Source organism: Scophthalmus maximus, chromosome 3 (assembly GCF_022379125.1).
Source record: "Scophthalmus maximus strain ysfricsl-2021 chromosome 3, ASM2237912v1, whole genome shotgun sequence".
NCBI lineage: Eukaryota > Metazoa > Chordata > Actinopteri > Pleuronectiformes > Scophthalmidae > Scophthalmus > Scophthalmus maximus.
Window position 1 is genome coordinate 22825333 of NC_061517.1, and position 140791 is coordinate 22966123.

At 41.2% G+C, this 140791-nt stretch overlaps 13 protein-coding genes and 1 non-coding gene across 30 annotated transcripts; 4 read left to right on the forward strand and 10 right to left on the reverse strand.

The window, feature by feature from the left end:
- Positions 1-1264: 1264 nt before the first annotated feature.
- On the reverse strand, positions 1265-4799 carry LOC118314414. The gene is made up of 6 exons (XM_047331267.1): positions 4442-4799; positions 4016-4143; positions 3489-3651; positions 2834-3127; positions 1734-2494; positions 1265-1609 (listed from the first exon to the last, which is right to left on the reverse strand). The coding sequence occupies exons 1-5, from the start codon at positions 4543-4545 to the stop codon at positions 1735-1737; spliced, it is 1449 nt and encodes a 482-aa protein (XP_047187223.1). The 5' UTR covers positions 4546-4799; the 3' UTR covers positions 1265-1609; position 1734.
- A 196-nt stretch (positions 4800-4995) lies between these two features.
- upb1 (ureidopropionase, beta) lies at positions 4996-9834 on the forward strand. The gene is made up of 10 exons (XM_035640855.2): positions 4996-5332; positions 7147-7318; positions 7445-7532; positions 7625-7719; positions 7809-7967; positions 8059-8228; positions 8447-8528; positions 8634-8676; positions 9252-9406; positions 9640-9834. The coding sequence occupies exons 1-10, from the start codon at positions 5229-5231 to the stop codon at positions 9721-9723; spliced, it is 1152 nt and encodes a 383-aa protein (XP_035496748.1). The 5' UTR covers positions 4996-5228; the 3' UTR covers positions 9724-9834.
- Positions 9835-11437: 1603 nt separating this feature from the next.
- Positions 11438-14724, reverse strand: gucd1 (guanylyl cyclase domain containing 1). The gene is made up of 6 exons (XM_035640751.2): positions 14336-14724; positions 14119-14203; positions 13776-13941; positions 13589-13680; positions 13238-13479; positions 11438-12552 (listed from the first exon to the last, which is right to left on the reverse strand). The coding sequence occupies exons 1-6, from the start codon at positions 14340-14342 to the stop codon at positions 12461-12463; spliced, it is 684 nt and encodes a 227-aa protein (XP_035496644.1). The 5' UTR covers positions 14343-14724; the 3' UTR covers positions 11438-12460.
- A 1352-nt stretch (positions 14725-16076) lies between these two features.
- On the reverse strand, positions 16077-19672 carry p2rx4b (purinergic receptor P2X, ligand-gated ion channel, 4b). Its single transcript, XM_035640749.2, has 12 exons — positions 19492-19672; positions 19194-19341; positions 18964-19035; positions 17996-18068; positions 17803-17899; positions 17637-17717; positions 17388-17529; positions 17063-17199; positions 16890-16983; positions 16726-16791; positions 16524-16628; positions 16077-16381 (listed from the first exon to the last, which is right to left on the reverse strand). The coding sequence occupies exons 1-12, from the start codon at positions 19632-19634 to the stop codon at positions 16349-16351; spliced, it is 1191 nt and encodes a 396-aa protein (XP_035496642.1). The 5' UTR covers positions 19635-19672; the 3' UTR covers positions 16077-16348.
- A 1402-nt stretch (positions 19673-21074) lies between these two features.
- Positions 21075-25715, reverse strand: zbtb26 (zinc finger and BTB domain containing 26). Of its 4 annotated transcripts, XR_004794523.2 has the most exons (3): positions 25609-25715; positions 21975-23385; positions 21075-21812 (listed from the first exon to the last, which is right to left on the reverse strand). XR_004794523.2 is itself a non-coding variant. In XM_035639750.2 (2 exons), exon 2 carries the CDS (start codon positions 23352-23354, stop codon positions 22035-22037), a length of 1320 nt encoding a protein of 439 aa, XP_035495643.1. In that variant the 5' UTR covers positions 23355-23385; positions 25609-25715; the 3' UTR covers positions 21075-22034. The 4 variants fall into 4 exon arrangements, 3 of the variants coding, with proteins under 3 accessions (XP_035495643.1, XP_035495645.1, XP_035495644.1); XM_035639750.2 differs by having other exon boundaries at positions 21075-23385; XM_035639752.2 differs by lacking the exon at positions 25609-25715 and adding an exon at positions 25327-25546 and having other exon boundaries at positions 21075-23385.
- A 230-nt stretch (positions 25716-25945) lies between these two features.
- On the reverse strand, positions 25946-39874 carry susd1 (sushi domain containing 1). 9 transcript variants are annotated; one of them, XM_035639749.2, is made up of 23 exons: positions 39462-39869; positions 39217-39357; positions 38949-39104; positions 37894-38046; positions 37101-37280; positions 35468-35647; positions 35073-35252; positions 34806-34985; positions 34541-34720; positions 33769-33948; positions 33250-33414; positions 31757-31909; positions 31287-31466; positions 30439-30618; positions 29740-29919; positions 29256-29420; positions 28620-28714; positions 28268-28454; positions 28024-28117; positions 27339-27594; positions 27201-27240; positions 26903-26993; positions 25946-26007 (listed from the first exon to the last, which is right to left on the reverse strand). In XM_035639749.2, the coding sequence occupies exons 1-23, from the start codon at positions 39493-39495 to the stop codon at positions 25989-25991; spliced, it is 3369 nt and encodes a 1122-aa protein (XP_035495642.2). In that variant the 5' UTR covers positions 39496-39869; the 3' UTR covers positions 25946-25988. The 9 variants fall into 9 exon arrangements, with proteins under 9 accessions (XP_035495642.2, XP_047186943.1, XP_047186944.1 ...); XM_047330987.1 differs by having other exon boundaries at positions 25946-26993; positions 39462-39874; XM_047330988.1 differs by having other exon boundaries at positions 25946-26993; positions 33859-33948; positions 39462-39872.
- A 1712-nt stretch (positions 39875-41586) lies between these two features.
- si:ch211-12e13.12 (paralemmin-2) lies at positions 41587-44959 on the reverse strand. Of its 2 annotated transcripts, none has more exons than XM_047331184.1 (2): positions 44473-44959; positions 41587-42654 (listed from the first exon to the last, which is right to left on the reverse strand). In XM_047331184.1, exon 2 carries the CDS (start codon positions 42602-42604, stop codon positions 42053-42055), a length of 552 nt encoding a protein of 183 aa, XP_047187140.1. In that variant the 5' UTR covers positions 42605-42654; positions 44473-44959; the 3' UTR covers positions 41587-42052. The 2 variants fall into 2 exon arrangements, with proteins under 2 accessions (XP_047187140.1, XP_035496503.2); XM_035640610.2 differs by having other exon boundaries at positions 41587-42727.
- A 128-nt stretch (positions 44960-45087) lies between these two features.
- On the reverse strand, positions 45088-49761 carry si:ch211-12e13.1. Of its 3 annotated transcripts, XM_035640608.2 has the most exons (6): positions 49483-49761; positions 49331-49397; positions 49088-49153; positions 47511-47768; positions 47129-47407; positions 45088-47037 (listed from the first exon to the last, which is right to left on the reverse strand). In XM_035640608.2, exons 1-6 carry the CDS (start codon positions 49576-49578, stop codon positions 46847-46849), a joined length of 957 nt encoding a protein of 318 aa, XP_035496501.2. In that variant the 5' UTR covers positions 49579-49761; the 3' UTR covers positions 45088-46846. The 3 variants fall into 3 exon arrangements, with proteins under 3 accessions (XP_035496501.2, XP_047187139.1, XP_035496500.2); XM_047331183.1 differs by having other exon boundaries at positions 47129-47338; positions 49088-49251; positions 49331-49761; XM_035640607.2 differs by having other exon boundaries at positions 49088-49251; positions 49331-49761.
- A 147-nt stretch (positions 49762-49908) lies between these two features.
- Positions 49909-50959, reverse strand: LOC118314272 (immediate early response 3-interacting protein 1). The gene is made up of 3 exons (XM_035640611.1): positions 50798-50959; positions 50350-50451; positions 49909-50267 (listed from the first exon to the last, which is right to left on the reverse strand). The coding sequence occupies exons 1-3, from the start codon at positions 50886-50888 to the stop codon at positions 50212-50214; spliced, it is 249 nt and encodes an 82-aa protein (XP_035496504.1). The 5' UTR covers positions 50889-50959; the 3' UTR covers positions 49909-50211.
- Positions 50960-51557: 598 nt separating this feature from the next.
- Positions 51558-60915, reverse strand: LOC118313368 (mothers against decapentaplegic homolog 2). 2 transcript variants are annotated; one of them, XM_035638750.2, is made up of 11 exons: positions 60737-60915; positions 59288-59700; positions 57886-57975; positions 57462-57655; positions 56388-56522; positions 55989-56051; positions 55584-55637; positions 55182-55394; positions 54881-55018; positions 54106-54250; positions 51558-53810 (listed from the first exon to the last, which is right to left on the reverse strand). In XM_035638750.2, the coding sequence occupies exons 2-11, from the start codon at positions 59521-59523 to the stop codon at positions 53687-53689; spliced, it is 1392 nt and encodes a 463-aa protein (XP_035494643.1). In that variant the 5' UTR covers positions 59524-59700; positions 60737-60915; the 3' UTR covers positions 51558-53686. The 2 variants fall into 2 exon arrangements, with proteins under 2 accessions (XP_035494643.1, XP_035494641.1); XM_035638748.2 differs by having other exon boundaries at positions 55977-56051.
- Positions 60916-61244: 329 nt separating this feature from the next.
- On the forward strand, positions 61245-71846 carry lrp13 (low-density lipoprotein receptor related-protein 13). The gene is made up of 21 exons (XM_035638747.2): positions 61245-61360; positions 61558-61704; positions 62015-62230; positions 62349-62567; positions 63055-63270; positions 63370-63599; positions 64155-64284; positions 64752-64942; positions 65143-65329; positions 65956-66168; positions 66278-66461; positions 66553-66748; positions 66930-67094; positions 67459-67659; positions 68325-68874; positions 69318-69437; positions 69721-69828; positions 69991-70224; positions 70314-70695; positions 71561-71663; positions 71774-71846. Exons 1-21 carry the CDS (start codon positions 61303-61305, stop codon positions 71795-71797), a joined length of 4074 nt encoding a protein of 1357 aa, XP_035494640.2. The 5' UTR covers positions 61245-61302; the 3' UTR covers positions 71798-71846.
- A 2842-nt stretch (positions 71847-74688) lies between these two features.
- rchy1 (ring finger and CHY zinc finger domain containing 1) lies at positions 74689-80950 on the reverse strand. The gene is made up of 9 exons (XM_035638753.2): positions 80821-80950; positions 79160-79279; positions 78889-79004; positions 77519-77597; positions 77369-77413; positions 77191-77249; positions 76828-76857; positions 76288-76408; positions 74689-76101 (listed from the first exon to the last, which is right to left on the reverse strand). Exons 1-9 carry the CDS (start codon positions 80869-80871, stop codon positions 75895-75897), a joined length of 828 nt encoding a protein of 275 aa, XP_035494646.1. The 5' UTR covers positions 80872-80950; the 3' UTR covers positions 74689-75894.
- Positions 80951-81348: 398 nt separating this feature from the next.
- trnag-ccc lies at positions 81349-81419 on the forward strand. The gene has a single exon. It is a non-coding gene; the product is annotated as a tRNA-Gly (tRNA).
- Positions 81420-81803: 384 nt separating this feature from the next.
- LOC118313369 (cytotoxic granule associated RNA binding protein TIA1) lies at positions 81804-91984 on the forward strand. Of its 2 annotated transcripts, none has more exons than XM_035638752.2 (12): positions 81804-82023; positions 82782-82878; positions 83116-83214; positions 84176-84230; positions 84640-84727; positions 85949-86024; positions 86239-86347; positions 86444-86539; positions 87675-87759; positions 88187-88325; positions 88839-88987; positions 90604-91984. In XM_035638752.2, the coding sequence occupies exons 1-12, from the start codon at positions 81995-81997 to the stop codon at positions 90740-90742; spliced, it is 1161 nt and encodes a 386-aa protein (XP_035494645.1). In that variant the 5' UTR covers positions 81804-81994; the 3' UTR covers positions 90743-91984. The 2 variants fall into 2 exon arrangements, with proteins under 2 accessions (XP_035494645.1, XP_035494644.1); XM_035638751.2 differs by having other exon boundaries at positions 81806-82023; positions 88836-88987.
- The last annotated feature ends 48807 nt before the right edge of the window (positions 91985-140791 follow it).

A 140791-nucleotide genomic window follows, 5' to 3' on the forward strand; every position in this document is an offset into this window, starting at 1 on the left:
ACAGAGCCAACAGGTCTGTAGACGATGCAGTAAACATGGCCCTCCACCTTCTCCTCCAGCATCTAGAGGATGAAGCTGGGGAAACACGTCTCTGAATCCCAGACCATCAGCACGGGATCCCCCCAAGGCTTAGGCTGCGGTCCATCAGGACCAAAACCTCCCGCCACATGAAGTTTCTTCCCATCTGCAGTTGGGATCCTTAACAGATCCTGGGACCACCACCCCACTCCCCACTGTCACTGACTATTGCACCCCCCCCTTGAATATTCTCATTACAATAAAGCTGAATTTGTAATATTTGTATAACTTTTAACACATTTTATTCATCTTTTTTGCACATTCCTCATCTCGCACTTTATGTCTCTGTTTGTTTACATTGTATATATTAATATATATATATATATAGAGTCACTGTTTGTTTATTGTTCATGCACCTTCAGCATCAAAAATAATTATAAGCATAATACTCTTATTTAATTTCTTTACTTTAGTATGTTGTCAGTATTATTTATGCCACAAATTTACAGATTTTCTTTTTGTGGTTTGCAGATGGCGCATCCCCGCTGAGCCTGGGAGATGTCCTTATTTTTTCCACTGGACTAGACAAAATCCCAGCAATGGGATTTCCCACACAGCCGGAGCTGGAATTTCTCCATCCGGAAGATGGACCGGCCATGTTCCCAATGGCAAATACATGTGGACCAGTACTGCGCCTGCCTGTACAGCCAACATTCCCCAAATTTGAAAGTGCTATGGAAATGGGGATTGGGGGCGCAATTCAATTTGGCATTCAGTGAAAAAAATTTCAGCCGTGCTCTCAGTTTTTGTTGTTTCAGTTGTTCCAAATCTTTTTCAGTTTTTTATAAAAAAAATGGGATTGACAGAGAAAATGTAGAGTCTAACTCTCAAGTTTTTGACTTTTGTTTTGTTCCAACCCACCAAATGGAATCCTGGGTGTGTTCTACTGCGATGTTCTTATTATTTTTTTCGTTGTGAATATAAGTTGTGTTGTTAATTTCCAATATATGTGATTAATAAGGTGCAGCGTTGTTTTTTCTTTTCTTTTAAATTCTTGCCCTGTTGTATGTGGCACTGTTATAGGCTGGCGACCTGTCCATGTGTGAGTAAATAAATAAATTTACAGACATTTTTCTCACAAGTTACCAATATGACTCATACATCTTCCAAACTTGGTATTTCTAGGGGAAATGGAAAAATGGAGATTTTGTAGAGCTCACCATCAAACCAGTCTTACATGTCGGAATCAGAAAGGAAAGGGCTTTATTGCCAATAACATTTTCAAATACAAGGAATTTGCCTTGGTGTTCAGGTCAAACAATAATTACAAAAAATAAACCATTATCAAAAGTACTGCACACAAGAACATAAATAAAAAATTACCATAAATGAAAAAAGACTATACATATGCAACTATATATACACTATTACAATGAAAAGTTCAATGTCAGAGTTTGCAAAAATCTGGCAGCATAATGGGCAGATGACTGGGTGGTGTTGGGGGAAGGAGGGTTAGAGTGCCTGTCAGTGGGGGTCCTCACTGACAGTGTCCTGGAGGGACCGCAGGTTGCAGCTGATCACCTTTTGGGCCCTGCGGATGATACAAGATGGTGATGGAGGCGGTGAGGATGGACTCAATGATGGAGGTAGAGACAGTCCGGTACGGCTGCTGTCCAATGATATTGTTAATCAAAATAGACTGAGTTTAATTATACCTCAAGACAACAGAAAGCTCAGAACTTCCTGCAGAAGATCAACCCCCATCCCGTCTCTGGAACCAGCCAGAGGGTCGACTCGATGTTGCAGTTCTTGGAGGCGACCAGGCTCAACAGCAAACGTATTGGCAGGGACAGCAACCCTCTCTGGCCAGTTGAAAGTGGGTACAGGTGGTCTCACTGCTTGTTCTGCTGGCTGCTCATCTGCTGGCCCCTCATCTGCCCCGAAAAGCCCTTGAACACCAGTCAAATTTTGTGACTGTAGACGGAGGCATCCACGCACAAACATTCGGTACGGTGACATGTATCTCGTTGTCCTGAGTCCATGGTGGTTCCACTGGTTCACAAAATGCTGCAGGTCTCGGTCGATTCTCGGCATGTACACATATTGAAGAGCCCAAAGGTGAGTTTCACTATTAATGTCCAAGATCCCATCTTGCTCCAGAAGTGTGAAGAGTGAATGGTACACATTGGAGAGGCCATTCCAAACATCTCTCCACAGTCTCTCAATTCTTTGGTTGAGAGTGCTCCTTCCTCTCAAAGCACTTCCCCGAGCTGTCCCTCGAAAAACGTCCATGAAGAGGCAAACAGCATTGTTTTCCCCACCATGGTCACAGCGTACTCTAGAGGGGACACCAAATTGGTCCACAGCATGAACAAACTGCTCCATCACAGTGCTGCTTCTATTGTTGTTGGAAGCTTGGAGGAACACAATCATCCGGTTGAATCCGTCAATTCCTCCATGGATAACGATTCTCCACCTTCCAGTAAAAAGTAAATGTTGATGTTAAGAATCATGCTAGATTAACATTTTACAACTTGTTGCACTGTGAGCATGACATCTCTCCATCCCTGGTTTGCTGTTATAGCAGTTATCTCTTTTTATTGCAAACCTAAAAGAAATTTAATGTCAAAGAAAGACATTGTAAATTTGATGAAAACAATCACAGTAATATGACCCACAGTTGTGTTAGGGTTCTCTTTAACATTAACTGCTGGTTAAGCGTGTGAAATATGCAGGAAAATAACTGCAACAACAAATATATATTTGGAAGGGGGCAAACTAATTTGCAGATTACACTTAGGGTATAGTTACTGACCTGATGAGTTTGTGATTTCCATCAAGATGCCACAACGAATTAGGCCCAGCTACTCTGTATGTGCGCCTGTGCAGTCTATGAGACATGGCTCTGAGAGCAGCCCCCGCTGGGTTGGTCCTGAGGAGACTCTGGCGAACACGTCTTCTCTGTACAACGATGCCTTCGCCAAAAAGACGTGCACGCACAGCATCTGGGCCAAGCTCGTCATTTCCGTGTACCAGGTCAATGACTCGCTCATCCAACTCGGCATTGGTCATGTTGGAGTAGCGACCACGGATGGTGATATTATGTTGTCTGTATTTAAAAAAGGAAAAAATAAATGACACTCATGTTGAAATAAACAAATGCTTCTGTGCAGATATTCACAACTAGATAACTTAAATTCAATCTGACCATTCTACTACTGCAATTTAACACATAGACCCACAGGCGGTTTCTGCTACATCCAGGTCAATGTTTAGATCAAATGCTGCCTGTAATACATTTTTGGAGCATGACACTGTCAATGATGCTATTCTTTTACTTTGTACTTTATTTGTCTTGCACCTATTTCCTGGAGGTGCGCCCCCTTGTCCCTTCTCTTGAATTATCCCTCCAGCCATGAACCAAACTGAACAGCATATATTAATTTGTTATTGTATGTGCCAATAATTACCTGAGGCGTTGTGTTACAGTGCGTCTTGAGACACCCAGTATGTCTGCAATCTGCTGCACTGTGAAATTAAATGAGAGCAGGAACTGCAGTTGCTCTTCCGTGATCAGACAACGTGGCTGCCCGACCCGTCCCCTTATTCGAGGAGCACGATATCCTTGAGACACTGCAGTGATTAAAAACAAATAAAATAGTTTAAATAACACGTTATTATTGTAGTATACCAAGCAGACACAAAATGAAAACCACCAACAACTGACCTGAATAACAGGAACTTTTTTGTTACAGTGACCCCTGCCACAGGAGGCAGCAGGTGAACAGTTAGTTGTGTTGTTGATGTGTTGGAAGCAGGGAAATTGGACAAGTGTTGGTCAGATTCGAATTCTGAGAATTAAAGAATCTTAAATATCAGATTTTAAAATTAGATTTATATGTTTTGTGTCCATCTCTGCATCAATGTATGCCATTAAAAACTATGCATAGATTCTGCATGATCACATTTATCTATAAATAAAATTCTATGAACTTACCAGGGATTTGTCGATCTTCTCCTGTGTCCTGAAGAAATTCCTCGATGACATCCAGCAGCTGTCCAGCCAGGCCCGTCTCTACCAGCCTTACTCTTGCCCATCGGAGACTTGATTGCATTGTATGCATTCTAGTATATAAAAATATGGTTGTTATTGTTATGGTCAGAAAAACTGGCTTTACAAATCTGAAACACAGGGACAGCGTCAAAAAACTGTGTTGTATTCATGTTGTATCATGAATACAACATGAAAATAAAGACATAAAGACTAAAGGCTCAACAGGGTAGACACTGTAGTCAGCACGGGGGGTTAAGTCACACACATGTAATTATCAAGCCAAGGGTTTTTCATGAGCTAGTAACTATCTAACTCTGCAGGAGCTCAGCCGACATGGCTGTTAAATAGAAAAAGTGACATATATCTTACCTTGCCAAAGACGCTCGTCTCGTTTTATCATCGTCCGATGTGGCTAACCGCACACAATATTGAAAAGTTTGGTTGCAGTCCGTCAGAAAATTCCGGAGTGCCATCTCGACCTCTCGTTTGCCTCGGAGTCAACTGAAAGCCTGGTTCCCTGCACCCCCGCTGCAAACGTGAACTCGTTCAATCCAAAGGACACGCCCCCTGGCTCACGTTTCACATACGTCACTACTCTACGTGTCGGGTAATGAGCAGCGTCATGTGTCGGGGGTGTGTGGGGCGCAACGTCAGTAATTTATTCATCACGTGACTCTTACATCATTTTTGGACCCCCGACTTCATAAATACGTATGACTTCCGTTATCCTAAGTCTCTCAGTGGCTAATAACCACATCACGTGTCGTTAATGACGCGTCAACATGTAAAAATATAACGTGTCAAGACGGCAAAAAATGCCGTCTTGACACGTTTTTACATCTTGACACGTCTGTTTTTTACGTGACTACGCGTATTCTCCAACACGATATTTGCGCTAATGGCTTTCCATAGCAAAGAATAGAACGGTCCATTCAAAAATGCGTGTCGAGACGTTAAAAAATTAGGTCTGGACACGGCGGTTTTTGCCTGTTAAGACGTCATTTTATGACGTCTCGGCACGCATTTTCTAAGACGATATTTGCGCTTTTGGCCTTCCATAGACCCTCGAACTTTGCACCAACCACAGACAGTGCCGACAGAGAGTGGACCGCGGTGCCGCCAGCTGTGAAGCCGCATATCCGAACAAAGCGCAGCAATGTCCGGGTGTGAGTTTGAGTCTCTGGAGGACTGTCTGGAGTCTCACCTGCCTCAGGCAGAGCTCTCAGAGGTGAAACGCATCCTCTTCGGGAAGGAAACTTTGTGAGTATTAGTTACATTGCAGCGAATCAGATTTGTACTGTCATATTACTTAAACTGCTCTGTTTGTCCGGGGGTAAATTATTATTCTGTTCAGTGGACTTTGGTCTGTCTGTTCAGAGCTGAACTTTACGCACGCAGCCCGTGTGTCTAATTGTCCTCACAATCGTGTATTTGTCTCACACGCAGTAATAGTTGCGTTGAAAATGTATGTACAGAGCCAAAAGAGGTGTATCAGTCCAGACTTATATTTAAGTCACATTCTCAGTTGGAGGGGGGAAATTCTCTTAAGAAAAGTCAAAACATAATATAGGGCTTAAACTCAGAATTGATTCCATTATTGATTAATCTTCCGAGTTTTTTCCTCGATGAATTGCTTGCTTGCCATTAAAATGTTGTTTAATTGTGAAATATGGATCAGACAGAATAAAATAAATGAAAAACATTTTTTTTTGTTAAATTTCACTGTTGTTCCTTTATTCATGTTTGGGCATCTTACTTCATGTCTATTGATTTTCACAAGGCCTTAGTTTTGGGGAAAAAGTGCAAAATTACTAAAGGAGAGTGATTGAAGGCATTTCTTTGTACCCCTATGATATCAATCTTTTTTTCCCTGCAAAACAATCTTTTATTAATTTATTAAATTGCCAATATTTTAGGTCTAGCACACTAATGGAAAAAGATATTACCAGTAAATTATATATACTGTACATTGTACATAATACATGTTTTGGTCATCTTTATGTGAGTGGGAACATAATGTACATAGAAACAACTTGATGTGTAGTCACTGTGTACAAAGTGCCAGGGACCTTCCATATTCCCTTCATAGATGAATACACATAGTTAAACACATTGATTTACCTCTAGGAACATTTAAAAAATATATATGTATACACTATCAGGGCCTCATTATAGAAATAGGCTTTATCTCAGATGCCATTTTCAATGGAGTGGTTACATTTTATATTCTGTAATGAAAGAAGAATAAGATACTAAAAAAATCACATCACTTCATTGAAAATTAACTTTTATCACTTAACCACTTCGCTTGATCAACAGGGCTGACTAGTGAACATGCTTGATGATTTTTTGATTACATGTAAAGGCATATTGTGATGATTTCAATGTGGACATCGACAGGTGTCAACATTTGTCAACATTTTCAGTACAATTTCCACATGCTTCCTGAGGTGCACACTGTAAAATTATATTTACAAAATTAATAAAAGATTGCATGCGAAGATAATTAATGATTGATATCATATTAGAGCCAATAAATGGGTATTTCTTTTACAAAAGCAGGGCCTTGTAGAAATAAAATGGCAATGCGGTACAGGCTTTTTAATGGTTTGGCACAAAGAACAACATGTTTGTTTTCCAACACTTAAAGATTGATGAGCCTGGGAACTATTGTCCTGATATACATTCACATAAACACCCTTGAAATGTATTGTGGCTAAATATATATTCTAGTAGAAATATTTTAAAGGCCTTGGTTTTGGGACACATTCATTGTATAGACAAGGTTTTGGAAAAAGCAACCTGAAAAGATTTGACACAGAATGACACAGAAGCAACAATTCATCATGTTTGTGAAGCTAGAACCTGCAAATGTTGACATGTTTTCCTCGATAACATAACTTACTGATGATCGAAACAGTTGCTAATGCATTTTCTGTCGACCAAAGGCTTTGCTCACTTCTCACTATTGGCTTAGAGCAAAGACCTGAGACGCACTCACTAAAACTGTTTAACAGTGCTCTGTTATCACTAGGAACCAGTGTTGAATCTACGGCCCATCTTCTCTGTTACAGGAAGTTGGACCTACCGGTGTGTGCTGTGGACGCTGCCTCCAAACGGGACTTTGAGCTGAAGGGTTACAGGTTTGAAGCTGCACTGGAACAACTGAGGCCGCCCAGGAGGATCCGGGTGGGACTCATCCAGCACCGCATTGTACTGTCTACTGATGCGCCCATCCTGGACCAGGTCAGGACTCCTCCACATATTACACATATTATGTTCCGAGACACCTGTTTGTGAGACATTGGTTTCTTCATTTAGCTGTTAAGGTGAAGTTGACATGTGTAAATCCAGTGGATGTTCCCTCCACAGATCAATGCCATGCATAGCCGGATTGGTGAAATGGTCGAGGTAGCAGCCATGTGCGGTGTGAACATCATCTGCTTTCAGGAGACCTGGAGTGAGTCATAATCACAGCTGTAAAATGATATGTTCAACTATTGTGAATCAGATGTCCCCAGTGAAAACAAACAGACTTGTTTCTGTCCACAGCCATGCCCTTTGCTTTCTGCACCCGTGAAAAAGAACCGTGGACAGAGTTTGCAGAGTCTGCTGAAGAAGGAAACACTACACGCTTCTGCCAAGAGGTGAGGTTACACAGGTCTGCCGCAGTGTCACAGGTATTAGTCACTGCAGATCACAAGTCTAAAAACAACACTGTAATTCTGCTCATTAGCTGGCCAAAAAATACAACATGGTAGTTGTTTCCCCAATTCTGGAGCGAGAAGAGCTGCACGACACGCTGTGGAACACAGCAGTGGTGATCTCCAACTCTGGAAATGTACTGGGAAAGAGCAGGAAGCACCATATCCCCAGGGTTGGTGACTTCAACGAGGTTAGTGAGTGTCAGACTATATGATGCACAGTGCCTGTGTATCATGAGGCAAACTGCTGTGTTCACTATTATTTATGATTTTTTTTTACAGTCTACGTATTACATGGAGGGTGACACTGGCCACACCGTGTTCCAGACACAGTTTGGGAAGATAGCTGTGAATATCTGCTATGGGCGCCATCACCCTCTCAACTGGTTCATGTACAGTATGAATGGAGCTGAGATAATCTTCAACCCCTCAGCTACTGTTGGAGCTCTCAGGTAAGGGTCTGAATAGAGGAAGTATAGTCAACCTGCTGGAGTTTAATGCAGCCACACTTCTGTCTGTGCAGTATTCCTCTGCTGGTACATTCATGGTGGATTTGGGAATATGCAAAGTACAAGTTGCAATACAATTCCAGGGACCATGTATGACCTAATTATTATCATTATTGTATTTGTGCTTAAACACTTATTATTATTATAATTCTTTCTTTCAGTGAGCCCATGTGGCCTATAGAGGCCAGGAATGCAGCAATAGCTAACCACTGTTTTACTTGCGCAATCAACCGTGTTGGGACGGTAGGTCCACTCTAATCTGTCTGCAATCATATAAGTCTTGTAGATAACTCACAGCATATGAAATCATATTGAAAACGTGCCTTTGCATTCCCGTGTTTCATCCAGGAGAATTTCAAAAGTGAATTTACATCTGGTGATGGAAAAAAGGGTATGAAATTTATTTCATTCAATTCATAAAGGTGCTTTCATCTCATTTAAACTGCGATAATGTTAAGTTACTTAAGTACCTATATTGTTAAAGATAACCGTAATGATTCTAAACAAAAAAACATGTAAACCTGTAGTCATGCAAGGTGTTTTGTGCAATGTAACAGTTAAATGGAGCTCACTGCTCCTTTAAATCAGAATGTGTCAACATGGCAAAGGAATGGAATAAAAGGTCAAATAGAATAGAAATAAAACTGACAAGTCAGAAATAAGTCAATATATGAATTGAGTTTTGTAGTGTATTGTTTTTTATCCTCTGATGTTATGTCATTATCCATTCATTTCTCATTAGTAGAATGCATTTTCTTTTTTTCATGAAAGCAGCCTGATTCATTTTACCTTAAAATATAGATCAAGGTGTTTCACAATTTATTTTCCATATACTATTTTATTTACTGATTGGTTTATTTCCTTTTCCCCCTCACTCAATGAGTCAGTTTTGGTCTCACCTACAGTGAAGAGCAATGTGTATTATTAGGAGTACCAGTTAAAGACGTCTTTCCTGATCTTTCGCAGCTCACCATGACTTTGGACACTTCTATGGATCTAGTTATGTGGCTGCTCCAGACGGCAGCCGCACACCGGGCCTCTCTCGAACTCGTGACGGACTTCTGGTGGTAGAAATGGATCTCAACCTGAACAGACAAATCAGCGATAAATGGAGTTTCAAGGTAAATTCAGCAAATCTGCGAATTGTTCTGCAGTTTTACATGGAAAATGACTCAAGCTCATGAATTCAGTCAATCATTTCAGCTCTTATTATACATGTTGTTGGGAAGTTTAAAGTTCCTGAATTCTCTGAATTGTACGTGTTGATTTGTCCGTGCAGTGATAGGATGGTTGTAGTTATTCTGCTCATGTAAACTCTGCCTTGATAAATCGACTTGTACCCATTTCTTTGCAGATGACCGGGAGGTATGCTGAGTATGCAGAGGAACTTACCAATGCTGTTAGATATGATTTTAAACCCAACATAGTGAAGGAGTAGAAGACAATGCACAAACATCCGATATGTCGACATTTTGTGTCAGACCAAAGTGTGTCAGACTGAATCACTGTGTCAGTGTTTTCATCTCATAAAACTAATATCTCAGTCAAACCTGGGCTCTGTTATCTTGATTTCACTGTTGAGTTCTTCAGGTCTGTGCAGCTTAGAATTCATCTGCATACTGTTTATGTATGCGGACACGCGGATGTGATATCTGCAACACATCCCAAATTACTGTTTTTGTGTGTGTGTGTGTGTGTGTGTGTGTGTGTGTGTGTGTGTGTGTGTGTGTGTGTGTGTATGAACAGAAAACTATACAATGCAAGGATGGATTTTCACCTAACTTGGGTGAAATATTACTTGGTAGGGCATGTTCAGATGAACAGGAGCTGATTGGTCAAAGTGAACATATTTTTTCCCAAGTTACATCTGCTAATAATATTGCTATAGACATGATCTGAAGCTTATATTGATCATAATTTTTTTCCCAATCACATGATGTCATAAAGAAATCACAAAGAAAGTCAGAAAATGAGATAATGCAAAGTTGTTGTTTTTTCCAAGTATCTCTATTCTGTAGGACTATATACATCACCTTATATAGATTGAAAAATTATTAATGATAGTATGGTAAAAATGACGTCACTATGTAGTCATCCACTGCTCATCTTCGTCTCTTTTAACACTGCTGTTTCCTCTTACTGCTGGGATAATAAGTCACTCCTATGCCTCCCATAGCGATAATGGTGGTACATGTAAGAAGTGTAGTTCATTTGCCATGATGGAGGCGCGGCTCCACACCATGGAAAGTAAATCATTAGCCAGTCCACGGTGTAACTCCCTCAGGTCCCCCAGCCGCATGTCATCCTTAACTCGCTGGTTCTCGAGGTGGTGTCCAGATAACAGTTTTAGCTTCATAGACATCTGCCGCACCTTTTGGTCTGATGCGGAGAGACGGCATTCATCCTACTTTGGATGGAGCAGCTCTCTTTTCTAGAAATTTCACTCAGTTAGACAGTCAAAAGCTGTCTAACAATAAGTCTTATTGCTCAACCCTCATCAAAACTTAGCTTGAACTCATTTGAAAGCCTATAGCTCTTTGCCTCTTTCACCCAAGCTGGAAGTCTCAAAAAACAGTTGTTCTAGTCATTGTATATCATCCACCAGGCCTTTACTTAGAGTTTTTATCTGAATTCTGAGACTTTTTATCTGAGTTGGTGCTTAGCACAGATAGTCATCATAGTGGGTGATTTAAACATTCATGTAGATGTTGCCAACGACAGTCGTGTCCTGTGTGAACGCAGCATAGTTCTGTCTTTAATTCACTAATACTCTCAATTTGTTTTATTCAACATGCAAACAAACCCACTCATTGTTTTGATGACATCCTCGACCTTGTTCTGGCATAGAAATAGAAAGTCTAATATTTCCTCAAAACCCTCTATCAGGTCATTTGAATTATCAATTATTAACTACACTTAGTTTAGTAAGTAATTCAAGGAAGAAGTTCCAGCGTTCTTTACTCCACTGTCATGTGTCAGTACTGTGCAGGATAGTTATGAAAGCTTTACTACCTCACAAATTGACTATCTTGTTCTAAGTAATAAATTAAGCTCTATGTTTAATAAAAAATAAAGTTTGCAGTTTTAATAGCTCTTTGTTCTTACCAAGGAGCACAGGAAGAAACCACTTTAATGAAGATTCAAGGAAGCAATTTCGTGGTAAAATCTTTAAATAACAATTATGTCTGGTATGAAAAGTGTAGTGCAAAAATCCATACATAATACCAAAATTAAAAAATAAAACAACTTGGTGAGAGCGTAGAAATTACCTAGGTTTCACTGCTTTCAGCAGAAAACATGATCAAGTTACACCTTTGTTCTTCCACATGGTCAAATCAACCAAACAATGCACCCATCTAACCAGCGTGTTACCATGGACACAAAGATGCAGAGCTGTTTTTTTTTGTTTTGTTTTTTCACCAGAGAAGTGGAGGAAACTGCTAAGTTCAGGTTTCATTGTGTCCATCAACTATCCATGTTCCTCTGCAGGTAGATTGAATTCCAGACAAACTTCCGTAGAGTATTGCATTGAACTATAGATTTGTCATTTGATGCACATGTCACACTTCAGGGCATTAATTACCTGAGACTCTCAAAACATGACGACTACGGCTCCTCTATTCCCTGTTGATAGAATTGTTTAAATAAATTGTGACCAAGAGGAGCGGTAGTAGGATTCCTAAAAAGGCAGGTAAAGGTGAGAGGGCGGCCTGTTCAGACTTCAACACTAAACAGAACAAAATATGATTTCATCATCAGCCTTGAATTATATGAACGTTATTTGTGGTAATTCCTTTTCTAGGTCTTGGTTCACTAATTTCATCCACTGTTGTTTCACAGGTCTAGAAATCCCCACAGTTGGAGATTTCAATAGATTCTCTCTGTTAGCAACTGCAGCCATTAATATTCAACAAACACAGTAAAATTAATTTAAACTATTTGCTCATGTCAAAAGAGGAATTAAAAAAACAAAACAACTCAAGGTCAACTAGATAGAGTGATTCTGCAGCAAGTGTTTTTCTTGAGAGCAGTCAAGGCTTTTTAGCACCGGAGGGGATAGCCCAGGGGATCTGCGACAGCTGATGGGAGTCCAGTACTGGAGGCCTGCAGCAGCATGATGTAGATATAATAATGAGGAAGAGTGAAAAATCCAAATCCGTCATCATCGCTGCCCATCAACTCTCCTTAAAGATGAACAGGATATCTTCATCTGTCCCATAGCTCCGCCGAGCCTCCTCAAAGTTACTGATGCTGGTGCAGCACACCCCTAATGCACACGCACAAAAACACACACACAGCAATAATCGTTTGGTTAGTCCAAAGCTTTCAACACCTTTTGAATACATTTCCATTAAAATTGATCCAAATATTCACTGTTTCCAGGTGATGAAACATACAAACTTTCTGGTGTTTTGAGTGAAATTTTTCAACAACTACTTAATGGATTGCCATGAAACTTGGTACAGACATGTTTCGTACAGGACGACCTGTAATAACTCTGTCGACTGCTTAACTCTTACTCTAATTACCCTGTCTAAATATTGATTTGTCCAATACTTTGATTCTTAACCAACCATAGTTGAAAATAGTTAAATGTCTTGTGCAAGTTGTTTTTATGGTACATCTATTTAATACTATTTACCGGACAGTTATTTCTTTGTGTCAACTATTCCATAAGTGTCTGGATCTGTGAAGTGCTGTTATTTTTTGTTCAAAAAACAATTGTTATTCAATGTACAAACATATAATGGAGAGAAAAATAAGAACAGAAATTGTGTAACATTTTTGTTTAACAAATGACTTAGACTGTTAATAATTCATTTTCTGACCTGGTGTATGCTTACACTGTCTCATGGCAATTTTACTGTCGCCCCTTGATACAGTAATCGCTTTTTATTCAAACACAGCTACGTCACATTCAGCTTGTGCTTTGGACATATAGGATTACTCACTGTCAGAATATGCAGGGTTGTTGTAGAAAATACAGCCTGTGGTCCTGTTGAAGCCGCACACTACCACAAAGTGACCCTGGTACTCTGGCTTCCTGCAGAAACACTTCTGACCCGCCGGCAGGAAGCAACAATATTTGACAGGCGAGGAGCACAGTTCACATGTCAAGACAACAGCGTTGACCAGCACTATGGCAACATGGCCCTGCTCCAGATGAGATTGGATTTCCTGAACAGTTACTGAACTACAGAGAAAGAGACAGAGAGATAACCACAGATACATGTCAGGTTTATTCTGGGTAAATCAAAAGCAGGTGGCTTGTCCAAGTGAATAATTATTGACAGAAAACTCACCATTTCCTCACAGCCACACCTTTGCTCTCTGCTTTTAGGAAGAGCTCATTCACTCGGTCCTCCTCTGTCTCAAAATGCTTCTTATAAAAAGACTGCAAACGCCACCAAGAGACAACAGAGACAATATCACAAAACGAAGTCAAAGCCGATTAGGGCTGTACTTGATAGCTAAGACTCAGTAAGGTACCTGATTCCTAAAACCCTTATCGACGCCCAGAGTCTGCGTGTAGAAGCAGTGTTTGATTCCCAGATGACACATGAGGTATGCCAGGTCAATAGTCCACACACTCTCCGTCAGCTTCAGCTCCCAGCATGCCCTCTGAAACTCCTCATCGTGGACAGGGTGGAGGTACCTGCGAGATAGGACAGTGACGGACTGTGAATCCCGGTGCATTAACAATGCTGCACCCGTTTGTAACCACAAGACAGTTCAGTGCTGCAAGGAACTACGCCATCAATATGCTTTTTGGCTTAGTACATGCTGCAAAAGCATTGACTTGTTTGAGTCAGCGACTTCGCTGTGCACTTACTTCAGGACCATCCTGGAGCAGGCTAGCCCACAGTCCCAGTGGTACAGCTGCCGAATGACAGGTACATTCAGCAGGATGGCATCCTCTGAAAAAAAGCCGTGGTGTTATTATAACTCCTCTCACATTATTATTTAAAGTGTAAAACGACGACAACAACAACAACAATCCCATGTTGGCTAGTAATCCAGTAGTTAAGGTGTCAATCCGTGCAACTCACCTGTCATTCTGCTGTCTTCGTACTAGGACAAGCGGCCGACTAGCTAACTCCGGACAGACGGGTCAGGCTTATTCACAGCATCTGAAGCAGTGCTGGGTTTCCTCATCGATGCTAACTAGGAGAAAAACCAGCTGCCCAGCAGCAAGTTTAGCAGTTAGGCTAACAACGTTCACTGGCCTGGTTTCAGGTTCGCTGCTCACACAGCGAGGCTGGCCCCTCGACACGCACCGCTGCTAGACATACGGTTACTAGATGAATGACAAAATATGGGTACAAATAAGGAAAGTCTCAATTAAAGCAAGTATTTTTTTTGCTGACGCTTCCATCTATGGTCTCTTCTGTCTCACTCGGTTGTTTGCTAGCACTCAAGCTTCTGGTGTGTGGTCGTCGGTCAGCTACAGCTATGGCGCCCCCGTGCGGCGCGGGGGAGTCATCTTTACTCCGTGAATCTTCTTCTTCTTCTTCTTCTTCTTCTCCTTGAAGCTGTTCAAAGTTTATGGAGATCCTTGAATGATCATCTCAAATCCTTTTCCTTTTCTTTCAAAAATATTCAATTCTGTCTAATTCTAGAAAACAAAAAACTGGAATTTTTAATCAATAACATCAGCACCATTACCAAATATTATATACACAAATCCCGGTATGCCAAAACACCTCCATTATGGACTGTACTTAAAAATGAAATTTCTTCGTAAAAAACAAAAAAAATAAACACATAAAAACTGTCCATGCCAGAAATTTTTATATGCTTAAGTCTGACCTATTTTAGCCCCCTGTGCAATATTGTAATATTTTATGTTTTTCATTTTTCATTTATTTTATTTACTGTCTTTTTTGTTAAATTATTGTTATGATTACCACTAATGTTGTTGGTTTTATATTATGTGGTACCCTAATACCTGAATTATTTATGCGGAAAATTCTCATATTAACATCCACATTTGTGTAGGAGGTAGATGTCCTGTTATTACATATCAAAATGTAAAGTGCAAACTTGTCTTTGTACCTGTGTACGTTCATTTAAAAAAAAATAAAAATCTTCTTCTTCTTTGGGTTTTAGCGGCGGCTTGCATCCCTTGTGATGCATCACCGCCCTCTTCTGGAGTTATTTAACTCCCAATATTGTTATACCTCTCCTATTAATCCGGTCTTCTTTATGAAATTGATCAAATATTTCCTGCCTTGTGCACTTTCTCCACATCCCTCTTTTCAATCCCTGCATCATGTCCTTTCTGTCTGTTGCGTATTTCCTGCAGTTAAGTATCACCTGTTCTACTGTTTGTTGAATCTGACAGTTTTCACAGGGGCCAGTTGGATGTTTTTCTATAATATGAAGGGTGATATGTAGATTACTGTGTCCTATTCTTAATCTTGTTAGTATGATCTCTCCTCCCCGTTTTTTTACACTGCCTATTCTATTTTGTATTGAATGTAAATGTCTTCCCTTTACTTCCTGAACCCAGTGCTGTTGCCATTCTTTCATGATATTCTACCCCACAATGCCCTTGCCCACTGATTTTGATAATTTAACATTGATTTATACAGCTCCTTTTTTGACTGTGTCTTTTGCCAGTTTATCTACTCTTTCATTTCCTGGGATGCTTGAATGTGCTGGGACCCACATGAATGTGACGCATTTCCCTTGCCTTGCCACTGGATATTAAGAAACTGTTACAATTTACTTCTTCAGTCCACTGCAGCGCCATCAACACAGCAAACATCTCCAGTGAATACATTCAGATAGTATGATGTTCTTCTATTTATTTCGACTTTGTGGCTTGGCACAGCAATAACAGATCCGGTTGCATTTGTTTGTGGGTCCTTTGACCCCTCTGTACAAGTTTGAACCCTATCTTTGTACATGTACTCTGTGAATCAGAGTAGAAGGTCATTTTTTATAATTTAACATTTAACCATTTTTTTTGACAATTTAAATGATGTTGAAGAAAGTTTTCTTTTACAGCAGGTTCAGATAACTTTGATGTAAAATGCAACCATGTTGATGTGACCGTGTTAATGAGTTCCATAGGTAGTGCCCATTGACATCTGTGTAATGAAAAAAGAGATAAACAGATTAAATCAGGAGTAATAATTGACTTAAAGAAAGCAATGTATTATTCAATGCTAACTGCATCCAGCAGTGAGGAATGTATGTGTGTTCATGTGAAACCGAAGGATTTTTACTCACTGATTCAGTGTCAGCATTGTCACTCAGATATGTGATTTTATGCCGGCTGTATAGATCTCGTTTCCTCGTGCATGTCAACATGAACCAGTCACAAACTATGGGAACCTGAGGTCAAATAATTAAAACAAATTCTTTGCATCATCCCCTTTCTTAGAAAAGTGTGTTTTTTCTCAATGTTGCAAGACTCAACATGTCTACTCACCAAACTGAGGAATGACAATCCTGCACCCAAATTCACTACAGTTGGTACAATACTGAATTTTCCAGCCTGCAAGATAAAGAACCACCCCCACGGTATTATCAATGCAAAGAGAACACACACATTTTGAATAAGGGCATTGCATTACAACATTTATTAGGGCTCACTGTTCCAAATACGATAACATCAAACCGGATCCCATATGCTTTGATCAAGGTCCTGGTCTCTTCTCCATTGGGGGTTTTGAAATATTTGGTGAACCTAAAAGCAAAGTTAAATTATTTTAGTTTTGTCAGATCCATTAATCTATTTATAAGCCTGTTTAAAAAAAAAGTGTCACCTGAAGTTGTATCCAGGGGCCACATTTCTGACAGGGTGTTTGTCGTCCAGCCTGCGGAAGCTGTACATGGGGTAACACTTTCCTGCCCACCAATCCAGGTCACAGCTCCAGTCAATGGTGATACCAATGATACCACCCTTTAAAAACATTTAAAAAATAGAAAGTTAAATTCATTCGTTTACTGTGTATAAGTGTAGACAAACAGAGGGTGTCATTACTTGAGAAAGAGCTGACAACTGAAAGTCAGGGGAAATGATAGACAAGCACTTGTGGAGGAGTAAATTATACAAATATACAAAATGATCATGTTAAATTCTGGGCGTACCTTCACAGCAATGTCTTGAAACTCCTCACCAGCCCCTGAAACAATGTGTTTGAGGCGGAATATGGGGCAGTCAGGGTCTGTTGCATGATTGAATTCACACATCTTCAGGTACGAGGAGTTGATATGTGGCATTATGTTTCTTCTGGTGGAGCAAGGAAGATATACAGTACGTTTGACATAATGGCGCATGAAAAATAAAGTGTTACATTTGCATATACTGCCTCTTAACTTCAGATACAGTATACTGACCTGTGAAATTTGAACTTCGGGTATGTTATGCTATTTTTGATCAACACAGTGAAGTTCTCAGCTGCAGCCAGAAGGGCATGTCTGTAGGAAACAGCATGTCAAGGAAGCCATATCTACATTATACCATGTTAACTTCTAAATAATATAGAATTTCATATTTTCTCACTCAGGCAGTTTCGTGTCTATTTCAAGAGGACACCATGAGAGCACTTCACAGGTCTGGGCAGTTGAGGAATAGTTTACACACAGTCCTGTTTGTATACCTGGGTGGAAAAGAAATGCAAATCACTGTCTGGTATGGTATATCATAAATGAACCAAACTCCTATTCGCATTTAAATCTGTATATCAAAGGCCTACCACTGCCCCGAGGATCATTGTGTCCCTCGATACAGTCACAATCATCAACACAAGTCGTGGATGGACTTGGAAGCTGTAGGAGAAAATGGCCAGTATATTAATTAGTATCCAAAACTAACTTAACCCTTCTGGTATGAGGCCACATACATACATGTATGTAACATTTTGCCGTTTCAGCCAGTTGGTGTTCATACATACAAAATCTGAATCGCAGACTTGGGCCAGCACATAAAAACTGGTACAATAGCTTAATAGCTCAAAAGCGCTGAGTTGATTTATTGATTTGTAAACCAAAAAAAGAGTAGAAAATCATCAACAAAGTTAATAATTTAGAAATGGATATTTTTAATGGACGATATTTGGACTTGTCTTAGCTGGTAAACGCAGGTGTGATTCAATTCCATTAACCGTGGCTTTTTCCTGCTAAGTCCATCAGTGGTCCAACACCAAAGCACTGGACAAATCTCGAGCCAGTGATGTTGCTGAAAGGAAAATCCGGGGATCACAACAACAAAGTTCATTCTGAGGGCAAAGTTCTGTTCCACGTTATATGACAATTCATCAATATCTCAATTCAAACCACAAAGACAAACATCATGATGGCGCTAGAAGAAAAGGTCAGGGGATCACAAAAGCCGTTAAGATTCATCCTTTGGATGAACAATGAATGTCTGTGCAAACATATTTTTCCTCCTGCTAGCATGGCTAACGAAACGTCAGTTGGTCTTGTTCCCTCTCTCCAAATGTTAGGTCACATTACATCATTCTCATTAGCATCTTTTTGGTTTTGTTCTTCTGCTTTGACAAAACAGGCAATTCAAGTGACCTTGAGCTCTGTAAAGTTGTAATGAACAAAATTATTTGAATTTAACAGATGGAGGATACATCTGAATTTAGCTTAAACTCCACTGACAAGATGTCAACAAAACACATCCATCAGGTCAGGTAACATCATGATCATGCCTCACCTCAGGACAACGTGACTGAGTTTGCTTTGGGGTGATGACCATGTTCGTCAACACAAAGAAGGATTGTGCACCCTGTAAGATATAAGGAGCAGCACAAAGGTCAAAGGCTCAAGGTCAAAGAGTAGTAAACACAATGTAGATCAGTTTAGCCTCATCATGTCATGTAGCCCATACTACTGATGATTTGTCAGAACAGAGGGGGGTTATTAAGATTGGGAGTGTTTACATACCTGAGGAGGGATTACATAGTCAGCCACATCCCATAACCGAGGGTCCATGTCAGATGTGTTGGTGAAGGCAAAACCTTTCACTTTGGTGGTGACGCTACTGATGACAGAGTCTGTCTCCTGGTAGGCTTTCTGCACCACACACACATATCTGCAAGGTTTACAGCAAAGTTAACAACCACAAGTCACCAATCAGCCTAATAACATCGATATTTGGTGACTTGTTTAGCATTAGAGACACATTTTACTCAAATCCTACTGAGTATGTCACCCCATTGTTTTTTCCCCACACGATACTTACCCCACCACATACAACACCACCAGGAGCTGGGTGAACCTGAACATAAATCCCACCCGGATGCTTGGAATAACCAGAGTTTTTGGGGTTTCATAATCAAACATGTAATGCAGACAGTCCTGGCAGCAGTCTGTAGTCCCGCTCATTGCTGCAACGTTAACCAGTGAGGGACTACTCAATAATGATAAGTGCACATAGGTGCACTTATTCAAATCATCGTATTCAAATCATATTGACAGCATGATCTCATTCTAATGTGGTGGACTCTGGACATTAGTTATGATTATAGAGGCTCTACACAGATTATGTTAGACAATTAAATTTGGTACATTTTCTTGTTTACTTCTGACTGTAATAGTGTCAGTCTGGACAGCGCTGATCACACTCACACACTTACAAAAAGGAATGAATTCAATAGCCATTTTCTATTTTGCAGCACTAATCCACACCTTTATAAAAACCTAAATATTATCTTCCTGGTGGTTTTAGGCCTCTATGATCACTCCTTTTAGTTGTTTAGTGTCTTTTTGATTGTGATTATCTCTTTGTAGTCACCTTTCCTCTTTTCAAAGTTGTTTAGTGACTCAATGGTCGTTTTTTCTCTCTTTATAGTATAGTGAATGCGCTGTTTTAATTGTTTTGTATAACTGTGTTGTCATTCGTTTTTGGTCTTTTTGTGTCTGGTAGACCGATCCGTTCATCCATTCGTACTAGCGGTCTGATCGATAAGGTACTTGTACTCGAGTATTGTAGCGTAGCCATTAACACCTGGTCTTAGACTACAAATTAACATTTCTATTTCAGCGCATTTGTTTTACATTAAAAACTTCCATAAACACACAGCGAATTCCACTTTTCATATCATATGTTTAGGCAATAGATGCCATCTACGCAGCATCAATTTGAATAATGTAGTTTGTCCATGACAACATACATGACACGATACACACGAGGATGCACTAACCACATGTTGTTGATACCACCTATCGCTGTGCATACATAACTCTTTCTATATCCGATACTTGAGAAGAAGATACTGACACACAGTGCTGTGTACCCGTACCACACACAACTACAACGACATACACTGCATGATACACGTGAGATACAAAGGACACGACAGGGTGGAGCATGATGAAATGCAAAAGGTGCACTGCTGTGTGCTCCGCTTTACTTATCTGACTGGTCTGAAGATAGTCAGAGAATACACAGCTGCAAGAACAATGAAACCTTTGTTACAATAACTCACCACACATTTACATACCACTTTCTGATACTCGCAGTGGAACTTGGACTTATAAAGACACTTGTAAAACCAAGCCTGCACATGGAAGAAGTTATTAGCTAGAACATTTGTGCTGGCTATTCCTCCACTTTGTAAAAAACAATAAACAACAGAGAACACGTGTAAAATTTCAATTCTGTCAAGTTTTACCACAACAAACCTGTTTTGAACTTTTCCTGCACAAATTTAACATCAGCACGGCAACACTAATATTTTGCATGCACTTTATCTTCAAAATATTAAATCCAGATGTTATGTTGGAGGGGAAGTGTGTAACAACAAAAAGAGCATGAAAGCAACATTGGTTCAGTCAGTTTTAATTTCATAACACACATTGACTTTGATGAACACAGGACAGATACAATGTCACTTTGGTCAAATAGTAAGTCTTTAGAAAAGCACAATTTCAGCTCACAGACACTTTGGCATCCCACTTGTTACTGGTGTACAGTAGCTTGCCTTCAATAAAATAGTTTTATGCCCACTTTCTTTTAAGTTTCCTTTACTTATGAACTCCATGTTGTCATATTCATACAGGTAAGACAAAACGCCTACAGAAGACTGTATACACAATATACAAATGGATATTTGTCTGCAATGTTTTTCTTTCGTTAGAAACAAAGACATTTTAATTCATCGATAAAACTAATGATGCACAGTCATTATGTTCTGTGTTTCAGTGCTGAATTTTCAAGTATGATATGAAGGCATCTACAATGTATTCTATAAAAAAATATTCCACAGTAAATTAAGCTACAGTTAAATGTAGACGAGGAAACTTAAGCTTTTGTTTTCCAGTTGAAGCCATCAGAAGGAGGTTGACCCTTAAGGAAACTGGCAATCATGTTCACTCATCTATTCGTTTTTTATCAATGCAATTTTTGCTTTTGCTTTGAAAAAAAGTGCCTGTTTCTTGAATGTTTAAATTTATGATGACACATTTGAGTAATGTGGAAAAACAAAATGCACATCCAGTAAAAAATGTTTTTGAAAGGTGCTGGATCAACGAAATATCACAGAAAGTTTGAAAATTGGAGAAGACCTGCAAACCTAAAAACTCCCATTAAAGGATTTTGTGTGTCATAGTCACACTTAGAGCAGGAAGAGTCTAGTGCTCGAAACATACCTACAGCAAAAATAATCATTTAACTTGAGCTTTTAAGTGTGCAGATCTTCTCCTCTTTTCAAACTACTTTGAGAAATGTCCCTTCTGAGGGAAAATCTACAGATGCCACCCAACAAATCTCCTAAAACAAAGATTTCATATTCGGCCAAAATCAAAGTCTAGCCCTCCATCGTGCAGGGTGCCTTCGTTTGCATTGTCAAAGCTATTCTTCCCGTGGATCTGTTTAAGGTGCTTACGAAGAACCGGCTTATGAGCAAATACCATGTCACAGTAGTTGCAGCGGTGGGGCTTGTCCCCACTGTGCAGGTTAAGGTGATCCAGCAAAGAACACTTTTGGGTGAAGGTCTTGCCGCAAATTTTACACTGGAAGGGCTTGATACCGGCGTGGACACGCATGTGTCTGTGCAGATTGCCTTTTTGTGTGAATGTCTTTCCGCACAGGAGGCACATGAAGAGCTTGTGCATCTTGAGATGGTTGGCGTAGTTCTCCAGCTGGCGGAAGACCCGGGCACACTTTGGGCACTGGTGGTACCACTGCAGAGGCTTGTCATAGTTCCGCTGATGTGCGCTGTGTTTCTCAGCAGGCGGGGATGGAGGAGGGGGGCTGAGCGGGTATCCGGCAATGCCAGGTGGAACTGGCATTTCACTACTGCGACTGTCTACGGTGGAGTTGATGAGTGAATGCTGGGGCTCAGGCGAGTTGAGGGCAGCAGGCGGGCTGGTGGAAAAGTGACCACTGTTGGAGTTTTCTGCTACGTCAGACACAGACTCCACCTTTACTATAGTGATGTCGTTCACCATACTCTGCCTAGGGCGTCTGCTTAGAATCTGGAGAAGGGACTTAGGCTGTATAATCACATCATCTTCTCCATCATCATCGTCGTCGTCGTCATCATCATCATCGTCGCCATTGTTGTCATCCTCAACCTGCTTTACCTCCTCCATCTGCTGATTAACAGTCCGCACCTGGGAGCGATCTTGCTCTCTCTGGGCCTGGGTGGATGAACCTTCCTCCCTCTTCTCCCTCCTCATACTCACATCCACCTCCAGCTGGTGTGCAGCCTGTGGTTTGATGAACTTACTGAGGGCCTGGGTGCACTGCTCCACAATGTGACCCATTTGAAGGAAGCTGGCCACCGTCAGGTAATGCACCAGTTCCAGCTCGGGAAACTCCAGCTGGCCTGTGTAGCAGGATAGCAGCAGCTGCTGTCCCACCTCCGCCTCCTGGATCATGGAAATCTGGACCTCCCTGGAGTCCTGCTGAAGGATGAACTGGTCCCTCAAAAAAGATGAGCCAGCTGCAAACACCACCTTGTGACCAGGGACCTCCAGCTGGTTGATGCGCACAGTGACATCACAGAAGCGTCGCTGGTGTCGTAGGAGGTTCATCTTTTGCAGCATCGAGTCCCCAAACGTGGCGAATCGGAACTGCAGGATCACCTGGTTCTGGGCCATAGTGAACTCGAGGCCTGCAGCAGCAGTGCACCTGTTAGGACCAAGCACAGAGACTGTAAGATCTCGACTTGTAACATTCAAATATTGTTTTTCACATCATTAGCAGGCAGTCTAACCTGCATTTAAACACTTAACACACTTTGCTATAAACACAAAACTGCAGTCTCTCCTCCAAACTGTTTCATGGGCATGGAAGCTCATCATCATGTTCTACAAGAATATCAAGTCAAGTGAGGTCAACTTTATTGTCAATTCCTGCAGTATTGTTCCAGACATACAGAGGAATTGAAAAAACGTTTGTCTCAGACCCACGGTGCAATAGTACAAACAAAAACAAAAAAACTGAAAATAAGAGTAAGGCAAAACCACACAGGATAGAAAAGCTAAAGAAATTGAAAATGTGCAATAGAAAGGAAATACTGTACAGTATGTGTAATATACAGGAAACTCAGAGTCCAGAGTTCTTGGGGGTAGAGGGGAGGGTAGGATGTTGAGCTTCCTGACAGCCTGGTGAATTAAACTGTTTGCCAGTCTGGTGGAACAGGCTCGGAGACTCCCGTACCTCCCAGATGGCAGGAGGCTGAAGAAGGTGTGTGACGGGTGGATAAGGTCACCCACAATGCTGGTTGCTTTGCGGGTGAAGCCGGTTTCATAGGTTTCCAGGAGTGAGGGGAGTGGGACACCAATGATCCGTCCAGCTGCCTTAACTATGCGCTGCAGGGTCTTTCGGTTGGAGGAGGTGCAGCTCCCGTACCACACAGTGATGCAGCTGGTCAGGATGCTCTTGATGGTGCCCCGGTACTGCTCTCTTCAGTTTGCAGAGGAAGTAGAGGCGCCGGTGGGACTTTTTGGCCAGTGATGCAGTGTTCATTGTCCAGGAGAGGTCCTCACTGATGTGTACCCCCAGGAATTTGGTGCTGCTCACTCTCTCCACAGCAGCACCATTGATGGTCAGTGGGGGTTTAGGGGTGTGGCCTCTCCGGAAGTCAATAACAACCTCTTTGGTCTTGACGATGTTCAAGAAGAGGTTGTTATCCCTGCACCACGTGGCCAGTTGGCTGACCTCCTACCTGTAGTGGGTCTCATCATTGTTTGAGATGAGACCCACCACGGTTGTGTTGTCCGCAAACGTTACTATATGGTTGCTGCTGAATGATGGAGCGCAGTCATGGGTTCAGCAGCGTGATGAATATGATGACTGTGAGACACAGCCGGTATCATAATTGAAGATGGAGAGCTGAGGTTATAACCACCACAACATGAGCCGACCACAGTCATGAACTCATTGACCCAACCTGCATCAAACCAAGCGTGTGTGCTGCTCTCGAGCTTGGGGAGAAGCCGATGACAAACAACCAGACTCAATGAAAAAAAAAAACGGTCAATTTAGAAAAATACAAATACATGTCTGTGTTGGCGTAGACACATTTACTAATGTTATCTGCCTAGCGTAACTGTCGGGCAGCAATAGATTTAAAAAAAAAATATATATATACATATTATATATGGTGTTGCTGAGGTTTGCAGGTAAACAAGACCAGTGTTTCCCCAACTATTGAATTGGGGGGTCGCCCCGCCCCACCAACGGGAGCCCCCGCCCCCCTGAAAAGTCAGATAATTTTTTTTTTTTTTTCTTTTTCTATTTTACATATAATGCCAAGCAGAAGTCATTTAAGGTCCCTTTCCTTATACAACTTATTCCTCATTCCTGTATAAGAGATTGTGGATGAAACTTAACATGATTTGTGAAACCTCGGGGAAACACCGAAGACATTAGTGAAAAATTGACCAATCCTAATCGGAGACTGTCACTTGGTTTCCGCTGTCCGCGCGCACAGTATCGATACTAGCTTAGCACCGCCGCTAACGACAATACGAATTGTGTTCCCCCTTCCGAGGGAAAACGCGAGAGCCTGCTCGCTCCCGTGGGTGGGAACGGTGCGACGAATTGACCTCGAACAAAGCAACCTTCCTCGCTTTCGGTTCAGCTGGAGCCACATGTCAAGAGTTCATCATAAAAACGCCCCCGTGCTCCGGCCTGCTCCTCCGCTGGTCGAGCGGACATCTCGTCGCTGTGTGGTGACGGTTGATACGGCGGATAACTAACTAACTGGCTGTGCCGCGGTTTTTTTTTTAGTTTAAAAAAAAAAACAAAAACTCTGGTCGACGTTGTCATGAGTGTCGCGCGCCCCGCCCCCCCCCCCCCCGTGTTTGATATCGAGAAGGTTTGATGTCGTTATCTTTGTACACTGACCTGTGTCCGTCGGAGGAGAAGAAGCAGCCGCTCCGGATGTGAAACTCATTTAAAGGGCCAGTACACACGTTCTTACTCTGCCTTATTTGAACATTTCCACTATTTCCATAGTAATGTCTCCCTTTGGTCTTTGTTAATGCCATAGACCAGACTGGTTTCACTGCCTGGCATGACTTATAACTGTAGGCTCCCATAATGGAAAATATGACAGAGACAGACAGCACTGCTGCCATAGCTGCAAGGGACACATCATCCGCATCCACTAGTTTGATAAAAGGCAAGGGTTAAACAAGGTTTATAATAATTAGTTACATAATGTAAAAAAAAAACACAAGCAGAAAATCAAGACATTTATTTATCAATATCAACACTGAGGGACGTCAAGTCTTCTTGAAAAGCCTGAAAGAAAAGACAAAAAGACAAAATGTTATTTAAGTAGGTCTTGTGTCTTGACATGAACTGTTATTGTACATGTTTTGCACATCTACTCTTTGTGTGAGTTTTAGAAGGTTTATCACAAAATGTCATCCATCATTGGCTAAAATGGTACCCCTAATCCACTGTAATATTCACATTCCTTGATCAAATGCTTTAGCTGAAGTCTATACTGTACTTGAATTTGTTAGTCAGCAATTGACAATACATTTTGTGTCTTTAACACTTGTGCAAAAGTAGTATTTTATTCTAGTGCAAACTAGAATTACCACCTAATGGTTGTACACAACAGCAGGTCGTGTGAGGCAGCAGGTATGGTGTACATGGAACGCCTTAACCAAGTGGCTGGCATAGTGTAGAAAAACATCTGTATGGGCTGAAAGTCCCAAGGTCAAAACAGAAGACACCTCCAAAGGTGGCGGAGAATGACCCGGCTAAGATCCTGTGGGACGTCCAGATCCAGACTAATAAGCTGGTGATGACTAACCAACCATCATGGTGGGTCAATGAACAACTGAAGAAATCAGTTGTGATAGATGTAGCAACTTCTAGAAGAAGGAACATGATCACGGGACACTGGGCTGTAACCCCAAAATGGGAGAGAAGCTCCAGAAGGTTCCAGGAGCATCATCTGAGATCTTTGTCCGGAAGACCGCAGTCCTAGCAACAGCTAAGATACTGCACAGAACCCTCAGGCTCCCAGGGCTCTGGTAGAAGACTGCCCACATGGGGCTAGCAGGGAAATATACATATATATATATATTTTTATATAGTGGTATATGTAGTATTTCGTTGTATGAGGCAATTGATCAACTTTGTTTGAGGGGTACACAGAGTTTCTACTCTGTATCGTCCATACCAGATGCAACTGTAACCACTGAAAATGGCCAAGGCAACCAGTCCCACTGAAGCAGCAGCCAGCGATGAAACCCTCAGAACATAGGATGTACCTGGAACCAGACAATGCTTAATGTGACTATTAGGCGACAAAGCCTCTTCTACATCTACTTGTTTATGCATTTCAATATACTTTTTTACTTTCTGCTGTAATTTGAAAGAAAAAAAAATAATTTTCCAAAGTAAATCTCAATCCAGAAGTCCTACTTTTAATGATCAAACATCAAGATATGAGTAAATTACAGTAGCCAGTGAATTACCTTTTATTTTAGCCCACAGGACACAGGAGCTTTTTATGGCCTAAAGGTGAGAGAACATTCAGGTCATTTAACGAGTATGGTCTGCTGCAGTTTGCCAGTCAATCCATTTTTATGTTGTACAGAAAACATTTCACCTACTGTGTTCCACTGACTGACAGCTCGTAAGATGATATAGTAGTTCCGGCCATTCTCCAGGGGTGCATTATAGAAGCCTCCATAGTGGATTCCGTCCCCAACAGTAAAGTTTACCTCTGTCCCGACATGTCTGACAAGGATCTGGGCAGTAATGTATCCCCCAGATAATTTGTTTTTGCTTATGGGCTCAGGGCGTCCAGGGAAAGAACAGTCAAATACCATAATCTCCTCTACAGGAAGCACAAACACTTGGTACAAACTGCCAAATGAAGAAAGAAAGAAAAAAAACAACAATATTTTATTTTGAAGGTGCACATTGCAGTATTTTAACTTGTATATATTAGACATATATGGGTCATATTAATGTTCAATGGACATTTTACTAAACAGGGTTCATTCTGAATGTGTCTCATTTAGATAAAGTAATTAAGCTAGTGCATACATTATATAGACAACTCAAAAAAAGGTTTATAATTATGACAATTAAAATTTTTCAATTTCTTCGTATTGATTTACAAATTATCAGGCTGTTATCAGTATGGCCATGAATAAAGATACGCAAACATATGAATACTCAACCAGCTTTATAGATTAGGGGACATTTGTCATTTAAAGTATGAAGTTGCATGGCTGTTTGTGTTCCAGTCCCTGCCTCATGGGTCAGATATTGTTCCTTCTTGGTCGTTACCTTATTGGGTCCAGTGTGTTGGCTGATCTGTGTAGCCTCAAAGTTGGCACAGGAGTCTCAAATTCTCTGTAGTAAACAACTGGCACTGGAGGCACTGTCAAATGGAATTGCATTCAATGTAAATTGTTTAGTATAAAGAAGAAATGGAATATGATTAAATATATGCAGAGCAAAGCTAAAAACTACAGATTTTGCAAGGACGCTGCAAATTATTTTGTGAAGGAGACATGGGAGTTTTTGGTACCTGGTAAACTGGTGTTAGTTGTGATGGAGGCTGTGAATCTGGCAGATAGTGCAGTGATGGAGATGTTGTAGTTTGTGGCTGGAAGCAGGTTCAGACAGACTGCCAACTGGTCGGCTTTGGAGTTCAGAAATTGCTTCCTTTTATCACGAAAAGACCTTTGGTAGTTTCTGGTACCTATGTATGTCACCTGGAATGGTTACATGGGATGTGGAATCATTCATAGAACAAAACCCTCCATAGATTAAAAAACAGATGGTTAGGAACTTACTTAAAACACCTGATAAATAGGTAGAAATGATGGTAAAAGATAAATACAGTAACTCAAGTGAGAGAAGGGTGATGACCCTGTTACCTTGTAAGCTTCTGTATCCTCCTCATACTTCTCTGCCTTCCAATGCACACATTTTTCATTGACAACATATAGGTGATTGATAGGTGGCTTTATTACTGTAGAGAAATAGGGGAAAACAAGTGAGTTATGCAAATATTCACCTATCATCTGCCATCACAAAATATCAGATCCCTTGACAAATATGATCAGAATGCAAATCCCCATCATCAGCACTTCCCAGTGGAGGTACTATTATTATTATAATTATTATTCACAAAGTCATTGTATCTATAAGTGTCAGTATTATTATTGTAACCATAAGAATTAGTCTGATAGAGGTTAAAGAATCGGTTATACAACTGTTCTCTCTCTCTCTCTCTTCTCTCCTCTCTCCCCTATTTTTCTCCCTCATCACAACCAATCACAGCAAATGTTCTGAGTCTGAGTCTGGATCTGCTAGAGATTTCTTCCTGTTAAAAGGAAGTTTTTTCTCCTCCACAGTCACTCATTGTGGAAACAGTCGGGATTCTCTGTAATATTGTGAGGCCTCAACCTCACCATGTAAAGTTCCTTGAGATAATGAATGTTATGATTTGGCGCTATACAAATAAGATTGAATCGAATTGAATGTTCACTTTGCTGTGTCCTTTTACCCACCTCTGCATCTCAAAGTAGCTTTCTGCCACACCCCAGAACTGCCACACACAGAGATGTTACTGCCCTTCCAGATGTGATATCCATCCATGCAGCGGTAGATCACAACACTTCTATTATGCCACACAACCTCTGAGTTGGCAAGGAAGGGAACTGGGCCACATTTAGCTGAAAAAACAATGGTACAAAAGGACTTATTGACTCCAACATGAACGTTACAATGCATAGAGTAATGAGGCAATAATGAAAATTGAGCTTTAAGCATTTAATTGTAAGGCTTTTCTGCACTGTTGAAGAATATTTCACACCACAAGGTGGAGGAGTTGCAAGTGACAAAAAGCCATTTTGGAGGCTTCTTATGTTTCCACAATATCAACCTTAAAACTCACATTGCCACTGAGAAAGTGGGATAGACAAAACAAACATAGCGAACAAAACTGAACACAACAGAAAAATCCACAGTAATATTCAGAGATAGGCACTATACCTTGGCACTTAACCGATATTTCCCCCCACTTTCCTGATAATGAACATACTGAAATATTGTTTCCACTCTCCAGGTAATATCCATCCATACACTCATACAATACCACGCTGCCAGGTCGGCTGGTGTGGTCCCATAGCAGGTTAGTATGTGGAAGGATTAGTGGGGGGCCACAGCTTATTTCTGCACACACATGAATAAATTAGCTCACACTGTGGGTTATTAACAAGCATATAGGATTGACACATCCAAATCCTGAAAGTTGGTTTACATGTGTACATATCTATGTAAAATGCAGAGGAGATACTTTTTACAGTATTAAAGGGTCCGTATGAAGTTCTGGAGAATGCTTGTTTTTTTCTCTGTTGTTGTGAAGCAAAACCACGGAGTTGCAGCGCCAGCACGTCTCTTAAGGTGCCGACAAGTGATGTTTACAAACTGTAATCGCAGTGTTGTGTGGTGTGGGACGCACCATTTGTATTGTTCTTCCGATTTGCAGAGCCTGGGCTGCACCGGAAAAAATTTGGGTTTTCGCACACACCAAAGTGACAGCTAACGGACGGTGAGGAAATATTCGCTGATTTTTACAGAATGTGAAAACATGAATTTTAACATATATTTGCAAATACTGCTATAAATAAGTTGATTTCAAATTTAAAAAATAATCACATTCTTTAATTATATCTGTCAACAGATGTGCACCTTCACACCACAGATCAGTATCCTCCCAGAGTCCATTCTCTCCACATACTGAGTAGTTTTTCAGGCTTCTGGTGTGATATCCTTCATCACATTGGTAATGCGCCACACTGCCAATGTGGAAAGTGCCATCCCACAGTACTTTAGAATGAGGTTTGGAAATGGGCTGTTGACAATTGATTTCTACAACAAAAACAAAGCAGGTCATTTTAGATCACTGGGAGTTTGATAGATCTTCAAATCATCTCAGAGTAAATGTCACTATCACCTTGACAGAGCAGAGATGCCTCATCCCATTCTCCAATGGGAGTACAAACTGACACATTTCTGTCTCCAACACTGCGATATCTAGAATTACACTGATACACAACCCGAGAGCCCACTGTGGGAATTTTATCCCACAGCATGACTGAATGAGGGACGGGTGGGGGTGCACCACATTGAACATCTACAGGGATGGAAATTACATAATTTTACCGTGTGAAAATTATTTGACCCTTGACAACAAAAGGAGAAAGCACCGACAACATTTTGGAATGAGTGGTTACCCCTAGCATGAGATGTTTGGTTTTGTCCAGGAGGTTTTATTTGTGCATAATGACACATTGTTTCTTTCACTGTGATAAAATCCTATTTTACAGTAGTATGTCACAGTGCTTCAAGGGGTGGAGCTGCCATTCCATACTTGCTCAGTATGGGGCAGTATAGGGGGATCCCCACATAATATATCTGGGACTGGAAGTACAAATATTAGGTGATTGAAAAAACCTGTGTCTTTATGCAGGCCACTGTGTTTTTTTGTGTGTTTAGAGGAGAGGTAGAATTGTTTCACTTGTAGCCTATTTTGTTACCTTCACAGACCGCAGTTGGTCCTCTCCATAGCCCATTAGCTCCACACACGGAGGTGTTGTCTCCACTGGCCCAAATGAAGCCTTCATCACAGACATATGTGGCTACATTGCCATATGTGGTCCCAGTGACTGACAGCAGCACTGTGTCCTCCACTGGGGCAAGCTGGCCACAGTCAACTACTGAGAGGGACAAGAACATGAAACTACATGTTAGATCTCCCTCTGATCATCTCCACTGATTCTGCATTCTTAGAAGAACTAATACACTAATCAGTTAATGTTTTATACATACATGCTGGCACTGCATGTATGTATAAATTTGTCTTAGTCAGATCTTCTAAGTTTCCAATTAGGGAAATAAGACATCTATCTATGAACAAAGGGTAATTGGCTTCAGGAATTTGCATTTAGATTGAAAGTGTGTTACACCTGCCAAAGTACTGCATCTGTGGTATAGTTCCCAGTTTTACCTTTGCAGGAAGCCTTGTCTCTTTGAGGATGAAAAGGCTCTGCTCCATTGTGGACTTGGTATCCCAGCTGACAGGTGCACTCAAAACTGCCCTCCAGGTTCCTGCACCAACCGCCCTCTCCACACAGCCCTGTGATCCTGCACTCATCAATGTCTGCGCAGCCAATGAGAATATGAGAGAAAGTAGGCAAGTATTGTTTATTTATATAGCACATTTCACAGACACTTGTGAAAAATTCCTCAAGCTTAGAGGGAGACTATTCCAAAGCTTAGGGGAAAGTACAACCCCCCCCCCCCCCCGCCGAGTCCTATAGTGTGGTCGAGATATACTTAGAAAAAGTCCTGGTTAGATGATCTAAGATCTTGTCTCGTGGTGTGATGTAGAATGACCATGATTTATTGCAGAGCATGACCATGTACGGCTCTATAAATAAGCACAAAAATCTTGAAAGGAATTCTGAAATTATTATCATGGCTGTGCAGACAGGTTAAAAAATGTACAGATTATTTATAAAAGCTGGTGACAAAGGTCTTGCAGTAGTTCTATGTTTGATGAGAGAAAAGCATGTATTAGAATCTCCATTTAATTTCTTGAGACAACAGACCTGAGTTTGTTTTTGTTTCTTGGGTGAAAGAAACATGATCCAATCAGCATCTTAAGGTGAGCATCTAAACTCACGGATTGGTCGAAATTCACACAGAGATTACAGAGACTGGACCTAGTAGATGAGGTTAAAGCATCAAAGTTCTGCTTGATCACGGAGTGGAGGTTATCAGGAGAATAATCAAGACTTTAGCTTCAACTGCATTTAACTGCAAATATTTGTTTGCCATATAGTTCCTAATTGCAGTTAAAAGGGTGGCCAGCATAGAAAACTTATGAAGCTCATCAAGTTAAATGAAAAATACGACTGCATGTCATCAGCATATAAATTACAGGAGATAATGCTCCAACTACTGAGGATCAATCGTAGTGGGAGCATGCATCAGATCCCTGGACAAATATGATCAAAATGCAAATCCCCATCATCAGCATTTCCCAGTGGTGTTACTATTATTATTATTATTATTATTATTATTATTATTGTTAATATTCACAAAGTCATTGTATCTATAAGTGTCAGTATTATTATTGTAACCATAAGAATTAGTCTGATAGAGGTTAAAGCATCGGTTATACAACTGTTCTCTCTCTCTCTCTCTTCTCTCCTCTCTCCCCCATTTTTCTCCCTCATCACAACCGATCGCAGCAAATGTTCCGCCCACAACTGAGTCTGGATCTGCTAGAGATTTCTTCCTGTTAAAAGGAAGTTTTTTCTCCTCCACAGTCACCAAGTGCTGCTCATTGTGGAAACAGTCGGGATTCTCTGTTATATTGTAAGGCCTCAACCTCACCATGTAAAGTTCCTTGAGATAATGAATGTTATGATTTGGCGCTATACAAATAAGATTGAATTGAATTGAATGTTCACTTTGCTGTGTCCTTTTACCCACCTCTGCATCTCAAAGTAGCTTTCTGCCACACCCCAGAACTGCCACACACAGAGATGTTACTGCCCTTCCAGATGTGATATCCATCCATGCAGCGGTGGATCACAACACTTCTATTATGCCACACAACCTCTGAGTTGGCAAGGAAGGGAACTGGGCCACATTTAGCTGAAAAAACAATGGCACATAAGGACTTTTTGACTCCAACATGAACGTTACAATGCATAGAGTAATGAGACAAAAATGAAAATTGAGCTGTAAGCATTTAATTGTAAGGCTTTTCTGCACTGATGGAGAATATTTCACACAACAAGGTGGAGGAGTTGCAAGTGACAAAAAGCCATTTTGGATGGGATTTAAATCTTAAGCTGCATCTTATGTTTCCACAATATCAACCTTAAAACTCACATTGCCACTGAGAATGTGGGATAGACAAAAGCAGGGATAGACAAAACAAACGTAACAAACAAAACTGAACACAACAGAAAAATCCACAGTAATATTTGGAGATAAGCACTGTACCTTGGCACTTAACCGATATTTCCCCCCACTTTCCTGATAATGAACATACTGAAATATTGTTTCCACTCTCCAGGTAATATCCATCCATACACTCATACAATACCACGCTGCCTGGTCGGCTGGTGTGGTCCCATAGCAGGTTAGTATGTGGAAGGATTAGTGGGGGGCCACATCTTATTTCTGCACACACACATGAATAAATTAGCTCACAATGTGGGTTATTAACAAGCATATAGGATTGACACATCCAAATCCTGAAAGTTGGTTTACATGTGTACATATCTTTGTGAAATGCAAAGAGGAGATACTTTTTACAGTATTAAAGGGTCCGTAGGCAATTCTGGAGAAAGCTTGTTTTTTTTTCTGTTGTTGTGATTTAACTCCTCTGGCCAGGCCGCAAACCCGGGTCCTCCAGTATGGGAGTCCGACACACTAACCACTAAGCAAAATCACGGAGTTGCAGCGCCAGCACGTCTCTTAAGGTGTCGACAAGTGATGTTTACAAACTGTGCTCGCAGTGTTATGTGGTGTGGGACGCACCATTTGTATTGTTTTTCCGATTTGCTGAGCCTGGGCTGCGCCGAAAACCCGAATTTTTTTCGGCGCAGACACAAAAGTGACAGCTAATGGACGGTGAGGTAATATTCGCTGATTTTTACAGAATGTGAAAACATGAATATAAACATATATTTGCAAATACTGCTACAAATAAGTTGATTTCAAATTTTAAAAAAATCACATTCTTTAAATATATCTGTCAACAGATGTGCACCTTCACACCACAGATCAGTATCCTCCCAGAGTCCATTCTCTCCACATACTGAGTAGTTTTTCAGACTTCTGGTGTGATATCCTTCATAACATTGGTAATGCGCCACACTGCCAATGTGGAAAGTGCCATCCCACAGTACTTTAGAATGAGGTTTGGAAATAGGCTCTTGGCAATTGATTTCTGCAACAAAAACACAGCAGGTCATTTTAGATCACCTGGAGTTTGATAGATCTTCAAATCATGTCAGAGTTAATATCATTATCACCTTGACAGAGCAGAGATGCCTCATCCCATTCTCCACTGGGAGTACAAACTGATACATTTCTCTCTCCAACACTGCGATATCTAGAATTACACTGATACACAACCCGAGAGCCCACGGTGGGAATTTTATCCCACAGCATGACTGAATGAGGGACGGGTGGGGGTGCACCACATTGAACATCTACAGGGATGGAAATTACATCATTTTACCGTGTGGAAACTATTTGACCCTTGAAAGCACCAACAACATTTTGGAGCGAGTGGTTACCTTTGCATGAGATGTTTGGTTTTGTCCAGGAGGCATTATTTGTGCATAATGACATATTGTTTCCTTCACTGTGATAAAATCCTATTTTACAGTAGTATGTCACAGTGCTTCCAGGGGTGGAGCTGCCATTCCATACTTGCTCAGTATTGGGCAGTATAGGGGGATCCCCACATAATATCTCTGGGACAGGAAGTACACATACAGTATATACATATTAGGTGATTGAAAACACTGTGTTTTTTGTGTGTAAAATACTGTTAATCAGGTCGCTATGTTTTCCTAAAATTGTTTACAAAAAATAGGTATAGAATAGAATCACAACAAAAGCTTTCTTACCTTTTCACACTAGGAAAGAAAACCATTTAATCTGTTTTGATGAATATTGTGTGAATTACCTTGGCATGATAGAGCTGGTGGTGTCCACTGACCGTTTTCATTACAGACCGACACATTATGTCCTCCTTTGTTAAAAAAGCCCTTTTTACAGAAATAGAGCACAGTGCTTCCAGGAGCTGTGCTACCGTTCCACACGAGCCCAGTGGATTCACTTATAGGAGGACTCCCACACAAAGCCTCTACAAGGAAGAACACATGTTCTATGAACACTCGAATTTACATTAATTAATTAATTAATGAATACAATTTAAGTGGACTAATTTCAGGGAATAAAAAATGTAAATAAAAGCGAAAGACAGTATATCAGTTCAGATTAGATGAGTTTTAGTATGAGGGGTTCTATAAATAATCCTCAGAAGTAGAAAACCTCTAAAATGATAAGGCAGTTACTTTACCTTGGCAGAGCACAGGCAGCTCTTCCCAGTGTCCAGCAGCGGTTCAAATGGACATATTTCCCTTTCCAACATTATCATAGCCAGAGTTACACTGATAAACCACCTCACTTACATGAGAGTTGTGTCAGGAAACCATGAGTCCATGCCAGCAGCTCTGTCAGGCTGTTCTCAGGCACAGTGGTCCTTTGAATTGATTGCTAATGTTAACATGCTCACGGTGACTTGCTGAGGTTTATCAGGCACACCATCTTAGTTGAGTATGTTAGCACTTATTGCAAAGTAAAGCTCAAGCTGTTTGACAAGCTCTTAGTTTGCAAGGTATTTTGTCATAAATCACAGTATTAAAAAAATTAAAGGTCCAGTGTGTAGGATTTAGGCGAGTTGATTGGCATTAATAGAATTTAAAATTCAGAATTATATGTTTTCCTTAATGTTTAAACATCTGAAGAATCATTGGGTTTTTAGTTTTTTTTCATTAGCTTAGAATGGGCCCTTTATATCTACCTAGGGAGCGCGTCCTCTTCCACGGAGCCCACCATGTTGCACCACCATGTTTCTACAGTAGCCTTGAATGGACAAACCAAACGCTAGGTTTAGAGAGGGCCTTGAGTATTTTTACATTACCTAAAGACCACCGAAGATTCTCCCACATGCTTGGAAGGGGCGGAGGAGGCAAGGGGTATTCAGTAGGTTTCAATCTGCAACTAGGATGACCATATTTTCAAACCCGCAAATCAGGACCCTTAAGTGTACTGCACCGTCATGCACCTGCACATGTATGCGTAGGCTTTTATTTTTAATTATTAAAGCAAAAAAAAACAAATGTATTTTTTCTCTGAAAAAAGGCAATCCATATAATGTTTATTTTGATATTTCAGTCTGGAACAAAGTTGTGTAAAGACTGACAATATCATTCACAGAAAGATGCCACTTTTCATAGCTAAAAAAATTAATTGTTAACAATGATTAAAAGATAAAAATGACAGTTTATCAAGGTATAGATTTTAAATTCATGTTCTATTATATATTTTTTTTACATTATAGCCATTTAACTGACTTCATGGAGAAACACAGAATAGCCCCACAATTAAATTCACACTTAAATCATGAATTTAATGACACCCCAAGGTTAGAGAAAGCAATGTTCAGTCACAGTGTCCTGTTGATCATGAATGGTTAATGTAGTAGAGGAAGTTAAGAGAGGTAGAATTGTTTCCCTTGTAGCCTATTTTATTACCTTCACAGACCACAGTTGGTCCTCTCCATAGCCCATTAGCTCCACACACGGAGGTGTTGTCTCCACTGGCCCAAATGAAGCCTTCATCACAGACATATGTGGCTACATTGCCATATGTGGTCCCAGTGACTGACAGCAGCACTGTGTCCTCCACTGGGGCAGGCTGGCCACAGTCAACCACTGAGAGGGACAAGAACATGAAACTACATGTTAGATCTCCCTCTGATCATCTCCACTGATTCCACATTCTTGGAAGAACTAATGCACTAACCAGTTAATCATTTATACATACATGCAGTGATCGCAGATCTCCTAAGTTACAAATTAGGAAAATAAGACATCTATCTATGAACAAAGGGTAATTGGCATCAGGAATTTGCATTTAGATTGAAAATGTGTTACAGCTACTATGACTTATAAAGAAGATCTCAGAAGATGAATAACCAAGAATTGCTCAAAAAGTTCATATTTATCTTTCAATCCACAGTTAAATGTAAAATGTTTTGTGTTATGTCTCTGCTGTAAGTAAATGAAAGAAATGACCATCCCTTGTGATGGGATCACAGTGCCAGTCAACATGTTCTGAGTCTGACCTAATAGTACAGTTGTCATTGCTTCATTATTACAGAGTACTCAGTATTCGTGGTTCAGGTCACACCTATCTTCGAACTCAGCCCTCGTCTTGAGCTCAACTACACACCTGTAAATGTTTGTGTATCTTGCATGGTTGTGACAGACAGTCATATGAACACCTGCCAATGTACTGCATCTGTGGTATAGTTCCAAGTTTTACCTTTGCAGGAAGCCTTGTCTCTGTGAGGATGAAAAGGCTCTGCTCCATTGTGGATTTGGTATCCCAGCAGACAGGCGCACTCAAAACTGCCCTCCAGGTTCCTGCACCAACCGCCCTGTCCACACAGCCCTGTGATCTTGCACTCATCAATGTCTGCGAAGCCAATGAGAATGGGAAAGTAAGTAGGTAAGTAATTTCCATTCCTCAAGGTTAGTGGGAGACTATTCCAAAGCTTAGGCGAAAGTACTTTTTTTATCAAAGCTGGTGAAAAAGGAATCGCAGTAGTCTATTTTTGATGAGAGAAAAGCATGTATTAGAATCTCCATTTAATTTCTTGCGACAACAGACCTGAGTTTGTCAGTCTCCATCAGTTTCTTGGGTGAAAGAAACATGATCCAATCAGCATCTCAAGGTGAGCATCTAAACTCACGGATAGGTCAAAATTCACACAGGGATTACACAGACTGGACCTAATAGATGAGGTTAAAGCACCAAAGTTCTGCTTGATCACTGAGTGGAGGTTATCAGGACAATAATCAAGACTCAGGTTTCAACTGCATTTAACTGCAAATATTTGTTTGCCATATAGTTCTTAATTGCAGTCAAAAGGGTGGCCAGCATAGAATTTTTATGAAGCTCATCAAGTTATATGAAAAATACGACTGAATGTCATCAGCTTATAAATTACAGGAGACAATGCTCCAACTACTGAGGATCAATCCTAGTGGAAGCATGCATACAAATGGGCCTCAAGGCTGATACCTTGGAGACACCACATGACGTGTCCAACACAAATTCACCTATTGAGAATAAAAAAGTCCTGTCAGTGAGATAAGAGAACCGCTAAGCTTTTGGCTACACAACTACTTAGTTTACATTGGCATATTACATTTTTATTCAGAATTGTTTTCATTTCTGCTGTGACACTCCAATGTATTTACGTTTCACCCATATAGTAGCTGTCGTCCGGAGATCACAGGTTCAGTTTTGGGCTTTTGTGTTTTGGGCATTTGTTTAACGGCCCTGAAAAAGATGCAGGTCCTGTCTACACTCACCCTGGCAGTAGGTTCCATCATTTGGGATGAAGGTGGCCATGTAGTTAGTAGGGCTGTAGCCAGACAGGCAGGTACAGTAGTAGCTGCCATAGGTGTTGTGGCATTGGGTGTGCTGCCCGCAGATTTTACTTGCTCCTATCTGACACTCATCTTTATCTGGTAGAGAAAAAATTATATATATATATATATATTCAAATTTCCAAAAAACATTTTTCTCATTAGACAAAATAATATGTTGATAAGACAAGACTTAAAAGTTTCTTCCTACCTTGACAGTAAGTTCTTCCATTTCCAACAAACCCATACTTGCAGTTACAAACTTTACCAGAGCTGTTTGGCTTGTTGTCACATGTGGCGTTAGTGTGGCAGGTGGTACAAACATCCAAAATTTGGCCTGCTGCTGGAGTACCTGAGAGGATACAAAGAGCAACCATCAGTCAGTGTCTTCAAAGATCTTTCTACCAGTCTCCAATTAATGATCAGCAGAATGATGGAGTGAAAAAGCATTCTTACCTGCAATGACAGCGAGTAGAAAAACCACAATCATTGTATGTTTCTCTCGTCAGTGAGTGCCGTCCCGTTGTTCTCTTGGCTTCACTTGACAATCATCCTCCTCATCGTCATATTTGTTTTTCCTCTATACTTTTATACTTCCGTCTTGTGGGCCATGATGACGCTGAGTGTATTTGACAACCAGGATTGAGACGACTCTCGTGAGCGGGTGAGCTGAGGTCACTTCTTTTCTCAATGGTCTTCTTGCAGACGCTGACTTTTTGTGGCTTCATCTGTCATTCACTGACATATTCAGTTACTCTTCACATGCATTGATGACACACTAAGCGCTCACTCTGGTGAACTGCACACTCATGGTGCTGGGCTGATAACAGCTAAATTTGGCCTAACGAAAAGTGCGACATGCCCTTTCCCAAAACTTGTGTCATTTTGTAAAACATGACTGTTTCATGTAGAAGCAAATTAATACACCATCACTATCTGTGTAGAAGAATAAGGGTCTTGAGTTGCACTCTGCTCCTGCTAAGTACAACTTGATATTAATGAATAACACTTTTATTTAGACCAAATTGAATGAAGTTATTGAAATGCACTTAAAATTATTTAATTAATTTCATTACATGTAGCTCAATGAATCATTTATCATAAGCCACAAATACATAACTGATGCTGATAACCTTCTTCATCCTACCACAGGGTCTGTAGTGGGTGCTTGGGGATGGCAGTTGGTGTGTCATGGGAGGGGGAGATAAGTCTGGTGGGCTGCTATCTCTCTGCCCAGCAGAGCCCTTACTGGAGTCTCGCTGTCACTCAAAGCACTAAGCCACCGCCTCACAGCAGAGCCTGCTGAGACTGGACTGATTAAACCTTGTCTGTTCTTCAGAGCAGTCAGTCTCCAAAGCCTATCTGCCCCAATCCAAAGATCTGATCAGATTCAGAAGAAATGTCTTTGTGTTGGCCCAAAATGGCCCAAAAGAAAGAAAGAGGGAGAGAGTGGATGTGTGACGGTTGGTGACTGGAGCAGCGAGTTAGAAGTTAACAGATAAAAATGAATAATTAATAAATGCGACAACTCCCCAGGACCCAAGGCGAGTTCCCGTCCCTTAACTGCAGTCAGATGTCCTAGTCTGAAACACTGCTCTCATGTGCCATGACTGTCAGGATTGCTGTCACATATTGTGGTCCACCATTGACAACTGCTGTCAATTAAAGCTATGACAACAGGATGGTAACTTAAAATGTAGTTCTGTAATGTACTCACTACTGCTCCCTTTTAACCCATAGGATGAAGGGACTATTGGTCTGCCTCATCCCTGTCAGTAACACCACTCTCAGAGTCAACCATTATACTGTAAGTCTAGAAATGCACTCCGAGAGATGCAACACCTGCGCTGCAGTGCAACTTTTAAGCACATGATGCAGATGAATGTAATTCATTGAAAGAATTATGAAATCACTTTAACTTGACAATGATAAGAAGAATAGGATGCAGGCCAGCCCAAATAATATTACATTGATGATGCCAATGTAAAATGAGATTGTAAGACCTGATGATCATATCTATTAGCGCAAATGCTGTTGAAGAATGTGTGAATACATATAGCCGCAACTTAAGCAGCAGAGTTTCAACCCCTTTGTGCTCAACAGAGGGAAGCAGCTCAATCAGCAGGAATTAAATCGTAGCAATGAGCGAGTCTCAGACTCGAGAAAGCTGAGTTTATCTGGTTAAATTCTGTTGAAAGACCATGTAAGACCAATCATACACTTATTTCATCTGCGCCTGAGAAAGAGCCTCTGTGCTCGAAACGTCACTACAAATGAAACCCTTTAATGGGAGTCTTTTTGTTGTGCAGATCTTTCCTCTTTTCAAACTTCAGGGATATTTTGGTGATCCAGCACCGCTCAAAAATGATTTTACTGGATGTGTGTGGTTTTTTGCCATTTTTTTCTCTCCACCCGTAAAAGCATTACGCCACTGGGTTCCTTTAAGTGCAGGCTGAACCAAGATTGCTGGATCTACTCATTGCACAATGTGCAATCATTGTGCATTCTTTTCAGTATCATATTTTGCAGTGATGTTGTGGTTGCTACATAAAAAAATAATAACCACGCACAGCATTTGTCATTTTAACTTTCCTTTATTTGATGTCAGCACCTGATCTTTCAAGACCTACGTAACTATCACAGTCTGTCATTTAGATCAAAAATTACAGTAGCATGCAATTTTTTTTCCAGTATCAAAACTTTATCATAGATGTTTGTTAAAGTTGAAAATTATTATCTTAACATCTCACGTGATCAAATTCTGTCAATGTAAAGATGTTTATGTGTGTTAATTCTGTTAATGTTAATGTGCACACATACTGCACATTTTATATTGACATGAATAGCTAGTTTAAATAAAAAAACATTACTGGCTAATGTTTGAGGTTGAAAAAATAGATTTTTGATTGTTTATAATAATCAATACTGATTGTGTACAATCAAGCTCAGCATGTTTGACCAGAGCGCTCAGAGCACAGAGGCCTTTTGGATGGCTTCTCGGCCTTGATCTTGGACACAAGCTTCCAAACCTGTGACCTCTTGCGGGGTCATAAAATGGTGCAGACACAGCAGCGTCTCGTTTCATGTGCAGTCTTAATTTCCTCGGGTGGTGGTGCCTCAGGAGCCGCGGATTCCTCCTTACACTCTGACACCGAGCCGCTAGAGGTGGAGAACAGCCTCCCGCACACCAGGTCAGCAGCTCTCCCATCCATGACAGACAAGTCTGTGACTGTTTTCTCTCTTAGAGACATGTCTCCATCATCATCATCGTCTATCAGCACAAACTCCTTGAGGTAAACCATCGTCACCCCGTGGAGACTGTGGCTTTCTGCCGAATCCTCCGTGGTGCGGGCGTCCACAAAGGTCAGAGTTGAGGTGTCCGTCAGGCACTCGTGTGGGTCCGTAGAGTTGTCCTCCTGGCCTGAGTAGACCTGGCTGCTTGAATCCATCATCCACATGGAGTTCCTGTACAAACTCTCTTCTTTCATGGTGTACCTTTGGTCTTGGCTTTTAGAGATGTAATCCGGCATCCTGCTGGTCACCTGGTCTCTCCCATTGCGGGAACCATTCTCTGTAGCATGGCCATTCCCAGGATGCATTGTAATAGCCACCTTCTGATAGTCATGGTACACCTGCACGCTGCTGCTCCCTGTTGGAGAAGAAAGAGGGATGCTGGCAGTGTCGCCCTTTCCTTGCTTCTTCATGTATTTTCTCTTGTTGCACTGAAAAAAAAACCCAGAGCATTTATTGTGAAACCTCATTCGTGACCTTGGAAATTGTAGGCTAGTAAGTGGACCTTCTTCCAAAATGTGTTGTCTCCACTGTGGGAAACTAAGCTCCAGTTTGAACCATGATACCAATCTTAAATATTCAATTGAATCATGTAAAATCAGACTGTGATAGTTGCATTGTGAATAGAAAGGATTCTTTATAATGGAAATTATAATGATCGTCAATATGTACTCTTACTTCTATTCTGCTGAAATCAGTTTGAAATTAACAACTTGAGCAGGAAATCAGTCAGCTGGTGTTACTACAGACACTTACAACCTTGAGTTAAAAGTCTTTATGAATGAGCCTATGAATAACGAAAAGTGTTAAATCAAAACGATTTGTGGATTTATCATGGAACATTAGAAAATATCTGTGTTTCTTAGAGCATCTCTGACTTTTAAAATCTCAAACCAAAATATCTCCACTGTTGTTGGATTGGCACAAATTTTGGTGGAGACGTTCATGTTGCCCATTTTGTGGTTTTGAGTGAAATTGTATTCTTATCATGAAATTGCTACATACGTTCATGTTCCCCTCCAGATGAATTTGGTGATCCCACCTGTGATGGGTAATAGTAAGGGTAGTGGAGCTGTTTTATGAACAACAGTGAACCGGTAAGAGAGAACAAGCTGTCATTTAGTATTGGCCTCTCTGAATAAATAAATGAAGCTGGTACTTTAAAAGGAAGCAAAAAATAACTTAAACTCCCAGAGGATTGGAACTTTGAAGAGGGATGTAGATGAACTCTAAAGTGCTCTAACCAAGACAGGAGAATGTGTGAGCATGTTTCATCTAATAGCTCTCACTCTCTGTCTCTCTCACACACACACACACACACACACACACACACACACACACACACACACACACACACACACACACACACACACACACACACACACACACACACACACACACACACACACAGAGTAAGCATTTAGACAAACACATTTGTCTTAAATATTATGTTTAGAGAAATAAGATATTAACAGCAAGCCCTTGATTGAAGGACTTCTTCGTTTGTTTTTCATTTTATTGCTCTACATGCTAGATTTACTACGCCCCTCATAGAAGCTTCACAGACCAACTCTCTCACCCTTGAGTGATTCATGTGCACGACAGAATCAGGACTTTATAAATGAATAATAACAGCATGAACACATTCGAGCGACTGTCGCCGTGCTCCTCTCCAGCTTGACCGAACAATGATTTAAACACACTCATCGCGTTACTGCTCTTCTCTGCACCAGGGCGCGGGCTCTGTTGTGACTGCAGTAAGACTGCAACTATAGTTGGTCTTTCTACCCTCCAAACTGTATTTCTTCACAACAACATAGCAGTCACTGATTTCTAATGTTTCGAATTAACCCTGTGTTCAAGACCAAAGATTCACCTCAGTATAAATAACTTCATTACCAACCACAATTCGAAGCATTTCATTTATAGGAGCCTTTTGTGGAGTGACAGACATTACTAAAGCACTTTTTAGCTGGCTGCGTTTGGCAATATTTACTATTAAATAACAGCAGCACTATACAGGCATTGCAAAACATATTTAACACTGTACTATACACTAACAAGACTTACAGGCTATATATTCATCACAGAAGTGACAAAGCAATAACAGATGGAGGATTTTCTTAAAAATCTATTTAAACTAAAATATATATATATATAAAAAAAATGCTTTTACCTCAAGCCGTCCACAGCTGAACACTGCTCCCCAGAAGTCTCTGTAATGAGAATCACATGGCAGTGGTGGGATGACCCAGTGTGCGTCGCTGATCTCCAGTACAGCTTCGTAAACTGATTTCTCCTCCACCTGGATGTCTATTAACAGAGATTCTTCACTCACACACACACACACACACACACACACACACACACACACACACACACACACACACACACACACACACCCTCCCCTCATCTTGTACTACAACTGTGCTCAGTGTGTGTGTGCAGCTAGGTAGTCACGGGACATTCCAGTGATTCTAATCACATCAGTGATGTGTTTTCTTCTTCTTCTTCTTTTTTGCTGTACAATGAGATTTTTGGACAGAAGGATGTCCACATTTGTACGGTTGCTCAGAGTAATACCTGGAAACAATCAGTATCTACAGAATATGAAGACATTCACTTTTGGGAAAACATTTAACATACCAACAAATACATACAAACTTATACATGGTACAGCCAGAATGATAGTTTAACACCACCAAAAAAAGCTTATAGCTTATATTAAGTCTAATTTTCCAAAATAGCACTAATGTTTCAATATAATTGTTAAAAATACAGACCAGATTGCTTTAAGGACATTTTCTTTTAATTTAAAGTAAAGGTAACAAACTTGTGGAGGTAATTTTGAATAAAACAAGATTTCTCTGATTAGTGTGAAAGTGAAATAAAATGTGTTTTATCTTCAAATCACCCCAGAAAACCAAAATGAAACTTCAGACAATTCTTCTCCTCTTGTACACAATCATGCAAAAAACTCCATCTCCGATTCCTTTTTTCTAAATGTTGCCATGGTGCAGGCATGCATGAAAAGACACATCTCTCAGCCCCATGCACTGAATGTGTTCCAGTAAATAATACAGGAGGACAGACCTTCACATACATGAAAGCTGCAAAAGGGAATATGAAGGGGGATCAAATATTGAAAAGTCTTCATGGCCTGTAGGGACGGTGTCTACATTAGCCTAGAGTCAATGGGTATCTGACAAAGTGCTCAGGTACAGTAGGTTCCGGAAAGACCTGCAGCACAATGACTCCTGCTGTTAAAACTAATCAGGAATCTTTAAATTGAAAATATTTCTCAGAAATTATATTCATTTCAGGTAAAAAAAAAGATTGTGTGACAAGTCAACAATGTCTGTAAAATTAGTGCGTTGTAATGAACTCTCCTGAATATGATTGCGATTACCTTGGCTAAGCATAAACACTCAAAGCAGTTGGTCTGTCCAAAGTTAAAATTTACACCTAACGAGACATGTAAAGCTCTAATTTTCCTCGTATATCTCATCTATTTATTGTAAATGTAAAAACCAATGTAAACAGGACAAGTTGTATTTTTTCATTATTGCTGAGCTTGGAACATGTGCAGGTTTTCATAGGCATTTTTATTTCATTGAGCTGGCCTAGCCGCTTCCTCCTGACTACAACAATACTAAGACACAAACGTGACATTAAACTTCTCATCAAACTCTCACCAAGAAACAGGAAAAGGGTATTTCCCAAATGTCATTTTCTTGCTATCATGTCACAATGTCTGTCATGGAAAAATGTGTTTTGGGTGTATGTGTAACCAAAGAGACATATGGCCTTAAACATTGTGATGAAAATATGTCATTCACAGTAGATACTGGTGCATGTGTCACTCCACATAAAAAAATGTCCAACATTTGGGTGAAGGCTGTGGGTGTTGTACACTGTGCCACAATTTTCGATAACTGTCTGCATCAATATGGCCTGAGAGTACAGCACATCCAAACTTTGCTCTCTTCCTGTTACACTACCCCTTTATAAAATTATAGTGTGATGTACTGTTAACTTGTATCTAAGTAAATCTTGCAATTGAAGTTATAAGGTAGAAAAATGTACATTTTAAGTGTTGGTAGTTGACTGCGTGCATGATTATGTAGCATAAGCATCATAGGCCTATGATATTTTGCTGTCATGTCGCAAGTAAGAAAACTGCCGGAATTAATAAGATAATTTAAATATCCAGAATTTACATTTAAGATTCAGATCGTTTTTAATTCAGGTCCTGAAACATGTCTGAACAAGGCACAATTACTATATTTCTTTTAAAAATCAGCCTTGTTTGTGGGATATGGATATTACTCACACATTATCACAGGTATGGCAGTGGTAGCATTGAATGAAGCTGAAAACAGAGAGACGGCTCAGAGGCAGATCCATATATCAATAATAATGAGGAAAATATATTTTGAAAAAGAGGAAACTCTTGAGTGATAAACTTGATTGATTGTCCGGAAGTAATTGGAAAAGGTTCAATATTAACATTTTGTGTTTACAATACAAATATCAACACTCCTTGTTAATCAAGACCTAGAAATCATCCCCACCATGTGAGATATGTTGCTTCCATGCTGCTGCATGTGGAAGCTGAGGCTTTGGGCAGAGGACTGATCCCTGTTTGTCTCCCAAAACCTGATTGTCACTTTGCCTGGTACCGAGAGAGGCTCCTTAAACTGGGCTGTGACGTTGATAGGAGCTGTGATGACTTCAACACCTGATGACAGAGGAATGAGAATGTCCGTTAATTACTGCTGAAAATAACCCCCAAAAAATAATTTTGTCTTTCCACGATAATCTTTGAATACCTTTGTGTTTTTCGATTTCAGCCAAGCAGACGGACAACATCCAGAGACTTGGTACGGTCTGTGATCTGCAGCCAAACAGCCTGGCAGGTAGAGAGAGGAGCTGATAGAGGGAGTAGTCAGAGCAGGACCATGAACACAACAGGTCGGTACTCCAGGGAACTCTGAGCTCTACCTGCTTCATGTTGTCTGGCACAGGCTCATGTGATTGGCCTGTCAGAACAAGGACAAGAGTCTGAGGCGGCACCCATGTATGTTGTGGTGTTTGGGTTAGCCTGATCTCTATGGGTAAACAGTAAATGTAAAATTGCAATCTGGTGAAGAAAAAAACTGTAATTTATGTTCCTAGTGTGAAAAACTTAAAAACATTATTGGCAGAACTCACCAGAAAACTGCTCACTGTCATTTTCAGTCTTTTTTAAGCGACTGTTGGCTTTGTGGAGCTTGTTTTTGGACAGCAGTTTCAGGACGCTCTCCCACACTGGGCTTCCTGAACAAGAGTTGGCAGACAGACAGATGTCCACCTCCACCCCTGCATCAATTTGCCGGTACAACAGGACTTGCACCTGCAGCATGAATGGACCTTTCTTCAGCTCATCAATTGGCTGATGGGTTTTCAAACTCTGGCACACAGGAACCAGACCTGCATAAATAATACAATATGACCTAACTTTTTATTGCCAGCATAGAGAGTAAACATTGGAATCAAAGGACTTGGAATAAACTAAATATATTGTAGTGTACAGCTCAGGCATAGTTTTAATAATAATGACCCTCCTGACTCCTTGCTTTGGGTTTCATATCTGTGTTTATGTGATACCAACTGATTCATTCAAAGTTGCTCTCCTGCTTCCCTATTCCTCAGAATGTATTAATCACTCTGTTCCACAAAATAGCTGAACGTGATCTAATCAAATACTGTACATTTTGGTTTTGTCACAAAATAGATGTCCTTGATTGTTAATTGGCCAGACTTTTTGCCTTGGGTGGCAAAGACATTAGGCCTGACGTGGAACTTGCAGTTTTCAGCTGTTAGGCTTTAGTACTGCATCCACCTGCAGCCATACAACAAACTCTGATGCTCGGGCTGATCACAGCTAAGAGACTCATTGTAACAGACTGCACATCGGCCAATGCTCTGTGTTTTCAAATGTGAATGGCTGAAATGTGTTTGGTACTTCAAATCCAAACCACTGTAGATTTTAGCATTATTTCACAAGGCAATACATGTACTCTGAATAAAATGTATATAACTTTTTTTTTAAATTATTATTATATTTTGCTATATTTCCACCCCTTTCCTGATGCCTTGACTCTTGCTGCTGCTGTAAACAAGTGAAATATTCCAGCGTGGGATTAATAAAGTCCTAGTTTATCCAATCTCTTATGACTGAACTTTTGTTATTATCTTGTCATTTGCTTTGCTTATTATTTGTTTGTTTAAAACGTTTCAACATCTAAAAGAGTCAAGGCACTTGAGATGTTAAAATTCTTATCCATGGCATTGTGTCATCAGGGAGGAAGCAAGTAGAGCACGACTGATATGGATTTTTTTTTTGGGGGGGGGGGGGGGGGGGGGGGCGATGCCGATATCAATATTTGGGATTACAAGATTCTGGATACGATATATATACAGTATATATATACAGTATATATATTTTTTTAATCTGTCAATGATTCCTAAGATGTCGTTATCAAACCTTTATGACAAAGACATGTAATCGAGGCTTGATATGTTAGTTTAACCATGCACATTATCATAAATAATTATAAATTGAAAATTCAAATAAAACCAAATACATAGAACTCATAACAAACATTTATTTTACATAAAATATAAACATAAATGCACATTTAAAGGCTCAAATCAGTTGTCCGACTATATCGGTCGGGCCCTTAAAATATCACAAAAATATTCTCACTGAAGTTTTCAGAACCCTTAAACATGACCAGGACAGTTACCTGCCGGGCTGAGCCGGAAGTTGTCATCAGTGAGCAGCATCAGCAGCAGTCTGCCACACAGGAACTCTGGGAAGCACAGAGGGAGGTCTCTGTATTCAGTTTCGGGGTAATCCCAACCATAGCCTCCTCTACTGCAGAACCTCCTCAGCATGACAGTCTCCAGCCTTAGAAGACAGAATGTGGAAAAGCACAACCCAACTAATCTTTCTCTTCATCATTCAACTGGGGGTGGGCGACGCTCACCTGCACTCGCGGACCGTGAACGCAACTTCACTCTTCTTCTGTGGTGTTGGTGTTTTGTGCAGACAGCCTGTTCTCCGGGTCAGAACTCTGGTCAAATATTTAATGTAGAGATACGCGAAACTGGGGAGTTTGTCGCAATGGAGTACACTTACTTGCAGCAACTTGTGAGAACGGTAAATGTAGACATAAACGAAGTACACCGAACACACCGTGAGCGAGGCGACGCCGTAACTCTGCGCATTCCCCATTTTTGCGCAAAAACAAGTGCTTTTTTGATGCAACACAGCGAGTTAAACACACGTCACCGCGTCGACCAAGGTGATGAGGAATCCGCTGACAAAACTCATCTACATGATTATACTGCTTCTGTTCGTATGTAAAAGTCGAACACAACGATCCGCCCTGCTGCTCACAATGGCTCATACGGCAAGCGTACTGGGACAAACGAGACACATTCGACTATTTCAAGACCTGAAGCAGACCGGTAGAGTTGGCATGAGGCTCGTTAGTCAGCACAACAGGTGAAATGTTTAAAACCGTTTTATTCCCGAGCATTTCTAGAACAAAAACACGTACCACAGAATCACATTTATTTATTTTTTTACAGTCGGGTCACTCCATCACAGGACAGTTGGTGTTCAGGTCTTCACTAGTACGTTAACCACTTTAAATAGCTGCACATTGTATTACAGTGAATGCATGTGCTTAATAAAGCAAGCCATAACAAATGTCCCATGAACTGATGTGGAATAGTACATGACAGCTTTCATACTCCGGATGACAGGACACATTCTGTCAGAGATATAAAAAAAAATTGTTTCTTCAGAGGAGTTTTCCTGAGATGATGGTTGTGGTCTCCTGACATCTTCTGTCACTCCACTTCATCCGAACAGAAGCAGCAGCACGATGCAGATTGAATTGACGGCGATCAGCGGCACTGCAGGGCAACACAACACACGAGAACGTGTCACTCATCAGTAAACAAACCGTCCGTCCGTGTCTGTGCAGTGGACACCCACCTCTCATCACGGTCCTCACAGAGCGGACGAGGTTCATCAGCTGCGCTCGGACGCCCGGCTCGTCCCCAAACCCTCCGACACTCTGGTCGACCCCCCAGCCAACTGGGGATGGACAACAAACGGATCAGATGAACATCCCCCTTTTGGTTAACCGTACTATGTGCGGGTTATTATTAACGGGTTCAGTCAGGGGAAGTTGTTAATGAAGCTTTGAAACTAGGAAATGTCCGTTCGATCTTAAACATTTCATTCATTCCAGTTTTAGTCATCCATTAGAGTCTGGCACGGCAACTTTAGGCAACGTCAATCTTCACTGGTACCAGTGAAGGATAAATCCGAAATGTTCACATGTTCTAGCTAGTTAAGTTAGAAGGCAGTTAGCATTAGCTAACCCAATTTCCAATTTGAAATGACACTTAATGTCAAAGCTTTTACGACGGCCACCTACTTTTACTGAGAAATCTTTCTTCGTGCAGCACAGCTACAGCATTGACACAAAGAACTGCTGCTTGAATAAGAGAGTACAAAGTAAAGGCCATGTTGTCTGTACAAGCGACTAGCTGCGAGACAGCAAACTGTTTTTATATCTGACGTAGCCTACGGTGGCGGAGGAAGGACAAACCTGTGCAATTTGGGGATACGCACATACCCTTTATATCCGTCAAACTGGACTTCTGCTACAATGCACATTTAAATTTCCTGCATTCAAGAAATCAAAGCACAATAACCATTATTTCAGCAACATGTGCAAAATATAAGGTATCAAAAATAAGAATAGACATATCCAATGTCCAACCTCATAATGTTTTATTACATTACTAGACTGTCATTATTGATTCAGTATAATTTATAATGATTTAAAGGTGTAAATGTAGCTGTCATGGCAGAGCTAATTTGATGAATTAATTTTAACTAGCTGCCAGATGAAGCTAGTTGGTTTGCCCTTTCAAATCGCAGTGAATTCTAAGTATAATGCATCATAGAAATACATGAAAAAACACAAATACTTTCAGTTTGTACTGAACTACAGTAAAATAAAATGCACTTCACACCATGCAAAAAAAAATTGTGTAGACAATTTCAGCCACCATTGGTACCTGTGCTAATTCACTAACATTAAAACATCAGTTTAAAAAGGATTACAATCCAAGGTGCAATAGATTAAACAGTGACAGCTACAATCAAGAAACACACAGCAGACTCATGAATCATGAGAATAAAAATCTTTATTAGTGTTTTATGAAGTCTGCATAATTTGCCACACGCCTGAGAAGCTTATGGTCAGAAAAAAAAAAGAAAAAAAAGAAAAGAACTGCTCTATCAATACCGCCCTCTACTGGTAAAACAACTGCGACATCTACTGTACTGACTGCTCTGCAAAAAGATTACTGATAAATACACACATACTTTACTACTGTTATGTATATGTACGTCTGGTCCACGTCAGTTTTTGTAATGTATTTTGTCACATTCATATGTTGTAGGCCAAAGATAAAAACAATGTAACACTGGACTCTAACACATGGTTCAGTTCCCCATAACAAAACACCACTAGGTGCACTTTAAGTACAATCACTAGTGCCATAAGGTAAACACATTTACACCAAAAAGAAGTGAGGGGAAAGAAACATGTTAAACTCGCAACAGCCACGTAATGACGATAATGGCAGAGTTTAGGCTAATAAGTCTTGTTGTACATACTGTATTTTATAGACAGAACAAATACAATACACACATTAACACAGAATGTCCCAGTGTGCAGGCACATTCGCTCTTCTTTGCTCATGGAAGAAAACTGCTCTCCTCCCACATTTCTGTAACATTTTGAAAGCCAATTACATCTGGTTGACCTTAATCCGGTTGACTGAGCACCAAAAGGCTACAAGAGGTCACGTGTGTTTTTCAAAAAAAGTGAAGAGATGAGTGGATGAATGGCCATTACAAAGTTTTACATGCTTCTGGATTCATTAAAACCATTACAGGAAAGTAGATTTTGGGTTTCACTTTAAACTTTAAATGTACTTTAAATGCACTGGATTTTTTTTGCAAAAAACAAAGGATAGAAACAGGCTACACGTCATGTGGGGCAGTGATTTTTTTTTTTTTTTACCAAGACAGAGGTGCTATTGGAAATGAGTTCAAACTGAACCTTTTGGGTAAAAATGAAGGAATGATCCTTGCCCTTCATATCACTTTAGAAACAACTGTGGTCTTGAAAATATTACTTCAATAAAAAGTGAACGACAGAAAAATTTAAGTATACTTATATATAAAAATACACGAGAATACAAAAAAGTAGCAAAACAATGGGGATATAGGCTAAAAACTGAATAAATTTATTGATACCTTCAATTTCTCCTGGTCAGACCTTTAATGCTTCACCTTGGAGAACCCCAGGACTCCCAGTGTCATGTCAAAATGGGAAAAAAGCAATTATATAACAGCTGATATTCTCTGGTCCCTGCCCAGTGCTCCCTGCAAAGCCTGGCCAACATGTCTTTAGTTTTCTATATCAGGCTGTTCAGTGGGGATGCAAGTCAACTAAACCAAGGGCCTTATAATGATAAGGAAAGAAAAACACAGCCAGACTGAGTTTGCAGATTGTTTAGGGTATTCAATTTTGTTTTTAACTAACATTCCTATTTGTCTGTTAAGAGGTATGTCTTATAAAGACACACGTAAGGAGTTACAAAAAATGGCCATACTGGCTAAGTCAATTCAATCAAATTTCACAAAAAACATTGTGGCATATTCCTTCAGAGGAGAACAACCACCAAGACCATAATTTCTTCACCAAACCTTTCTCCCCTCCACAAAAGATGGGGCCAAGTTTTCCAGAGAAAAGTAAACTTAGGTTCAGAACAATGGTTGGGGTGGGCTGGAACAAAAATAATTTTAGCATTCAAGCTCCTGTTACTCATACAAGCAATCTTCAATACTGAGAAACTATTCACAGATATTTTTGGTATTTCCCCCACTTCCTGGACTAAAAACCAATATACACTTTATTTGTACCACAAATAGATCTAATATTAAGGATTTGGGGAAAAGCAATTTAACAAGGTGCATGACATAGATGGGTAACAAAGTGCCAAATTTCTTACTGAAAAGTCTGTATGTGTATGAGTGCAACAGTGTAGGTGCATTTGTTCTTTTGTGTGCGTGTGTGTATAAAGTTTAAAGAGGGATGTGGAACCGGGCCACAAATACTATGAAGTATGTTACAGAAAATTCATTCTGTTGGGTTTCCATTTTTTTTTTCACGAGAGGACTCACAAGTTAAGAAATTAATGATCTTTGTAATGGGCTGAGTTTTTTTGGGCGTTTCCTTAGCTGTTTAGGACATGCTGGAGCAACGTGCAGATGGGGAACCCATCTGGGTTAGAACCTTGTCCAGCCACTGCAGGGGACCGTTCAAATGCAGCTCTATCCAGCAAGGAGTGCTTGTGACAGTCTGCCGCCTGGGAAACAAAGGCATACATTTTAATGTCTCTGCAGTATGTGGCCAGGAAACTGAGGTCATAGTTAGTAAGTCTTGACTATGTGACTATGTGAAGGAAATATGTATGATAATACATATGCAATGTTAACTTCCACCGACAACAACAAGAACCAATCCCTGGATTTAACCATTTACCTTGCATGTGACATCACCTTATGCTATCATTAATATGGACATAAAACATTCTCAAAACGAAAACAATACTTCTACTGAAGAAGTTAACTTGACTAGCAATTTAATACTACATTTCTCACCTGTACTCGGCCCCCCAGCCTTTAACAAAGCTCATGCGGATGGTGCACATCCTGGTGAGCTGGTAGACTGCCTCAAAGCCCTGGTTGACTGACTGAGCCAGCAGGGCTGCAAATTCCTGGTTGTTGAAGATTTTTAGATTACAGCCTGAAAGAGTTGAAGACATAGGCAGCAGTTAATGTGGCTTTTCCCAGACACACCAGGCCCCCACACAGCTTTTGGCTGGCACTGCTCTGTCATTTATTGTGGTGCGTTTGGCTTCACTGGCTTGACTTGTCTTTTAGCATCAAAACCAGTGGGTGAGAGCGTGAGCTCTGGCCGGCCAATCAGTAATTACATTCATTTAGCAGGGTTTTTACTACATTTTCACCTTCAAGCAAAACTTTTCTATATACAAATCAAATATACTGTAAATTTGCATTCTGACTACATGTTATCACATTTTTGACTGATTTGACAATAGTACAGATACACTGGAGAAGTAACCTGTACTACATTAGTGGTTTGAGAGGTATCTATGGAAACTGTGGCTGTTAAGTTTTTTAGGCCGTTATTCTGGTTCGCCATTGGAATCATTTGCAACTAATATGAATCCAAGCTAAATATCGCTGCCGTCCAATACAAAAGAAGCAACTTCTTCTTTACATGGAATGTAAATTGTACATTCATCACAATGAGATATATAGTTTATAATTCTCTTTTGTTCAGTGGACACCTTACTGTAAATCTAAGCTAATTTCTCTGATTGCTACACAAGGGACATCTTCAACATCTTACCTGGAGGAATTTTACACACTGTTGCTGGATGCCAGCCATACCGCTGGTTGCAGTTTGGACTCTGGACAAAGATGGCGCTATCACTCAGGCACTCAGCAAATACCTCCCCTCCAATATAGTACAGTCTAACCCCTCTTCCTGTAAACACAGACAGCACATATTCGTGACCTGAATTAAACAACGTGTGAATATGTAAGACTAGACCACTGACACACTTTGAGTTGTAACAAAAACTGTAAGACGCTAAGATGTCGCACACAGATAATACCTTCCCATGAAGCTGAGTGAATCTGTGCCATACCTATGTGCCTCCTGGTCATCTCCACAGTGGCATTCCTGTTGACATTAGAGAGCAGCCCCAGGCAGAAACGCTCAGAGTTTGATGGATCTGTGAACCCGTCCACTGTCAGCGAGGGCTGAGAGGCATGGAACGTCTCACCCACACGCTGATTCAGCTCATAGTATGCTATTGAGCACCAGAAGGCCGGCTCCGAGTAAGTCACCGGCTGCAAGTCTGCAGTAGAAGCTCATGTCAGTAAAGTTTCTTCCTTTGACCTAACATGTAAAGACGCTGTCTACACATCTGTGTATATATTGATTAACCAGCTGCCAACCTGTCATGTATTAAACACACAGTATGCTCGTGTGTTCGGTATTATTTTAGTCTTTGTATTGTTTCAGATGGGAAAGATTTGGGTCTTACCCATGCTGTGATTGACGGGGGACAAGGTACTGGGGGATAGTTCGGCTGGAGAACCTGAAAGAGACAACAGGAAGTTGTAGATTTGGACAGTTAACACAGGATTACATAACAGGGGCAAAAGGTGGATGAAGTACAGCATTTGATATTACATATCACCAGGTCGAAATCAGTATGTGAAGTTAAGTCTAAATCCCTCAAACAAGGATACATGTTTGTCAAAGCACATGAGGATGTTAAACATAATGATTTTTACAATGATTAAACTTTATTACAAGGTTATTCACTGCATTTTGTCAACTGATATATTGCCTGATATATAAAAATCTGGAAAAAAAACAACATACCAATATATTCCCTGAAAAGAAAATGGAAGGAGGCGCTAGTCTAGGGTACCTGTGTCCATACTTTGATTCATCTGTTGATCGCTGGCCTCCCCATCCTCACTGATGTAGCCTGGTGGAGGCGTCTCTGTTAAGAGGACACAGGGATGTAGCTGTGATGTTATCAAAATTGTATATGGCCGTTTATCTAACTGAAAGCAAAGACACCCATTTAACTAATCACATTTTCCTTCCTGAAATGCTGCACACAGTAAAAGTCTGACTGGATATAGAGACTCATATGTTTCTCTTGAATACAGTATCAGCAATTTGAAAAATAAAATGTATATATTACACACCAACGCATGCACAATACAATGCATAAGAAAATAATTACTATTTCTTCACTTACAGCATTAAATTACTACACTTCAGGGAATTATTTTAATATTGTCACGTCCATCCACTGCAGAGGGAAACTCACCTGGTATATAGTTGTTTGGAGGTTCAATTCCTGCTGGAAAGTTTGTGTTCTCGGGTATGGAATGAGTATAGTCATCCAGAGGTGGCAGCTCTGGCAGGATTTCTGAGTGTCTTGGCACAAGAACAGGAGGCAGCACTATAGTGTTGGGTAAAGCATCAGAAGAGACCCTGATCAGTTTGTCAGAGGTTTTTGGACATTTTTGATGCAAAAAGGAACATGTGCTTTCAAACAGGTTTCATTGTTGTGGGAAAATCTTTGCAAGAGCAATGAGACAATGATGAATCACTAACTGATCATGGCAACCTAAAGCAGATTTTACTGTAGATTTTCTCTATCCCTGAAACTTTTGAGGAAGTAGTTGCACATTTGCGAAGAAAAATGCACTTTTTCCTCCCTGAGTGTTTAATGCATAGATTAATACTATTCTCTAAGAATTTGCCCTGTTTAAACTACAAATTAACACATTCCATGTGGTTAATTTAATCTATACCAAAACTACAGGTTAAAGATGACAATGTTTTTTGTTTTATGGGGGTATGTGCGGGAGAAAATTCTCTTCTTGTATGGATTGAATAAACAAAAAACATGTTCATAAGCCGGGCTGCATTTATAGGGCTTTTTTTTTTTTTACTGTGGGACAGTTGTTGTGCTAATCGGCTGCTGCTGCCTGTAGCCTCATAGTTAGCATAAAGGGACAGAATGCTAGTGACCTTCAAATCTAACGCTCCTAAATTTCACTTATTTATTCAAGTTAATATAAAGAGGTGGTGTCATCAAATATAGAGATGTAGATGACACACTGGATTATTTTCAAGAGCTCTGAGGTCATAACTGTTCCCATAAGCATCAGATAAATACTGAGAAGAAAAACTGTAAATGTAGTTTCTGATAAGTTAAACAAAATGCTACTTGGGCAAATGTCTTTAAAATATTTCAGTTTAGCAACTGAACTTTCCAGGTGTCAGTGGGAGCTGACAGATGTAAACAATCATGCCCTAATCACGCAATAGTCAGTGAAATACAAACAGATGTGCATGTGTTAGGTAACAACTGTCCACTGGACAATCCTCTCACCTGGGGTCTCCACCCTCTGGTAGTGGTAGGGGTTGATGCAGACCTCGTCCTTCTTGAGGTGGAAGGCATACTCGCAAGCCTCGATGGCGCGCAGCTCATGGTGGCTGTGAAGGTCCGGCCATCGCCATAAGCGGCAATAGATAACATGGGGAAGCCCCTTCCTGTGGGAGACCTGCAAGCGGCCATCCAGGGATCTGATTGAATGGCAAACAAGAGATGGTGATGAGAGGGGTAGAAGACAGGGTGAGTGGCGGTGGGCACATAATATGGCCAAGTTGCGGAGGGAATGGAGATGGATTAGATTGAGTGGTGACAAGAATGACAAGCAAAGATGCTCTTAATGTCTGTCATCTCAAACATTGTAAAGACAACTCTCCCACATCAAAGTTGTATGCAACACTACACAACAGTTGAGGATAGTCACCTGGTTTGGTCAGGGTAGCTGTATAGGCCTGATGTATCCCACTGTTCTATCGTATTTGGTGTACTCAGTCCCCATATTTCAGAGCAATTGCTGTGCACAGAGAGAACAACAAAACAAAACAAAAAAAACAACATGGGATATGGATCATTCAGATTATCAGTATGGGTAATGTGAACATTTAAAGGAAAATGGAATCTGCTAACACAATGAATAAAACAAAGAGCATTCTTCACTAGTGTGGCACTGTATCAAACGTTTCATTATAGTTATTTATGTCAGAACTTAATTGGAGACATTCAAACAAAAAGTGAAGACAGACGATTGCACAAAAAAAAAGCGGGAGGGGGTGGAGGACGCAACCTTGAAGAAAAAAAGAAACAATTTTCAGACATTCTCAAATATTCACAAGGAAATGGCCAAAAAATAAGAAATTAAAAACATGGAATACGGACAAATGAGAATTGTTGCTTCTGAGTAACAGGGCAATAACACATCCTACACGTTAAATGCTACAAATACACAAAAATAAATACTAAATTTCATAACTTAAGTGGGATCAAAGTTACCATTAATAACTGCAATTGTCTGGTTAATGACAGGGCAGGAAACCAACTTTTGTCCAACAGACATAGCAGCTCATAAGTCCAACAATTCAACAGCTATTTTTAGTAAGGGAAACTAGGAGTTTGGAGTGTCCAAATTATGAATGGGTAACCACCAAAATGGCTTGCCTTTCTTGTGTCACCTTGTTAATTATGGGGAGGAACAGCTAAATGTACAAATTCAAGTATGGCTGGTTGCAATGGCCCAATCTGTCATTATCTTGGGGTTGTAACCCACCTTCACATATGTTGGTATTCTCCACTTGTCCTGTCCTCTCATAACAGATTATTTCGACCACATCAAGCCAGCCACTGTATTTCTACAAATGTAACAGTGTGGCCTAGAAAAATTCTCAGGCGATAACAACCAGCCTGTTATCTATAGACATACAAACATCTGACACGGTACTTGGCAGAAAATCAGTGAGGACATAATCTGTTAACACAGTGTTCCCCCTGAACGTGAGTCTGGGCCATCAAGGCTGGCTGGCTGATAAAGACAACATCTTAATTCGCCCTTCCAAGGTCTCTCTCCCCATGATAGTAATGAAACTGTCTAACAGTAAGAACAATTGTAAACAAACAGGAATTTGATTAATTTGCATCTTCTTTTTAATGAGCAATTTATGTCCAACTATCTTGCATCACTATCACATCCCTAAAAAAGCTTTGCAAGATTAAAAATTACTAACAATTCTATTTCAAGCAGAGGTCTCACCTCAGCACACATGCAAAACACATGTCTAACAGCAAAAGCTTTGGCCCTAGATTAAAGAGTACTCAAGTGTTGGGGAGTGTACCTGGGGATGGTGACACACTTGGTGTTGCAGTTCTGTGTTGTGATGGCTTTCTCCAGCTCATCTAGCTGGCCCGTCCTCTTTAACTTCTTCACCAAGCTCTTCACAGCCTTCTCGCACCATTTCTCCTCTTGCCCATTCTGCTCTCCACCACCCGCTCCGCCCTGGCCACTGGTCGACTTCTTCCAGCCCAGCAGCCTCTTCACCACAGGAGGGGTGAATGGCAAGATGGAGGACATCTTAGCTAGAACAGCTGAGAGTCTCCAGAGGACTCAACACAAGCTCTCACACACACAGACAGAGGGGACCTGGAGCAACAGTTGGGACCCTTGCTCGAAAGGGGGCCCCTCTAGAGACCAGTGAGTCACAGGGTGGAAGCCAGTGCAAGCAGTGGTATACTCAAAAGAGATGGACACCTTGGGAGAAAGTCATAAACGGTGTACGTCATTACAAACAAAATCTGGCACAGGAAAATAACCATATCTGGCTGATCAGCACAATATATGTCAGGTATTAATCAATGCAACTTCGAACACTGAATGAAATAGCAAGCAATGCATGGTAGATGTGGCAGGCGCAATGTTACGTTAGTGCCTTTTGTATGAAGTCAAACACTTGATGAACATGATCGAACACAGAAATGTCCACTTGATGATAGCTGGTCACACACTGCCCGACTTCTAAGCTAGAGAACTTGCAAACTTATAAAGTTAACACACGGGTTGTGCCTCGTACCGTCGCGTCCCGTGAATACAGGCGATCACGACCAGCTATTGATGAAGATAATGAAGCGCACAGTGGACGCTATCAAACAGATGGGCATAGAGACTAGTTTCTGACAGTTGCTAACTCCCACTGGCTTGGGAAGGCCGGCTGCTAGCTACCTGATGGGGGGGCCTGCCCAACTGAAATCACAACAATAAGTTCACTATCTTACTGAGTGCTTAACGGTCAAATGCTAAAATAGTCTTAGCTTGACGCGAAAGGCGAAATATTTCAGGTGACCTAGATATGTAGATCGAAAGGGAATTCGTGGAGAAGTCCTCGTATGGCTAGGTCGGCTAACGTTAGCCCAACAAGCTAGCTGCCAGCTTGTTATCAAAAATCCTTTTGTTGTGATCCAAGAAAAAAAACCTCCTGTGCGCAACAGTCAAGTCGCGCTACTTCGCTGCCTAACGTCACCTTGTCGAATGCATTTTAAAACTACAAGTAATCCAGTCAACCAAATTGTCACTTTATGAATGAAGCCGTTGAAATATTTTTAGTTTGACGCAGCTGTTGCGCGTTTGTCACTTTTGCTATAATATAGGCACCGAAAGGAGTTAGCGTCTTGGACAAACTCTTCCAAACTGAGCCCTGGCTCCCGCTGGCTAACGGAGCTAACGAACATCTCTCACACAAATCAACATGCTTCAAAGTCGAGAAAGCGGCTTAAAGCATTCAAATACTTACCTCAGTTTTAAAGTCCAAAGCTCCGCTTTTTGAGAAAAATGTGCGCACAGCCCTTTAAACGCCCTGCCGGCAATTATGAACGCATAAACTGAATTGTGCCGCAACTAATTTTTGACAAGGCTTGTAGGCTCCTCTCGAATTGCTACTAGTGCTACTGAAGCTAGCTAGCTATGTTAGGTAGACCGGGACAACACAACAAACTGATAGCTACCTACAGGGGGTTCGTCCCGCCCACTCAGACCCTGATTGGACGATTATGAAAAGACCTCTAAATACTGGCCCGTGTCCTTGACAATCCTGATTGTTTATTTGACAGCATGTTTTATCATTATAATATTTTATTCTGCATTTTTACAGAATATTATAAAAAAAGTAAAAGTAAAAGAAAAAGTGTCAGTATTATTTAAATATCTTTATTTCCGTTTTATGTAAGTCAGTTAGATAGTTATAGCTCCTCCCTTTACTCAGGTGGATAATTAGGCTATATTGGTCTCACCTGGTACCTTTATAAAATTGCCACACTGCAAAATCGGCAGCACTTGGCCCGTTTTATTATATCTGCGGCGATGGGTGGATGTTTGCTTCTTGGTGCAGTCTTACTGCTGCTCATGGGGTCCTTGCAAGGTGAGTCAGGTGTACCAAAGTTGTTGTTTTTTCACCTTCAAAAACAACCCGATTAGACTATACATGTGGTAACTTATTCCAAGTGATGTTACTCACTTCAGACACAGAACAAAGGGATGTGTGATCGTTTTTTTATCTGTAACTATTATAGGAAAGGTTTTGTCTTTCTCTTCACCTGGTCCAAACAATTGTTTTAGCTGGAAGCAGTCGTTTGAAGTGCAGCCTGAGCTCCAAACTGTGCAAGGACGGCTCCGAGTGTGTCCTCTACAGCAATGTGTGTGATGGAGAGCCAGACTGCAAGGATGGTTCGGATGAAGATGACTGTGCATCCGAGTGCCACAGAGGTATGATACTGAATTCACAAAAGTGCATTGTGAAGAACTACTTTCACACAGGGCAAATATGTGAATGACTGAAAGTTAAAACATCATTGAAAGGAGTATTAAAGTAATAGATGGGACTAAAAACTGAAGTGTCATGAAGGACGATATTGTTTAAGACAACATTACTTGAAGCTTGGTGTACCTTAAAGACTACTCATGATTAAGCCACTGTTAGGATGACAAATGGAATACAGAAGAAACCTATCACACATACAAGTGATTTTAATGCAACCACAAATGCGAAACTTTTTTTTTGCTTGAAACCAAACAGATCAATTTCAGTGTGCCCATGGAAAGAAGTGTATCCAAAAGGACCAGATTTGCGATGGTGTACCTCAGTGTCAGGACCGTTCTGATGAACTGCAGTGTATGAAGCATACGGATGACTGCGTTCACCACTGTGACAACAGGAATCGCTGCTTGCCTGCAAGTTTCCTCTGTGACGGCGAGAAGGACTGTTTAGATGGCACCGACGAGGCCAGCTGTGGTAGACTGAAATGATTAGAGAATATAGATCTTTCTGTGGCGATAATCACAACCATATTAAGGGCAGAATACATCCTTGAATCATAATGTTTGTTCATCTCTCTCTGCGTCTAAATCAGGAAACCTTGAGGAAGATTGGTATGAAAAGGAAGAAAAAAACAGCACAACCCCTGATCTCCCTGTTTCTGGTGGCCCATCTACCAACATCAAGTGTAATTTGGGTGCCATACCCTGCAAGGACAACACAAAATGTGTCCTCTACAACCATGTCTGTGATGGAGAAGTGGATTGCAGCGATGGCTCAGATGAGGGAGACTGCGCATTAGCATGTGGAACAGGTATTAAGGTTGATCTGTGTGGGGTTGATCCCTATACATGGGTTAAGAACCATTTGACTGCCCTCTAGTGGGTATTCTAGTATGTATCAGAATTAAATACATTTCTTTCACCTACACTGAATATATAGGATATTGCTTCAGTGATGATGGTACAGAGACTGTCAGCAATTTGGCTTCATACAATACACTGACATTATATGAGGAGGACCTTTTAGTAGATGTAAATGTATTGACCTGAATGTAGTCAAAGCATATGGTTCTGAAACATTGGCTTGTATTGTCAATAGAAAAAGGTGTGTAACTGTGCAAATCATTTATGGCTAATAAACACAAAAGGCATCCATAGGTATATAGCATACTTCTAGTGGAACATCACGGATATTTGGAGTCTGTTCACACTGTTACATTCACTAAAGCTGAGAAAACACTATTTGAAAATCAACTTTAACCAGCCAGCGTCCTGACTGATGTTGTGTATCCTCTGCAGACCAGTTCCAGTGTGCCCATGGAAAGAAGTGCATTGAGCAGAGCCAGGTGTGTGATGGAGTGCCTCAGTGTCAGGACCGCTCAGATGAATTGGCATGTGCCAAGCACATGGAGGGCTGTGCTCACCACTGTGATGACAAGAGCCGCTGCATTCCCAACAGCTTCCTCTGTGACGGAGAGAGGGACTGTTTGGATGGCAGTGACGAGGCAAACTGTGGTAGGTTGTCACTAAACTAGGAAATTAATATCTACTGACTATCAGTTTTGCTCTTCCAGGGCACTTTTGTGATGCCATCTCTGCCCCTTCTCCCTGTAGCTGAAGAGAGCTGCAGTGCCACGGAATTTAAGTGCACCAGTGGCCAGTGTGTGTCGGCTATAATGCGTTGCGATGGAAGCCTAGATTGCTGGGACCGCTCAGATGAGGAGGGCTGCCCTAAAGCACCGGTCTGCACAACCAAACACCGCTGTCCCGTGAGCAGGGAGTGTTTGTTGCCAGAGTGGATCTGTGATGGAGATCGGGACTGTAAAGATGGCACTGATGAGAAGGTGCATGTTAAAGGCAATACCACAAGTGAAAAGAAAAAGCATATGAACCAAAAATGTAGCTTTTAAGAGCTAGATAAATACCATACGAAAGTGTCGATGAAAGTGAGAATTCTACGATGGACCCAATTTCTATAGGATTATTTACTTTTTAAATTTTTTTTATGTAAGTGTAATGAAGTAAAACTACTTATGTAGCTTGGAGAAGAAAAAAAAATTAAACGGACATAGCTGAAAACAGTTTTTGTGTAAATATAATGACCATAGTGTGTTCATTTAAGGTTGTTTTTTTTTTTTGCCACATGGTTAAAGCTTAGGATCAAGAACAACACTAAGCTGATGTGAAATGTGTGCAGTACTTGAGCTCTCCCATTCTTTGACGCATTATTTATACATTCATTTGTATCAGAGATTTGGGACATAGCTTGAGAGTTCTTAATGGCAAAGTGTTTTAAAGCCATGTACTTCGAAACGTTCACCAGGGTACCCTGTTTTCAAATGAAATTGTGTAATAAAATGAAATTGTGACCGTAACAAAATCCACTGGTTCCTCTTTAGGATTGTCCTGTGGTTCCACTGAACTGTGGTGAGTTCCAATGGTCTTGTAAATCCAAGACCAAGTGTATCCCTACAGCCTGGAGGTGTGATGGCATGAAGGACTGTGACGATGGCAGTGATGAGACTGAATGTGAGTACTTGTACATTATAGAACACATGTTAGAATCCAGCTGGAGATATTTGGTAGGCATGTACACCCCACCCCATACCCATGTTTCATGTCTGAGTCTCTGCACTGTTGAAAACAGTAAAAAAAAAAAATGCAAGAAAATAATGATGCCTTGGTTTTTAGGGTAAAATCTACACAACATTAAAAGCAATAACTGTTCCTAAGAAATTACACTTTTTTTTTTTCTGAGCAAAGGCTGAGAACAGGATACAATCTGAATTTCAGAATAAAATATCACTGCTTGCCCTTTATCAGGAAGCTTGAGCTTTCAGCAAAATCATGTATTGCCACATGTGAAAACCAAAAGGATAACCTTTTTACTGGATTAATATATTTTAGGCTATAAGAGCAGAAAAAAAGGAACTTTCCTATCATAGGTGTTTACTTTGTCAAATCTGGGCTGAATACCTGTAAAAACTGTGTACCAGGTGGGGTGGTGCCATGCTTTCCTCACCAGTTCCAGTGTGGAAGTCAGGAGTGCCTGGATCCGTCTTTGGTGTGTAGTGGCATGACCAACTGCGCAGATGGCTCCGACGAGGGAGGCAGCTGCCAGATAAACTGTGCAGAGGCAGATGACAGCCGCTGTTCCCAGAGCTGCTATAGCACACCACAAGGAACGGTGAGGACCCTTTATCTTCAACTTTGACCTAATTGGTTGACATCAAGCACACATACTGTCCATCCTGACAGAAATGCAGTAGAATCTGAACTGACTGTAGCAGTATATTGAAGATTCTTAAGGGCCATGCTAGATGAACAAACTTTTTGTATGAAAAGATTAGAATTGTTATCTTTTAATACTTTATTCCTGCTGTGTAGCGTTGTCACTGTAAAGCAGGATTCAGGCTCACTGAGGACGGGCTTACCTGTGCTGATATTGACGAGTGTGAAGGTCCGAGCCCAGGTGTGTGCAGTCAGCTGTGCGTCAACACTCCTGGCTCTTACAGATGTGACTGCCACCCAGGCTTCATAATGGAGGCAGGTGAACACCACTGCAAGATCCCAGGTAAAGACCTTCCAGGAGGCTAGAACAGGGACTGGAAGGCAAGGATTATTGAAACAAAGAAATATTGCATCTCAAAGGAATAGTTTTGACATTTTAGAACATGCGTCTCAATTTCTTGCAACACATTAGATGAGGATATTGAATACAACTGTTTTTAAATTCAGCAACAGCCAGGAGACAATTAGCCTAGCACAAATAATGGAAGTGAAGGAAAACGCCTTTCCTGCCTTAAGACAAATCTACCAGTATGTCTAGATCTTAAATTAATCTAATCTTGTTTGTGCCAAGTGTGAAATTGTCATGCTGGTATTTTTGTGCTCTAATATTTCCTGTCCGGACACAGTGACTAGAGGCATGGGCACCTTTTGGATTTAGCCAGGCTAGTTGTTGTGCACAATTTCGAGTCGTTCAATTAAGCTGTAACACTTCTAGCTCCATATTTCTTACAAAAATTGGGTATTGAATATGAAACATTCCTTTGAATGGTTTTAAGTTTATTAGAACATGTGTCTTATATATGCATAGTAACACTTGAGTAATGTATACATTCACTGAGATTATCTTTATTTAAAAAAAAAAAAAATTATAATAATGAACTAATACTTGATCTTTTCCTCAACTCTCAGGTGAACCTTACCTGTTGTCGTCAGTCAAGACAGACCTGTTTGTGTTTGGACTGCGCAGTGGCAGCCTAGATGTGTTGCCTTCCTCTGCCAAAAATGCCATCCTGTCTCTGGACTACGACTGGAGGGACCAGAGGGTCTTCTGGGCCAGTCTGGACACTGAGAGCATCAGGTGGTCCTCGCTAGACCAGAAGACCATGGGAACTCTGATTAAAGGTTTGGGAGTATTGTGGGTGACTGCATGAATATTAATATAGATGTCAAAAGAATTCAGTGTGATGCTCAAGGATACGTCCTCAAGAGATGACACAATTTGTTTCCACAGAAGTCCGTGCTGATTCTGTAGCTGTGGACTGGCTCGGCAGGAACATGTACTGGATTGATGGGATGAACAGTCAGATTTTTGCCATCAGACTGGGCACAGGCACAGTGAAATCCCAGGACCAGAGTGTCATCTTGGATGAAGACCTGGATCAGCCCCGCTCTCTGGCCCTCCTGCCACAAAAAGGGTCTGTATGAATTAATTTAGCTCAAAACATTCTTCAAATGTTTCATTAAAAAAACTTCACATCAGTATTCAGTCTTACATTTTTCTACCAGGCTGATGTTTTGGACAGAGATTGGTAATGTAGTGAAGATTGAGCGGGCTGGCATGGATGGGTCAGAGAGGATGGCGGTGGTGAACTCCAGTCTGGGCTGGCCTGGTGGCGTGGCTGTGGACACTGACAGAGTCTACTGGACAGATGAAAGACTCGGGGCAATTGGATCTGCGACATTGGATGGAGATGATATCCGGGTAAACCAGCGGAATGCTGTGATGTTGACTTTGCTTTTAAATGTTTTTCTTTACATCCAACAAATCTTGCTGCAGAACTTTCCAAACTTGAAAACTCAGGTTAAAAGCTTTAAAACAAAAACGAAGTAACAGCGAGTCGCATGCCTAAATATAAATGTGGTATGTACAAATGTCATTCCAGATCTTACAGATGAAAGAGACCACCAACCCATTTGCTCTGGCAGTGTTCAATGACATGCTCTACTGGTCTGATGCCAAGAAGCGAGTGGTCCAGGCCGCTCATAAAATCTCTGGCAAAAAACATCAAATTCTCATGAAAAGACATAAACAACCTTTTGGTGTGAAGGTGAATAAAATGTTTAGAATAAAATTGACTTATGCACAGATGGAAATGGGGTTATTATTGTATGATAGACGGTAACTAGATTAGGATCACCCACATGTATGAAGTGCTGACAGTAGCTTACCAAATTGTTCCCACAGCATTGATATTATATGGCATCCTGATATCTACAAAGCTTTCCACTTATGAAGATTTTAAACCATTTTGGCACATTTTAGAGAAATTATAAAAATCCAGAAATCACTCAGGTAAAAATTGTCACTGGTATCTAACATCTAACGCATCCATTCAGTGTCTTACCAGCATAAATTTCAAGGTTAAAAAAAAGAGGCATGGTTAAAAATATGCTTTCCTGCTTGGTTTACAGATAATCCATCCATGGCTCCAGATGGGTAGCCAGAGCCCCTGTGAGAAGAGGGAATGTTCCCACATGTGTGTGTTGGCCCCTGGACCCAAGGCTGTGTGCAAGTGTCCCTCTGGTCTTTTACTGGCTGAGGATGGCCTGACCTGTTCCAGCCTGGTCAATTCAGCGTTCCTGCTGATGCTGTCTCCTTCCACTGTCACCCAGGTCTTGCTATAATGCATATTTCCGAGGTCTAATCGGCTTTGGCAGAATATAATTGCATTTTCTAGTTGGTTTTTGGTGAGATTTGGCGTAAAGTAAGAAAATTGATTGCACACTACCAGTGCTCTAAATGGGTAGCTATAGCCAAAGGGGGTTAGCTTAGCAAAGACTGGAAATGGGGGAAATTACTAGTTAGCTCTGTTCAAAGGAAACAATTCCACTTACCAGTACATGGAGCTTTAAACTCTAACTTACAAGTTGTCATTTGTTGACAAATGTGTAGAAGTTAGGTGGACCTATCGGAAGAAAATTATTTAAATATTCATATTTATGGTTTAATTGGTGTGCATGTCACCCGAAACAAGCATTTATTTACATTAAGTGCAGGTCCTTTTCCACAAAGCAGACAAACCAAGCTCCCTCTTGAGGGCTGATCAGGAAGCCTCTGGGTAAGAGGTGTGACATTTCCGACATTTGATCAAAGCAATTAACCGATCACAAATGAGTAAGCCAGTTGACCAATCTGCATTTCAGACGGACCCCCAAATTAAAATTTTGAGCCTGTAAATGACCAAAATATGGAAACTGTATTTCCCACAAATACCAAAGTCTGCCTTTTTGTATTTTCATTATTCATACATGTAGATTTATCTATATGTTGTCTGTAGATTTACTTGCAGTCCCGAAACAGAGCAGCAGAGCTGAAGGGCTGGCCAGAACACCTGGCCCTGCAGTTGCCCAGTGTCAATGAAGCTGCAATCATGGACTACAACCTACATGACCACACCCTATTCTTGACTGATGATGGCACAAATTCTCTCAGCTCTTTCAAACTCAAGGAATCAAACTTGGCATCCCAAGGGCAGCTTCTCAAGCTCCTGGGTGACACTATCACTGCCATGGCATTGGACTGGGTGACATTAAACGTCTATTGGAGCAGCAATAAACAGCCCCGCCTGCTGGTCACCTCCATCAAGGGTGCGCACACTGCTGTTCTCTTAAAGGAAGGTATTGGAAGAATAGGATCCATTGCCATTCACCCTCCCAGTGGAAGACTCTGTTTCACCAACCTGGGTTTGCAGGGTACAGGTACAGTGGCTACTGTGGAGTGTGCCAACATGGACGGTGCTGAGCAGAGGGTAGTGTGGAAGGATGCTGTCCAGCCCACATCTGTGGTCTTCTCCAGTAATGGGGATGCAATTTACTGGGCTGACACCGGTAAGAAATTTTATATTATTTATATATTAAAAAAACTGTAATTATGGGAAGTTTTTACGTGGTTGGTATTGTTTTTACCATGTGTCATCTTGGCCAAATGTGATCCCAAAGACGACTACTGTAGCTGGAACTGCAGTAGAGGTGTTTTTGAGTCTGTGGACAGATTTTGTCACGGATGGCGTCACAGCTGTCAAAAGTTGAGATCAACATGATGAGGGATCTCCGACCCATGAGTATTACTCAATAGCCATTCATATCGAGTAGTAATGACTACAGAGTACTCATGGGCTGGAATATCATGTTGACTGGTGTCATAGCTACTGTGAATATGTTGCAAGATGATCTATAGTTTCAGTCTCCATGCTATAAAGTAAAAATGCTTTGGAATACAGCTGTAATTGTTTGTTTAGAAAAGAAGTAACATATCATGGATTCTTTCTCAGCTTTAGGGGCCATTGGCTCTGTCCAGCTTGATGGCTCTAGATACAGAGAGATGAAGGTCGGTGATGGCCTGACTGCTGTGGCTCTGAGTGATGATACACTACTCTGGATGACTGTCAATGGTAATGTCTAATAGTATGTATTTGATGAAATAACATCTAATGCCATTGGGGGCACAAATTAGTGGGTGATGCTTTTCAACAACATAATTGAAGCTTGAATTATGTATCTACTTGGTCGGCATAATTCTTTTACTGTGTATCAGTAATTCCCCAATAGGAAAATAGTCTCATAACATCTGCATCTGAAATAGAACACATGACTGAAAAGTGCTGTTTTAATCTGCAACAACTTAGATTTTATTTTTTCCTGTAAATTTTTCATGGTGTTTGCTCTTTCTCACAGACAAGACCAGACTCTGGTACAGAGATGAGCAGCAGCAGAGCAAGTTGTGGTTTGAAGTTGGCACACAAGTGGTCAGCATGAAGGCATTTAGCAAGTCAAGTCAGTCTGGTATGTACGAACCACACATCAGGATACCTCAGGCATAAAATGGCAATTTCTTGTTGGTCTTAATATAGCTGGGAGTTACCCATCTAGATGGTTCTCTGTCATCTGGTGCCAAATTCGAACATCATGAACTCCAACTGATAGACAGTCCACTTCTTTCAACAGGTTCCAATCAGTGCACAGAAAACAATGGCAACTGCCAGCATTTTTGCCTCGCCACTTCAGGAGGTCGGACATGCAGGTGTAGCCACGATCACATCCTTATGAATGCCACCCACTGCAGCTTGGATCAGGGCTGCCCAGTGGGCAGTAGGCCATGTCTGGATCAACTCTCATGCCAGCCTGTTGAGAAGTTCTGTAACGGGCATGTAGACTGCTCTGACCACTCTGATGAGAACTGTGAGTATTTATCTTTACTATGAAGACGTCATAGTACAGCCACGTAGATGTAAGTACATTAATAAAAAAAAATTTTTTTGTCTTTTTAGGCGTCAATCTGAAGCAGTGGTCAGGAGTCAAGGTCTTTGCTCCCATCCAGCCTCGCAGCTCATCTCTTTCTCCCTCCCCTTTCCCCCCTCTGTTTAAAACCACTGATCTGAAAACCACCCTGAATGTCAGCAGCCGGCTCTTGAACCTGGATGCCCAGCAGTGCAGCCAGAGACATTGCAGTAGCAATGGGCACTGTGTGAAAATCAATGGGGACACCACATGCGCGTGTTCACTTGGTTACAGCGGTGATTCCTGTCAGGACAATATCTTGAAGACCATGCAGGGTCCAATCATCTATGGCACTGCAGGGCTTTGTGTAGGCATGCTGGTCATTGCTGTGATGGCAGTGGTGGTCAAGAGGAAGAAGAGGACCAACATGAGGTTTTTCAGTTTTTACTAATTTGAACCCCTCCTGTCACAAACACATAACCAAACATTTTCCGTTTTATAGGACACCAATTTTTAGAATGGAAACTAAGCTGTATAAGGCACAGCCATGCTTTGAGCTAACATGCTCACAAGGACCATGCTATGATGAACTAGTATTTTTAAAACTTATGTCAACAGATGCATGATTAGAATGGGGACATGTGAGGACTAAAATACTGGTCATATCAATTAATTTGAGTTTGATTACATTGAACCATGTCTTTTTCAGACGCCTTGTATTAATGTCAAATTTAATTGATCAAAAATCAGTTTTCCAGTTTCTATGATGGCCCTTTGGGACTCATAATTGCATTTACTCTTATTTACATATGGCAGATAAAGTGGCACATTACACTATGTGAAATATCAGGAAGCCGATATGCTCAGCATGACTATATTAACATGCTGACATTTAGCAGGTATTAACCATGTTTGACATCTTAGTTAGCATGCTAACCTTCGCTAATAACTGCTAAACAAAAAGTGCAGCTGAGGCTGACGGAAGGTTATTTTTGTATTTGTCAGATTTAAAATGATGACCTGATCATAATGATGCTAGATGAAAATTTAGATCACCAAAGTCATGAAGATTCATTGGTGCACCATAATACCCATATCAAATTCCATGGCAATACATGCAACAGTTGTTAAAACAGGAAAAAAAACGAAACACCGACCCTGTGGTCGAGCTAAATTTAACAAAGCATGATCCATTAACGCAGTGGGAATCATGTGTATTTCTACATTCAATGTCTGCGGGGAAGGTATGAACAGGTAGCACAGGACTTCAAATACATTTTTTTTCCCTTTTCTGCAGGAGTGCTACTCCAGCAGCTGTGAAGGGAACAAGTATGACAGACCTGGAGAATAGAGCTGAGACCACCCCCAGCACAAAAACTGCAGACACAGAGAAACAAGAGGTGGACCATCCGAAATCTCTATAATTTTAGCAGCTACAACTCCAATTAGCAGGTTCCCAATTTGTCTGAGTGTGCTTGGTCATGAGTCTGACTTTTCTTTTTCCCGGCAGGACGTGGTATTGTCTGTGGACTGAGGCTGACGATGTGGGCATGTGATGTTTTAAATAAAGTTTTCATTGTCAACGGTTTCCTTTCCAAGTTGCTTGAGCATCATTTATTGTCAGTTGGACCACTAATGAAGATTTCTTGACCTGGATGGCAAATCAGTTCAGTATCTTAAGTTATTAGTAAGATATTTTCCACTGAGTATGATAATGGGCAATAAGGATGTGGCATATTAAGCACTCTGACCTAGGAGGAGAGACCTCAACTGAAGAAAATGCAATATGTCAAATGCTTTGGCTATAAAGTACACTTGTGAGGATCTCTGATCAGAGATTCACTAAATAAATTTAACTGGGCTGCTTCGCATGGCCATCCCACGGCCAATGAGTTTAAATCATCATTGTCATGCAGCTTTTTTGACAAAATTTGAAATGGATATGGTCAACCTGCTACGAGGATGCCATGCCATGGAACTGCTGTTTAACAAAAACTAAAAAATCTTTGGAATTTAACATCGTCAAAGCCTTGTAATTGGAAGCTTTTCGAGCCGGAGGAGTTTGTTGATGTACAAGATGCTCAAAATTTGACCAATAAATTCAAAATGGCAAATTAAGCCATTTTACCAGACGTGAGACCGAGACCCATAGAATATATACTTTTTTTTTACCGGACTAGATGTGTGCAACGTTTGGACTTTTCAAATGTGTAGGGCCTCAACAATGTGAAAGACGCAAAATTAACGAAACAATAGGGGTCTCGCACCATCCGGTGCTTGGGCCCGAAATATAGTGTAGTATAGTATATAGTATAGTTTTTTTTTTTTCCCAAATAGGGTGTCTTTCTTTGTCTCTGTGATGAGACGTAACCAGGAAATAGTAATGACGAGTAAGTCTAGACCAGAATATTCCCATTGTTCACTCTAAAGCCACAACATGTTTATTAGTTTATGAATAGGAACCTCTGGCATCCTTAATCTCTTATCCCATTATAGTTTTTAGCACTTCACCTTTCTATGTCTAGGGGTGTTCAGCAATTTGGCCATTTGTTAAATATGTTCTAGAAATGCATATCTGTATGTTGAGACACAAAATAATAGCAGGTTACAGTAATAGAATTACGAGCAAGTCATTTGCATTGAAAATGGGTTGAAATATTCCTGCTACACTTGAAGATATTTTCCACAATTTGTAAGAAAATACAATACAATACAAATACAAAATACACAATGCCTCGTGTTTTAAAAGCTGATCATGTGTTTTGTATGTTAAATAAAATGGAACAATATGAAAAAAAAATATGTACCACTGTCAGGTAGTAAGGAAAAAATATAGTGCATGTAAAATATCTCGGAAAATTTTATAGAAGTATAAAATAAAAATTCTCAAGTAAAATTAGATGACCTCAAATCTGTTTGAGTAAATGTACTAAGTCACATTACTCCACTGAAATGAATCAGTATAGTGCTTAAGGTGTATTTGTTTCATCAAATACAGGAAACATGGCAATGGTAATTCTACGGACTACACTTTGTGCTGTCTTCATGGTGACTGCGGCCATGTCCAAACCAGTGAGTAGCTCTACTACTCTGTCATACTATCTACAGAATATCACTGTAAAGCCGTATAAGAGGACTTGTCACATTCCTTATTATATAAACAGGTCTATCTAAGTGAGGGTGGGGATTCATCCAAGTCATCAGAGTCCAGTGAATGCAATTCATCAGAAGAGGCCGCAGCTAATGCCGAACCTTCACAGGATCCCCTGCAAACAGCGTTTACAGAAACCGTCATTCCTAATGCTATTGAGGACACTGCCCCAGGACCTTCTCCAGCCACGATCAACACTTCAGCACTGCTGGACCCAGAAGACCCGCAAACCTCCACTGATACTAGTCCTTTACAACTCATACCAGATGATCCTGCACAAACTGATATTGGCATTGACGTTTCTAACGATATACCTGATCCTGCGCAGAACTCAAATCACGCTGACACTGTGCATGTTCTACAAGTTAATGAGGTCTCACCGCACCCAGGAATAACAGAACCCGACATATTCATGGGTTTTGGTGGCACAACTCAACCCCAACTCGCCACCACATACCACGGATTCCCCCAGGGCGCCACTCCACCCTTTCCTCCACACATCAAACCAACACTTCCACCATTCTCCACAACTCCTTCCCTGCCAATCCCCATTGGTGCCACCATGAATGGTGTTCCTCTGTGTTTCACTTTCCAGTTCGGGACCCGTGAGCCAGATCCACCCAGAGGAGATAGCATTTGATCCTAGAAACTGATCAATTTCCTAATATCAAGACTATACTTTTAACTTTACTGCTTTTACTTAACATTTCCTTAATGAGTAGTAATTTTGTCAAATGGTGCAAGTTTAATGATTATATAAAGACATAGTAAATGTATTGATAACATACCATGTGTTAAGTAAAGTTATGATTTTTGTATTGGGAGTTTGTATCAGAGTTTAAGACATTGGCAGAATTTAGAACATATTTCCAATGCCATATAGCTGACTGTACAATCATCTGCTTGGTTGGCCTTAGAAAATGAGTAGGTTATAGACCCAGTCAGTAATTTTTAACCATTTAATTGAAAGTATTGTTTGACTTGTAAATGAAAAATGTCTCAGCTTATCATAACTCAATGTATTAGTCAGTTATTCTTTAGTTTTTACAAAAAAAGTGATGTAATATTGCAGGTTCATGAGAATAGGTTTAATTCAAAGAACTACTACTGTAGGTCTTTAAAGACCTACAGTAGTAGTTCTCGTCTTGTGCTTTGAATTTTGGTGCTGGAACTTGCTTTGTGCCTTTGAATAATAATTGCGATATGACAACACTTGTAATATTTATTTCTCATGAAATACCTCATGGCGAATGAGATTCAAACTCACACAAATGTAGAAAATGTCTCTCTTTAATCTTTGATTCACATGCAGAAAAAGAAAAAAAAGACCAGTGCAAATACTGCACTGAGAATAGTCCACATATGGACTGAAACATCTGTCTTCTCTGCATGAATGCCATCCCTTTCACCAAGTCCATTTTTAATTCCATAATGGGTCTCACATTTACAAATCCTTTATAGACACTGCCTTGTGTTACTAGCTTTTGAAGTTAGTGCTAAGTTACTGTGAACACTTACTACAATATAAATAGTGTTGAATGATGTTGTTTTGTAGCATTTAAAGGGGCAGTAAACGATTTTAATCCAATCCCCTTTTAGTAAAATTCTGCGAATATTTACTCACGGTTTGCTAGCTTTCGGTTCTCTGTGAGCGCCGCAAAGAAATCCTGGCTCTTGAAATTGAAATCAGAAAATGGTGAGGACCACACAACACTGTGTGCAGTTTGTAAACATCGCTCCCCGACACCTCAGGAGACGTGCTAGCGACAGACGCTATAGCTAAGGGGTTTTGGACTCATGGTTAATGCATCTGTCTCCCATACCTGAGGCCCGACCAGTGAAGGGAAAACATCATCATCAACAGCAACAAAGAGAGAAAGATAATCTTTCTCCAAAATCGCTTACTGCCCCTTTAAATAGAACGTGTGGCATGTTGCCACAACTTAACAGGAAATAATCACAATTGGTCAGATGCCGTTGAGCCTTTAAAGCATCAGCGCTTTTCACTGGAAAAGTATTTCTGTTCATTTACTTATCGTTGTGCCAGTGTCACTCAGAAGACTGTCCACAGGACAGCCTTTCTGGGTTTTAATAAGTTGACCAGTGCGGATCTTTCTGCGTGGCATTTGCATGTTCTTGCCGTGTTTTTGTGGGTTTCCTCTCACAGTGTTAAGACATACAGGTCAGATGGACTATGATTGTAAGTGTAAGTGAGTGTGTGTGTGTGTATGTGTGTTATGTTTTAGTTCCTGTACACCCAGTCCCAATCATAGACTGGCAGGACTGTACCCTTTTTCTCACCCAGTGCATGCTGGAATAGGTTCCTACGGCTGCAGAGGACAAGCCAATACGGAAAAATAGATGGATTTCTGTAATGTATGCGATCAAGGAATATTGGGTGTTACAATAAATGAAGTTACGAAAATTAAGTGGCCAGCCAAATGTCAATCATTTTGGTTGTAATACTAATATGCAGTGGATTACTCAGGTTGATCCTGCTGCTCTGGCTCCGTGTCTGTTTCTGCCTCAATCTCAGTGTCCTCCTCTGGCTGCTGTTGTTGTTGTTGTTGAGGGTTCTGGATGAGTCCTCCTTCCTGTGCTGTGTTGTAGGAGCCACAGCCGCTGCACTTCATGCCCAGCACATGGAAAGGCACCGTGCAGTGAGCTTGGCAGTCATTACAAATAATCTGTAGTCAGGACAAAAAAAGGTAATGATTACATGTAAAGTTATCCAATTGGTTGATTACTCATAAGAGTCACAATACATTATACAATGTCTAAAAATAACAATATGATCAATCAGTAATTCAACCCTTCTTTTAACATAATACAAATATTACAAATGCATTTTGCAGTATTCTATGAGGTCTTACTTTGACAGTAGCACCCTGGTATTCAGTGGGCATGGGAGACTGAGCAATCTCTATGTCTATCTGATCCCAGTGGTCCACCATGTTCCAGGCAGAGTGCATACACAGAGGGCAGCGATATGCTCTAAAACAAACAAGGACAAATTACATTTAATTGGAAGGTGTAACTCCTTTACATGCACCTCAGTGACCAGGTTATTCAGAAAAGCAAGGTTACGCAGGAAACTGGCAAATGTATTTACATGCACTTTAGTATCCTGGTTCCTGTGAATCTGCACATACACGCAGCAGGTTTGTAATCAGGTTTGTCATCTCCTCGAGATCTTACTTTGAAACCATTACATATTCAAACTGTGGTGATAGACACTGCAACGCTGCTTTCAGACTTTTCCCTGTGTGTGTGTGTGTGTGTGTGTGTGTGTGTGTGTGTGCTGGAACAGTACAGTGGGGGAGGACAGAGACAAACAGGCAGAGTGGAGCCTTTAATAAGACTATATTTATTAAACTAAAAAATTACCAGGAAAAAGAACTAATGAGACATACCCTGTTCTGACCATGTCATCAAAGCAGGTCCTGCAGAGAAGAAACCAACACATACATTGTTACTTTTATGTCATAACAGATCTTTATATCTTCATATTATAACTTATTAAGGATGACCAACTAGAGTTACTCAAGGATTATGTGGGGTTTGAAAATAAAACATTTTAATTAGTTTACATCAACTGTATTTTACCATATTTTCAATTCTCTTTAACTTTGTAATTATTTGTAACATACCTATTCTCTTTTTTTCCAGATACTATCATTGTACTATTTGATGTTTTAGAAATATAGTGTATGGTGTAATCAATCTTTATTGGGACCTGTCAGGCCATTGTCAGAGATTCTTGTATTGAGTCGTACTTGTGTAAAAGATGGCCACAGGGCAGAACGTGAGCTCCGATTCTGGATGTGTGAATATCCTGTGCATACAAAGGAAGACCATGTCAAATTGAAGAGAAACCAAAGCAATAACAAAAACTGAATAAAAATCCATCATCCCTCTATAAACTATCTCCTAATGTATTATATGTTTTATTACCTCCATACACACCGGGCAGTTCTGCCTTGACACATTTTCAACACACTGAAACATAAAATATAATTAGAGATAAAGGTGGTGATGATACTTTTGGGGGGAAAAAATGAGTGCATCAGAAACAGGTGCATCCTGCACCAATTTAATAATCACCTTGTGGTTTCCTCGAAGATCCTTGGCTAAACACAGATTGCACTTGTCACAATGGAAATACTTCTCCCTGGGCCCAATCCTGTAGGGCCCAAAACACAGTGCCACTTATACAGGTGCCAATCACATCATGCATGAGTAACATGTGAATGGATTCTAGATGATGGCACCCTAACACTGATTTGTGAGTAACAATACATGGAAGCAAAAACAAAAACCAAAACTTACAGTCCTTGCAAAAAACAATAATCGTCAGGTGGTTGTAATGTTTAACAACCACCATGTTTACGGTGAGTGAACGCTGGCGTATCTGGCTGCCGCTGCTCACCGGACTTTTGACTTTTGTTTAATTTAAATTAGTTGCACCGCCTACAAATTGTGTTCACTATGCTCGGCAAATGTTGATTCTTATATTGTTGGAGTGATTATCTTCTGCCATTGCCGTTGTGGCATTTGCTGTATACTGTATCTTCGGCAATACTCTCGGCTTAACTTGCTACTGATAGCGTCCACGTCAGCTGTGAACACTGCCTTTTTTCTGCCTGCTGTTGGATTTTTTCGCGAGCCAACAACATCACCGAAACTGCAATATGTGGACGTTGAAACTGCTGCTTTGGATTATCCTGCTTATCACTGTCAAAACAGCCATTCCACGGCTGCCCTACTCGGCAGCGGAACTCCACCGGATTCGATCCCGCTCCGTGGCTCCTTCCTGCCTCCTCAGCCATCGTGACATTCTTCGCCGACCAAAATACATCCACCGCGGATCCCGTAGGAACTTCTCCAACAATAACTCCAACTCCATCAGCTCCATTTGGTCCACTGGCTCTCGCAAACCCCACAACACCGGCAGAGTTGCTGACCAGAGTGTACTTTCTCCACTGCTAACTGACCCTGCTGTTCTCTCTAATGGATCCAAATTTGCACTCTTCAATGTCCGATCTCTCACCAACAAAGCCCCTCTAATCTACGACATCATCTCGGATTCAAAACTTGACTTTCTGTGTCTTACTGAGACCTGGCAACAGCCTGATGATTACTTTCACCTCAACCACGCACTATCTCCTGAGTTTGTTTACATCTGCAAACCCCGTTCTTCCGGGAGAGGAGGTGGTCTCGCACCGATCTATTGCGAGAAGCTCAAAATCTCGTCAGTCTCACTCACACAGCCGTCCTCCTTCGAAATCCTGACACAACTTATGAAATATCAACATATAGAGTAGTATGGCATCCGACTTAAAATGGTCTTGACCTTGAGACATTTTTACTTTAGTTTCTATTATTAGTATGGAAAAATAAGACTACAAGTATAAAAAGATTTGTAACGAACCATACAGAATAACAAGTATTCTCTGAAAGCTACTATTACTCACCTGCATATTCCACAGGGTTGACAGTGGTACTGCTTCTTATCCTTGTCGAACAAGTGGCAAACGTCACAGTAATACTCCCCAAACTGCACTTGACACTGCTGGCAATTCTGCTGGGCCTAAAAAAGCGGTAATTTAACATTTGCAACTTTGATTTATTAAGTGAACTGACCACTACATGCACAACTACAACATAAACACCAAGGGGAACTGACATTTAAGATCACTGTCAGTACAGTTGGAATATACTGAGTGCAGCTGATTTTCCAGTTACCTGCTGCACTGCCTGACACTCAGAGCACTGCACCTCTCTGACTTTAAAACGATCCATTTGGTGGTTTTCCTCTGCATCATGGCACAGCCGACACACATACAGTTTACCACAGCAAGGAGCCTGCAGTGCATAGAAATGTGATTACACAGGGAATGTGCAAATGAATGCTGGTCATATTCATATCAGAGGGAAAGATGATACCGTAGGCTAGAAATTAGGATAAGATAATGCTTTAATGGTGCTACTATGGGGACTGTGTTATTGCAGGAAAGGGGGATAGTAAAAATAGTAACAAAAGAAGAAGAAGTTATAAATACGTACAGGGCTCCAGACTACGACTTCCAGACAAACTATTCGGGCGTGCGACCTGCAAATGTGCAGACTTTTTTATTTGCGGTTTAACCGGAATGGCGCACTCTTTTATCCCTTTCACCGTCTGCGGCCCCGTCCAGACCGGACGTCTTTGTGTCGCTCCTCCCATCACCTCCACTCCAAGCGTCGCACCTCGCCGGCCTGTTCCGTGAGCTTGACTGATGTCGGTGCGCTTGCGAAGGCGTTACAGAACAGCAGCAATGTGGGGTGGTGATTGAATATCATAATTTCACTTATTTATAAGGCATTGAGGGTCAAAGGTGTGTACACAATATCCACCCTTTTACATGAAAACCTATGGGAAGCGACCGCATAGCGGAACAAAAGTGGCCTCTAAAAAAGTAGATAGTGAAAATGACTGAGATTAATTTTTTTTTTTGCATTAATCCCTGCTACCGTCTCACTCAACAATGGCAAAATATAATCATTGGCCCTTTTTCCTCAATCAATTCAATTAAATTGTGACATTGTGAACTTAAGACAAAACAGCACACGTTCTGTAAGTCGTCTATTCATTACCAAAACATTTATCAATAATACAGTTAAAATGGGCGAAAATGAAGATAATTGCGTTGCAGGTCGATTTTTAAGGTGTGCCCCTAAATTTTTCTGCTTGTGCCCCTAAAATTTTCCATGAAGGGGCTACAGCGCTCCTAGTAAAAAAAAGTTAGTCTGGAGCCCTGGACGTACACATGCAATATAAACACAACAAAGTATATTTAAAAAAAAAATAGAAATATATCGCCATTAGACCTATATATATTGCACATTAGACCATGCAATTGAAAAAGATAAGAAGTGAGTGTTGTGCAGTTAAATTAAGAAAAAAAAGCTGCAACTATTAAAAGCGTATTGAAAAAGGTCTGCTAAGAGTTTAAGTGCCTTTTTAAACGCATACGTTGGTGTCCAAAAGTCTGAGACCACTTTGCCAGATGTCAAAGTGGTCTCAGACACACACACACATGACTGAGATGGTGAGTGATAAGCTAACTGAATAGATCACCCGATACCGACCCAACTCTAAAACCCTTGTCATTTCATTACTGTTGTGCCGCTGACACATAAGAACCATGTACGACACGAACGTATGTGCCATGACGATACGGTTGTAACAGATCGTGTTTAAGCAACTAACTGACGTTAGCTAACTGTGAGTGGCTGCTACCAGAGTTGTCCAGTGGCACCACGCGTCACGGCAGAGTAAGAGAGTTAGACACAATAAACACCGCTATGCCTCCACCTTTCATGTGAGGCAAATATGTACATTAAGTTTCAGAGAGTAAACTCACTTTCATCAAGCAGCTTCGTACATAATGCTCACAGCCTGCAGTGCCAGCCATGTTTTCTTCGATTTGGTCTCTTCTTCGCGTCCAATACGAGGCTGTCCGATTTTCTTCTTCGTCGGTGTTTGACGGCACAGATTTTAGCAACACTGCCCCCATTGGGTGTTTGAGACATCTACCAGACCCAAGGCGCAAATTGCCTAATGCTGCCTGTGGCAGTATTCCACAATTTTCCGCTGTTCAATATTTGGGATTTTCAAATCAAATAATTTTTGAGGTGGACCTTTGTAGCACACAAATTGCACTAACACAAACCTTTAGCAGTATGATGATTTAATATATCCCTACGTATTTAGTATTGCGTCGAATAAAGGTCAGTCGCGTTTTAATACGACGCAGTAATTACTGATTTCTCGTCATTTTTTTTTTTTTTTACAATTTTTCTGTCCTATCCTTCAAGAATTTACAATATCGCCTTCTCCCAGATCCAATGATACGTTTTTATTAAGATAACTGGCGTCTGAATTTACAACGGCGCCGCTGGTGTAGTGGTATCATGCAAGATTCCCATTCTTGCGACCCGGGTTCGATTCCCGGGCGGCGCACGTATTTTGTTCACGGTAAACGTAGCACTGAAATGTTTAAACGTATGAAATATCACGCAACTATCATTTTAAAATGGTTGTTACAAAAAACAATATACAATTTTGTCATTTCCTATTTCCAACGTTTTAGTACTTTTGGTCAGTCAAGCTATGAATAGAAATTAGCAAACACAATATCATTATGTCTGTTATGCAAGGCTGGCAGCAATTGGCTATATTTGCAGCTTTTGCAGATATGGAGGCACATCTTTGTGTGTGTGTGTGTGTGGGAAAAAAGAGCGCTTAATTTTGGCTTTATTTCAGCGCGCAGGTTGACGCTGCTGACGCTGCTCCTCCGCCATCTTCAACTTCCTATTGTTTGCATCAGACGGAGGCTGTCTGCGGTGTGTATGTGTGTGCGAGAGAGAGAGAGAGAGAGAGAGAGAGAGAGAGAGGGGGGAGCAGAGCAGAATCGGCCACTGATCTGTCATTTAATAGTTGATATAGCCTTTACGTTCACAGTTGCTCAAGGTTAGCGCAAAGAAAGTGTATGTCATCGGATTAAAGACCAATTCGGACGCGACCACAGAACCTTGATGATGGAGGACGATCAACCCAAAACCTTGTGAGTAACTGCGGCCCTGACTACGTGCTGGAATGGGCAGGCTCTGTGTAGCTACGGCGCGTCCGAATTGTTTCCACGTTGTTGTTTCAATTTGACTGTAAAACCACGTAAACGTAGAGCCACAGGGACATTGAATTCGCAATTGGCCGTTGTTTGGACAATGCACAGTTTGCAAAAGCAGTAAATCGAGGACGATTTCGGACATGAACGCAGCGCTCTGTTTGATTCAGCCGTATAAATAGACGGAATCGCAACTCGTTTGAAAATGAAACGGAGGGGCTAGTCAATGCTAGCTACCATTAGCTGGAGATGCGAACGCAACTAGCCTGCCGCCTCTTCTAAAATGCGCACGTATTCGTTGAGCTGTTGCTTTATTCTCACAAGCAGACTTGCTCTGTCTTATCAATGGACATGAATTATCTAGCCCCAAGGTTGTTATTCTATAAAACACCGTTAGCTGCAAACCCCTTTGCATGAGGCCCGTTTGAGCCGGCTAGCGTTATCTTTAGCTAGCCGGTTCGAGCGTTGACGAGCCACGTCAACGCTCGAAGAGACGGTACAGGGCAGCACCTGTAAAGGGTCGACCACACTTGAGCTGTCTGTGTAAAATGGAGACTTTTTCCCAGTCGCATTTAGTCAACAATTATTGATGATTTTAATGCGAAAATATGGAATTGTTGTGGGTTACCGCTAGCCCAGTTAACTAGCCTTTGTCTGCATGCTACTTCCTGTTTCCTCATCTCTCTCCTTGTCTGCAGGTATGTGGGGAATCTGTCCAGGGATGTCACCGAGCCCCTCATCCTGCAGGTCTTCACACAGATAGGACCCTGCAAGAGCTGTAAAATGATAGTCGATGTGAGTGTTATCCCCTTGTCTGGCATACATTGTTTGACAGTAGGAAATTGCATTCAACGATGACCCTGAGAGATAGTGGTGCCTCAATGTGCATATGTGCTTGGTATTGATTCTCCTCTCACAGTCTGTTATATCAGGTTGTATGTGTCAAAATACAGTAGATGACTCTCGGCCATGAGTGATTAAATTGTCGCCTTTGCTGTGAACTTAATATCAGTCTTGTTTTCACATTGACAGACAGCTGGAAATGATCCATACTGCTTTGTGGAGTTCTATGACCACAGGCATGCTGCTGCCTCATTGGCAGCCATGAATGGAAGGAAAATAATGGGTAAGGTAAGCTATCGTATCTACAGGGTGAGTGGGGATGGGTTGGCTTTGGGTGTGGGAATTTAGGTTGAGTGACTTTGTATATTGAAAGGGGGAAAAATTGAGCTGCTACCATTCATATTCCAATACATGGATAAGGTTTTCCCATCTGATGAATAGGAAGCTCTTGTAGCCATGGTACAAATCAGATCATGAACACTGCCAAAAGGTTACCACAACTGATTGGTTCCATCTTCTTAAACCTAGTGGTCTTGAAATAAATGAAACTGGTGTGGAGGAGCATTGACGATATGAGACTTGAATGGGTAAAGCAAATTTAGGTTTTGCGAAGAAGAAATAAATGGCGGCAATATAATGTAGCGGGCCGCTGAACTAGCCAGTGCAGGACTTTCAATAAAATGTTCAAAACCATGTAAGCCACATGGGAAAATGGCAAAACACAGAAGTCAGTTAATCTAGAACAACATAAAAACCATTAACATTTTAACCTCCAACATTTAAAAGACCACAGGGGCCTCATAAAAGAATATTTGAGTGGCGCTGGATAGTGTAATAATGAGTTGAGCTATTGTACTCGGTGCTTGGACAAACTGGCTTATGTCCCTCATTAAAATCTTTCAGCAATGCATTAATGCCCCCTCCCAATTATACCATGGTTTTACTCTTTTGGGCGAGAAAATTCATGCGGCCTGTTATAAAATTGTTTGAGTCACACATGGTAGGCCAGTTGCAGTGCATTTTGAATTAAGTTAATTGAGGTTTGATGGCAAGATAAACTTTCTTGCACAATGCCGCTTGACGTACACAGGACAGAAATGAGAGAAAAGGCACCATATCATGTGAAATGAGTAGTACATTGATACGTCAGCCCTTGTCCTACACCCTCATAGTGGAAATGACAGTGTTTTACTGTAAGTGATGTAAACATACCCCACCTGGCCTGCTTTTTCTCTGCCCCTCTACACAGGAGGTCAAAGTAAACTGGGCCACAACGCCAACCAGCCAGAAAAAAGACACAAGTAGTAAGTACAAGTGCCTGTCAGTCAAGATAAACAGTAGATCGGCATTTTATTAAATACACCTAAAACTAATAGAGTTTAATACATTTCTTCAATACATCTTTTTAAAACTGTTTCAACACAAACTGAACATCATAACCGTAATTGAAGATTTACCAGAGGGCTGTTGTATTGCACTGAATTCATTTTAGCTAGATTAACCTTTTAATAAACTGCCAAATGCATGTATAATCAATGATATTGATACTTTTTACAATCGCAGGCAAATATTTATATGGTACATATGCTTACATACATTCTTGTGTAGTGCTAGTCATTTTAGTCTCTTGTCTGGAATGTGCGTTTTCTTTGGGGGGGGGGGCACAAATATTGTATTGTCACATGTCATGTCTATACTGTTTCTCCCCTATAGATCACTTTCATGTCTTTGTCGGAGACCTCAGCCCAGAAATAACTACAGACGACGTCAAAGCTGCCTTCGGTCCATTTGGCAGGATATCGTAAGTATAAAGCTAATATTTACTGACAAAGATTCTGACCTGTAATTTTTGGTCAGTTGATCGTCAGAAACTTTTTAAGCAAAAATGCCAAGCTTTTAGAGTCCAGCATCACATGGAGAAGAGATGTTTATCTCTGTTCTACCTCATTGTCCTGTGAATGTCTTCGGGAGTTTGACAGTTCTTTGGACAAAACATAATATTTAAATACCTCCCTATGGACTTTGGAAAATTGTGATTAATTGATAATGAATGTAATTGTTAGCTGCAGCCATACAAATATAATTAAATCAGAGATAGAAAATAGAAGCAGTATAGAAAACAACAATAAATAGAAACAATAGAATCATTTACTTCACTGTTTTTGATTGTTTTTGATTGTCTACTCACTTGAGTAGTACTAAATTCTGAAATTTTGTGGGCGGATGTAGGTAAATAATTGGCGGATCAATTTGATAACAAAATAGAAGTTTTGTTGGTTATTTAGTTGCAGGCCTAATTTCAATTTTAGAGGTCATTTTACACGTCCTACAGTGAAGCCTTTGTGTTATGCTGCATGTTTAGGCATGGGATTTTGACAGTATGCGTTTTCACGGTATCACGCAACTCTAAAATTTAAATAAATGCTGTCTCTTAAGTGTTATTGATGGTGATCTTTTGACTGCTCTGTACTGCTCGTGTGGAGAGAGTTGTTCTTCTGCAGTTTACGCGACCTTGGGGCTTCCACTGCACTTTTCGGTTCCTTAGTTAGGATATCATTTCCTGCTAGGCGTCCAGACCGTAGTCGGGAAGCGCCGTCCTCTTTGAACTTAAGGCACTGCATTTATTAGATTGAGACAGACTGCAACCGGCACCGCGCATTAGGTAGTCCCATCTCTATATTCTATATATATATATATATATCTCATATAAAACCGGGCAGTGCATTGGAATTAAAAGACATGAGTCAAGTGTGCGTTAGAGAATAAAGTGCTCATCCTGAGTTGGGACTGTGTGTGTGCTTTGTGCCGAGGGAACCCACTGAGGTAACGACACGCGTTACAACATTACATCGTAAACCTCTTTGTGAGTAGTCATTTTAACTTGGGGGGGACAGTTCATACCATCGGGACGGTATATTAGTGGTTTCGGAACCGTGACTTTTTGATACCGTGGTATACCTTGAAAGTGGAAACTGGCCCGTGCCTATTTGTGATGTATTCATGTTGCTATATTTGTCCACAGAGATGCTCGTGTTGTGAAAGATATGGCTACAGGGAAATCTAGGGGGTACGGCTTTGTGTCTTTCTTCAACAAATGGGTGAGTAGATATAGTTGTTGTAATGGTGGGGTTCATAAAGCATTTCCATAAAACACGCTCCAAAGAGCAGACACATTCTGCCTTGTTATATAAGAAAGACATTACACATTGGTTACTTCTTAATGGGGGTTCTGTGCTTCTAAATGGTGCATTTTAGATTTTACCCAACTGTATTCCAGCTTGATGAAATAACCAGATTCTTTCTTCATTTCAGGATGCAGAGAATGCCATTCAGCAGATGGGCGGTCAGTGGTTAGGAGGAAGACAGATTCGAACTAACTGGGCCACAAGGAAGCCCCCTGCCCCAAAGACCACTTATGAAAGTGCGTTGTCATAAATATGCAGTTTTTGTTTGCTATGGATGCTGGATTGTTCGAAAATATGTTAACAGCAGCAATGTCTTTGCATTTTCCTTCCAGGTAACTCCAAGCACCTATCATTTGATGAAGTAGTGAATCAGTCCAGTCCTAGTAACTGCACTGTATATTGTGGTGGAGTGAGCGCAGGACTGACAGGTGAGGAGAAGTATAAATACTAAAACCTTCACAGTGATGATGATACTGGTGGGTTAACGGATGGAAGCATTCTGTCAGTGAGGCCAAAACTAACAACGAACTTGTCCTATTAAGTTAAATCCATGTAGCTACATTTAATTCATCTCTGTCATAAGACTCTGTTGTTGTTAGGAAACAATCAAAAACACATAAAAGAGCCATATTATTTAGAGCTGAAAACTTGCTGGTCCAATCTCAACCAATTATCTGATAATAGGCAGGGTTTATAAAACGACATGGACAGAAGTGACTTTTGTAAACAACCAAGGCTGCTGCTGATGAACAAGCATTTGACAAAGTACCTGATATTTTCACATTTCTCCCACAAAACGGCAACACTCGTTCACAGACATTGTGGAATCATCATCACTGGCATCTCCTCTCTGTGTCTGTTGACATTTTCGCGTCCCTCAACAGACCTCATATGATCTGTTGCTATCCAATTGCGGCCGTTGGTAACGCCTCTTGGAAATCGAAAATAAACCGAGAGGTTCCAGACAAATACGCCAGGCTAGAAGAACGGATGAATGATGGCGAAACGGAGAGAGAATCTGACTGAAGAAGAGGCTTAAAAAAGCGAGACCTAAACTTATGTATGCCGCATTTCACCGAAAAAACCCAATGAAACGAGTTAAATGCAGGTTGTCATTTCACTGCAACAACATCGAGATACACAAGCATCTGAAACGTGGGCCCCCTGGAGTCATGGTGTCTACTCTGAATGAGTACGTTTTAGCGAGTTAAGCTAGTTGATACCCTGTAGATCTTTTATTTTCAATGACCGCCGGGTTCTTGCTTTAAAATTTGATTAGTCGACTACTAAAAATAACCTTAAGTTGCAGCCTTAATATTATTGCAATAGATAATATTATTACTTCATTTAAATAATTGCCAGTGTTATCTCTGTCATTCTCTGCAAAACTTAAGATACCAGCTGTCTACTCATTCTACTCACATTTAAAAGCCCTGTGGTGTTATCAGTAGATCCAAGATGCCAGTATAAAATGTTTCTCATACAGCAAATGTTTTTTTTGTCTTCATTACACGTCAGCCCAAACAGTTTGATTTCTGATGATCCTTTCTGTTTGGCTTTCAGAACAACTGATGAGACAGACTTTCTCCGCCTTTGGACAAATTATGGAAATCAGAGTTTTCCCAGATAAAGGCTATTCATTTGTGAGGTAGGTGGAGGTTTCACATTCTTGATCCAGTCTGTGGTCCTGTTGTCTTCATTCTAGATGAGATATATCCTGCTGTAGTAGATATATAATAGATATCCTGCTGAAGTCTGGATTTTCATTAATATATCATGTTCTTAGTTACATGTCCAGCATACTATACGTTCTATCCACATGCAGCATATTGGTTGCTGGTTATATAAATAATTTTGTGTTGATACATGGTCATATGTGACCGGTTAGAAGCACACATTGGAGAAGTATTAGTTCTGTACATGCGTACATACCAAGCAGCCATCTAATTAGTATTTATGCCTTTCTTGCAGTTTGCTAACAAATATCCAACGGTGCTTTGGTCACCACTGCTGAGTAAAAGGAAAATGAGGCTCTGTGTTTCCTTAGTCGTTCTTTCGCTTTATTTTTTGTCCAGGTTTAACTCCCACGAGTCAGCAGCCCATGCCATTGTGTCAGTGAATGGCACTTCAATAGAGGGCCACATAGTCAAATGCTACTGGGGTAAAGAGACCCCGGACATGATGAGCCCAATGCAGCAGATGCCTCTGCCACAGGTAAGAACATCATATACTGTAAACGCCGCATAAAATAATCACAATCTACTGACTTAGAAGAATGTAAGACAAGATGAAGATGACATCTTCCAGTTAGTCCTGCAGTGTCATGAGTCTGTAACATCAACATCAAGCAATTCAAACCATTGTTGACCATCACAATGAGAAGGTATTGTAAAGTAACAAGCATTTTGCATTTTTCTATAAGCATTCATAAAGCAGGCAATGTTTTTTTTAGTAAATTTCAATGGGTCACCAGTCAGGTGGAAGGTATTTTTAAATATAGAACTATTATTTTCAGTCGACAGATTGTTATTATAAATTTAATTTTGGCTTTTAAGCCATGCCCCTCTCTGTAACACACTCTGGGAAATTATCCCCTTTGTCTGGGCTTTAGCCCATTATTGCATCACATGCTGACCTAATATTTGTGCAGTCGGGTATCCATGTAGAAGGGGTTTGCTTTCATGAACCATGCTTAAGACATACTTTTTTTGCTAAACCCCACAGCAGAACAAGATGGGTTTTGCTGCAGCCCAGCCCTATGGCCAGTGGGGCCAGTGGTATGGCAACGGGCCCCAGATTAGCCAGTACGTCCCCAATGGGTGGCAGGTCCCCACCTACGGCGTCTACAGCCAGGCTTGGAACCAGCAGGGCTTCAAGTAAGTAGCACGGTGTGCAAAAGGCTACCCTTCACTGCCTCCTTCTACTCCAGCAACAGAGTTCCCCTTCAACATCGAGGCAGCGAGAACCAAGGAGGGAGCCATGACCTCCCTCCCCAAACCCCACCTCCCCCTCCCCCCACTCACCAGCCCCTCATCTCGCTCGTCTTGAGAAGATTGAGATATAAGCACACACACACACACACACACACACACACACACACACACACACACACACACACACACACACACACACACACACACACACACACACACACACACACACACACACACACACACACACACACACACACACACACACACACACACACACTGTCACTACAATTTTGTTGTTTATCATGTTTCAGTCTGTCATTACAGCTCGCTGTGCTCAGCACATCCTAATAATGTAATGTTATAGTTCATAACTGTTAACTATCCCCAAAATGATTGTACGGCTGCCTTAAACTAGCTAAAAGCGATTTTATTCATCTCAAGAAAATTAAAAGTAACTGATAGAATTTAGATGACTTGCTAAGGGCTCAGAACAAAGTTTCACCTAATGTCCACACCAAGGAAGTGTTTATTGATGACGAATGCAATTTCCCTTTTTGTACGATTGCCCACTGTGTAAGAACTGTGTTCTTTAAGGCTGTTCATTTGTTTTGTATGTCTAAATTCATGTCATAGCTTTTTACAGATTTTGCCTTTTGATTTCATTGATTTATTTTTACATATGCCTGAGAATTTGATCTGTACATGAATTTCAGTGGGACATTAAATATCATTTGTAGATTATCCAATTTTGTTTTTAGACAGCCTATGTGCAGTGATGCTTTGTACACCAAAGAATAATAAAGTAGAGGCCATGTGATGTTGACAGTGTAACATTCTTGGTGAACAGGTGTATGAAAAGGTTCTGTGCAAAGGTGTGAGGTAGATGTATGTGAAAGCAGTGTGTGTTTCTTCAATGCAGAGGTAGTACAGTACATGCAAAATACCTGAACAGGGGGCAGGCCTCTCTCGACTTGAAATTTCAAGATTCCACACTGAATGTAGAATTTAGTTTTACCAGATGAATAATGAAAGACTTAAAAAAAAAACCCATATGAATTAGGTGAGAATTTATGATATCTTTGTGGCCAAATGTCGAAGTGTAGCAAGGGAAATGAAGATAATTTACATGGATGTAAACAGTGACTATAGGCTGGTTACAGCTGAGGGTTTTTTTTTTTGTACGTGGTTATCAGCAGTTGGGAGGTGGGTAGAGGGAATATTTAGCTTGCTGTGCTTAGCCTTTATGCTTTTGGTCTGCTTGTCCACCCATGTTTAATCAAATGACACTTACCTTTGGCCCCTCCAAAGAGCCCTCCACTTTCTGTTGTTTCCCATTTTTTTCGCTAGCTTGATTTTTGCCCAGTCTGCTTCACCCTCAAAACCTCTGATAACTCTGTTTGCCACCTTGTTCTCATTCTAGCCTGTCCAGATTCTAGTAGCTCTAAAATAAACCGTCTCTTTGGCTCCCTTTCGCCTTGTCTCTTCTAACCTGCTGGCATTTTGTCTTTCTCTCCCTCTCTCTCTCTCTCTCTCTCTCTCTTTACCCCTTTTTTTTGCAGTCACTTACCGGCCAGTGCTGGGTGGACTGGCATGAGCGCCATCAGTAACGGTGGGGTTATGGAGCCTACACAGGGATTGAATGGGAGTATGCTAGCCAACCAGCCCGGTATGGGAGCCGCAGGATACCCCACACACTGATAAGTGGGCAGGGTGGGAGATTTGTCAACCATCAGCCTCTTATTGGCTGTACGGTGCCCCGCGGTGCTGTGTCACACCGCCTCCATTTGTGGCAGGACTAAGACTTTTACTGGGATGTGGAACCTAATGGGAAGGTTGGCATCTAAAGGAGATATTAATGGGATTTCATTGGGTGGGTTGCGGTAACGGGAGCCAAGGAAGAGCAATTTTGACCCACATGGGTATTTACATCCTTTGTGGAAGGACTGGCCAAGAACCAGGGCTCTTACCATTTTTAAGTTAACTGTAAATGAGTATAAAACTGTAAAGGAGAAACTTTTGGAAAAAACTTTTTTTTTTTTCGGGTTTTACAAATTGCTTCCATTTTCACATCTTTCCTCTCGGACAACCACAGAGGGGTTTGTCCTTTTTTTTTTTTTTTTTTTTTTTTTTTTTTTAAGTTTTGAGGCGTGCTAAGTTATGAACCTTAGTTATTATTTGAGGAATGGAAATATGTTCAATTTGTTCTCTTTTTCTCTTGGATGAAAATCAAGTGCAGGGATTGTTGACACTGCTGTTTCTCTGTAAGGGCAGATAAATATTGCACAGTTTTTTCCTCTCTTGTACATGGACAAATTTGACTACCAAGAGTTTCCTTTTTGCATTCCATTTCTCCTTCATATCTTTCAGACAGCCTCAAATCATTTCGCCACTTGTAAATAACCATTCATTCATTTGAAACCATGTAAGTAAAAAATGCTACTGTTAACTGTGGGTGCTTGCTCTCTTTTGTTTTGATGACTCGACAGTTAACTCCAACATTGTACGTAGCAGAGTGGCACTGTGAGATGTGACACTGGCACAGTGCAACACACATGATTCTTCCATGCAGGGATAAGACAGCATTGCCATGCAGTGCATACTTAAAATTTGACACAATTCAAATGTTAAAGGGTGATCTTGTTTGACACTTCTGATGTTTTTTAAATATCTATTGAAACGCCAGTATTTTATATCAACAATCTGAGTGGATTCAACCTTTACACTTGCTCTTTTTGCCTGAGAAATGGGGAGGCCATTGTAACTGTTGCCTTATAGAGCTGGTTTCTTTTAGCTGACAAGATCCTCTTTTTAATTAGGCAGTGCCTACAGACATTTTGAGACCCTTTTGTTTAGAACGGTGTTAGCCCTGAGAACTGATGACTCTGCTACTGTAATCAATGTTTTCTTGCTTTGTCCAATTAAAATGCTAATGCACATGAACTACACTGTGTTTTCCTTTTACTCATGTGTGGGTTGGTATTCTAGTAAACATTTATAGAAATTGTATTCAGAAATGGCCTGTCTAACCTGAGAGAACAGATTATTTCTATAACTGCCGACGGCTGTAAAAGACTACTCTTTACTGTTCAAGTAACATTACTCGGTACCAATGTGTACCTGAACATACGTTTCTCTATAAGTTGTAGGACACTACAGCAATGAACTGGTTTATGGTCCAAGACACATGGTTAAAAATAATCACGCATTCATTGTCACTGTTGATTATATACTGGCCAGTTTGTTTGGATTGATATCAGGCTATGGCCCAATTGCCGCTCTTTGCCTACGTCCTACACTTGTTCTCTACACTCTGTTTTGTGTACAGTGCATCCGGAAAGTATTCACATTCAGTCCAAGGTATTGTCTGTAGACCTCCGAGACAGGATTGTATCGAGACACAGATCTGCGGAGGGGCACAGAAAAATCTCTGCAGGATTGAAGGTCCCAATGAGCACAGTGGCCTCCATCATCCGTAAATTGAAGAAGTTAAGAAACCACCAGGAGTCTTCCTAGAGCTGGCCGCCCGGTCAAACTGAGCGATCGGGGGAGAAGGGCCTTAGTCAGGGAGATGACCAAGAACCCGATAGTCACTCTGACAGAGGTCCAGCGTTTCTCTGCGGAGAGAGGAGAACCTTCCAGAGGGACAACCATCTCTGCAGCACCAATCAAGCCTGTATGGTATAGTGGTCAGACAGAAGCCACTCCTCAGTAAAAGGCACACAACAGCCCGTCTGGAGTTTGCCAAAAGGCACCTGAAGGACCATGAAAAACAAAATTCTCTGGTCTGATGAAACAAAGATTCAACTCTTTGGCCTGAATGCCAAGCGTCATGTCTGGAGGAAACCAGACACCGCTCATCACCTGGCCAATAACATCCCTACAGTGAAGCATGGTGGTGGCAGCATCATGCTGTGGGGATGTTTTTCGGCGGCAGGAGCTGGGAGACTAGTCAGGATCGTGGGAAAGATGAATGCAGCAATGTACAGAGACATCCTTGATGAAAATCTGCTCCAGCGAGCTCTGGAACTCAGACTGGGGCGAAGTTTCATCTTCCTACAGGACAACGACCCTAAGCACACAGCCAAGATAACAAAGGAGTGGCTACGGGACAATTGTCCTTGAGTGGCCCAGCCAGAGCCCAGACTTGAACCCGATTGAACATCTCTGGAGAGATCTGAAAATGGATGTGCACCGACGCTCCCCATCCAACCCGATTTTGAGAATTCCTGCAAAGAAGAATGGGAGAAGCTGCACAAAAATAGGTGTGCCAAGCGTGTAGCATCATACTCAAAAAGACCTGAGGCTGTTATTGGTGCCAAACGTGATTCAACAAAGTATTGAGCAAATATATATATATATATATAATTTAATAAATTTGCTAAAATTTCAAACAAACTTTTTTCACTTTGTCATTATGGGGTATTTTGTGTGTTGAATTTTGAGGAATAAATGAATTCAATCCATTTTGGAATAAGGCTGTAACATAAAAAAAAAAGGAAAAGTGAGGCGCTGGATGCACAGTATGTCAACTTGATGTAAGGTTCCAAGAACATTAAAGACCCACATTTTGGTCATTTACAGGTTCATATTTTTAAGCTGACTTGATGTAAGGTTCCAAGAACATTAAAGACCCACATTTTGGTCATTTACAGGTTCATATTTTTAAGCTGGGTTTCCACTTCAAAATGTTTACATGCTGTAATGTTCAAAATACATATCATTTGTCTCATACTGTACACTGCAGCATCATCTATTTTCAATCTCTATCTGAAACGCGCAGTTTTAGCTCTTTGACTGCCTCCCAAAAAGCCCAGTCTCCTCAGCAAGCCCACTCTCTTGTGATGGGTCGACCACTTTGAGCACGTGCAGCATTTGAATGTCACACCCATTACCCAGAGCTTTCCTGATCAGCTGTAACCAGGACTGTGGCTGAAAACAAAACTGGACCAGGACGTTTAACAGAGGTGAGATTTTATTTTGTATGTTGCTATTATATGTAACATCATAATCGTGATCTCCGTAGTTCAGGATAAAAACTGTTGGCATCTTAGCTTGGTGACAGACATTAGAGAAAAAAAAGCCAGGTAGACAAAAGAGGCATTTCAGGAGCAATCTTTTTTGTGGGAGAGAAGCACTGTAGACTTGCGCTTTTATAATTATGCAAAACTTTTACACATTCAAAAAGCTATGTCAAACTCAAGGAAAGGAATACGCCCCCATAGTAGTATATGGGCACTTAAATGGATAACACAGAGAAAGGTTCAGTACAGTCAATGTGCATCATATATTGTTACATGTGACTCAAACTTGCGAAAATAACGAAAAAATGAAAATTATAAAAATCTTAAAGGTCTCATACTGTAAAAAGTGAGTTGGTGTATAAATATCAAAATGCTTAATCTTTGGGCAAATGCACACAGCCCAGTGGTCAGAAACTGTGCCCTAGCTGTCAGGACTTCTGTAATGATGTAGGCTACCGTATATATATGTGATGTATACAACTATATAGGCACACGCTCACAGTCCTGCCCACATGCACCCACTGTCCAATGCTTTTTTGCCTTTTTGTTTTAACTACACAAAGTGTAATTTTCTGGCGACATCTGGTGGTAAAGTTGCAAACCGCAACCAACTGAGCAACCGACAGGGACACTTTAAGTTTTACTTTGGTAAAACATTAGTTCTTTGTTGCAGGTCATATATATTCATTTATGAGCACATAGTTATGGACAATATATATCTTCTGTTTCTGAGTTAGCAGACTCAGGAAGCAATCAGAGGTCCAAAGCCAATATTGCGCAGCCTTCTGAAGGAAGGTAAAATTATTGACCAGTGGCAAAAGTTTATCTTTCTCTGAAATACCAGAGCATTTTAGTTTTCTCAAAGTCAACATTTGTATCCATCAGTGAGTTTCACCAAGTTACTGGCTGCAATCTGTTACCTGTGGTTGGGCTGGCTGAGTGTCACTCAGAAAACAATCAGCCAATCATAAGAGAGATTCAGACACAAAATGCTCTGTTCTCGCTAAAGCTCGAGTGACAAATGTGAGGGAGGAAATGGAAAACTATGGATAATTTGAGTTACTTAAAACGACAAATGTATTGTCTTACGGATACACACAAAAAAAATGGAAACGTTATATGTTTAAGCCTTGTAAGTCTTTACTTTGTCACTGTTAAATGGCATAGCATCTTGAATAAACACAGTTCTGGCACTGGTTTAAGAGAAACCTGGAAGTGGTGCCTGCTGTTTTAGGCTCGAGCAGGAGAAATTCTAACCAAGTGTGAATTGAAATGAACACATTTCACAGATAAACGGATCACACACCACACTCATCATGATGCTTTTTCATTCTCGTTCAAAAATGACGAATTGGACGTTTAGTCCACTGGACTAGGTTATGAAATATTAAGTGTGAGGTCTATGCAGAGGGGAATTTAGCGCTGCAAGAAGCACACGATAGACAGTCACCTAAATATAAACTCTGACCCCCGCTTTCAATCAACACTTGAGACATTTCTTGCCTTTTCCCCCTTATTTTTAGATTGACTTCAAAACGTCCATGTGCTGGGGTCTCATGCAGAACGTTTCCATTTGTGCACTAGATGGCGCTCTCAGTCCATGTTTCTTGCCTGTTATTGTGGAGCAGGTGGCTGGCTTGGCTGTTATTTAGCAGTGTCACCCGAACCATCAGTCAGCCTGTCACCATGTTAAATGAGGTGTGTGTGTGTGTGTGTGTGTGTGTGCACGAGTGTGAGAGAGCTGTGTATGCTGTGTGAGGATGTTAATTCACACACATAAATAAAACTTATTCTTATTTCTATTTGTTTGTTACCTTCTACCTACTGTATATCAAACGTATACATACACACATATATATATATATATATATATATATATATATATATATATAAATGTGTGTGCGTGTGTGTGTGTCAGCCCTCCTCAGTCAGAGTTATTGTGTCTTGGACAGCCCTACAGTCTGACTGGCTGGAATAACAGGCAGCAAGAGCTGACAGGCTGATAAATGGTTTGTCTTTTCGCAGCCGCTCAGCCAAGACCCGACTGGGCTTTTAATGGTCGGACAGTCTGTTAGAGATGGAGACAGAGAGCGAGAGAGATGTCAGGAGATGAGTTAGTGAGCAGTTTACAGCTGAAATCAATCAAAGTAGCCATACTGGCTCACTCCTTTTGTCCGTCCGGCTTCCTTCAGCTCAGCTTCTTGTTTTTTCCACCACTTGTGGGTCCGAGCGAATAACCTGCGGCCTCGATTCAATATTTTGGGAAAGTCTTGTCATTGTGAGCGGCCGGGTCAGTTTCACAGAAGTAGCTTGGGTTATATATATAAATTTGACAATCTTTTTCAACTGATTGGTAATCCACTGATCTGGTGTGTGTCTTGTTCCTGTATTTTGTTCATTATTATTTATAATATGTTTTTTTCTTTAGGGGTTGTGTTACAGCTGTTTGTTCAATATCAAATTATTGTTAAATATTGACAAATTCATATAATATCTAAGGAAATGTAGTATATGATGTTTGTTTTGATGAGTTTAGAATATGAACAGTGCAATCATTAAGTCAGTCATTCATGGTGTTTATGTCATTTTCCCCTAAAAGGTACTGTAGCCATTTTCCTTTCCTTTCTCATATAGTGTTGTCTTTTAGAACATGCGTACGATATCATGGCAGGCAAGGTAAACCAGTTTGAAGCTGTAAGACTGTGTTACAAAGTGAAACTGTAACTTTTCAAAGGTCACCGCATTCATTCTTCCTTTTTCAAATAAAAAGTGGGAGTAATAAAACACATCATATATCCGCTCAGGACTAGGTCTGATATGAGCAGTAGCTTGTGGTCATGTTAGCAAAGTAGACAAAATACTGCTGTGTATACACTGTAACTGACAGTAGTGAGTCAGTTTGCTGACTCTCCACGCTAAACAGTAGTTTCTAATTTAGCTTCATCCCACATTGTTGGCGCTGGAAGACTAAATGGACACTTAACCCTAAATTGCCTCTGACGGCTCTTCTGACAGTCTAAGAATGTGTGTGAATGTGACGGAAAAAGTGACAACAATAGTTAAAGATGACTGGACCAGTTAATCACCTTTGTTAATTAGAGACCTATTTGCTCAGTTTTGAGAGGGGGAGTTCGGGGCCCCATCATGCCCTGTCAGGCCAGGGGCCCTAGTGCTGCAGCACTGTTTATGGTTCCACCTTTGGAGACTTCAGTTTCTTTTCGGACACTGCGAAACTGCAGGATCACAGAAGTGCTAGTATTTCGGGTGGTTGACTGAGTACTGTACAAAGTGGGCCGAAGCAGAAAACAAAGGAGCTGAGGAAAATGTTGAGGGCTTGAAGGACACAAGGAGCCTGTGAATTGTTTGAACGAACAGCGTCTGTGTGTGTGTTTGTCTGTGTTTCCCTGCAAGTGACAGCTTGCGGCAGTTGCTGACAGCAAATAAACATGTTCCAGTAATTAACCTTGACAGGCCCAATGTGGCGCCAACACCAGAAACCTGCTAATGACACAATTAATCCATAATTAAGGCGTTCTGTCACACCACCCTCACACACACGTACTCAGAACATTGTGTACATGTTGGGGACAGTCTGCCCAGGAAAATACAGCATGTGTTACAGTAGAAGCATTGAAGTAACACTGGATGCTAAAACCTTTTTCAAAAAAGTCCCTGAAAACTTTTAAGTTTCTCCCATGGCACTGAAATAACATAATAAGGTGTCATCCCTATTGCTTTTCATTTTGTCCACCTGTGACTAATGTGGCACAGAGCAAAACCCAGTATTACGAAGAGCAAACAGCACAGATGCACTCGTCGTGGAAGGTACAGCTGTGTTTGCTGAAGATGATGCAGCCTGAATTGGCACAAACCTGTGCTCTACAATCTGACTGCAGAGAGGAGGGCCATGGGAGTTTCTTTTGTGAGCCGAGGGCAAATAACTGAACACAGTGATGTACAGTATGTCTGTGTGATGTCCTGCTTTCTCCATGCCAGTAAAACTAAGCTGATGTTGAAATGACGCTGAAGCTGAATGGAGACGCATATAGCTTCTTTTTTTTCTTTTTTAAAAAAAAATCACACTGACTAAATGATGGTGGTGATAATATGTCAATCAACCATTAGCCATTTGTTTTTTATGAAATATTTTCTTTTTGAGTAGTTGCTGGATTCAAAGTTTATTTTGCCGTAAACATTTGATGCAGCAACTTTGCCCTGGCTTAGTTCTCACTGAATTTATGTATCCTGTTTAATATGCCAGCACAATCTATTCAGCACACCCAAGGACATTTATTAATGTTATACACTGCATCCAGTATAAATATTAAAGAGTTACTCCATCCAGCAAGTGCTACTAGCTTTAAATAACCTGATGCATGGTTCTAAAAATAAAATAAAATAAGATGTGTTCCAGTTTTATGGAAAAGACTGAAGAAGAAGAAGTAGTTTGCAACTGGAATAAAAAGGGAAATATTTCCTGCTACATTAATCAGAAACAAAAGAACGGCCCATCTGTAACGGTTCAGCATTACAATTTGTGTGTACGATATTTAAAATTCACTGTTTTCACAGGCTGCGTAGAAAGTATGAAAATAGCTGAAGCCATATATGAAATAACGTATGAATGTTCATTCAAAATTATATAAATTTGTATTGGTATTGATCAACGCAAATACTAATGCTATTAGCAATATAAATTAAATTATGTCTGTTCAAATAAAACAAAATCTAAATTGCTACTTACCACTAAAGTATGAAAATATATTATTTAAATCCTGGCTTTGGAAACTGGGCCAGCAGCTTTTAAAAGCAGAGTGAGATAGGTGTCACTAAAGGTCTTGCAGACTGAAAGGTCCGTTGGGTAAAAAGAAAAGTTACATTTATCATCTTTATTATCATCAGACTGTGATGCTGTTTTAATAAAATGTCAACCCTGACATTTGAACTAACCATTATACCATTCCAACTTTTCTGAAACTACACAAACTTTACAGTGCAAAGGCTTGTTCACATCTCTGCCACCCTGTTTATTACTCTGACAGATTTATTATGTACTTTGTACACAGCTTCAGCAGCAAGTCAAATTCCTGGCATGTGTAAATAGACTTACGGGTGATTTTGGGACTGTCAAAGTGTTCACGAGACAGTCGTGACTGATTCATAGGCAACATGTCATATACAACCCGAATAATCCATCAGGCAAATAAGGATGAAGCTGTGCTCCCGTGTGCGCTCCGACTGCAAACTGCTTCCAGTATAAACACCCACATGTACAAGCCTGGATAGTTGTGTTTAAACTCTGCTCATAGTGAGTGTGTGTAGATATGGTTATGTTTGTCTGTCAGTGTGTGTCAGGCTGAGGTTGAATGATGAGGTGGCACATACCTATCAGCGCGGCACACGGGCAGGAGGAGATGTGACGCGGATGAAGGCCCGACTTCCTGTGTGCTCTTAGTTTAGAGTGAGTCTTACAGAACTCCTATGTAGCACAAAGGCCAACTACCCCCATCACCACTGTCTGTAACGCAAAAAAAAAAAATCCCCCGTCTCACTTGACTCACTGCTCATCACCAGCATAGAGAGAGAACGAGAGAGCTCCATGGATCAAAGACTAGATGTCATATGCCCCTCCCCTCCCGTAAATTCATCCTAAAAGCCAGAGTGAGGGCTGTATGTATGTACGTGCAAGTGCGTGCGTGTGTGTGTGTGTGTGTGTGTGTGTTGGAGGAGCTCAGCTTGCCAAGCTCCTCGACTCGAAGCGTGTGTTTATGTACTTTGTCACTCACGAAAATGAGATGTGTAAATCCAAATGTCAGAAAAGAAGAGGATATTTCCGATGGCGCTGAGCATCATGTTCCCTGATCTGTTATCCCTTCTTCTCTTCACTCTTGGCCCGCTGGACGCACTGCTGACAGCTTCATCGCTGACAAAGAGCTGGGAGAGCAGATCTGAGCAGTAACAGAAAGAGAAAGAAAAACAAAGAGGGGTCGATGCTAGATGATGTTTCTTGAGCGTGCAAACAGCATGGACACTATAACAGCCAGGGCCAATGCTGCATGTCCGATTCCAATGTCTGCGTTTGACAGTATGTACTTCATATGGATGGTGTGTGTGTGTGTGTGCGTGTGTGAGCGTGAGCGCGATCCCTTGGAGAGTAAATTGAACGGAGGCCTCTTGAGTATTCGGGTGACACAGTAATGGTGGGCAGGATATGTACGTGGCCTGTGTGATTGTGTGTGCATCTGTCGCCCGTGTTCAGCGGCTCTGCCATTCAGTGGTGCATACACAGAGTTGACAGCTCCCGCTTAAATGTGTCACTCGACATTACCCATAAAGCACCACCAGAGAGAGAGAGAGAGAGAGAGAGAGAGAGAGAGAGAGAGAGAGAGAGAGAGAGAGAGAGAGAAAGAGAGAGAGATGAGGGTGGGTAGAGTGGAGCATGGTGTGGTGGATATGAGTGTATGTTGAATGTATGTGTGTTTTTAAGGGACAAAGAATCAGAAATTCAACAACATAATGGTTTGTCTTTTTATCTTTTCACTTTTTTCTGTATATTCTCAGCCATTATCCAAATGCTGGTAAATGATGGCTCATGCTGTCATGTCTACTACTTGCTCTTTGGTTATGTTTTCTTTCCTTTTTATATTTCAGTTCACTTCCTGTTTTATTTTTCATGTTCACTCTCATTTCAGGTCTCCACTTCCTGCCATTGTGTGTTTCCCGCTTCTGTTATTGTCTGCCCCGCCCTTATGTGTTTCACCTTGTCCAATTATCTCCACTCTGCTTGTGTATTTAGTCGGTGTGTTCCCTTGTCTCTTTGCCAGTTCTTCTTTGTTTCTATGCAAGCATCCCAATGGTTTTCCTGTTTAGCCTTGAGTGTTTTTGACCTCTCTTTGTATTTTTGACCTCACCTTTTGCTTAACTCTTGTCAGGTTTAGTTTGCCTTCTCTGACTGACTGTACCGACCTGATCTTCAGATTAAAATACACTGCCTATTGTAAAGTATGTTCTTTCTCGTGCATATCAGTCCAAACCCTGTGAGCAACCCCTCACATATACTCCCCTGCCCCTCAAATGTAGGGTTAGAGGCGCCCAAGGTCCCCTGATGTCCTCTACCCCCTTATACAAAATGAGAAACAATTAATTTCTATTTCCTTTCTCAGAGGAATTCTGTTTTTAGAGAATGCTCCTATTTAAGATTATACTAGAAAGCCACCTGTAGAGAGTTTAGATTTTAAAAATCTACCCTGAATGACCAGTAAAATTAGATAAAATCACTGCTGCTCCAAACCACAGTGGCAGATCAATAATTTAAAGGTGCATTGTTTGACCATTGTGAGGATCAGTGTAATTGTAAATTAAATTGTAGTAGTCTGTATACTCACATTATCACTTGTACTTCCTCTACCAAGAGGGTATTGCAAATACAAATTACAGGGTACATACAAGTTATGACAAATTGCTGTAGAAAATATGCAGGTCTTTAATAAAAGGTCAAAGGTAAAAGCCTGTGGACAAAAAAGTAAAAAAGTCAAGTACTACTTTCAGAACCCAGAAGATGAAAAGTACACTTTAGGTTCTGGGTCAGTTTTGGATGATATTAGTAACTACGACGCAATACTTTTGTCCCAATTGAAATAACTAAGAATTTTGACCGAGGCTTGTACTTTTTAGATTCGAGCACTATGCCAAATAGATGAACAAACACAATTTCTCTGAAATGTGGAAATTATTATGATGGCCATGATATAAACCTGTAGTTTTGTTACGTCACCCGAGATACTCCCATGTGTCGTTGAAGACCATTACGAATATCATTACATTTTAAATACAATGCTTATTCTGAAACCAGAAGGTCAAAAACTATTATGGTCATATCCACTAGCAGTGAGGTCTGTTAGCACCCTAAGGAATGAAAAAAATATATCACCAGTGGTTTTGCTGCTTTGGCTGCTTCATCTTCTCACCTGCTGTTGTACTTGTGTTTCTTTTATTTTATTATCCTGTCTGAAGGAGATGAGCATGTTGGCAGCGATTGATCCATGTCATTGCTCCACACTTCATCTGTTAACACTGAAAGAGTAGCCCTCTCTTCCTGTTTTGTTCTGCAGAGCTGCTACGAATGTTCACACAGTAACACTGCGAAATGCACTGTAAAGAATGATATATAGTGCTCGACTTTTCAGTAATTGCCTTGGTTGTGCAGTAATTATACCGATTCCTCAAAATTGATACAGTGACCATTAGCTCAAAGAACATTTGTTTGGCTGTCTTCCTTATGAAAATGAAGCCACCAGTTAGACGTGTATTCATTCATCGGTAGATAGTTAGAATGGCCATGTGAAATAAACAGATTTCTTTCCTGCTCTCTTTAAGCTTGTTATGGCAAATTGACACATACAGTAGTAGTTTGGCTGTGTAAAGCGGTCAGATCAAGCTGGATTACGGGAGTTAAGGGCCACATGTCAAAACACATCTTTTATTCTGCCCTGGGGCACCATAACAACAACCCCCATCCTGCGAAAATCCAACCACCACCATTCTTCTCATGTCACTCAGTTCCTATCCAAGGGCACAATCAACTCTCTCAGCTCCTTTTTTCTTGCCAGTGCACATATTGACATGAAACACACACACACACACACACACACACACACACACACACACACACACACACACACACACACACACACATACACGATATAAAAGGTATCAGATATTGGCAGTGCTTCAGTGTACATAACGCATTATGGGTTTTGTGTGTGTGTGTGTGTGTGTTTGTACACGTCTTTCTATAGTTGTGCACATAGACTTCAAACTGCTTTTTTTGATACATATGTGTCAATACATATCATTTCTACATTTTTATTGGTACGTTTTCTGTTCCTTAAACATCTTGACCAGATGACATTTTTAGGGGCCCGAGCGCCAACCAGCTGGAGGCTGGCGAAGGCCCTCTTGTTTTTGTAAGGATTTTTATTATTCTCTGCTCCTATTTTTGCCTGTTTTTCACTGCTGCAACCTGCATGAAAAGTCCCCAAAATGTGCATACTTGTATAAAATGTGTTATTCTCCACTCAAACAGAGGGCCTATAAAAGGAATAGTACCAGCATAAATGTTACTGATCATAGTTAAGGGGCTGCACAGTGGTGTAGTGGTTAGCTGTCAGTTCGAATCCCAGTTGCACAAACGTGACATTCATTTGTTCTGATATTAAAGGGGCTAAACGTTTGTGAAGACTGGCTCCCAGCTGATGACACTGGAGTTGACCCAGAGGCGCAGTCGGAGGTGCAACAGGCAGTAATGCCCAGCAGGTAACTGAATGAATAAGTAAACCTAATGCAAATGTCTGACTCCTTAGTACAGTTATGGCTGTTTATTAACAGCATTGTATTTTTTTCATAAAAATAAATGAAAAGACATGTTTCTCTGTCTTTTGCTGTTCACTTTCCTCATTTTACCCCCCAAGCAGAAAATGCTGCAGATGCCACCAGAAACCAGATTTATCCACACCCCAGGGGAAGGATGAGGATGATTTGCATATTCTTTTTACTTGGATAAACTTCTATTTTGTCAGTTTTGGCCCAAGAATCATTATAGAAATCAGAATTCTATCCAAGGCTGCCAATTCCAGTGTGAAGTTTTGTTTGTTGACTACATAAATCACAAACATAGGATGATGTGAAATCCAGTATGGGGGAAAAAGATGGCATGGGTGTGAAAAGTGATTTATACATTTGTGCAACTGACAGAGAGCAATGGCTCCCCTGAAGGTCAATGTGCAAAACATGTCACTAACACTGCAGGGGATCAGGAGATCAACTCTAACTTGGGACAGCCATATTAAATATGTATGCATTAATAGTTCAGGGAGGCCCTTTGGATAAAATGGCAGATATTATGTTTCTATCTCGTGGCCTTCATTTCCCTGAGAAAAGAAAAAACCTGATACCATGAAATGCAATATTTCAGCTTCCACCACGACCCTCAATCAGACAGAGAAAAAGGCGAGGAATAGCTGAACGAGATAAAACTGATGGATGGCATGTTAAGTGGATATTTTACTCCACTGTAACTGTATCATGACGGGGAGGATTATGATGTGACACACAGCTTCGTGGAGGGCCTAAAGCCATTGATTGACACATGACACACGGGAAGTCAGATAAGTCAGTCACTGAGTGAAACAACATGTGTCTGACATTGTCGGCTATGAATTTTACATGAACCCACTGCTGCAGTGCCGTGTTTATTGGGTTGGTCGGTTGGGGGATGGGGTACGGCTGTGGCGCAGGTTCTTATTGAATTCTGATTGGCTGTGACCCTTTCCTCCTGTACGCTGAACATGACTGGTACAGTAATTGGTTTGTTATTGATAATGAAGAAAGTACAGGTAGCCTGATGAAAAATAGCTGGTACAGTAAACTTTGATCAAATTAAATTTTCAGCCACTGAACAACTCACTGAATATTCAGGCTGAAAAAAATAACTTATTCATCAATAAATAAATTAACAAACAAGTATTTTTACTGATATATCAAAGAATAAATAATAAATGCTAAAGTAAAAGATAAATAAATCTAGGGGCAGCACAGTGATGAAGTGGTTAGCACTGTCGCCTCACAGCAGGGAGGTTCTTGGTTCAAATCCCTCTCTCACTGACTAAAGTTTACATGTTCTCCCTGTGTATGCTTGGATTGGTGTTAGGTTAATTTGGAGTTTCTAAATTGATCATAGGTTTGAATGTGAGTGTGATCGTTTGTTTGTATCTGTCTCTGTTGGCGACCAGGATGTACCCTGCCTCTCGCCCAATGTCAGCTGGGATTGACTCCGCAACCCTTTAAAGGGGCACTAAGCGATTCTTAAGCAATTCATGTTTTGCAAAAATCTGCGAAAATGTTTCCTCACCATCCGTTAGGTGTCGCTTTTGTATGTGCGCCAGAAAAAAAATCCTGGTTTTCGGCCTAGCCTAAACTCTGTAAATCGAAAATCAAAAAAATGGTATAGACTGCAGCACACAACAATGCGAGTGCAGTTTGTAAACATCATTCGTCGACACGTAAAGAGATGTGCTAGCAGGTGATGATGCAACTCCGGGGTTTTGGCCTAGTGGTTAGTGCGTCGGACTCCTATACCCGAGATAGTGGGTATGCATCCCGGTCCGAGCTGTAAAATCACAGCAACAGCAAAGAGAGAATCGCTTACTGCGCCTTTAAGGATAAGCGGTACAGATAACGGATGGGCGGGTAAGTGTAGATATACAAAAACAAAAACAGAATTAAATGAAATAATGATGTATACAAAAATGATAGTTTACCCAACTATGCTTTTTATGAAATTGATTTCATTAATTTGCATATACATTTTTAAATTAATTCATTTAAATATTGTATTTATTTTTTGACGAATAAGTAATTTGTCACCTTCCACAGAGGAAACGATCTTTCACCAAGACCATATCACGACTGTTTTGTAACCGTGTGAGAGTACGTGTGGGTATAAGTGTGTGTTCCTGTATCGACGCCGAAACGACAGATACGTCATGGTTGTCTGCGTGTTGCGATGTTGGTTTGATCTCTGGCGTGCCGTGTTTGGGTGTAAAGTGCAGTCGAGTGTTTGATCTCATCTGACCTAGACGCAACACATCACCACTGCCCTCACCACAACACGTGTGTACACTCATAGGCAACCTGAGGTAAGATCAGATGAGACACACGGCGGCTGAAGATAAAAGGGGTTGATGGTCTTGGGTGGCAATTAAGTCTACGGTCAACGCGGGGTCTCTCACAAGCAATACAGCTTGACTCCTACTCACAATCACACTTACATACAGTACTGTACATGCACATCCTCTCTCCCCTTTCTCTCCTGTTTTCCTCTTTCCCCATCCTGGTTTCTCCTTCCCCAATGGCCCTTCTTACTAATCCTTGTTCTCCCTCCACCTCCTCATCTCTGGCTGCCGTTAATGTGGGAGTGATTGAGGAGGGCTGTGTGAGCAGGCTGACAGAGCTCATCTCTGGCCCGTGATGCATGGCTTCCCTGGGCCTCCCCGCTTGCCCCATTACACCCTGATTAATTGGCCCCGCTTAAGTCAATAAGTCATCCGTTAAAAAACAAAAAGCTCCAGTGGAGAGGAGGAGGAGATGAGGAGATGAGGAGAGGCAATGGAGGACATAAGAGGAGCAAGCAAGAGAGAGAGAGAGAGAGAGAGAGAGAGAGAGAGAAAGAAAGATGGAAAAGTAAGGAAAAACAATTCAGTTTAGCTAAATATATTGGCTGAAAATTCTTTAAGTGCACTTATACACAAGCTTTTAAAGGCAAATTAGCTCTTGTCATATATATTCACAGTGAATCTTTTTTTATGTATCACATTAAACCTGCAACTGTAAGGTAATTTGATTTCCCAGCACTTTTTCACTAAATGAATTCAAATGCCACAGAAAGAAACATACCAAAAGTGCCAAAGCTTCCATCTTAAAACCTTCTATATTTAGTTGTGTTTGTTCTACCTCACTGTCACGTGTGCGCCGTGCAATTTCCAGCCAAAGCATTAGCATGGCGTCGAGTCAACCGCCGTCAGTCATCCGTGTGGGCGACAAATTCAATCCTCTCTTTCATTTGGAAGAGGCTGAAATCTGTCTCAAGTTTCCTCTAAGATCATGATCCAGTTTCTGTTGATGGAGACAGTTCCACAGCTGCTCATGATGTCAGCTGCATGTGAGTCTGCCAATGTAACTTTGGGCATCGCAATTCAGAATTTGCTAAATCAAATATTACCTCCAACATGGTGAGTTACTGGTGAGTCAACTTTTAATGTCTGAATTTAGATTCAGGAAAGTCTCTGTATACACACAATCAGTCCACTTCACGTTCACGCATTAAAATGAGAAAAAATAATGGGACAAAAAGAAATCAAGGGACATTTACAATAGATAAAAATGTGCGATTAATTGCAATTAATTGCAAGTTAACTATGACAATAATGCGATTAATCGCAATTAAATATTTTAATCGTTTGACAGCACTACTTAATATATAACCACAGTGTTAGTTGTGGCTGCACGTGATGTAGTGGTTAGCACTTCGCCTCACAGTAAGAAGGTTCTGGGTTCGAATCCCCGTTCAAACCAACCAGGTGTCGTTCTGTGTGGAGTTTGCATGTTCTCCCCCGTGTATGCGTGGGTTCTCTCCGGGTTCTCCGGCTTTCTCCCACAGTCCAAAAACATGCAGAATGGGGTTAGGTAAATTAAAGACTCTAAATTGACCGTAGGTGTGAATGCGAGAGTGAATGTTTGTTCGTCTCTGTATGTGGCCCTGCAATAGGCTGGGGACCTGTCCAGGGTGTACCCCACCTCTCGCCCAATGTCAGCTGGGATTGGCTCCAGCCCCCCCCGTGACCCTTAGATGGATAAAGCGGTAGACGATGGATGGATGGATGGAGTGTTAAGTCTTTATTTTACAGGGGACACTGAATGAGATGGCCCCATAAAATTTTGGAGACGGCCTTAGATAGATTTAGCCATATGCTAATAGCAGCATTACAAGTAGTTGTCCATGATAGCAAATATGTCCTGGATAATATTCCACTATAATGAATAATGGTCATGTCATGTTTAGCATATACACATAGGCATACATGGTAGTGCTTAATCAACAGTGAACTACACACACACACACACACACGTACACACGTAGATATCCTCTTAGATGTGAGGGCAGAGCCTCTGTTATCCTTGTTATGGTTTGGAGAGCTGACATGTTTGACAGCAGCAAATGTAAGTAGCAGTGTTATGACATGTCTGAGCGACCATGAAGAAAGCCAAATACTGCAGGCCCCGGCCCGGGCCACTCTTTATGCCGGCCCTGACATGGTGGAGATAAGAGAGAGTAAACACAATGAACTGCACTGATCTCGTCCATTGTCTGTGCACTGAAGAAGCTTTTGGGGACATCTCTGGATTCATCGGCTTTGTGTGTGTGTGTGTGTGTGTGTGTGTGTGTGTGTGTGAGAGAGAGAGAGAGAGAAAGAGAGAGACAAAAAAACGACAAAGAGCACAAAACAGGAAAAAAGGATTGAACAAGTTGGATGGTCATCTTTCCATCTCTCCATTTGCAATCATCACCATCATTTAATCTTCAACCTCCAGCAGATAACTCAGACAGCCTGGCTCCTTCCTGCTCAGCACACAGATATGACTTATATCTTTCTCTCTCTGTCTCTGTCTCTCTCTCTCTCTCTCTCTCACACACACACACACACACAGGCAGAGAGGCAAAGCGGAGTTGTCACAGCACATATATGAGCCTTGCTTGGCCTCTGAGGAAACACGGCCCAGCTCCCAGTCATAAATAATAATGGGATTGGCTACATGACATGTTGAGTGATGGGGCCCCTCTCAGAACTCATTTACATGGCTTTGTGTAGCAATCATCGGCCCCCTAATGTAGCGCTAAGCAAATGAGCCTTTCAGAATATTGTGCAATTTATCGCAAGTCAACTGGCACCAGGCGGGCGCTCTATAAATCATGCTCGAACACATGCCCCCAGTGACAGCTAAATCAACATGGAGTAATTGCTTTGAAATGTGGAGGAAGCGAACAGGCAGGCCGGACAAAGCGGTCTGGTTAGTGGGGTTGCGGGGTTGGGGGGGTTCGCTAACCTCACTGTGACTCTGGAAATGTGACATACAGATGTTTTGGAGAATTGAGGGAACCTCATGGGAGAGTGAATAGGTGAAGGCCCGACGGCAGGTTTTACCAATTTGAATAGGAAAGTTGTTCAGTACTCTAACTGACCAGCAGAGGGAGCATCAGCTGACTGGAGAACACGCATGCACGCACGCACGCACGAATGCACTCACACACACACACACACACACACACACACAGAGAATGGCCGTCAAGCGGCTGTGAATTTGTAACTGAATTGTACACGTGTGTGGAGTTGGGCTGTTTGAAGCTGTCAGCACCTAGATTTACTGGTGTGTATGTGTGTGTGTGTGTGTGTGTGTGTGTGTTTTTTGGGTGTTTGTGTGTGAGAATGAGAGAGCAAACACAATCCTGTCCATCAGTGTCCATTATCTTGACAGCAAGTGAGATTAATGACCAAGGGGTCAAAGAGAGGCCCACAACCTGGCCTCATGTGAACATACACACACACACACACACACACACACTCACACACACACGCACACACACACACACACACACACACACACACACCAGGCCGCTGAGAACTGCGCCCACTGTCTTTAAATATTGATTATTAGAGAAAAAAGTAATTGTAAGATGTTTATTTTTATTTCCCCAGGTTTTACTGAACATGCAAATTTATGTCTTTGCAAATAGTTGCCTATTTCTTATCCATCAGACATTGGACCACACTAGCATTCAGTCATCATTGTTTTTCTCGTCATCCTGCTCTTGAAGTCATCTTCAAACCGAGAGTTGTGATATTGTCCCCTCTGCCCTGTGGAGGTAGGTGACTGTGGATTTAGTTTTTTCTTCACATCTCTCAAAATGTTTCTTCCATCAACTGCTGTTGTTGTCCTTGGCCGAAACTGTGTGATGCCTGATGCTCAGTAACCAGTGGTTTCTTTATATTTCACGACATTTGACATTGCTGTGTTGGCTGTGCCCAATGTTTGTACAGTGGTTCTAATTGGTTTTCCCTATTCTCAGCTCCAAAATGACTTACTTTGCTCCTGTAGACAGCTTTCCGGTTTGTCCTTTTGGACAACAAATGCAGTCATCACAGAGAAAATCCAACGTCAAACCAGGATTAGACATTCAGAGCTATTTCATGTTTAAACCAAATCTGAAAGGCAACACCTGTGGTGCAGCAAACACAGTCACATGTTCCAATACTTTTGCTGATTTGAAATTGGCTAGATGTGTCAACATGTCTATATGTAAATACCAGGAAATAAAAGCTGAAAAATATTGTCATAGAGATCTATATATTCCGTCTGTATACGTATAGTTTTTATATTTAATATGTAACTTTTGGAGCAGCTGATGGCTTCTTGGCCACCAGCCTTGGTCAAAGAAAGTCACTTTGAACAAAAAGCCTTAACATCTCTCTTATTAACCACGCAGGCCGCTCAGTGATCTTAATTCCATTTGCATAATGAGCCGGAGCTGATAAGCCACTCATCAGAGCTAATGGAGTGGCTTTCATTAATTAAAACATCTCATTCCCACTGCTGCCTTCATTACTACGCCAGATGGTTGTCATTACTCTGCTCTTTGTCAGTCAAATTACTTGACAGAATAGCATAAAGGGTTAGTTAATATTACCAATATTGGACATATTTCCCCTGGAGCAAAGAGAGATTAGGTCACATGTGAAGTTTAAAGGAGGTCCCGGTGGCTCAGACCACCCTAAGAAATCTCACTAGTAGACATGCTGATCTGGGTCTTTTACGGAAGAATATCCAGTTCATATTCTTGTATACATCTGACTATCAACAGTCTAGTTCACGTGTACATGCTTAGTTCTCTATAGGGATGTATACCTTACAATGTATATGCAGTATATATGTATATCCTCCTATTGTCATCAGAAGATGCTTTACCTTCTGGCCGTCAACTACGTAACTCAATAAGTTAAATAGGACACTGATGACATTAAAGCTGCTTTCAGTCATAACACTTAAGTCCTGACATTTTACTGAAATTTTCAACAGGATGGCCACAAATGTTGCTTCGGACATTTTCCGGACATTTTTGCTGCCAGCCCCCCTAGGAAAATTTCACCATGTCATGTTGGGGCCCTTTTAAGAACACAGCAGAAAAATCTCTGGAAGATTCGCAGTGAGCAAGTGGGCGTGTTGATTTTGTCATGTCCTGCCTATTGCTGCTCTACCCAGATCCCACCAGAGAATGTTGCGGAACTGTTCCTGCTGTTGTGTTTACGTCTGACTTGGACAATCCTTTGCTTCATCACATTGTGTGAACTGCAGACTCTGGACATTTTCCGGAGTTTGAAGTTCATGTCTGGAAACAGCTCCACAGTCATTCTTAATCATGAAATATGTGGGGCTTTGCCCATTTTCATGCTGTAATAATTCACATGTGTAGAGGTTCCTGAACTCAATCTTTTGTGTCACAGTCATCTTAGAAATAACAATCTAAAGAAGTTTTGTTGCCCCAAGGGTTGATATTGTCCTCGCCGTAAACCCTGGACTTCCCCTGGGTTGACTTAACCCAGTTTAGACCTTTCACTCCTCTCTACTTTCGAGTTAACAAGCAAAAGGAATGACATGAGTATCATATTTTACAAGGAGAGCACATAAAGTAATGTCCATCCTAAATCGAGCTGTACAATGAACCGGTAAGCTTTACTCTGGCAAGGTTTGTTTGTCCTTGTCAAGCAGGGTACACTTAGTGGCATCAAGATTCAGTGTGTGGTTGTACTTACAGTAGTTTAATATCAAAATCAGTCGGAGGTAGTAGTACATGTATGAACTGAATTGTGCTATTTTATATTATTAGATATGAAGTTTGTGGTTGTGGGTTCCAGGTTGAACTGGGGTTCAGCGTGCATGCACCATGTGATTATGACTCTGTGGGTTTGAGTCCAGGTTGGACCTCATTTCCTCTCGGTCTGTCATCCACTTTGCTGTCGCCAATCAGTGTGTCATGTTTCCGAAATAAGGAAGAAACGCAACAGAATGAGCTGCATCTGAAGTGTGCTGTGAGGCAGCCAAGCCTGGGTTTTCCAGCACCATCCTGTCACACAGAGGATCTTTGATGCATTTCAATATACTGTGAGGGCGATGATTCTCATTGGAAACTGTATCCAAGTTGCTGCGTCATTTCATCAGCAGTGGAAAGAGCACTGAATTATTTGACTCACAGATGAGTTCTGTTCCTGCAATAGAATTTAGATTTCTAGAAGGTTACTAAGTGGAAAAGGTCAAGATTCCTTAAAAATGCTGAATGCAGACTGTGACAGTTTGTCCTGCTCATTAACGCTTTTCTAATATTGTTTGTAAATATTGTGTAGCAATAATCACTGTAGCAGTTGTATATACTGTATTGTAGTATATATGTGTGTATATATATGTACACTCATATTTTGACATACTTCTTACTTTTTACATTCTTCTTATAAGGGCCCGAGCGCTGATGGAGGCTGGCAAAGGACCTATTGTTTTCCTTGTTTCTACTTTATATTGCTATTTATTATAGTTTTATGTCTGTGTATATTTAGGAGCAATTATCAAAACTCAATTTCCTGGGGATTAATAAAGTATTTCTGGTTCTGATTCTGATTCTGATTCTGGAGTTAGCATCTACTTGCGAAACTAATGAGCCACTGTTATCAGGCTAAAATGCTAATTAAAGCCGTCACCATGGGAAAATATAATTCTGACATGCTCACTCATGTCTTAACATGCTGATGCCAACACAGATTAATGTGTAATGGCTTGTAAGATGCCAGAACAGAGCTGTGGAACTGTTGGAACATATTGCGCTGTGTTTCAGCTTCAGATTCATTTCTTTTTATTTTTTGCTGGATGACCCTGCGTTGTTTTCCCAGTCCTGGTGCTGGACTGGCTCCTTTCAGGTGAATAAGGGGGCTTAAATTGACTTGAACTTGGCCTTAGGTTCTGTTTCCAATGTCTCTCGGACAGAAAAGTATAAATATGAAATAAGATGTTGGCATGCAGAGTTGCGGGAATCAAACCATGTGACCTATTTCACAGGTGCAGGGCTGAGGTCTCACTTCTCCCAGCATGCAGTGCGAGAAAGACAGCTGATTAAGGCTATGTGGTCTGGGCCTGCAGGCTGTTCACCCAGTGACTTTTCATTAACCAATTCTAGCCTGTATGACACAGAAAGAGAGAGGAAGATGATTGTGTGTGTGTGTGTGTGTGTGTGTTGATAGAGCGAGACAGAGAGAGAGGTTTGAGGGGTGAGTTAGATTGGGACAACATTATCTTCTCAGCGTCACCTGGTAATTGTGCCTCGTTCTGTTCAATCTAACTGTCCATTCTACTTAGCGACTCTGGACACACACACACACACACACACACACAGTCACACACACACACACACACACACACACACACAGTCACACACACACACACACACACACACACACACACACACACACGCACCCATTCACAGGCTTCACGAATACAATGTTACAATATGGCAGACAAGTGCAGTTACACACACATACTGTACATGCACACCAACAGACTAGTTCAATGGATGCTTGTCAAACATATCCAGGGCAAAACACACACATTTCAAGAAGAAATACACACAGACAAAACGATTCATCTAAACGATGCAAACCTCCAGTCACACACGCACGCTGGCACGCACACACACACACGCACGCACACATGCACACATACTGCTCTCATGCTGAGCAGAGTGGATGTGACTCTCCCCATAGCCTCCCCCCAACACACACACACACACACACACACTCATCGACATGCCCCGGACCAGTGCAACTGCTCTCTATAGCTCACTGCTCCGAGGCTGAGGGACTCCAATTAGCCGGTGCTGGCTCCCCCCCCCCGCCCTTCTCTCTCTATCTCCCTCCCTCCCTCCGGTTGCCGCGCTCTGCTGTCACAGCTAATCGAGCCGCTACCACCTCCCACTGCCACAGACAGGCCTTGTCACTGCTGCTCGGCAAAGGTCAGAGTCTGGCAATTAAAGCTACCCACTGGGGGTGTGGATAGCAGGGGGCGGGGGGAGCTGAGGACGGGGACAGTGGCAGCACTGCACTAACCTCTCATCATGATAACCAACAGGATTAGCTGTGGGGTGCCGAGAGCCTGACACGCACGTAGACACGGCATACAGATGAGGAACAACACTCTTCGAGGCTGGGAAACGACACACACAGGAATAGTTTTTTTGTTGTATAAGCACACACACTTTTCTTAGGTCAGAGGTCAAACCGTACATGAGAAACACACTTATATACACCGTTCTTGTTGTCTCCACAGTAGTGTGACGCAAACTTCCTCATCAACATGATCGTGACGGAGCAGACCTCGTCTCATTCCTCTGTTTAACAGTCTGCCTGCCTCTGTCCTTGTGCTCCTCACCTCTCCCACCCTCCCTCCCTCATGCGTCTCTCCCCCATGCCTTCAGCGCTTCTTCACATCTAGCCAGACTAATCTGTGCCATCGGCCCCTCCTCTGCCATCTGTCAGAGCCCTCACATTGTTTTGACGTCTAGTTAATTCTGGCCGCGATGATTTATCAAACTCTTATTACGGCCCGCTGAAAGCCTCATTTATTGTCCTGATGTATGGTAATGATAGCCCCGCGCCACCGCCTGCCCTGAATCTTAACCAACGCACTTTTGTCCTCTCTTCTCATCGCTTCCCCTCGCTCTGGATTCCTCTTTCTCTCTCTGTGTACATCTCTTCTGTGCTGTTGTCTTATCCTCAGTGGCTTTGCATAATTTCTCTTTGCCTTTACCAGCTCACTTTTTGTGTGTCTGTCTGTCTCTAACTCTGCTACATGCTCTTTCACTTCGTCTAGTCTTACATTTTTGTCCTATCTTTGGCTATTGTTTCCACTTTTAAGCTATTCCATCAATGCCTCTTTTAATCCCCCGTGATATTGAGAAGTCGCTCGTCTCCTGTTCTGTCTCATTCCACCTGTCTGTCCCGTTTTGCACAGAAACGCCTTGATGTGGCCTGGGACAATATTGGAACGCAGCCAGATGCTAAATATCGCTGTCACGGGCCTTTTCTCAACCTGATATGGACGCCTCGCATCAGCCGATACACAGACATCAGACCGGCGGCCAATGTAGTCACTCTGCTACCCTGAGAATAGACGTTTTACTCCAGCAGCAGATCATCAAATAGCAGCGATCTAGAATTACCCCCGCGGCCCTGACACAAAAACAAAACACTCCTGCTGAATAATTCAGACTGTGGCAGGATCTTAGGGGCATTAGCTGTTGATGGAGCGCAATAAAAGCTGGTGAGAAATCAATGGAGCGAGACTATACCCAATGTCCACAAAGCAAGATCCATTCCAAATGTGTCTGCAGTCATTTAAGTTGAAAGCTTGGTATTCATTATGCCGATAGTTGATGTCTTCCTCTCTGATGCTCAGGTTTATATCGAGTGTCAGAGAGGCTTCTGTATCTCTGTCTTGAAAGTCTGTGGGATACACAAGTTGGGATGAATGACACAGAAAACACCGAAGAACTTTTTTTCATCAGAAAACCCACATAAAATAGACAACATTTTAAAATAAAATAATCCATAGTATTTTCAAAAGCCTGCCACAGTCGTCCCAAAAATGTGGAATGAAAGAAACATCAGTTAACCTAATGCCGAGTTCACAATTCACGATTTTAAGCCTGATTTTCCGCTCGCCAACAAATCACGGAGCTCGCAGCAAATCTGAGAGAAATCTGCATGGATTCGGGGCTCAAAAATCGGCACTTGATCACTATGTGTGAACTACCAACAACGCGATCAACGCCAACGTCTGCCAGAAATTTATCCTGCTAGATATCTGCTTCTACAGCCTGACATAGTTTTCGAGCGCTGCGTTGTAGTATGGTGAATGCAAAAAGCATTGTAAACAGTTGCACTTCAACCCCGTCAGTCCAAGAAAAGAAATCCCTTGTCTTTCTTTTCACTATTCATTATAGTGAAAAGAAAGACAAATCCCTTGTCTTTCTTTTCTCTTTTCACTATAGTTTGTTGCAGTACGGAATCAGCTGCAGAGTAGACAATCTGCTTCCTGTTTACACTGGCACTGGCTCAGTGTACGTGAATGGTCACATGATATGCGTTTTCAAGTGTGTTATGTAGTAAGGATGGTCCAGAGTATGAAGGCCAGGCATAAGAAAAAAATTTTTTTTTAAATCTTACATTTCCAGAATAAAGTTTAAATACTTAAAGTAGAAATGACGATAAATATTATATCGAGAATAAAGACGAAAATTGTGACCCGGACACACTTTTCAGCAGCACCAAACAACCGGATGTTGATATTTTGCTAGCCAGTTTGCTTTGCTCACGCTAGCTGCTAACCAAGTTGTAAAGTTTAATATCATTATTGACAGGCTGAATCTAAAAGAAACGATGCGGTGACAATGGGTGTTTGCACATGAACGGCAACATGTGCCCTGACACGATAACGTTCAATTGCAAATAACCATGAATGAATTTTGAGAGGCCTGCAGTTACCGAAGCTAGCGTAGCTTTGCTAACTTTAGTTAACGTAGATGTGCGACAGCTAGCTGAACTAGTACCACAACACGGCCGTTTAGGGTATTCCGACTTTATTTTAGACATTTCGACTTTATTCTTGACATTTCAACTTTATTTGCGACATTTTGATTTAATTTGTGACATTTCGACTTTATTCTCAAACTGTTAAATAAATAATTATGCCGGGCCCTAATACTCTTCCGTAGGATGGAGATTATTATTGATTTACAGCTAAAGGCTCATGTGGATAAAGATCATTTTAAAACTGTTCGAAAATTAATAAGTATTAGTATGGATGTAGCCTTAATGTGATATGACCAGTAGCTTATGGTGGCAAATGCCAGAATATATAAATATATACAGTACACATATAGTTTAACTTTTTTGAAGGCTGGTAGTGACTTTGTGAAACAACTGAGCTTTGTAGCTGGAGGAGGGAATTGACACAAAACATTGTCAACCGCGGATTGGTTTGGTTAAGTGCACTAGTGAATTTTTACAACACAAAGATGGAAGACTAAGAAAAAATGACAGGGTCAATGTTCATTGTGATAGAGAATGTCACCTCGTGCAGATGTGTGGCTCATTGATGTGGAGCTCTATGGCACAGAGGAATAAACTATATCAAACACAACTTTTGTAAAAGAATGCAGCTTAAAATAGTAGAAAGAGTTTTCCAACTGTGTGGGGGTTCGGACTCAAAAAAAGCTATCATTACTGTAGTTATGTGCTGACACATCCGAGAGGTGATACATAGACCCACTCAGCCCTCATATGTACTGTATTTCTGTTGATAATATCTTTTCACATATTTTTGTCAAAAGAGTTAATACTAGTTACAGTTTCTTGATCCTTCTGTTTATAGAACGGACACATTTCTGATGCTCCCATCATATGCATCTTTATAAAAAAAAAATCCTCAGGAAAACCTGTCAAAATGATTAAAATTCCTGAGCTTCCCAAAATCACCTCCTTGCTGACCCCTAGTGTCTTCAATCCATCCCACCATCCCCTGCATTGGCACCAGGGGGACTTTAAAAACACTTTATTGGCCTGTAACATTACCTCACTGTCTCCAAGCATATCATTGAAATATAGGCTAATGAAGAGTGAAGGAACCAACACGAAACACATGTGGCTTCAACGGCAGCTGCAGGTATGATGAGTGTGTATGTATATGTGTGCGTCACTCTTGATCATACTTGTGCATTAGAGCAGGCATTGGTGCAATTATGAGCACACCGTCTAGGTTAGTGTGTGTGTGTGTGTGTGTGTGTGTGTGTGTGTGTGTGCACGCGCGCTTGTGCACGTGTGTGTGTGTGTGTGTGTGTGCACGAAGTTAGAGATCCCTGGTGATGTTAATGGCTCCTGACAAACTGGGGAGAGGGACTAACAGGGAAATTGAGATCATATCGGCAGACATGTAGACATGCCAGCGACTCACAATGCACAATACACACACATAGGTACCCACACTACACATTGCACACGCGCGCGCACACACACACACACTGACACACACATTGCTGTTTCTCTTTTTCTCCTTTGCCTTCTTTCCCTCTGTCACGGCTGAAGGACGCGTAGTGAGTGAGGTCAGGCATTAGTACTGTTATCTGATGATTGTGCGCATGAGTGTGTTTGTGTGTGTGTGCCTGTGTGTGTCTGTGTGTGTGTATATGTGTGTGGTGGTCAGGTCATCTATCAGCCAGCTGTCTGCCAGTACTCTCCATTAGGCCTTGGACCTGAGTGATGGCTGTGCCGGTCCTCCACTCACTGCGCCACACGCCCATATATCACCAGCGCACACTCAAACACACACACACACACACACACACACACACACACACACGCGCGCGCTGATGTCTTCACTCAGCACACTGGTGCAGCTGTAGTTAGATGCGGCTGCTGAACTTTGCCGGCGACTTCATTAAAGAATATGTATTGTGCCATCGGCTGACTGTGGGTCACCTTTAGTGTCTCTGCGAGCCGAACACGCAATTCCCTTTTACACATAAAATCCAATCATCTCTCTTGCTCTCTTTTTCTGTCTCTATCTCTTTCCCCGCCACCTCCCCTAATTCATCCATCACCCTGTCGCTCTGCTCTCCTTGACCTAATTAAGGAAAAGACACCAGATCTTTCACCCCTCGAATGATGTCACTCGCCGGCTACTTTATCAACATCACCTCCCCTGTTCTCTTCTTCTTTTTCACCCACTGTCTATCACTTTCTCAGCCCCCTCCCCCTCTTCCATCTTTTCTCCACCCTCTCTTCTTCCCTCTCTCGCTCCTGCCTCTCCATCCATTCATCTCCCACCCTACAATCCTCCCTCTCTCACCTTGTCGTCCTCCACCTCCTCTGCTCCACTTCTCATCTCTCCTCTCTCTTCGGCTCCTTATTGCTCTATCAATCTCTATGGCAGAAGATCAATATCAGTGCCGCGGCTGCTTTTCTTCCCTTCCCTCTCCGCCCCTCTCTTCTCACTTTCAAGCTCATCTCATCATCTGCAGTGGGATCCTTTTTAGGAGGAAATGTGGCTCTCCATTAGCGCTCTCCCTCACTCGCTGCTGTTCTTAACCACCTCCATCCCTGTTTTACTGCTGTCCCTCTTTCAGTTGCTTTCAAAAGGGTAAACACCCGTTTGTGCTTTATTTCCTGTGGGTGCTGTTTTTCTTTTTCCCCCCTACATAATTCCATGTGTTACTTATGAATTATTCATGAGACAAGTGTACTTGCACCTTGTGTGTGTTTCTGTTTTCTGTAGTGGAAGTCAGTATGAATTATGGATTGACAGATAAGGTTTAATTCAAGAATGTATTGTTAGATATTCAATTTGAACAGTTTAATTTTGTAAACTGATACCGAAAATTCAGCAAAGTGTTTAAAAATATACACATGCAGTATAAATATATATATATAACAGTAATGCATATCATTATGAAAATTACAATATATAAAATCAAATCAAATCCTGTTGCTTGCCACAAGACTAAAAGTGTTAAAGAGTTCCCCACAATCCCAACAAGATAAACATTTTGGAAGTAAAATCAACATATTGCACCTACTAACACACAAAATTGTGATATTCTTAACCACAATTTGTGTCCTTAGGTTGGTGCCAGAGGAAAAGACACTGGTTCTCTTGAAAGCATGAATGGGCTCAGCAAATTCCAAAAGCAGTCTAACATTAGACTATGAGATTTGGAAAGGTTTACATTTTGGTCTGAATGTCATCCAGCAAACTGCCCAGGAGATATTTTCCACACAGGACAATTTTGGCTTGGTGATGATGCCAGACCAAAGGCTGAGTGGTCTTAAAAATTAGCAAATCATCCTCTTGGGACTGTAAATATTCACATAGACGTCATAGAAATTTGGAAATTTGTGTTGCAGACACCTTGGCATAGACCAAAGTGATTGTCCAGTGGTAATGTTAACCTGATAGTGACCGTGGAGGAAAGGTCACAGAGTTATCAAAATCACTCACAATTAATGACAGAATTAAATGAATATCCCAAGTTTCATTGCAGACATACTTTGTGGGATCTGAAATGAAAAAAAAGAATCAATTGGTCAACTGTGACTGCTTGTATTATCTACTACAAGTTTTGGATGCCAGTGCAAAAAAAAATGAAGACAACATAGAGCAAGTTGAGGACAGGTTTAGTAATCTTCTTGTTTTCATTATAACACATCTAGCAAAAACCACCACCACTGCAAACCTTCTGGTCACCGAAACTGATCGCTGCCACAAAGAAGGTAAGAAATGTGACTGCACAACCATCATCTCCTTATAGTCATGAGGCAGAAGTACAGTATCTACAGTAGATGTGACCCCAGTTACACCAAGTATGTGAGCAGCTCATAACTAATCAATAATCACATATCAAATCAATTAATGTAACCACAATGTGCGGTGGGGAATATAATTCCCCACCGCATATTGTATTGCTTTAACACATATATTTAGCGTTGCCATGGTGCCATCCATGGGATGCTGCCTACATCGTAGATATAAATAGATTGTTGTTAACCCCTATTTATCAAGTAAAATAAAGCTTAAGGTGTAGCTCAGCACACTACACATGAACTGTAGGACAGGAACATTCAATATATCACATTCTAGTTACCTTTACATTGGACACATAAGACACTGAAAATCGTCGACCAACTCTCTAGAAAAGGTGACATCCAACTTATTTGGTTTCCTGAATAGAAATTTCGTTTTAAAAGTCATACATTTTATTCCCCATGGTAACATATTTGCATTACACATTTATAGTGTGAAAGAGTTGATGGCAGCTGTAATTCTTTTTTTACTTTGCAAAGGTTCATAAGATTGATGGGCAGTTGAGTGGTAAAAGTTCCAATAAATCACTGTGAACATCTAAAATGCCTTTAACATGTATCCTGTAAGGTGACCTCAGAGGTTGTGGTGCAGCATCCTATCCCTCTGAGACGGACGGCAACACGCGACGTCCATGCCAAGACAGCAGTCAGGCCGGCTGCACTGCCAGCCTTTCCAATTACAGAGACATTAGCAGGCAGCGAGCAGCAGCTAATTTGACAAGCTGAGATGATGCCCATTCATATCCACCCTGCTCCAGTGGCCCAGGGTAAATATTTCCCCAAGCTCAGTATAAATAGAAAGACAATATTTGAACAGCTGAGAGGAGAGACAGAGAGCGTGAGGAAGGGAAGGAGGTAGAAAGGAACTGAAGGAGAGATCTTGATCCTTTATGTATACATGCAATACATATTCATTAAGTAGCCGCTGCTTAAGGTGAAACTTTAGACGTGCTGCATGTTAGCTGATACAACAGTGTACTCTGGGCCAAAGGACGACTATTGTTGAAACTGGATTATTGGTGTTTTGACTGTACAAAACTTTGGGAAATTGGATTTAATAAATAGGTAAAGAGAGCTACGACGGGTTATTTCTTATTATTGAACATTAGTTAAATACAATACAGTTCATTTCGGTGACTACATAGTGACATTTTAAACTGAAATGCCTCAAACTCATACGACGAACTCTGTCGTCCGTTTACACACACAAACTTGACGGACTTACCAGGTCTACCGATGACCTCTTGTGGCCGTGTACAAAACTACTTTAAAACGACCACATACGTCGAAATACGCTGTTTTCAAAAATGTTGGTCGTATGATTTCGTGTGACAGGCTCAAAATACCAGTAAAAATGGGGGCGGTACATACACCCATTCATTAGTCATTCAGTATCTCCTTTGAAGGCCACCGAGTCAAGTTATGATTCCACACATGCGCCAAAGTGGTTTTAGAAATCTCAGTCCTATAAATATATTAGGACTATGACTTAATGATCCGATTATAGTCGTACTATTTAATTTGTCAGTCTAAGATTAAGTCTCGATCTAGGAATAATTGACAAATCACAACAACTTTCATGAAAAATACAGTATGAGCCTTTCATTTTTTTAAATGTTTTTTTGGATGTAGATGAACAAAATAATATGGTCAAAACTATTTTTACAAAAGCTTTACAAGAAAAACAAAGAAGGTCTGGGGAGGTGAATAATCAACTTGGGTACATGGTTTGCTTCCCAGTCCTTTGCATATTCTCACAATGGGAGCCGGTGCTCAGTATTGTGCCATGCTATTCCATTGTCCTGTCATATGGATGGATGAGACAGCGAACAGGAACAGAGGCCGTGGTCAGCTCTATTATATATTTCATTCTATTTGGGAACTCTCTTCCTCTGTGTTACACTCTCTCTCTCTGTCTCCCCTAACACCCGACCCTTCTCTCTTTATGCTCCCAACAGACGGAAAGACAGACAGACAGACAGACTGGCAACTAGAAATGCTCATAGCTCCCTCGGGGTCCCAATTGATCGTGCCAATCACTTCATTTACTGCCTTATCAATGCAGACTCCCACTCTTTCCCCATCAGTCCAGACTCTGATCGATCCACGAAACACACTTACACACACATAGATAAAAGCTAAGACACACAGGCCTGAAGACAAAAAAGCAGTACACACACACACACACACAGACACACACACACAGAGACAAAGCCGTTAATCTTGGTGAAAGACAGGTGTCAGTGGAAGGAAGACAGGAGTGAAGGAGAGCAGAAAGGAGAAGACACGGGGAGAAAGAGATGTCAGAAAACTGGCAGGCGGCTGATGACTGCATGAAACCCTGCACTTATCAGTCACTGACCCAGAAACATGCACACACACACGCACACACACATACCACCAACCCACTCACGCATTGCTGAGATTTCTTTCGTCAATGCTTATTGGCCACCATGTGTGAGAGAAAGACATCTCGCAATTTTCAAGAGAGCAAGGATGACACTCTGATCAGGGACGCTGAAAAGATCGATCTCAGAGTTATTCGCTTTTTAATATTTTATGTATCTTTTTACGATGGGTAGATCAGACCTACTTTAGGGAGATCAGAGTTTAGCAGCCTTTGTGTTATTCACCATTAAACACTATGTCACTGCTTGGAAATGAATGCTCCCATCCACTTCTTAACATGAGAACAAAAGCAAAAGGAAGTGGAAAGCCCACTCTTCTTTAAAAGGAGAGTGCATGGGTGGATACAGTGGGTGAGACAAATAGAAGGAAAGAGGATGAAGAGAGAGGAAAGGATTTGTGGAGGAGTGGAGGACGATAGGAGTGGGATGGGACTAACAGGCTCTCTGGGATGGCGATTGATGGGATTTTATGGGAATGAACATTCACCTAGTATCGTTTTTCACATGTAATTAGCAAATCATGTCCCCTTACTCTCTTCTGATTAGTTTATATGCACGTTCCACTCGGGCTGATTGGGTTAAAAAAAACAAAATTCAAATCAGATATTTTATCAGCTCTGTTTGATTTGGATGTACACGCTCATGTTGATGTGTCCCAGCATGCATTCTGCAAAATAACAATGAAGGCCTCCACAACTCACATTCCTCTCTCCTCTCTCGTCACCCTCTCAAGTCGTGGGATCTCCTGCTGCATGTGTGCACAACTACTAAATGGAGAAAGTCATTTTCAATCAACTGATATGATACAGAAACAGATATCCAGTATGCATCGCTTGGCAAGTTAAATCGGCATCCCCAACATTGCAAAAACATTTCAACACAAATTGATCAAAGAACACAAATGTAACATTCAAAAAATTGAATATAATGGTAAACCTCTTGTAAACTTGTGTGCCTTTAAGAGGCGTTGTGTCCATTGCACAGTGTATTTACTGTACTCTAGTTCTGCAGTGGTTCAGTAATATAAAAGGAAGGCAGGTATGTCCAAATAATAAATCCAGCAGTTTAAAGTGATTATTTTCCTCTTTGTCTCTCTCTCTCTTTTCCCTGTCTCGTGATTCTTTTTCTCTCTTCTATGCCGCCAACAATCCTCCTCATCTCCTGCCTCCAGGGTTGATAAATCACAACTGACTTACAAATGGTGGCTTGGCTCAGCGTGGACCCGGATGACCGCTGATTAAAAAGATTTCCCGAGTTTCCAGCTCTGTCTCCGACTTTCTGACATACCACAACATGGCAAAGCTGTGAAGATGATGTACGGTTTGATGAATCCTCTTCCTGGGTGGGAGGCTTTTTAGACTAGACGAACATGGACCACCTGGGTCTTGGTGAAGTAAATGGTCAACTCTGGTCCGTATCTGAAAAAAGATGTTTTTTCAGTCTGTTTTCCCAATCTGATACAATGAATGTTCATTCCCAGCTAAATGTGATTTAAATATTTTTTCATCAAATAATTTGCTTGTGGTGCCGTTAGACTTCTTCAAATGTATCTAAAAGCTATAATAAAATTCCATACATACTGCTGGTCCACCTAAAGAAATTGTTACTGAACGGAGAGCTCTCCAAGTTTGCGAACTTGCAAACTTCTCAGTTAGAAAGATGTGTTGGAAAATATGTAGTACTTGAGTCGAGGACTCGGACTCAAGTACTACAACAGTGGAGTCCTGATTGTCAAGACTCGTGACTCGATACGGACTTGAGCATGTATGACTCTGACCCGGATTGGGACACGAGCACTGATTGCATGCTTTGTTGACTTGAATTTGGACTCAGAATCAAGGTTTAATTGACGTGATCAGATTAACATCAGCCACACACACCAGTCATTTACCTTTTTTATTAAGGGTCTACTTGAGAAATATTACATCTAAAGTTGACTGGGACGGATGAAAGGATATCTCAGATATACAGGAAATCATCTTTGACTCTGCTTTTGCAGGCTACAACACATCTATGAAATTGTACTTTACAGACAAAATGAATCCAGCTGGGTTATTATCAGATTAAATGATAATTTGCTTCAATTTCTATTTTTCAGACTTGACAGAATTTTTCTCATTTACAGGAACTTCCAACATCACATTGATCCCGACTGATTAAGCACGATTCTTGTTCAGTTGAAAATAAACATAATTTCCTGTGTTTCATTTCTCAGTTTCGGAGGATTGCTCATTGCTTCTCTGGCCCACCCTGCCTCGAGGCCTGGCTGCCTCTGTAGCCTCATCGTGCTGCCAGTGCTGCCAAAACCCAGGCCCAGAACCAAGGGCCCCTGCTGGCCCCTGCAATGGAAAGCAGATGGCCAGTCTTCTGACGGCAGCCGGCTGCAGTCGGCAGTCCAGAAGAGGAAACTTCTCATTCGCCATCATCAATCATCGGGGCTGGGAGCGGGGGGGGGGTGAAGAAAAGACAGAGCAATGCCTGACACCCAGCGTCTGGCTTCCTTCAAATGCCTTCGCAAGGCACATTCATGGCTTACACACATACACACATGTGCAAACACATGCATACACACGAAGAGCGGACCCTCACTCACACCCTTCCACAACCACGCACGCACACACGCACACGCACACACTCACACACACACACACACACACACACACACTCTTCTGGGCCGGTGAATGTATTCTGGCTCATGTTCCAGTTTTTTGCCTTTCATTAGTGGTATTATTCTTTTCAGCAGCGGGTTGCCTGCCCCCCCCCCCCCCCCCCCCCCAGACTGAGAGAGAGAGAGTAAGAATAACTGTCTGTCCCTCAATCTTTGTGTACTGTTTCTGGTCCTCTTTCTCGTCCAGTGGCGTCCATGCCGTCCTTCTCATTACACCGCGAGAGAGAGAGAGAGAGAGAGAGAGAGAGAGAGAGAACATAGTGAGTAATGTACCTGACAGCTAAGGATCATTAATCACTGTCAGACTTGAAAGGAGAGGGAGGAGGAGGAGTAGGAGGCGGGGGTGGTGTTTGACGTGGCAACACACGCACACACACAGGCTGCCGAACACACACTCTGCTTCGTACATTCCTCCTCAGACCCCGTCTGTCTCAGGTTCAATTTGTTTGAGCGAAATGTGTTGTGCAATAAAAAAAAAAGGGTTAAAAAGAATACGCTCATGCACTCTCCTGCTCATGCACACGCCGACGGCCCCTCGTGTCTGCGGGCCGCTGACACTAATAAGGGGGCTGCCGAGGGTTTGACTCCATGCGGCAGGCCGCCACTGCACAGCAGGGACGACCATTCACAGCCTGTCAACCCACCCCGCTGCAAGAGGCACTGACAAAGAGCAGCAGAATGTAGGACTCTCACAAAAGAGATGACAGCGACACCGTGACTTCTCTCAGGCATGCAGGCACGCACTCACTCACACGCACCCACACACACACACACACACACACACACACACACACACACACACACACCCTTGTCATCCTTGCGGCCTCTCCCCTCCTTGCAGCGGGACAGCAGCTGCCTGTCCAATTGTCAGTCACAGGGATGAGGGTGTTCAACTCTGTCCAAATACTGTGTCCCTCCTTGAGCCCCCCGGCCCTCACTCCCCTCCCCAGTACCAAGACAACAAATCATGTCATGTATTGTCCACTGATAATTGAATTTCCTTTCTATTCCAGATCAATAGTTCTGATTGGAAAACCTTCAGTTGCAACTTTAATTCGGAGTAAAAGCCTTTGGCCTGATTCCAGGGCAGGACTCTTGAGCCTCTGACGTGGCAGTGGTGACTGTCTGTGGTGTGCAGGTCCAATGCAGGAAGGTCCAAACTGGAGTCACATAGTTAAAACTCCTCATACAGTCAGTGAAACAGAAGTCTCTGTGGCCCAAACTGTGAATCATTTTTCATCTGCTTTCACACAAAATGAATTCAATGCCCACATTCTCCAAAATCCATGAAATCCTGTCTCATTCATACTCCACCAACAGACATTGTTCAAATGTTGACACACCGTTTTCAACACTGTTCAAAACAGAGTGATTTCTGCGGAAACCATATTACAATATATAGAAAATCTCAGCTGAATATTTACAGTGAAATGAAATAATAATAATAGTTCCAAACAGCTGATTGCAATTTCAGCTGAAAGCCTACAAATGTGTTTTTACCAAACAGACAAAAGCGAATGGCATCAGAGGAGATGAAGACCAAGACCTGTGATGTTGATGACAACTTGTGGCCATATGCAATTGAATTCAATTTTCAATTTAATTTTATTTGTATAGCGCCATATCACAACATACATTATCTCAAGGCACTTTACATAGTGAAGTGGAGACTTTACAACATTACAATACTACTAAATAGAATACAATCTTACAGAGAAATCCAACATTTCCCACAATCATCAAGCACTTGACGACCGTGGAGAAAAGAAAGTCCCTTTTACAGTAACAGGAAGAAACCTCTAGCAGAACGGGACTCAGGTGTGGACGGCCTCTAAAGGCAGGAGAGAGGAAGAACTACAACCCTCACAATTCTGTACAGTATGAGAGATTATACTATACATGTTGTTGTTGGTTTTTTGAATTTTAGGGTTTTTTTTGTTTCAAACTTTCATTTTGCACAAGTAAATTTGTATATGCAAGGATATAGAAGATATTTCTGAAGTATTCTTCTTACAAATACTCATCAAAGTAAAAATTGACTTTCTTATTCTTTATTGTAATAATTTAATTATTCATTCATATTCATATCATTAAAACTTCAAAGATAAACGTTCATCATTAATGTGTTGGTTCTTGGTGTTTTCAAGTCAGTGTGTTATGACTGACAGTGTTTGCTTTCTGAAAGAGAATTTTGTCTGTATTCTTGTCAATGTTGACACATGTTGGTGATCTGAGAGCATTTTGGAGGTGTGATTAATTGTTTGGCCCAGATGTTGGTGATGCAGACTGTACGAGGAGTTTTGAAAAATAGGCTTCAGTACGAGCGATGATTGTTAGTGATTGAATTTTTTTTCTATACAATGTTACAGAATATTAAAATACTTCATATAATTAGAAGCAATCGTCAGTAATCTGTAAGTACACTATGCTGATAATACTCTGGTACTTTCACATAAGAAACTTTTTGAATACTTAAAGATATGTGCCAAGATGATTGAAATGTAGTTTTTCATTTTTTGCAGTCGCACTAAAATCAACTCCATCAACTAGAACTAGTCCAACACTGTCTGGTGGAGATGGTGGCTTTCCGCCACAGACCACAGCTGGCCCTCCCATACACTTCCAAGAAGTCCACAGCTGGCAGCGTCAAAACATAAATGTAGTCCACTGCAGACAATAAACTCATGCTCTTTTACCACAAGTCACTGCTGATCACTTCCACTTATTGCTGCGTTCACTTAAACTGAAATAAAGAGAACCTCGGTTACATGGGCAATCTGTTAATTTCTATATTTGGGCAATAGCCATTTTATCATCGATCTTTATTCAAAGATAAATGATGATGTCTTTTTTCTGGCTGATTTAAACGTCCTTGGCTCTGAGGGTGTTCTTTACTGCTATTATGGGGTGTGAGGGTGTTGTTTACAGAAATGGTTGGCATCTCTTAAGTACCAATAATGGTGCTAAATGCCCTTCTGGGTATCCTGGAGATTAAACTGTATGGTATACATACAGAGGAAGGCAAGACAACAACAGAACACAGAGGGCAACTCAATTTCTGCCTCACCACAAATCTACAAACTCAAAAATGCAAAAAATTGGACAATAATAGGGTAGCCTGGTGATTACAGTGTCTGTCAGCAAGACACATTGTCCCTATACAGGCTTCAGACTGGCAGATTTGTAGATGTGAAGGAACAGAAAAAGTGCAAAATATTGCATACATCCAGATACATTAAGTGTGTCTTCCACCAGTCTGGTAGCTCAGGTTTATAAAGGTGTATAAAGAAGAATTGAATTCAAACATTTTCAGAAATTAACATTTAATTTGCGTTCAAGATAAGCATGATCAGCATGTTTGGACTGACGATGTGTCAGCTGTGGTGTGTTCATGAACTCGCACAACTGTATTTCATGAGATAATTTATTAAAACATTTATTTATCTATTATCCTGAGTTTAAAAAAATGTCAGAATCTTAGGTCTTGAGTTTTTACTAAATACTAAATGCACATGTTGAGTGCAGAAATTGTATAAGGAAAAATAAATCCTCAAATTAACATTTGCTACATATAAAATGTCTTTCTGTAAATGTGGAAGTCTCTTCAATATTGTACTTATGGATATAAATAAAAAAGGGATACTATTTATCAGTTTCAGGATATTAAATTGTAACTTTACGATGGCTACTTATTTACTTACATATTATTATTACTTAGTTATCATTTACTAATCTATTTCCAACAGTGTATCACATAATTGTATATGTAATATGTTTTGGATCTATTATAATACAAAGAGTCTTACAATGTACAAAGACTCCACACCAACAGCAAACTATGCTGGTTTAAACCATATACTGTATATAAAAATGACGTAAGTCACCGGGTCCCGAAAATAAAGCCAATGCGGAGACCTGACAACTGTGTTTTCTGGAGTCACCAGCAGAGGGCGACTCCACTGGTTGCAAAAAAGAAGTCTGTGAGAAAATGAACTGTACTTCTCACTTGATTTATATTGTCAGTTAACATTTTCCCAAGGAGTGTATGATGTCTATTGCTAGATTCAAGTCTTCTTTAATACAGCATGGTGTTCATTTAGTAAATTGCAGTCTCATACAGAGTAAAATAGATGATGAAGAACCGTAGCATGGATACAGCATGATTGATAGCAGATCCGTCCAATCGGTTCAAGGTTGCAGGTGTAGGTGGGTGAGCAGTGTTCAGACCCACCCCCAATTCTACGTCCAGTTTCAAAAAATCCAACATGTCGGGTCAAAATGCAGAAGCTAACAAACCAACGGGTGATGTCATGGTGGGCTGCCACTTGGTTAAAACTGCAGTACTGACATAAAATTTATGTTGGGGGTAATATCAACTTTTAAATTGTAAAGGTACCAAGGGAGAATTTGGCAACTTGTGAAATACACTCGAACCGGATAAGGATATTTTTCCAGCTCAGGGTTAAAGTTCACTTACCTGAAATACCTGCTACCAGACTTTCCATCAAAAAATGACCACAAATAGAAAGGATGGGGTAAGGTGGTGTTTGCCTCCTTTATGGCTGACTCACTATGGGCAGAAAGAGCATGCTCAGTAAGTTCTTTGCTGCAGTGGAGGTCTATAAGAGGAGCAGCATGAAAACAGAAATAAGAGGGAGACAGAACCAGGCCGGGGAGTGCACACTGCCCTACTGGGTGGCAGCGCTGATTCAACAGCAGACAGACCCAGAGCAGGATCATCTGTCTCCATTATGGTCACCCTACAAATCATCTACATTTCCCCTCTTCTCCTCTGCTGCCCACAAGCTCATAAAGCTAGCTTTTCCATGCTGCTTTTGGCAAAAGGAGTAAGAGAGACGTCCAATGAGGTGTATTGTGGGTGGTCAAAGGGTGTACGAACCGATGCATACAGACACGCACATGCACCACATACTATTCAGTTTCGACAGGGTCGACCACAGGACTGCTATTCTTTCCAGAATTATACATTTGCAGCTTTTACTTACAGCTGAATAAATGCTGCTGAGGAAAAACAAGCATCTGGGATGTCTGCACTTCCCATGGGCCATCGCTCAGTTTCAGTCCGTCTTTGTCATGGAGTGATAAACTTAGTTATATAGTTTGTTGGTAACTTTGGTAAGCAGTTTGGTATTATATGCGGTACACTTCATTTATGCTGTTTTGCTTATTTTCTGCTAGTCGAGAGGCGGGTTCATCCTGGACATGTCGAACCTTCTTGCTGTGAACCCAGAATGTGCTAACCACCACACCACCGTGCCGCCAAGGGTTTCCATGTTCATCTAAGTTTAGCATGTTAGCTATGCTGACATTTACCAAACAGCACACAAGACACAGCTGAGGTTAATGGGAAATTCCATGTGTTTTTTCAGGTGTTTTGTCACGGACCAAAGTACTGGACAAATTCCAGCCTGGTGCCAGATGAAAGGATTGGACCATTAAGGTCCATTTTATTTGGGCAAAACAGCCGGAAAGAGTGAGTGACTGATTGCTCTATCTCACATCTCATCCTCCTCTTGTTTGCAAGGGTCCAAAACATCAGCGACATATGGAATAAGAATAGAGGTAGAGGGCATCTATCCTTGAGGCGGCATTATTTTGTTTGCTTGCTTTTCGATTGATCTCGCCTTCATTCCATCCATGGGTATCTTTGAACATGTGGACACGAGGAGAGGACTGCTTTGTGTGTTCACTGGCTAATGGCTGCTTTCCTGTCTCGCTCCTTGCCGGTGTGGAACAGTCCAACACAAACATTATTTGTCTCATCCTTGATGTAAGTCTCTGAATGGGGCTGCCATCACTCAGGATGATGGCTGCTTGGCATAGGCCTGGTTTAGGCCTTAAAAACACAGACTGACACCCAGTGTAAACACACACACGCACACTCAAACAGGCATTTCTGTATGGCTGTTGTCGCTTTGAGCAATTACAGCACCTTATCTAACAGTAAGGATAATGAGATTGCACAGAGAGCAAATTCTATCATGTCAGCATAACGAGATTTGGGCCTGTGTGTTGCATCCTGGGGTCGAGGACAGGGACTGAGACGCACGCACGCATGCACACACACACACACACACACGCACACACACAGTTTTCTTATCTGCCCCACCTCGCATCTCTGCCTGACATTCACGGGAAATTGCATTTGGGCTCAGTGTGTGATGCAGTTGTGAATGACTGAGGCTCTCCCCCTCTCCCTCTCTCTTCCCATGCCTCTGTCCCCCCCCCCCCCCCTCACCACTCTCCCCCCTCATGTTCTCCAACAACCCCACTACCACTTTTGACAGGGTGTTTGATTTATGACTCCAATTCCCCAGCGCAGACACATAGACGCAGACAACACTCCCAACTATATGTATGTATTTTAGTTTCCTTCTCAGTCCTTCCCCCTCCTTGGCTACAGTCATTCCCTCTCCCTGTATTTTACCCTGTCTCTATCAGTTTCTCTCTTTCTCTCTTTTCACACACACGCACATACACACACACACACACACGCACACACACACACCTAGGGGTTTGATGATTGATTATCCTAGCAGGACTGTCTGCTGTATTTTTGATCTTTTTGAAATGTAATCTCTGTGAGCAGTACTGGGAGTGTCTCCTTGTGCGCGCACACACACACACGCACGTGCGCACACACACACACACACACACACACAGAGAGAGTTGGAGAACAACTTTTGGAAAGGCATACGTATAAGAAGTGTGTGGACTTTTTGGCCCCATATTTCAAGTTGTGTACACGAACAACTTCATCAAAAGTTAGAGGGCAAAATGGAAACCAAACAACTTAACATGCACACTAGTTAGCTTTATGTACAATTACAAGGACAACTGAACTCTGAGACAACACACAGTTTGCTGACTGATATCCTGATGCAGTCCGTGAGCAGAGTCCAAGAGCAGGGACTGAAACCTGGACAGTTGTACAATTGTGTGTATGAATAGCGTTATTCGAGCCAAAAGTAATTTGGCTGGTTTTAAAACCACTGGACGTAATTTTACTAGGTTGCATTCGCAGTATAAGAGCTGGTTGTTCTTATTATCTCCATAAAGAATTATTGTGAAATTCATTATTAAAATTATATGGGTGTTTTCATAGCTACGCTATTTGAGAAAATATAATCATAGCAACAAAGAAATGCACTTTTGAGGCCATGCTTGAAAATTCCCCAAAATTTGCACACGTCTGGTCTGGTGAAATTTTTTATTGGTCTCATGCATAGCATGGCAAAATGGCTCGATTGCGCCCCCCTGTAAAATCAAATCCCTCTGCTTTAACTTTGGACTAGATGTATGCAATTCAGGGGACTTGTCTATTGGGCAGAAACTTTAAAAAAGCCTCTTGGAGGTATACCGTAATTAATTTATTGGTCACAAATTCATTCCCACATCACCCGATCTTTCTGAAAATTCACTTTTTACAACTCTAAGTCTTGGTCATTGCACCATCTACTGGGAACGGGAAACGCCAATTAGCTATGACATATTCTCCTAGCGCTTTCCGTGTCTGTTTGATTTTGAAAGAAATGCCATGCCATGGCGATGCATTATTGGTCGTGAAACAGGAAGCTGTTTTGAGGGGCCAGGCTTACTTGAAATCTCACCAAATTTGGATAATCATTCAGAAGGCCTACAATGTGTTATTTTAATCAGGTTGTTTAGCAATCCTCCATCAGTGCCTCCCTACAAACCTTCAAAGCTCTCGTGGTACATTTCACTTAAATTTACGAAATCTGGTAAGCATAACTGAAGTCTGGACCAAACCAGCTGACAAAGTTCCCTCCTGAAAGTTAGGATAACTGTTGATGCTCAATAAATTACTCTAAAGTGTGGGCAGGCTGCTTCAATACATGCATACAAGTTACTGTGACATTAAAACCAACATTAAAACCTGCGACATTAAGACCAATTTCACACATCAAGATCATACTCTGATTGTAATACCGATGCATGGTGGAGGATTTTGCACCTTTGACACTGGTCAGGGTAAAAACAGTAATGAGGATGTAAGTAAGTAATGCTATTATGGAGTATGATCTTGATATATGCACTTGATTTTAATGTCATAGTAATTGATTGGATATATATATATATATATTGAATTGATAAAGCGCTTTTCAGGAACCCAAAGCGCTTGGATGAGTTGAGCACAGTTGTGACTGTTCGGTCAGTGGCATGAAAAAAGAAGTAACCAACATTAAATGAAAGGACAACTGGCACCAGTTGACACTAGGAAGATCCTTGTTGACTGTGCCAATTTTATGAATGGAAATTACGAGTGGCTGGCTAACACTAATGCAAATGTTCAGTAACATGCATTGCCTAAGCACTTCTGGCTTTAGAGCACCTGGGTCAGCGGCTTCCAGTGTTCTCACTGCCACTTACGCAAAGGTTTTGTTGTAAGTACCTCATCCCTGTTAGTGTGTCTTTGTGGTCTGTCAAAATTATGATGTTCAGAACATCCTGTAAACGTGTGCAGTGTTATCTGTGAGTGTGATATGACAATGCCTGGATATAGTGCATCCTGATTGTGAAGTTAACTGGGTTATGAGGTTATATCAGTGATGGTTGCATATTAACACACTCAGCTGAAGTAGGAAAGTGGAAGGGATGAATAAGATGGACATAGCTTTCCTTAAGTCTCCGGCTCCACACTGTAATTTATTTTCTTTACACTATCCTGCAGACACAAAGAGCCACGGTCTTGGATCAGTATCTCCCTTTCTCAACCTGGGATTTGTCTCTGCTTTGTAATTAATGATGAATGAAAGTGTGTGTGTGAGTGCATGTGTGTGTGAACATGCATGTCTATACACAGTAACATGTATCGATGGCTGATCTGTGTTCAGTCTCCCAGGTCATCGATCATAGCCATGCATTCATCCATAATGGGTCCTATATCTGTCTGTCTCTCAGTGGGGGACTGGGACCACAATGAGTCAACCATGGATCAGACACAAAAGGGACCATTACACACAACCCTATCAATACTCACTCCTGAGAAAACTACTTTTGTTCCTTTCTCCGGGCAAAGCTTTGCTGGCTGCCCAATTAGTAACATCTAGAGCCATTGATAGAGTTTGACATGGTTTGTGCAATCAACAACCAAATTAGTTAAGTCTTCTCATTCTTTATTGGGATCGTTAGTTTATTTTAATTCACACTCCATCCACAAAATTATTGGTAGACTGCAACAGATTTGTCATTTGAGTGAAAGTTATAATTTGAACATCTTCCAAAATCAAACCATTTTTACCATAAATCAAACGCAAATCTCACCTCAAGTGTAACAACAATAAGCTGTTTTGACATTACTGATATTCATATATTTCATTCACCTGTTTCAACAGCATTTTTATTTTGCAAATGTAAAATATATAAAAAATATCACCAAATAGTATTTATGCTTAGCTTAGGTGGAAAAATTGGTCTATAGATAAGAGCATATGGGTAACAGGCTTAGAGCGAAAAAAACAAAAACATGACATGCAATAGGTATTGGATTTAATCATCCACTGAGAAGATGGGAAATATGAACAGATAAGAACACATTCTCAACTACATTGCGAAACAAAACATGTGTTTCTTAAAACAAGGTTGATATCATGCGGAATTGTGGCTTCTACAGGTGCATATGCCATCGTTTCACGATCTTGTAGCTCGTGGTCTACCTTGGATGGTTACGTTATGTCTAATAATCAAAATGTTGATGGAGAATATGAATTGGATTTTCACTTCCGGAACCTCACTGTTGAGCTCTATAAAGTTTCCTACATTGTCAAGTTTTTCGAGGTTTGACGTTATACTCCCTTTGATTATTAAATTGGTATGACCTTTTTTTATGCACTGATTTAATGATGACCAACTGAAAAATTAACACCACTCTCAGAACAAACCAACTCCTAATTTTGACATAATGGATTGTAATGGATTGTAAATTTTACTGGTCCTTAACAAAACTTGCCAGAGAGATTCATGATTGCATTCTCATTTTCAGACATCAGTGCAGCAATGGTAGTAAATGGTAAACAGAATGGAGCAGCAGAGAAAAAGATTTATGAGGGACACATGCCTGATTTTGGTGTTTATGGTCCCTGACCAAATTCATCGGAGTATCCCCTCAATATTCCCAGCGATAGACCCTGGGTTGAATCCTGTAAGAGTTTCTGCTTACTGTAGGAATGGACTGACTGAGAGAGTGACAGTGCAGAGAGAAACTATCTGACTGTCACACAGATGATGATCTATAGGTCACCACAGATATGTGGACTGTGCATAATAACACAGTCTCACATTCAGCTGGTTTACCACTGCTGGAGCCAGGCACACACTTTCCCATGGTACAGTCATGGGGGAGTGAGGAAGCCAAGGCTTGGGGTCCTAACTGTATGTGGGTATGTGTGTGCTTGCATGGTATGTAACCGCTTTTAATACACATATGGATGAACAAACAATGGGTCCTTGCTGTAAGATGGACCAAAAGACAAATTCTTCCCATTACTCTTATGAAATGGAACACAAGTCATGTGTTTCTACTTTGTTTCAGAAAAGTGATAAAAATGTGCTGCCTATAGTTACACCACTAAGTTGTAGAGACCCTGTTGGCTTTGATAGCTAATATTGGGAATTAGGTGATTCAAATTCAGCATAAAGCAATTCTTCAATTTCATCCTGTCAAACTACTCTGGGGATTTAGAGCGGTGACCTTTGGGCTATAAACAAACTTCTCTTAAAGGTTAATTACCAAGATCACAAACTTAATTCTATTGACTGAGATTCAATGAACTTCAATTGTATAGGCACAAGTCTCATAGTCAATTAAATTGATAGTCAGAAATTGTTAGGACTTAAATTATTCTGTAACTCTGTTTATAAATGTGCAATACTTTTTATGATTATCATTATTTTAATATTTCCATATGATAATAATGATAAAAGGGAGTGTGTGGTGCCAGACTTTTAATCCAAGAGTTTAAATTGCTTCCTAATACGACCAGCCATAATCACGAGATTGATGTTCCATAATATGGGCACACAATAACAAATGAGCTGTGTCCCTTTAACACTCTATATGCCGAGGAAGACCATGAGATGCAGATGAAATCTCAAATAAAGTAAATAAGTGGACCATAAGTTAAGAATGTTTTGACCAAACTGTTCCAAAGTGCAGAAAGAACTGAGGCTGGAGACTCATTTATGGGTAGGGCTGGTATTCAAACTAAACATGTTGGCAGGTCTGTATCTGAACATGCAGCCCAACAAGTCTCATCTGTGTAATACAATAATATATATGTATATCATTAATATTGATAAGTACATTTTTGTCATGTAATTATATTTTTGACGGTATACGGTATTAGATTAACTGACAATGCTTGAAGGTTGCTGTAAGCAATGTGCTCAGTATACTGCCCTAGTGACAAACGTGTCATCCAGCGGAACTTGTTTGTGAATTTACAGAGTATCCATGTGGATAAAAAGCCAGCTAAATGTTTTCCTGATGAGAGCTGCAGGGCCAGTACCAACCGACAGACGACTGAACAGCATGAATGTGTGTACGACTGTGAAAGTCAGTGTCAGCTTTTAGATATTCCTACCAAGTCTCCTATACCTTATCACTGTTGTAGAAGCTACCACAGAATCTAAATTGCACCCCTCCCCTCTGAGCTTTTCTAACACCTTCCTTCCCCTATCTGATCTTGTCTGCTCTCTTTTCCCAAATTTCCTTTCTTTTACCTTACCTTGCAAGATCTCTCCTCTCCTCTCCTCTCCTCTGCTCATCCATCTCCCGACTGGGCCAGTCAGTGGCAGCTCCATTGATAGGGTAATCTAGGCCTGATTAATGACCCAATAATCAGAGGGATCCTCAGATCAATCATGGGCGTGATCAATAACCTTCGGCCAGGGCGATCATTAGCCTGCTAGAGTGCATCCACTATTAAACCCAGAGACCAAAACAAAGGATGTAAAAGAAAGAGAGGAGTAACAAGCAGTGAAGGATGGAGGGGGGGGCAGGATGGGTTTTGTAAGATGATAAGGAAGCAGTTTGTGTGAGCAAGGAAAAAGAAACCAGAGTAAGAAACTGAAGTAACCAATTTGTATTCATATTTAGTTTAGGAGACATAGGAATGTAGAATTCATCAAAAATATACACAGACATTGCAGCAGGAGCAGTTAACGGGAAGACAAAATGTGTGTGTCACTGCAGCACTTCAGATAGAGGAATTCGTGCAAGAGTGTGTGTGTGTGCGTCTATGTGAGAGAGAACGTATGTGCCGTGCTCTGTACAGATATGCCTGTGTCTCTCTGTGTGTGTACTATGTGTGTGTGTGTCCATAAACAATCTGCGCGTGTTCATACTGCACTGTATGTGTGTTTGCAGGCACACACGTGCCTGTGTGTGCTCCTCTCTGTGTGTGTGTGTGTGTGTGTGTGTCAGCAGGGTGTGATGGTCTCTGATTTATAGACTGGGTCCCTCAGTGCCAGCTCTCTGTCTGCTCTAGCATGGAGGATGAATGAACCTCTTTCAGGCCAGCCACAACTCCCCCCTCTCCCTCCTTCACCCCTCCCCCCCAAACCTCCTCAACCCTCTGTCCCTTTTTCTTCCCCCCTCTCATTCTTCCTTCTCCTTCCTTGTCCTTCCTTCTCTATCCATGCCATTTTGCATTTAGCTGCAAACGAACTTAGACCAAGTGTTTACCTGCTACTATAAATGTTGTCCGTGACAGCTGGGAACATAACCGATATGGGTAAATAATCTCACACTAAACGGGGACTAAGTGATCCATGTCCTGTAGAATAAGCCTGTCTGTCTGTCACCAGCTCAGTCTGAGGCAAAATATTCAGCTCTGGGAAACGACCGGAACAAGGATTCAGGCACAGAAATGTCAATTTATTTAACATATTATTTACAAGCAAGGTCTTAATTTCATAGTTTTGGCAATCATTTCTTAGGGCCTGTAAAAAAAATGCACCCTGATCTGTTCTTTAAATGTAATACTATTTGTGAGTTATAAGACAGTGAACTGCTGACTACAGCTGTACGCATTTTACTAGTCAGATTTATGTGTTCATGAACGTTCATTCCTCTTCTCGATAATTGTTACATTGTAAAAGGTATACTCACTTCTGCGATCTCCATCTTTCGTCTGCACTCTCACCTGAACACAACTTTAGTGTCCTGATCCGACACCCCGGAGCGATTGTTGCCACACCTTTGGATCCACAGCACACACTTTCGAACAGGGCCGGTATGAAGAGGAGGAATAGTTTTACTGTTCATGTGGGCACCTGGCTATTATTTAAAACAGACTTCATAATAAATATAAACCTAGCCACTTAGTAGGACCACTTAGTAGCTTTTTGAAACTGTCAACCACAACTCACACTTTTATTCAAAACAGTGAGTTTTTTTCAGTGTCAATGTGACAAATTTAGAAAAGATATTGTCAGATGGATGGGTGTCATTGTTTTGTTTATTACATTGGAGAGGGATGACATGCAAAAGAATGTGTTTTTAACATCTAGGCACATTGAACACCTCCGTGGGAACATTTCTGGACTTTCCACCCTAACAGTTAATGTTTGGTTAAGTGTAAGAGAGGTTCGTCTAAACACCTAATGAAAAAAAAAATGAAACCCCTGTTCCTGGGGTTAGTGTCGGTTTCAATCATTTGCACAACATGTTATTTTAAGGTAAGTGCCATACTATAGCTGTTATCAGACATGATCTCCTGAAAATATCTGGAACATGCTGTGGCGATGGTTGGCTCCTGGTAATTTCTTTCTGTGGAAAATTTTCAGAAAAGACGAAGGTAGACCTGAGGCTACGATGCCAAATGCAGCTGGTTGTTTGTAGGAGTGTATTAGTGTGTGTTAATGAGAGCGAGACTGAGAGAGAGAGAGAGAGAGAGAGAGAGAGAGAGAGAGAGAGAGAGACAGAGAGACAGAGGGAGGGAGTATGTGTGAGAGAGAGAAATACAGTATGAGTCTGTAGAGTATGCATAATTCCACACATGCAATGCGTGCATATCCCAATGGGTATTTGCTTATGTCAGCATATATGTTTGTATAGAATATTGTTCATATACTATGCATGTTAGTGTCTGTGTGTATCCTCATCGGGCTGTGTCTGTCAGTCTGAGTTGGTATGTGAGTGTGTGCCACCACTATCTGATGTGGCAGCCTGCTGTGTGTACTCATTTACGTGTAATGAATGCTTATGAGGGTAAACAGATGGTGTGCTAACATGGTAAAATATCATCTGCTGGCAGACAATATGGTGGCATGCTGGTGTTTACAACACACACATTACACCTCGGGACAGCAGAGCGGCTTTAGAGCAGCCTGGATTCTCTTAACTGATCTGAGAATGAAGATGGCGTCCACATACTTTCACTTGTGTTGATGGTTTTCTGTTATGGGCAACGCTTAAATGGCTTAAAACATTACGATGCATCGTATGCCAAACACAAACCTTTTTTTATATGAAACAAGTTATTAACCTACTTAAAGGAATAATTCTTCTCATGTATATGCTGTGTTTCACAAAAAACTACTGCCCATCAAGGCTTTTCTGCATCCAATGAATGTAATGACTCAATAAACAGTACTAAGATTGCAGCCTCTCATTATAGTTTGCAGCAGATATGTTACCAGGAAAGACAGACTCCCTCATGACTGTTTAGAATCAACATGTATGCAAGTGTTTGGATACAGATGTGGGAAAATGTAAGCCTTGCGTAATGCAGTTAATTTTCAATTTCTAAGAGGTGCTACCAACAGACTCACACCAAAAAGCCTCCGGACGCAATTGGATAGACCTTCAACCAGTGTGCGCAACGAATCATGTGACGTCTTTTGAGCGACGCGAAAAATATCAACAGACTAGAGCGTGCAGAGGGGAGATGCCTGTGAGGATGATTCCACGATGCCTTTGAGCGAGCGTTGTCCTTTTTTGTGGGAGAATTTTGAATATATCCGGTACTTTGTCAAATGCCCCTTTCATACAAAAGTCGCTTCTCTCCGTGTCACACTATAAACCCCGCCCATTGTCAGATAATCGGTTGTAATTGGACCGGCAAGTTCTCACTTGCCAATGGGCTCCAAGAAATTCGTCTGGGTCCCAGGCTAGGGAAATATATTTGTTTTATAAATTTGAAAGGTGCTTCAACTTTTTGCTGTAAGAAAAAACACAGTAAGCCGTGATAGGAAACAACACTTATAAGAATGTTGAGAATTAACCAAAACAGCAACCTTGGAATCATCAAATGTTCAGTAGGTGTGGGTTCATCCCGACAAATGATACCTTTGACATTACAATTCATCATTTGATACAAAAATATTGAATGGTTCAGCTTTTTTTTCTTAATCTTAAAGTTTGTATATGATACAGTGTACTCACATGAGTCAGAGAGTGAACATTTTGTGGCCCTGGCTACAAGCATTGCATTGGAAAATTGACAGTTGGATTTGATTTACGGTTTGTTCTTTATGCACTCACACACCATACTTTCAAGATACTTCTATTGAAGTATTCTACTATGAGGTCTAACATC

Bases quoted from the DNA above. Each gene is read 5' to 3' on its own strand.
- LOC118314414 (XM_047331267.1), bottom strand. From the start codon at position 4,545: ATGGCACTCCGGAATTTTCTGACGGACTGCAACCAAACTTTTCAATAT. The intron at 3,652-4,015 runs GTAAGTTCATAG...TAATCACTGCAG, and splicing joins AGAAGATCGACAAATCCCTG to TGTCTCAAGGATATCGTGCT. The intron at 2,495-2,833 runs GTCAGTAACTAT...TTTTACTGGAAG, and splicing joins GGAAATCACAAACTCATCAG to GTGGAGAATCGTTATCCATG.
- upb1 (XM_035640855.2), top strand. From the start codon at position 5,229: ATGTCCGGGTGTGAGTTTGAGTCTCTGGAGGACTGTCTGGAGTCTCAC. The intron at 8,229-8,446 runs GTAAGGGTCTGA...TCTTTCTTTCAG, and splicing joins GCTACTGTTGGAGCTCTCAG to TGAGCCCATGTGGCCTATAG. The intron at 8,677-9,251 runs GTATGAAATTTA...GATCTTTCGCAG, and splicing joins ATCTGGTGATGGAAAAAAGG to CTCACCATGACTTTGGACAC.
- gucd1 (XM_035640751.2), bottom strand. The intron at 13,681-13,775 runs GTACCTTACTGA...TGGCGTTTGCAG, and splicing joins ATAAGGGTTTTAGGAATCAG to TCTTTTTATAAGAAGCATTT. The intron at 12,553-13,237 runs GTGAGTAATCCT...CGTGTGCATTAG, and splicing joins CAACCCTGCATATTCTGACA to GGGTGTGCTGCACCAGCATC.
- p2rx4b (XM_035640749.2), bottom strand. From the start codon at position 19,634: ATGAGCGGGACTACAGACTGCTGCCAGGACTGTCTGCATTACATGTTT. The intron at 18,069-18,963 runs GTGAGGCATGAT...TTTCTCCTACAG, and splicing joins CTCAGTCACGTTGTCCTGAG to CTTCCAAGTCCATCCACGAC. The intron at 16,792-16,889 runs GTGAGCCCTAAT...TTTATCTTGCAG, and splicing joins ATGTTATCGTATTTGGAACA to GCTGGAAAATTCAGTATTGT.
- zbtb26 (XM_035639750.2), bottom strand. From the start codon at position 23,354: ATGGCCCAGAACCAGGTGATCCTGCAGTTCCGATTCGCCACGTTTGGG.
- susd1 (XM_047330987.1), bottom strand. From the start codon at position 39,495: ATGATTGTGGTTTTTCTACTCGCTGTCATTGCAG. The intron at 38,047-38,948 runs GTGAGTGTAGAC...TTGGCTTCGCAG, and splicing joins TGATGGAACCTACTGCCAGG to ACATTGATGAGTGCAAGATC. The intron at 30,619-31,286 runs GTAACAAAATAG...TTTTTGTTGTAG, and splicing joins ACCAACTGCGGTCTGTGAAG to AAATCAATTGTCAACAGCCC.
- si:ch211-12e13.12 (XM_035640610.2), bottom strand. From the start codon at position 44,709: ATGAGGGGAGGGTGTGTGTGTGTGTGTGTGTGTGTGTGTGTGTGTGTG. The intron at 42,728-44,472 runs GTAAAAGCATTT...TTTTTTTTTCAG, and splicing joins TCAGCTGTGGACGGCTTGAG to TGCAACAAGAGAAAATACAT.
- si:ch211-12e13.1 (XM_035640607.2), bottom strand. From the start codon at position 49,578: ATGGGGAATGCGCAGAGTTACGGCGTCGCCTCGCTCACGGTGTGTTCG. The intron at 47,769-49,087 runs GTAACTGTCCTG...TTATTTATGCAG, and splicing joins CTTCCGGCTCAGCCCGGCAG to GTCTGGTTCCTGTGTGCCAG. The intron at 47,038-47,128 runs GTATTCAAAGAT...CTCTGTCATCAG, and splicing joins TGAAATCGAAAAACACAAAG to GTGTTGAAGTCATCACAGCT.
- LOC118314272 (XM_035640611.1), bottom strand. From the start codon at position 50,888: ATGGCCTTTACTTTGTACTCTCTTATTCAAGCAGCAGTTCTTTGTGTC. The intron at 50,452-50,797 runs GTAGGTGGCCGT...GTCCATCCCCAG, and splicing joins AGAAAGATTTCTCAGTAAAA to TTGGCTGGGGGGTCGACCAG. The intron at 50,268-50,349 runs GTGGGTGTCCAC...GTTGCCCTGCAG, and splicing joins TGTGAGGACCGTGATGAGAG to TGCCGCTGATCGCCGTCAAT.
- LOC118313368 (XM_035638748.2), bottom strand. From the start codon at position 59,523: ATGTCCTCCATCTTGCCATTCACCCCTCCTGTGGTGAAGAGGCTGCTG. The intron at 55,638-55,976 runs GTACCCTAGACT...TGTCTCTTTCAG, and splicing joins GAATCAAAGTATGGACACAG to GTTCTCCAGCCGAACTATCC. The intron at 55,395-55,583 runs GTAAGACCCAAA...CTTCTACTGCAG, and splicing joins CCCCGTCAATCACAGCATGG to ACTTGCAGCCGGTGACTTAC.
- lrp13 (XM_035638747.2), top strand. From the start codon at position 61,303: ATGGGTGGATGTTTGCTTCTTGGTGCAGTCTTACTGCTGCTCATGGGG. The intron at 64,943-65,142 runs GTGAGGACCCTT...CCTGCTGTGTAG, and splicing joins ATAGCACACCACAAGGAACG to CGTTGTCACTGTAAAGCAGG. The intron at 66,169-66,277 runs GTTTGGGAGTAT...TTGTTTCCACAG, and splicing joins CATGGGAACTCTGATTAAAG to AAGTCCGTGCTGATTCTGTA.
- rchy1 (XM_035638753.2), bottom strand. From the start codon at position 80,871: ATGGCTGGCACTGCAGGCTGTGAGCATTATGTACGAAGCTGCTTGATG. The intron at 77,250-77,368 runs GTAATAAAACAT...TTGTATGCACAG, and splicing joins ACTGCCCGGTGTGTATGGAG to GATATTCACACATCCAGAAT. The intron at 76,409-76,827 runs GTATGTCTCATT...TGTTTGTTTTAG, and splicing joins GATGACATGGTCAGAACAGG to AGCATATCGCTGCCCTCTGT.
- LOC118313369 (XM_035638751.2), top strand. From the start codon at position 81,995: ATGATGGAGGACGATCAACCCAAAACCTT. The intron at 82,879-83,115 runs GTGAGTGTTATC...TCACATTGACAG, and splicing joins GCTGTAAAATGATAGTCGAT to ACAGCTGGAAATGATCCATA. The intron at 87,760-88,186 runs GTAGGTGGAGGT...TTTTTTGTCCAG, and splicing joins AAAGGCTATTCATTTGTGAG to GTTTAACTCCCACGAGTCAG.